A 124,891-nucleotide genomic window follows, 5' to 3' on the forward strand; every position below is an offset into this window, starting at 1 on the left:
TAAAGGACCTTTAGATCATAAGATGGAATTTAATATCAAGGTTAAAATGATTTTGTTAATCTGAAACCGGAATCTTAAATCTAAATAAATTTTAGAGGCACTGGCAAGCTGTGGCAGACATTACCTGTTTTGACAGTAAATGGGCACCAGCTTACATTTAAAGAATTAACATAGTTTACAGCAAATCTATGGGTATATCCGCATGAGGCACAAACACCCAACAGGAGAAATGGTCCAGCCTTGACTAACATGAGAAAGAGCAAGCTGTTGGCCTCCACTCTCACTGTGGCAAGAGCAATACCCCTCTCCCCCTCACCAGTGAGAGAGAGCCTGTCTGAGATGTCAGTGTTGGAATGGACAGCAGCTTTTGATGGACTCTCGATCATGGTCTCTGGGGGCTGATGCTTTTGAGGGAGCAAGGAGGAGGGCGGAACATTGTTGCTTTTTTTGTGCGTGGGAGGGGATAGAGGGGCTTGGGGTTCTAACGTTCCTTGTTTGGGGATTTTTCTCTCTCTGTTTCATGGGTGTCTGTGAAAAGTAAGGATTTCCGGTTGTATACTTCTCTGATACCAAACTGAACCATTGAAATTAAAGATAGCAGAAGATAAAGGAAAAGGATTACCATGTTGCCAAGAGAGCAGCAAGTCAGGATTCCTAAAGTTTCAAATTTCATGAAAGGAGAAACAACGAATTGGGAGTATTTTAGCAAGAAACTTAAAAACGTACTGTAAAAATCTTCTAGACATGTTGAACTAAAGAAATAGCAAAATTAACATTTTATGGACAGAATAAGACCATAAGATATAGGAGCAGAAGTAGGCCAAGCCTGCTCCACCATTTAATCATGGGCTGATCCAATTCTTCCAGTCATCCCCACTGTCCTGCTCTCTCCCCATATCCCTCGATACCCTGGCTAATCAAGAACCTATCTCTGCCTTAATACGCCTAACGACTTGGCCTCCACAGCCGCTTGTGGCAACAAATTCCACAGATTTACCATCCTCTGTCTAAAGTAACTTCTCCACATCTCTGTTCTAAATGGACATCCTTCAATCCTGAATTTGTGCCCTCTTGTCCTGGACTCCCCTACCATGGGAAATAACTTTGCCGTATCTAATCCGTTCAGGCCTTTTAACATTCTGAATGTTTCTATGAGATCCCCTCTCATTCTCCTGAACTCCAGGGAATATAGCCCAAGAGCTGCCAAACGTTCCTCATACGGTAACCCTTTCATTCCTGGAATCATTCTCGTGAATCTTCTCTGAACCCTGTCCAATGTCAGTATATCCTTTCCAAAATAAGGAACCCCAAACTGCACACAATACCTCCGTGTGGTCTCACAAGTGCCCTATAGAGCCTCAACATCATATCCCTGCTCTTATATTCTATACCTCTAGAAATGAATGCCAACATTGCATTCGCCTTCTTCATCCCCGATTCAACCTGGAAGTTAACCTTTAGGGTATCCTGCACAAGGACTCCCAAGACCCTTTGCATCTCTGCATTTTGAATTCTCTCCCAATCTAAATAATAGTCTGCCCCTTTATTTCTTCCATGACCATACACTTTCCAACATTGTATTTCATTTGCCATTTCTTTGCCCATTCCCCTGAACTAAGTCTCTGTTTCCTCAACACTACTTGCTCCTCCACCTATCTTTGTATTATCGACAAATTTAGCCACATATCCATTAATTCCAAAGTCTAAATCATTAACATACGCCATAAAAAAGCAGCGGTCCCAATACTGACCCCTGTGAAACTCCGCTGGTAACCGGCAGCCAGCCAGAATAGGATCCCTTTATTCCCACTCTCTGTTTTCTGCTGACCAGCCAATGCTCCACCCATGCTAGTAACTTCCCTGTAATTCCATGGGATCTCATCTTGCTAAGCAGCCTCATGTGCAGCACCTTGTCAAAGGCCTTCTGAAAATCCAAATCTACTGCATCTCCTTTGTTTACCCTGCTTGCAATTTCCTCCAAAAATTGCAGTAAGTTAGTCAAGCAGGATTTTCCTTTCAGGAAACCCTGCTGGCTTTGGGCTATCATGTCATGTGCCTCCAGATATTCCAGAATCTCATCCCTAACAATCGACTCCAACAACTTCCCAACCACTGATGTCAGGCTAACAGGTCTGTAGTTTCCTTTCTGCTGCCTCCCACCCTTCTTAAATAGCAGAGTAACATTTTCAATTTTCCAGTCAGCCGGTACAATGCCAGAACCTATCGATTCTTGAAAGATCATTGTTAATGCCTCCTCATTCACTCCAGCTACTTCCTTCAGAACCCAAGGGTGCATTCGATCAGGTCCAGATTTATCCACCCTCTGACCATTAAGCTTCCTGAGCACTTTCTCAGTCGTAATTTTCACTGCACATATCTCACTTCCCTGATACTCTTGAATGTTCAGTATACTGCAGATTTCTTCCACTGTGAAGACTAATGCAAAATACACATTCAGTTCCTCTGCCATCTCTGTGTCTTTCATTACAATTATGTCCAGCGTCATTTTCTATTGGTCCTATATCTACCCTCGACTCTCTTTTACCCTTTATATACTTAAAAAAGCTCTTAGCATCTTCATTGATATTAGTCACCAGCTTCCTCTCATAATTCATCTTTTTCTACCCAATGACTTTCTTAGTCACCTTCTGCAAGTTTTTAAAAGCTCCCCAATCTTCTATCTTCCCTCTAGCTCTGGCTTCCTTGTACGTCCTCTCTTTTGCTTTACTTTGGCACTTGTCAGCCATGGTAGTGTCCTCCTTCCATTCAAAAATTTCTTCTTACTTGGAATATATCTGTCTTGCACTTCCCTCATTTTTCACAGAATATCCAGCCATTGCTGCTCTGCTAATGTCCCTTTCCAGTCGACTTTGGCCAGTTCCCTCTCATGCCATTGTAAATTCCTTTGCTCCACTGAAATACCAACACATTCTCCTTCTCAAATTTCAATGTAAACTTGATCATATTGTGATCACTGTTCCCTAAGGGCATCTTAACTTTAAGCTTTCTTATCATCTCCGGATCATTGCACAACACCCAATCCAGCACAGCCGATCCCCTAGTGGGCTCACCCACAAGCTGTTCTAAGTCCTCCCTTAGACATTCTGCAAATTCTCTCTCTTAAGGTCCAGTACTGACCTGGTTTTCCCAATCTACTTTCATGTTAAAATCTCCATCGATTATATTGGGAATTAAGTGGTAGAGAAACCAAATACTTTGTCCATCTTCAAGGAAAAGACAGATAAACATAAAAAAAATCCTACAAAGTTCCACAGATTCCCAAACAGCAAATGCAATAAATGCAAATGTACTATTTAAAAGAGGAAGAAAGGAAAAAAAGAGAATTTACAGACCAGTTAATCTGACATCAGTAGTAGGAAAATAATTAAGGAAGTTGTGACAGGGCACTTAGAGAACAATAAAAGTTTCGAACTGAGTTAACCCAATTAAGTTTTAGAAGATAAGACTAAATTACACCTTTTTATCTATTTCCTCCTAAAACATATCTAGCGATCTGTCCTCTAACCCTCTCAGGGCAAACGAATTTGAGAGATTCATGCCTGAAGTTCTGTGCTTCATGTAATTCTTTATTTGCATTCCTCTGTGTAACATCATTGGACAGCTGAAATCCACAGCCTCTGGGATCTTTTGCATAATTAATAATGGTGGTCCCGAGTTATCTGCCCATCCACTTCTCCTTACCTGTCCAGGACCGGAAGAATGGGGCGTATTGTCTCAATTCTTTTAAAAGCAATGTGAGCTCAGTTATTTTTCTGAGAATAAATGTGCAAACACATGTTTGGAGTATTTTAAGAATTGCTTCAACAACAATCCTGCTGCAATTAATAAGCAATCCTGACACATAAATAGCATCTTAACTTGCAGAAACCAACAATACACTTGAAAGTGACAGGACAGGTATTTAAATTATATTGAGTTATTCAAATACTGGGAATTATTCTACTTGCAATCAGAATATGCGTAAAAGCCAAATGCAGCAGGAAAATATACCGGGGCTTTTACAAGTATAAAGCATTATTCTTCCCAAAGGCTATTTGTATCTTAGATTTGTGAATTTCCACAGCCCCTCTGCCTACCACCATCACAACCCCACAAGCAAATAATTTAGTCGGTCCCAAACATAAGAGGCTCTACAGATGCTGGAAATCCAGAGAACACACAGAAAATGCCAGAGGACCTCAGCATGTCAGTCGGTATCTATAGAAAGGAATAAACAGCCTACTTTTCAGGTTGAGAATTCACCAGGACAAAGGGTCCACTGAAAGGGTTTATTCCTGTCCATAGATGCCGTCTGGCCTGCTACGTTCTTCCAGCAGTTTGTGTGTGATGCAATGATTTAGTAAGGAAAGGTACGGCACTAGTTACTGATTCACAAAAGTCACCAGCAGAAATGAATGGAAAATTTCTGGAATCTAGGCAACTGCATCCAGTAAGTATATCAGACTACAGCAACTCTTAAGGATTTTGTCACATGTTTGATGCAGGCTATTTTTAACCATCTGAAGTTGCTTGCCTGTGGATAAATTCATAAACCACGGGAAGGTCATAAACCACTGCTGGTGACTTTTGTGAAACTGGTTGATCGTGTGATCACCTAAACCCAAAGCTATTAAATGATGGCTCTGCTTTAAAATCAAGGAATAATATTTTGAAATGTTTCTGCTCAGATTTGTAATGTGGTTTTAAATTAAAAAGAACTTTTTAACATCCAAATAACTGATGACATTTTAAATGCACACACTTATTTGACCATTACACTCAAGTCAATTTAATACACGGACCAATCACTTATACAGTATCTGCTCCTTTATCCCGAATTCAAATTCCTTTTCAGTAATGTAAGTGCCCATTTATTGACGTGTAGATGTCAGCTCATTTAATGGTAAATTCTATTTTTATTATAGGGATTCAACAATTTGAGCTGATGTTTTGAAGACAGACAGCTTCTGCAATCTCAATTTTCCAATCCTATTTTGGGAAAATTCCAAGATGGTGGGACTGTTTTCAGATAATATCAACTCTTTATTCCTCCCCATTTTGCTGCTTGACCCGCTGAGTTCCTCCAGCATTTTGTGCGTGTTACTCCAGATTTCCAGCAACTGCAGAACATCTCGTGTTTTCAGTTTTCAGATACTTTAGTTTACTGGAAGGAAATAAATGGATTGTATCTATTTGTTAAAAAAAATTCCTTTGCATTTTTCTTAGTGTTTAGAATATGCACTTTTTCTGTTTGCCTGAGCATTAAAATAGTAACATTGAAAAGATATATTCCATCTTCTCAATTTAAAAGTTCTCCCAAGCCTTTTATTCAAGATACTCCGTTCAGGAACATTTCTACCTTAAGGCTTGTCATTTGAATGCAGCAGTGACCAAATGTCCAGAAATGTAACTCAACTAATTACAAAACTGCACCCACATTGACAAAATAAAACATAAGACACCAATTATTTTTTTCTGTATACGTTACTGGGTCAACAAAACATCCAAACAGTTTTAAAAAGCAAAGGACAGAGTATCCGGTCATAAAATACTAGTTAAAATTAATTCTGTGCACCAAGGAAAAGATGGAAGGAAAAAAAAAGGTTATTGCAGAGAACAAACAGAAGAGTAACCACTTGCTCACAGAAGACCTGATTCATTTAAATATATTTAAACGCACATTTAAGAGCAAGGTCCATATGGTTCAGGTCAATGATTTTTTTTAAACCACGGTGCTCTTTAAAATACTGTTTTAAATAAATGCTTCCTGCTCATGTCTTTCAGTCTTTACAGTTCATCAGGTCTGTGGGAAGGACGCAATTCCTGCTGTGCTTGCTCATCGCCTGATGATATGTTTCCTCCCTCCTCTTGCTCACTCTCCTCTTCTATTTGTTTTTTCTTCTTTCCCTTCTTCCCTTTCTTTTTGTCCTCTTCCTCCCCATTCGTATCTTTCTTCTTTTTCTTCTTCTTCTTCTTCTTCTTATCCACGTCAATGGCCGCAGGGTCACCCTTCCGGCCTGTCCATTCTTCCTTCAAACAATCTGAAAGAGAGTAAGTTTGTCATTTGTACATTCACCTAGTGTGCCACAACTTTAATTAGGTCTTTAACACATACGGCAATTCCTCCTGAACTGCACGCTCTTGAGGAAGTAGACAGAATGGGTTGCTCATTTATGCCGGTGATGCATTTTCAGGAAGACAGCACGAGTCTTCTGATTCAAGATTCAAGATAGCTTATTGTCAGCCTTCAGTACGTGAGCGTAAAGGAGAATAAAATGATTGTTACTCCAGATCCAATGCAGCAAAAAAAACAATTAGCATAAAAACACAATTAAAAAAAGAGCAATAAATGTAACAGTAATCCAAAAAACTACATACAAGTAACAGACTGAGTGTGACCAAATAGCTTACATACACTGACTGTACAGAGTACAGGGTGTCTGATGTGTATGTAGTAGTTTTGGGGGGTGGTGGGGTAGGTTAATATATTGAGGTGTTGATTAGTCTGAGGACTTGGGGGGAAGTAACTGCTTTTGTGTCCAATGGTCCCTGCATGGATGCTGGTGGGAGTTCGACAAACAGTCCATGAACAGGGTGGGTGGGATCCTTCATGATATTACTGGCCCTATCTTGGGAACCTTTCTGCGTACGTGCCCTTGGTGGTGGCGCGCTAACGCAGATGTGTTCAACAGTGGTAGCTTCCCACTGAGAGCACACATCTGCGTGAAGTGCTTCCAGCTGCAGCTCCTTGAAGACCGTGTTAGGGATCTGGACGACCTTTGGCTTGTATGGGAGAGTGAGAAGGTAAATCGATCAGAAATACAGGGAAGCAGTCACCCCGAAGATGCAGGAGGCGAGTAGCTGGGTGACTGTCAGGAGAAATGGAAATGTAAATAGGCAGTTAGCGCAGAGCACCCCCATGGCCATTCTCCTCAAAAATAAGTATACCGCTTTGGATACTGTTGTGGGAATGCCACAGAGGTTAGGTTACCGGTACTGAGTATAGGTCCGTGGTGCAGAAGGGAAAGAGAAAGAAGAGGGGAGCGGTAATGATAGGGGACTCAATAATCAGGGGAACAGAGAGGAGATGCTATGGACATGAACGGGACACCTGGATGGTATGTTGCCTCTCAGGTGCCAGGGTCAGGGTCAGACTACAGCGCACAGTGAGGACTGCCAAGCGCATCATTGGAGCCTCCCTGCCCTCTATTGTGGACCTGTACTCTTCCAGGTTGAAGAAGAAGGCGGGGAACATCATAAAGGACTCCTTCCATCCTGCGCACGGACTGTTTGATCTGCTTCCGTCTGGTAGGCGCTTCAGATCCCTCCAGACTAAGACTAATAGGCACTGGAGAAGTTTTTTCCCTACTGCGGTCACTTTGCTGAACAGTTAACTGCCGGTTAACTGTCGGCTAACTATTACTTGGATTGCACTACCTGTATGTATAATCTATATTTTCATTTATATTTATCATTATTATTGTTATGAGCAGAGAGACAACATCTGCTGGAAGTAAATTCCTTGTATGTGCATAGGTACTTGGCGATTAAAGTCTGATTCTGATTCTGATGTCAGATTGCATCCAAAGCAGTTTGGAGAGGGAGGGAGAGCAGCCAGATGTCTTGGTATATGTGGTGGTACCAATGACATGGAAAAGCAAAGAGGTCATGAAAAGAGAATTTAAAGAGCTCGGTAGAAAGCTAAGAAGCAGGGCCTCCCAGTTAGTAATTTCTGGATGGCTGCCTGTGTCACGCACCAGTGAGGGTAGAAACAGGATGACTTGACAAATTAATGCATGGCTGAGAAGCTGGTGCAGGGGGCAGGGCCTCAGGTTGTTGGATAATTGGGATTTCTTCTGGTGGAGGTATGACCTGTTCAAAAGTGACGGGTTGCACTTGAACCCGCGAGTGGGTTTGTCTGCCGGGGAGGGTTTAAACCACTTTGTTAGCGGGGTGGAAACTGGAGTGACTCGACTCAGGACAGGATGAATGGTAAAAAAGCAAAGATAGGGAGCAGTCAGACTGTCAGGAAGAGCCAGCAGATGACAGGACATAACTGCAGCCAGCAAGCTGAGTATCGATTAATCAGGGATGCAGAATCAAAAAGGGTAGCATTCAAAGTGTTATACAGATTTTCCCCGCTTTACTATTGTTCGTTTTATGCTACTTCGCTTTTACAAAAGACCTACATTAGTAACCTGTTTTCGCATTACAAAGAGGATTTTCGCTTTTACGAAAATTTTTCCCATATAAATTAATGGTTCTTCGCTTTACACCATTTCGGCTTAAGAAAGATTTCATAGGAACGCTCTACCTTTGTGGGGGGGGGGGGGGGACACCTGTACCTCAATGAACGGAGCATAAGAAATAAGGTGGATGATCCTGTTGCACTGTTACAGATTGTCAGGTATGATGTTGTGGCCATCACTGAATCGTGGCAGAAGGATGGTTATAGTTGGGAGCTGAATATCCAAGGTTACATGTTGTATTGGAGGGGTACAAAGATAGGCAGAGGGGGTGTTGTGGCTCTGCTGGTAAAGAATGGCATCAAATCAGTAGAAAGTTGTGACATAGGATCAGAAGATGTTACGTCCTTGTTGGTCAAGTTAAGAAACTGCAAGGGTAAAAGGACCCTGATGGTAGTTATATACAGGCCTCCCAACAGTGGCTGGGAGATGGACCACAGATTACAACAGGAAATAGAAAAGGCGTATCATAAGCGCCTTTGTGATAGTCATGGAAGATTTTAACATGCAGGTCAATTGGGAAAATCAGGTTGGAAATGGATCCCAAGAGAGTGAGTTTGTTGAATGCCTACGAGATGGCTTTTTAGAGCAGTTTGTTGTTGAGCCTACTAGGGGATCAGCTATACTGGATTGGGTGTAATGTAATGAACCAGAGGTGATTAGGGAGCTTAAGGTAAAAGAACCCTTAGGAGGCAGTGATCTCAATATGATTTGAGTTCAAATTGAAATTGGATAGGGAGAAAGTAAAGTCTGACATAGCAGTATTTCAGTGGCGTAAAGGAAATTACAGTGGTATGAGAGAGGAGTTGGCCAAAGTAAATTGGAAGGAGATGCTGGCAGGGATGACAGCAGAGCAGCAAAGCTGTGAGTTTCTGGGAAAAATGAGGAAATTACAGGATAGATGTATTCCAAAAACAAAGAAATACTCAAATGGCAATATAGTACAACTGTGGCTGACAAGGGAAATTAAAGCTAATGTAAAGGCAAAAGAGAGAGGATTGGGAAGTTTTTAAAACCCAACTGAGAGCAACTAAAAGAATGATTAGAAGGGAAAGGATGAAAAATGAAAGCAAGCCAGCAAACAATATCAAAGTGGACAGTAAAAACTTTTTGAAAAACACAAAAAATAAAAGAGATGAGAGTGGATATAGGAGAACAAGAAAATGAGACTGGAGGAATAATAATGGGGGACAAGGAGATGGCAGATGAACTAAATGAGTATTTTGCATCAATCTTCACTGTGGAAGACACTAGCAGTGTGCCAGATGTTGAAGGGTGCAAGTGAAGAGGAGTGAGTGCAGATACTATTACAGGGGAGAAGGTGATCAAAAAGCTTAAAGACCCAAGGGTACATAAGACAGCCGGACCAGAGCAACTGCACCCATTGTACTGAAAGAGATTGTGGAGGCATTAGTAATGATCTTCCAAAAACCATTGGACTCTGGCATGGTGCCAGTGCACTGGAAAATTGCAAATGTCACTCCACTCTTTAAGAAAGGAGGAAGGCAGCAGAAAGGAAATTATAGACCAGTTAGCCTGACGTCAGTGGTTGGGAAGATGTTGGATTCAATTGTTAAGGACGAGGTTATGGAGTACTTGGTGACACAGGACAAGATAGGATAAAGTCAGCATGTTTTCCTTCAGGGAAAATCCTGCCTGACGAACCAGTTGGAATTATTTGAGGAGATTGCAAGTAGGATAGATAAAGGGGATGCAGTGGATGTTGTATATTTGGACTTTCAGAAGGCCTTTGACAAGGTGCCACACATGAAGCTGCTTACCAAGTTAAGAGCCCATGGTTTTACAGGGAAGTTGCTGACATGGTTAGAGCATTAGCTAATTGGTAGAAGGCAGCAAGTAGGAATAAAAAGATCCTTTTCTGGTTGGCTGCCAGTGACTAGTGGTGTTCCGCAAGGGTCAGTGTTGGGATCACTTCTTTTTATGCTGTATATCAATGATTTAGGTGATGGAAAAGGTGGTTTTCTTCCAAGTTTGCAGATGATATGAAGATTGGTGAAGGGGCAGGTAGCGTTGAGGAAACAGGAAGGCTGCAGAAGGACTTAGACAGATTAGGAGAATGGGCAAGAGAGTGGCAAATGAAATACATGGTCTTGCACTCTGGTAGTGGAAATAAATGTGTAAACTATTTCCTAAACAGGGAGAAAATCCAAAATGCTGAGATGCAAAAGTCCTTGTGCAGAACACCCTAAAGTTTAACCTGCAGGTAGAGCAGTGGTGAGGAAGGCAAGTGCAATGTTAGCATTCATTTCAAGAGGTCTAGAATACAAGAGCAGGGATGTGACACTGAGGCTTTATAAGGCACTGGTGAGGCCTCACCTTCAGTATTGTGAAGAGTTTTGGGCTCCTCATCTACAAAAAGATGTGCTGGCATTGGAGAGGGTTCAGAGGAGGTTCACAAGGATGAAACGGTTATCATATGAGGAACGTTTGATAGCTCTGGATCTGTACTTGCTGGAATCTAGAAGGACGTGGGGGGATTTCATTGAAACCTTTCAAATGTTGAAAGACCTGGACAGAGTAGATGTGGAAAGGATGTTTCCCATGGTGGGAGAGTCCAGGACAAGAAGGCACAGCCTCAGGATAGAGAGGGGTGTCCATTTAAAAAAGAGATGCAGAGAAATCTCTTTAGCCAGAGGATGGTGAATTTGTGGGATTTATTGCCACAGGCAGCTGTGGAGGCCAGCTTGAAAGGTTCTTGATCGGCCACGGCATCAAAGTTTACGGGGAGAAGGCCGGGGAGTGGGGCTGAGGAGGGAAAAAAGGATCAGCCACGACTGAATGGCGGAGCAGACTTGATGGGCCAAATGGCCTAATTCTGCTCCTCTGAAGTTAATAAATTTTTGCATAATTTTTATATGAAATATCATTACAAGGTCATTTTAAATGGTGTGCTTAAATAGAGTCTCGATATTTGAAAAATCCCAAAGTGTTGGTGAAGTTACTGGACCAGGAGCCAGAGTTCTGGCTCATTGATACAGAGGAATGATTTGGAATCCCAATGTGGTAGCTGAGGAATTTACATTCAATAATTAAATTAAAAGGGTTTTCTTTGCACAAGTGTCCTTCAGATAGTAATTGTCAGATTAACAGTTCGGCCTGTGCTAGGTGAGCTGAAGGACCAGCTCCTGTGCTACAGCACACTTTAACTCTGTAACCGCTTTGGGTATTCCAAACTGATTGTAAGTCAGAAATGAACAAAAACGGAGAGTGAAAGAAGATAACAAAAACAGGTGTGAGCAGAGGCACGTGGAAATACCGTTCCCACCTGGCAGAAGGTAACTGCAATCCTGCAGCACCAGCAAATCGATCTTGTTGGACACTCAAATGCTGATCACATATACAAGCTGTTCATAACCGGAGAAGGATGGGTACTTACAATGCACTAACAGGACAGAGGACCGAGCTTGAACCGTACTTTTCAAAAATGAACTGAATAAATACTGAGAAAAGTTTCAGCTAAATGTCAATCTCCTGCAATACATTTTATTATTTGTTATTGGTGGTAATATTACTTGATGTATTGTTTGTGAGTTATACATACTAATGTTGTGCACCTTGGTCCGAAGGAACACTGTTTTGTTTGGCCGTGTACTGTATATGGTTGAATTGACAATATTCTAGAACTTGAACTTGAAAAGGGGGACTGGAACTGACTGGATTAGTCATAGAACGTTACATCACAGAAACAGGCCCCTCGGCCCATCCAGTCCCTGCCGTCTTGATCTTCTGCCTAGTCCTATCTACCTGCGCCATAGATAGCCCTCATACCCCTCTCATCCATGTACCTATCCAAACTCTTATATATTGCAACTGAACCTGCATCTACCACTGCCACTGGAAACTCACTCCACACTCGTACCATCCTCTGAGTTCCTCCTCAGATTCACCTTTCACCCTAAACCCATGACCTCTAATTCTAGTCTCATCCAATGAGGGGAGAGAAAGGCCTGCATGCAATCACACTACCTGTACACCTCATAGTTCTCTATACTTCTATAAGATCTCCCTTCATTTTCCTGTGCTCCAGGGAATAAAATACGAACCTATTCAACCTATCTCTGCAACTCAGTTCCTCGAGTCCTGGCAACAACCTTCTAAATTTCCTCTGCACTCTTTCATCCTTATTAATATTGGATTGTTATTTGAATGAGCCAATGGAGACTCAACATAGCATATAGCATACTTTAGTGTTGACTCTTCCGTAATTCTAGTATACCATTGCATTTACTGTCATCAAAGAGGAGCAGATTTCAAAGCTAAATTTAATCATCAAGCTTTCCATTTCAATACCTACTGCCAAACCTCGTTTCCTTTGAGATACTGCAGCTCACAGAAGGAAATAAGCTGTGAAGACAGCTCGCTCACCCCAAATCTATGAAGCATTTTATAGAGATAAAACATTCTGAAGTAACTCTGTGTGTGTGTGTGTGTGTGGGTGGGCGACAGATACTTTTTTTTTCGCTACAGGTCCTTTCCAGCCCAATATTAATTGCTCTCAAGATCAACGTTGAGTTTATCATCAGATACAGGAGCACATGCCAGCAGAGGTGCAACAATAACTTAGTTGCAAGTGTATCACAGCTGTGAGCTGTGTGTTGCAGGGAACAGTGCTTGGCCTGTTGTTGTTTGTCATCTATATCAACAATCTGGATGATAATCTGGTAAACTGGGTCAGCTAAACTGCAGATGAGACCAAGACTGGGGGCGTAGTGATCAGTGAGGAAAGCCATCACAGGAACTTGCATCAGCTGGAAAAACCAGCTGAAAAATGCCCGAAGGAATTTAATGCAGGCAAGTGTGAGGTTTTGCACTTTGGTAGGACCTACCAGGGTGGGTGTTACGCAGTGAACAGTAGGGCACTGAGGAGTGTGGTAGAACAAAGGGATCTGGGAATATATGTGTCATACAAAAGGATATTGGCACATTGGCCTTCATAAATCAATGTACTGAGCACAGAGCAGGGTTGCTATGCTGAAGTTGTAGAAGACATAAGGGAGGTCTAATTTGGAGTACTGTGTGTTGTTTTGGTCACCTGCCTACAGGAAAGGTGAAACCAAGGTTGAAAGAATACAGAGAAAACTTACAAGGACATTGTCAGATCTGGAGGACCCGAGTTCTAAGGTCGAATAGGTTAGGATTGTATTCTTTAGAATGTTGAAGCTTGAGAGCAGATTTGATAGAGGCATACAAAATTATGAGGGGTATAGATAGGTAAATGCAAGCAGGCTTTTTCCACTGAGGTTGGATGGGACTACAACCAGAGGTCGTGGCTTAAGGATGAAAGGTGAAAAGCTTAAGGGGAACATGAGGGGAAACTTTGTCACTCAGAGGGTTGTGAGTGTGTGGAATTAGCTGCCAGCACAAGTGGTCTATGCCAGCTCGATTTCAACATGTAAGAGAAGTTTGGATAGGTACGTAGATGGTAGGGGTATGGATGTCTATGGTGCAGTTGTAGGTCGTTGGGAGTAGGCAATTTAAATGGTTTCGGCATGGACTAGATGGGCTGAAGGGCCTGTTTTTGTGTTGAACTTCTCTATGGCTCTATGATACAGGTACATAGCATCAGGCATAACAGACACAAGAAAAACATAAATTATACAAGGAAGAACACAACTAAAACAAACAAAAAGTTGATCTATACCAAAGCTCATAGCAACCTAAGTAAGTGCACATCAGCCAGACTTTTGAGTTTTTAAAGTTTTGTACCTGTTTCGTGGGGCTTTAACACGTGTCGTTCACAAAGGAATATTGTGAGGTCTTCCTCCTGGTGATTTTTATACCAGTCCTCAATAGCATCCTCATACATTTCTACCATCACATCACACTGTAATTTAAAGAGAGCACACACGTACTGGTTAATCTAGCACCAACACAGTCATAATGCTTAAAGAAAATAATATAATGTTATAAGAGTCTGATAACTTGTGGCATTGGAAGGGGTGATATTACAGATCACCATGAGGGGCATAGAAAAGATAGATAGTCACAGGGTAAGGAGTCCAAAACAAAAGGTCATAGACTCAAGGTGAGAGGGGAAAGATTTAAAGGGGACCTGAAGGCCAGTTTTCCCCACACAGAATATAGTGGGTCTAAGGAACGAGCTGCCAGAGGCTGCATCAGATTTGGGTTTATTATCACTGACAGTCAAGAAATATGCTGTTTCGGGCAATACAGAAAAAACACTGTAAATTACAGTAAGAACATACGGTAAATAAATAGTGCAAGAAGAAAGCAAAACAGTGAGGTAGTGTTCAGCACCAATCAGACATCACATGCAGAGGAGAAGCTGTTTCTAAAATGTAGATATGCTGAAGGGTCTTGGCCCGAAACATCGACTGTATTCTTCTCCATAGATGCTGCCTGGCCTGCTGAGTTCCTCCAGCATTTTGTGTGTGTTGCTCTAAAATGGTGAGTGTGTGTCTTGAGGAAAGTACAATTTTGATGCTTAGACAACAGTCAGGCAGGTTACAAAAAAAATATAATCCCCAAGAGGCATCCTTGCTTTATATTCTAGTCCTCTTGAAATGAATGCTAACACTGCATTTTCCCTTCTTTACCACGTTTTCATGTGTGTAACTATGACTCTTTAAGTTGGTACTCTGCTTAACACTACCCCACTGATGCGTTATAGCATTCCTGGTTCCACTCCCAGATGCATACCCCCTCCGCTCGCCCTGTGTGCTGCAGGGCTGGGAACCTGCAGTGAGTACTCACATAGCTTGGTGTGGAGGGGCTGGCTATGAGTGGGGGTGCTGGGCAGGTTGGCTGTTCAGCACTGAGTTGGGAGGCTCACGAGCTGCAGTGGACCGGCGATAGTCTCATCACTTCTGTGGTACAACCCCACATTACTCATTACATCTGACTGGCACCAGGAACATCCCAGTGGGGTGAAAAACATCGCAGAGGGGCAGCACGGTAGCGTAGCAGTTAGCGCAATGCTTTACAGCACCAGACAGCGACCGCCGATCAGGGTTCAATTCCCGCCGTCGGTAAGGAGTTTGTACATTCTCCCCGTGACCGCGTGGGTTTTCCTCCGGGTGCTCGGGTTTCCTCCCACAGTCCAAAGATGCACGATTAGGGTAAGAGATAGTAAGCTGGTGCTGGAAGCATGGTGACATTAGCGGGACACAATCCTCAGACTGTGTTGACTGTATGCTTATTGATTTATCAATTCTTTATCAAGATACAGCATGGAATAGGCCCTTCTAGGCATTAGAGCCACATTACAGCAACCCCGATTTAATCCTAGCCTAAGCACTGGACAATTTACCATAACCAATGAACCTACCAATCGGTGCATCCTTGGACTGTGGGAGGAACCAGAGCACCCGGAGAAAACCCACAGGGAGAACTTAAAGGTAGCTTCGGGAATTGAACCCCGGATGCCTGTACTGTAAACTGTTGCGCTAACCACTACACTACCGTGCCACCCTTTCAGTGAACATAAATAAAGCTAATCTTTAAGATCTTTTTATCTTAAGCTTGTCAAGCTCAGAGCAGCATCGCTCAAGGAACTCTCCTTACAAAGTTTTACTGAATCCAAGTACACCATTACTAGATCTCCGATTTCTAACCAGTCCATGAACTCACGAACACTACTGCACTACTCCTCTTTTACACTGTTTTCTTATTGCAACTTATAGTAATTTTTATGTTGTGCATGTACTGCTGCCACAATTTAGGTCACAGCATAGGTCAGTGATAATAAACCTGATTGCGATAGTGTAAGGCAATAAAACCACAAAAGCAACATAACCAAAGAAAGAACACTGTTTTATGGTGCAGTATTATAAAATAAAACATCATAAATCACAATAAAGGAGAATGAACTGCTGCAGCTTTCGATACTCGAACAGTTTCACAAAGCTTTTAATCAAACGATCGTTGCATCCCCACATAATTAGCTCTAACTCCGATGCTTAATACAAGTCACCCTGGTGATGGCCCCCATTCACACAGGCTAATCAGGCCTGTCCGTACTTGCTTTGCAGTCTGTCCTGAATCTCCACCCATAGTGATACAGAAAAAAATTATACTTGTCACAATTGATGCAAAACCCCTTCTTGGTATTTGCCCTTATAAAACCACAAGCCCTCACACAATCAATCACACACAAAATGCTGGAAGAACTCAGCAGGCCAGGTAGCATCTATGGAAAAATAAAAAGTCAATGTTTTGGGCTGAGATCCTTCATCAGGACACCCTCCCACAATCCGTCAGTAAGAGATCTAAAGTCATTCTGCAGGAAGGGTCCTAATGAAGCATCTCAGACTGAAATGTCAACTGTTTATTTCCCTCGATAAATGCTGCCGGATCCGAGTTCCTCCAATGGTTTGTCTGACTTGCAGCAGAAATCAGGTTCTTCAGGCCAAGGCTGGACCAGTTATCAGGAACCCATCTCCACTAATCAAATTTCATTCCTCCACAATCAGGTTCTATTGCTCACCTACATATTAGGGGTAACTCAGTGGCCAGCTAACCTAGCAACCTACACAACCTTGGAATGTGGTGAGAAACTAGAGCATCTGGAAGAAATGGGTGGCACAGTAGCGTAGTGGTTAGCACAACACTTTACCGTACAGGCAACCCAGGTTCAATTCCCGCCGCTGTGCTGTAAGGAGCTTTTACATTCTCTCCGTGACCGCGTGGGTTTCCCCCGGGTGTTCCGGTTTCCTCTCACAGTCCAAAAATTTATCATTTGGTAGGATTAATTGGTCATTGTAAAAAAAAAAAAAATTCCCATGATTAGGCTAGGATTAAATTGGGGCATTGCTGGGCGGTGAGACTCGAAGGGTCTATTCCACGCTGTAGCTCAATAAATAAATAAAGTAAATCTCCAAGGTCACAGGGAGGACTTGCAAACTCCACACAGACAGCACCCGAGGTCAAAACTGAACTCTTCTCCAGCTTTAACACTGTGCATCAATTTTCGCTGAAGGATTCTGGTACATTGTGAATATGTGCTGGTATTTACATATTTATTCACATTTTATTCCACACTTGGACTTCTAACTTCATTTTATATTCTTCTTTATTCTGCATAATTGCTGATGATTGTCAAAAAATGTTTTGCATGTCGTGCCAACACACCACAGCAATTTCCCAATGCATGTAAATAACGCTGATGGGGACACGCTTTGAGTTTATCGACACTGGGTTATTCTGTTCTATAGACATCTGTAGAGAATCAGACTGCAAAATCTGCATGCAGAAAACAGATGATGTAAATTGTGTCCTTGTTTATGAATGAAAGGAATAGTCCTCTGAATTTTTCTTCAACACATTTTTTTTAAAAAAAGAATTTCTGTAAACCAGAGACCTACAGATCTCACAGCATGTTGGAGAGAATAGTTCAAAGTTCAAAGTAAAATCTACTATCAGAGTACATACATGTCACCACATACAGCACTGAGATTCTTTTTCTGTGGGAATACTTAACAAATCTGTAGAACAGTAACTGTAAACATCAGGAACTGTAAACTATAAACAAATGGTGGACATACAGATATAAATAAATAGGAATACATAACGAGCATAAAATAACAATATAACAGAGTCCTTAAGTGAGTGTAGTTATCCCCTTTTGTTCAAGAGCCTGATGGTTGAGGAGTAGTAACTGTTCTTGAACCCGGTGGTGCGAGTCCTGTGGCTCCTGCACCTTCAGCAGTGAGAAAAGGGAATGGCCGAGGTGTTGAGGATCTTTGATGATGGATGCTGTTTGTCTACAGCAACGTTACATGGGAATGTGCTCAATGGTTGGGAGGGTTTACTTGTGATGTACTGGGCCAAATCCACTACCTTTTGTGGGGTTTTCTGCTCAAAGGCATCGGTGTTCCCATACGAGGCTGTAATGCAGCCGGTCAGCACACTCTCCAGTGCTGCCACTCCCAGGTAACAAGCCAGTTTTTTCCAGCTTCGTACTATTGCCAAAATCAAGCAGCTTCTCTCTTTCAAAGAGCTCGAGAAAGTCATCTATGCCTTATATCCTCCCGCTTGGACTATTCCAACTCCCTGTATACTGGGATTAGTCAGTCGTCCCTGTTCCGCCTGCAACTGGTCCAGAACACCGCAGCCAGGCTCCTGACAGGTGCCCGGAAGAGGGACCATTTTACTTCTATTCTGGCCTTTCTCCACTGGCCACCAGTACGGTTCAGAATTGATTTTAAGGTTCTCCTGTTTGTTTATAAAGCCCTAAATGGGCTGCCCCCACCCCTCCTATATCACAGACCTTCTAGCCCCTTATTCTACTTCCAGGTCCCTCAGGTTGGTTGACTTGGGGCTCCTGGCTGCCCCGCGATCCAAACTTAAGCTCAGGGGTGACCGTGCCTTTGCTGTTGCAGCCCCTAGACTGTGGAGCAGCATTCCCCTCCCTATCAGATCTGCCCCCTCCATCGACTGTTTTAAATCCAGGCTCAAAACTTACCTTTATTCACTAGCGTTTGAATCCTCCTGATGTGGCTCATTTTTGGCTTGTGCCTAGGCTCGTGTGTTGTTTATTTTGTGTCTATAAGCTGTTTGCCTTGTTGGTTATGTCTCTGTTCCTTGTATTTGTGATTTTAGCTATCTGCTCTGATCTGTACAGCACTTTGGTCAACGTGGGTTGTTTTTAAATGTGCTATATAAATAAATTTGACTTGACTTTCCACCACACATCTATAGAAGTTTGCCAAGGTTTTTGGTAGCATATGTAGTTAACTGGAAGTTAAACATAGATTTATCTGAAGTTACCATCTACATGGAGATAATGGAAGCTGTTGTTTCTCACGTTTTGGCTACACAGCTCTCCTTGTCTCAAGATTTTTCTCTTAGAATAAATGCAAGCAGGTTTTTTTCCACTGAGGTTGGGTGAGAATAGAACTAGAGGTTAAGGGTGAAAGGTGAAAAGCTTAAGGGGAACATGAGGGGGAACTTTTCACTGACAGCGTGGTGAGAGGATGGGGTGAGCTGCTAGCGCAAGTGGTGAATGCAGGTTTGACTGCAACATTTAAGAGAAGCTTGGATCAATACCAGGATGGGAGGGGAATGATCCAGATGCAATTCGATGGGACTAGGCAGAGTAATAGTTTGGCACAGACTAGATGGGCCAAAGGGCCTATTTCTGTGCTGTAGTGCTCGATGACGCTAGGATCTGGGCAGCCTGTTGACATTTGGGGTAGGTGCTGCCACTCCCAGGTAACAGTTCACATTCACCACACTGGCCAGGATTCGGTCCTGGGCCCCGCTTCTCGCTTGCCCTAACCAGCCTGACAAGCTCTGCCACACAGAGCCATGATTCAGGCCTGATGATATAAAGGCTTTTATAAAAATAAAACTCACACAAAGGCAAACAAAATCCAAATACATACATGGGGGTTGGGGGTGGGGGGAAGAGGGTTACTGAATTTAATGAACATCCATTTGACACAGTCTCATGTAAAAACAGAATGGACTGACAAGTGCTTCTCACGATTTTTATTAAACAATATTTGTCAAGAATAGAGCCAGAAAAGGAGACGTTGCCCAAAGAAGTCAGTTTTGAAGAGGAAATGGTGGTGAAGAGGTAGAGGGACATTGCCACTTATGGAAGGGAATCCATAGTCATTGAAGATACGGATGTTGATAAAGCAATCAAAGGAAAAGGGAGAGAGAATTGCAAGAATGGAGATATCGCTCTGAGTTATAACAATGCAGGAGGCAATAGTAACAGGAGGAACTTGGAACCAAGAATTAAATATTTAAAAGCAGGACATCAACTCAGACCTAGAGTGCTGCTTGCATCTGAGCTCCAGAGTTCAAGCTGCAGGCAAGGTAGGGCACAAACAATGACCCAATCAAAGGAAGAGGAAAAAAGATCATCTTATGTTTTGTTACTTTGCCTTATAAAACAGTCTCACACCTATTACCAACTGCAGAGCCTTCCTACCCCGGGCGTTCCACACGCACCTGTTTCTTCATATCAGACACCTCAGCAGATGTTTCATTCCACAACTCATAGGGGATGTCCATTACCACCTTCACACCTTTATGAACCAGGCCATGGAGAGTTTGGAATGTCTCACTCATTCCCTGGTTGAGAGAGAAAAAAAATAAAGCTTTAAAGGCTTTCAACAGTGGCACAGTTTCCCAACACCGAGTTTAACCATAAGACCGCAAGACATGGGAGTGGAATTAGGCCATTCGGCCCATTGAGTCTGCTCTATCATGGCTGATTTATTACCTCTCTCCTCCTTTAACCTTTAATAGTCTTACTAATCAAAAACCTATCAACCTCTGTTTTAAATTTACCTTCAGGCTCCACAGATTCACGCCCCTCAGGTTAAAGGAATACAAATGTCTAACAAAGATATATTCCAGCACTACATCTGCTTTAAGGGATTATTATTATTACATAAAAGATTATTAAGGGATTGGACACACTGGAGGTAGGAAGCATGTTCCTGCTGATGGGTGAGTCCAGAACTAGAGGCCACAGTTTAAGAATAAGGGGTAGGCCATTTAGAACAGAGATGTGGAAAAACTTTTTCACCCAGAGAGTGGTGGATATGTGGAATGCTCTGCCCCAGAAGGTAGTGGAGGCCAAGTCTCTGGATACATTCAGGAGAGAGTTAGATAGAGCTCTTATAGATAGTGGGGTCAAGGGATATGGGGAGAGGGCAGGAACGGGGTACTGATTGTATATGATCAGCCATGATCACAGTGAATGGCGGTGCTGGCTAGAAGGGCCGAATGGCCTACTCCTGCACCTACTGTCTATTGTCTATTATTGGTTTCTTTATGGTATCCCATGCTGATCTCACGTATCATCTCCTAATATCATAGAGTGCGTAACTGGGCTTCAGTAATGTCCTTTATATATAAAGTCAGGATTTTACTTTCATCTATAAAGTATGCATCCATTCAGACAAAAGAAGCTGAAATCGAGGCATAAAAATAATCTTCATTCCTGTGATAATAGGGAAGGAGATAAAACTAAACACATCCAAGAGTGTAGGAAGCCAAGTTCCTTATATAATGAACCAATGAACTGCATGGAGATTCCGATTCTCTGTAATAGCAGCACTATTCTTGGCAAAGTTATGAGATATTGCTATGGCCCATAAAGTTGCCACCTGTGAACTTGACCTGTTCACTTGACTGCAAGTTGCGATTTAGATCTGAGATTTACGGCTATTCAAAATAAAGATGGATTTTCTCCAAACACCATCTAGAATCGTTAGGTCCAGGGGTTGCCAACATGGGGTCCACCATCCCCTCTGTCAATGGTAGGAGTCTATGGCATTAAAAAAAAGTTTGGAAATCACTGGTTAAGTCCTATTTCTTGCAGATTTTGATGTTTTAGAATGAAATAACAACCCCACTGGGAAAAAAAAACACCTTGGAAATCTGTAGCTTAAGGAAATGTATTTTGAAAGAATAGTACCATACATTCCATCTGCACAATGCATTACAGCCATCTGCTGCAGTTACTTCAATAAAACTTCCTAGCCTTGTACATCACTGAGACACACACTGTCCTGACTTGGAAATATCCATCCTTCATTGCTGCTAGGTCTAAATCCCTATCGAGGGCAGCATATTCATACCCAGAGGAAGTTCACGAGAATGAAAGGGGTTAACATAAGAAGAAGTTTTGATGGCTCTGGGCATGTACTGTCTGGAATATAGAAGAATGAGGGGGAAATCTCTTTGAAATCTAGTGAATATTGAAAAGTCTGGACCAGGGATGGCCAACCTGTGGCGCATTGCACCCCAGTGACAAAAATAAAAAAGTAAGCCTACTCATGCAAAAAGTATTAACCAAAAACCGATTTGTAGAAAAAACTATAACAGGAATTCATGTAGCTTAGAGCTAGAAATGGGTTTTACTGAGAATAAATCTAAAACTTAGCAATTATTTTCAGCGATTTTATTATGTTGTGCACACCTTTTGGCGTATCTTCTTTCACATTAATCTGTTTTCAATTTTAAAAAATGTTCAATAAGTCAAACTAGGAAAGAAGGATTTTTGTTCTGCAGTCGTTCCATAACTGTTCAATACACGTTTGATACTTGATTGATCCTGAGGCGCCAGGCGTCTGCACCAGCGGTGCGTCGCAGGTTTTTGCCAGTCAGCTTACAATTGACACTCGTGCGCTACTGAGTTGTGCTTTGTTCTCCTTTGTGAATATTTTCAGTTTCGTACGTTTTCAAAAATTAAGCCTTGTTTTTACATTCAGTTACCCGTCACAGTGCAAAAGAAAATCAGAAAGTGATAGTAAGCGTGAATTCAATGAACAGTGGGAAAATGAGTTCTTATTTATAGTGGGTCCATCAGGAAAACTGCTGTGCATTGTTTGTGAAAACACTTTCCTCACATAATAGAAGACATGATCTTAATAGACACTATAAAACACAACATCAGACTGAAATAGAAGGAAAACTGAAGCTAGTGCTTGGGTCTGAGTTACGGAAAGAAAATGTGATTAAGAAAAAGGAAGAAATCAAAAGAAGACAAAACATATTTGTTAAAAGTCTCATTAAGTAATGTTTATCTTGTTTTTATATTAAATCAACATGTAAAAATGCTAAATATGTCTATATTTACGTATTTTTACAAGAATTGAATGGGGGTACAAAAATTGTATGGCGCATCTGAATTTGTGCGTGAAAAAATTGACGCATGGAATGTAAAAGGTTGGCCACCCTTGGTCTAAATACAGTGAATATCGAGATGATGTTTCCTATCATGGGAGGGTCCAGGATCAGAGGGCACTGCCTCAGAGCAGAGCGACAATCCTATAGAACAGAGATGACGAGGAATTTCATGAGCCAGAGGGTGGTAAATCTGTGGATTTCATTACCACAAACAGTTGTGGAGCCCAAGTCATTGGGTTTATTTTAAGCGGAGGTTGATAGGTTCTTAATTAGTAAGGGTGTCAAAGGTTATGGGAGAAGGCAGGAGATTGGGTTGAAGAGATAATAAATCAGCCACGATGCAATGGCAGAGCTGACTCAATGGGCTGAATGACCTATGTCTTATACATTAGCCACTCCATCTAAGAATAAAAGTTGTCATATGCGAGCTATTCCCTTCGCACAACCAAGGTTCTTTCTGTGCGGATGCAAACCTCCATGCCCAGCAAGTGCAATGTCCGTTCTGACGCTGCTCTGCGTCTCTCCCCTTCATGAAGAGGCAGCTCATCAGTCCTCACCTTCGCAAAGCGGTTACTCCCACTCCGCTCCTTATGCAGGTTGTATTCCAGCAGCCGATTACAAATATTTTCCGTGACTTCGATCAGCCTAATATCCCTTGTAAGAAGGGGGGAAAAAATGCAGGCCATCAGTTGATATTCAAATTTGCGTCAAAATGGAACAGTCTGCCTTTCATTTCGGAAATCTGGCTTGGTGATAGTTCAAGCAAAAATACCCCATTCGTTAGCCTAATGTTAACACGATCAAGATGCTCTGTCCCTTTAAAGCCAATAACCCAAGTTGACGTAATTTATGAGGTTAAGAGGATGGTCCACTTAATCCACACCAATCAAGATGCCCACTTACAGTCCCACTTGCCTGCTCTTGGTCCATACTCCTCCAAACCAGGGGTACCCAACCTTGTTTTATGCCACGGACCCCTAACATTAACTGAGGGGGCTGTGGACCCCAGGCTGGGAAACCCTGCACTAAACCTTTTTTATCCATGTACCTATCCAACGGGAGGTATGGAAGGAAACCTATGTTCTCATGAAGAGAACATGCAAACTCCACACCAACAGTAGAAAAGGTCATGACTGAACTAGTATCAGCAAAAAAAAAAAATCACTCACTTGGTGTCACCATGCTACCCACTGAAATTTCAGGGGCAGGTGCAACAAGCAACTTGAAGGGCAACAGGTATGTTAGCATTTACTACAGGGGGATTAAAGTGCATGTATAGAAACCTCTTGTCAATTGAAAATGAGATGAGCAATGTGGTTTTCTTTACTACATTGGAGATTTACAAGGATGTTCCCTGGATTGGAGAACGTGCCTTATGAAAATAGTTTGAGTGAACTTGGCCTTTTCTCCTGGGAATGATGGAGGATGAGAAGTGACCTGATAGAGGTGTATAGGGTGATGAAGAGGGTTGATGGCGTGGGTAGCCAGAGGCTTATTCCCAGGGCTGAAATGGCTAACACAAGTGGGCATAGATTTAATGTGCTTGAAAGTAGGTACAGAGGGGATGTAAGGGATAAGTTTTTCACACAGAGGGTGGTGGGTACGTGGAATGTACTGCCAGCGAAGGTGGTGGAGCTGGACACAACAGGGTCTTTTAAGAGACTCTTAGATTGGTACATGGAGCTTAGAAAAATAGAGGGCTATGCGGTAGGGAAATTCTAGTCAGTTTCTAGAGTAGGTTACATGGCTGACACTACATTGCGGGCCGAAGGGCCTATAATACACTGTAGATTTCTATGTTGTACGTACATGGTCACTTGGAACTCTTCACTTTCCAACTTTATTTACATGTTATTCTGACAATTGTCATGAATCAGAATCAGCTTCATTATCACTGACATATGTCATCAATTTTCTTGTTTTGTGCAGTGTTAGAGTGAAAGGCATAAAATTACTGTAAGTTACAATAAAGGTATAAAATAAATAGAATGGTGCAAAAGAGGGATAACAAGGTTGTGTTCATGGCTTCATAGAACATTCAGAAGTTTGATGGAGGACAGGAGGAAGCTGCTCCTAAAACATTGAGTGTACAACAGGCACAAGATACAAAAAACCCAGTTCAATATCCTCCTCTGATCAGCTGCTGCTCCAAAACTGTTTGACTTGCTATTCACCATCAAGGCCTTAACTTTGTGAGGTGAATTTTCTGCTTATAAATGCAAAGAATGTAGGTCAAAGCTTCGGAATGTTTTTGCCCTGATTAGTTTCTACAAAGCTCAGGTACATCAACCAAATACAAAATAAATTCCCCTCATATGTCAGTCCATCCTCAAAAATCATGCCTCCTGCATCTTTCCTCAAACTTCAGACCTAAGCTTGGGATCAATCCCCTAGTGCTTGCCTGCACAGCTCCTGGTGCATAGTCTAACTTTATATCAATGGGTTTAAGTCCAAAATGAATTCTGCCACTCTGTTGCAGAAATGAAGTGTGGTATGGAATATATTCATTGTGGGCTAAAGGGCCTGTCATATTCTATGCTACTATATTGTTAGTGTTGAGCTGAGAACTAAATTTTGGGATTAATTTAAATACGTCTTCCTTGGTCTGCTTTGGGCACGTTGGACTGAATAACCTACAACAGTGCGGTAATTTAAAAAGACAAAACACTTTGCTAAACCCAACAAGTTCACCATGCAATTTCAGAACATAACTTTTTTCATTTGCATGATGGCAATTCCACTTTTAAAACACTGGTGAGCAATGTACTTTTCTGTCTGGGTTTGAACGTTTGGTGAAGAGAGATGTTGATGCATGCTGTGGATGTATTTCTTTCTGGACTAAGTTGAAGCTGTACCATTCTTACTTATGAAAGGGCTCTTCAACAAGCAAACAAAAGAGTTCAAAGTAAATTTATTATCAAAGTACACACATGTCACCATATACTACCCTGAGGTTCATTTTCCCACGGCCATTCACAATGAATGCAAATCAACACAGTACAATCAATGAAAAACTAGACACAAACAAAGACAGACAAACAACCAATGTATAAATTGTGCAAGTAAAAAAAGAAAAATAACAATAATCAATAAATAATATTGAGAAGCGGGGATGTAGAGACTTTGAAAGTGAGTCCATAGGTTGTGGAATTTGTTGGGATGAGTGAAGCTGCCCACTCTGATTCAGGAGCCTGGTGGTTGAGGGGTATTAACTGTTCTTGATCCTGGTAGAGTGGACCGTTCCACCTCTTTCTCTGAGCTTCAAATACGATTTCAACCAAAAACAAAGGACAGCACCTCATTGTTTACGTCAACCAGTTACCTCTAGTTTGTGGATAATTTACCAACTTGGATTCAGAATGTCTTTTCAAGAGAATGACAGACAGACTACCCCATCATTTTTTTTTGACTATGCCACGTAAAGACAAAAACAAAAAAGTATAAATGTAAGCACCCTATCAAAGTTCAGTGAATTTGCAAGAGTTTGCTTACGAGTGCCTGTATTTAATCCTCGAACCCTTTCCTTCCATAAAGCTGTATTTGGTATCAATCACCTCATTGGTCTTTCCGGTTTCAGCAAAGGCTGACTTCAATTCCACAGCAAGCAACTTGCAAACTAAAGGACAATACAAAAGAAAGTATAAGAGAAAGGAAATACTTGGGCAGAATAAGTAAAAATACTAACTTTGTTATTAAAAGATAAAGCACTTTATATCTTTATCTCAATAGTCTGAGTATCAGTATGCTGCCATTTACCCCAAGTTATATGTTAAGTACTTTGCAGAGCAGACTCAACAGACAAATGCCAAAATTCTGCTCCTATCTCCTGTGGGCTCACTTTGCACATCAGATTATATTATCATAATAGCAAAAACACGAATGCAGAAGGTTGAAATCAAACTGAAAATATGTTCTAAATGTACTAAATTAGCAATGTATTCCTGAAAAATATTACGCTCAGATTTAAGGTTTTAATGCGATACGTGCAACTCCATCCTTTTTCAGTAATCCAGTAAACGTTTTGGTTATGAAATCAAAAGCAGAATTCTGCCCCTCGATTCCAGCTTTATCTATGCACCAGTTTAAAATTCTAAATGTATTACATTGACCACATTGGTAAGACGAGTAATGTAGAATTTAAAATAAAAGTACCATTAATTAGAGCAAGCACTAACAATATAGCAGGAAATGCTGGAAATGGGAGGCCAGGTGTGGAACATTCAGAGTTCTATACTTGGCTGATAACCTTTCAGAAACGGAGAAAGTTTACAATAAGTTTTAAGATATGGAGAAAGGGAAGAAATTATCTAAAGTTGAAATATACAAAGGATAGAATTCAATAAAGAATAATTTTGACAAAAAAACAAGCAGAAACTATCAATAAAATTGGTTCTGACTTCTAGAAATAGAAAGGAATAACTGCACTGACTCTCACTTCTATATTTCTATAGAAAGGGGAACAGATTACTGATTTTCAAACGGTTTGTAAGCAAATTAGAAAAAGTGCAGGCAGCTGCAATCTAACCTACCAGTAACTTTAATGCTGAAGAAGCGTGCAATTGAACAGCTGAAAGGACTGTATCCATTTCAGAAGACAATGCGATACTACTGCTAAGTTACAGCAATGCGATGCGAAGGTGGAGTCTCATGTAGATAGGGTGGTGAAGAAAGCTTTTGGAACGCTGGCCTTTATAAATCAGAGCATTGAGTACAGAAGTTGGGATGTAATGTTAAAATTGTACAAGGCATTGGTAAGGCCAAATTTGGAGTATTGTGTACAGTTCTGGTCACCGAATTATAGGAAAGATATCAATAAATTAGAGAGCATGCAGAGACGATTTACTAGGATGTTACCTGGATTTCAGCACTTAAGTTACAGAGAAAGGTTGAACAAGTTAGGTCTCTATTCATTGGAGCGCAGAAGGTTGAGGAGGGATTTGATCGAGGTATTTAAAATTTTGAGAGGGATAGATAGAGTTGACGTGAATAGGCTGTTTCCATTGAGAGTAGGGGAGATTCAAACGAGAGGACATGATTTGAGAGTTGGGGGCAAAAGTTTAAGGGAAACACGAGGGGGTATTTCTTTACTCAGAGAGTGATAGCTGTGTGGAATGAGCTTCCTGTAGAAGTAGTAGAGGCCAGTTCAGTTGTGTCATTTAAGGTAAATTTGGATAGGTATATGGACAGGAAAGGAGTGGAGGGTTATGGGCTGAGTGCGGGTAGGTGGGACTAGGTGAGATTAAGAGTTCGGCACAGACTAGGAGGGCCGAGATGGCCTGTTTCCGTGCTGTGATTGTTATATATGACATTATATATATACTTACAACACAGGATGGCTATCTCACTGGAATGAATCAAGCCAATAGCTACAGTGATATTCTCAAAAAATGCTAATTTTTATACTAGTCACAAATATTGAGGGTAAAGTTTCTATGTTTTTAATACAAACATGAAGAGTGGAAAGTTAATAGAGTTGTTAAGAAGGCACATGATGTGTTGGCCTTCATTAGTCGGGGGGGGGGGGGGGGAATTGAGCCACAAGGTAATGTTGCAGCTCTGTAAAACCCAAGTTAGTCCACACTGGGAATACAGTAATGCGTTCCGTTCTGGTCACCTTATTACAGGAAGGATGTGGAAGTTTTAGTGAGGGTGCAGTGTAAATTTACCAGGATGCTGCCTGGATTAGAGGGCACATCTTATGAAGATAGACTGAGCAAGCTCGGGCTCTTCTCTTTGGAGAGGAGGAGGAGGAGAGGTGACATGATAGAAGTGTACATGATGATCAAAGGCATAGATCGAGTGGACAGCCAGACACTTCTCCCCAGGGTGGAAATAGCTAATATAAGGGGGCATAATTTTCAGGTGACTGGATGAAGTATAGTGAGTATGTCGGAGGTAGGTATTTTTATAGTGAGTGCATGGAACCCCCTGCCCAGCGGTGGTGGCAGAGCTAGATACATTAAGGGTATTTAAAACTCTGTTAGATAGACAGATGGATGATAGAAAATGGAGGGTTATGTAGGAGGGAATGAGTAGATTGATCTTAGAGAAGGCTAAAACATCGCGGACTGGAGGACCTACACTGGGCAGTAAATTTCTATGTTCTACAAATAAAGCTGCATTAGAGCAGGGCTAGCCTTACCCAATTTTAGGTTTTACTATTGGGCTGCCAATATAAGGAATATTACTTTTTGGTCCTATTATATTTATCGTAAAGATTGCCCATCATGGGTCTCCTTAGAAGTTAATTCTGTAAAAAATGCCTCTATTGTCTCTCTTCTTGGATCATACTCTTCTTTTTCAGCAAATAAAACAACAGATACTGGACGATCTTTTAAATTTAAAACCTTTTGCTAATGGCTCTATTACCGGTATCTATAACTTGTTGATTGATTCTAGACAAGACTTTTTAGATAAAATAAAAAAAGCTTGGGAGGATGACCTAAGTTGTCAGATTTCTGATGAAAGATGGAATAAAATTCTTAAACGGATTAATAAATCATCTTTCTGTGCTCGTCATTCTCTTCTACAATTTAAAGTGGTTCATAGAGCTTACATTTCTAAACAGAAGCTGTCCAGTTTTTATCCAAACATTTCCCCACTTTGTAATAAATGCAACTCTGCTGATGCCTCTTTAATTCATATGTTTTGGTTTTGTCCTAAAATTGAAAAGTTTTGGCGAAAAGTATTCCATACCTTCTCTCAACTTTTTAGGGTCCAATTTGACCCAAATCCCCTTACCGCCTTGCTTGGTATTATTGCAAATGAAGATATAACTTTAAATACTCCTAACCTACAGGTTTTAGTTTTTACCTCTCTTTTAGCAAGGACAGCAATCTTGCTTAAATGGAAGGAGTCTACCCCTCCTACACATCTTCAATGGCTACGTGATATTATGTCTTATTTAAATTTAGAGAAGATCCGCTGCTCAGTCTTAAATTCGAAACAATCTTATGATATCCTAAATTATTTTTCCAATTTATAAAGTTTAACAGTGCACAGACTTATGTATATTTCTATCTTCTCTTCTTAAGTGAATGTTTTTTTTCTAATTATCCATTATCATCCATCAGCTTTTTTCTTTGGTAGTTGGTAGGGGGTTGACTTTTTCATATAAAAAATTATTTTATGATGTATGACCTATCTTTAAATTTTTGATTACGGAGTGGTAAACCTTTATGTGATATCCTATAATATTTTGATCAATTTTATTACAATATATGAATGTGCACACTTTATGTTGAGATGTATCTACGTGTTTCACTCTGTAAATCTTGTTTTCTCTTCTGAATAAAAATACTGAAAAAAAAAGAGCAGGGCTATCAGTTCCACAGTTTCCCAGTGCCCCTTGTCACAAACAATTTCCATTACAAAGCACCCAAATGACTGAACGACATCCTAAGATGCTTCCTTCAAAGACACATGTTAAAACAAAAAACTATTTCAAAGAAGATATTAGGAAGAGTTGGATGAGGAATTAATAGGTCGTCAGAAGCTAAATGACACGGTTGAGATCAATAAAGGAATGCAGGGAGGGAGGGAGGGATAAGTCTGTAGAACGGTGTGAATATCTAACCCTTCTGGATCAGATTTAACACAGGACCAATAGTTTTTTAAATGCACATATTTTCAACATACAAGTCCACTGAGATCATTGGAAGCATTCTTCCTCTGAAATCATTGTGTATTTAGGCAGTAAAAAGCTTTGCTTTGAAGCTGGCTGCCGAGGAGCAATATTTTTGGGCATCAGCATTCAAAAATGCTCCAGTGGATCAAATCAAAGATGAATACCAAGGCCAATAATGACAATGATTCCTTCCGATCAATATCCTTCTAGTTTTAAAATCACCTCAAAAAGCTGCAGGCAAATGGAGCAGGTTCTTAAAGATATATATGAGAAATAAATTTGGATGTCGGCAAAATAAGTGGAAAATGAAATTTAAATTGAAGCAATGTTAAACCAGCATTCAAGTACTTTAAAGAGCAAACACGAGGAAATCTGCAGATGCTGGAAATTCAAACAACAACACACAAAACGCTGGTGGAACACAGCAGGCCAGTTACTATCTTTCAGTTATCAGCTACTATCTTTCCTTTCAGTTAGTCCTGACGAAGGGTCTCGGCCCGAAACGTCGACAGTGCTTCTCCTTATAGATGCTGCCTGGCCTGCTGTGTTCCACCAGCATTTTGTGTGTGTTGTTCAAGTATCTTATTTATAATTAAATATATACCATTTAAATGTTTATATTAATATAGAGACTTTTAAATCTCAGAATGTAGAAACATTTTCACATCTTGGGACAACCCAATATCATTGAATTTCTGGTTTGAAATTTCGCCATATTCTCATATCATCACCTACTCAAACAATCAGTAAAATTGCAGACAGTATCTTGCAATTCAGATGGTTTGGTACAACTTTGGACTAAGTACATTCCAAACTTTATTCCTACGGACTAAATTATTTCACTCACTAAAATTCCCAAGACCGATGTCATAAGGTGAATTAGGCACCAAACTATTCAACCTATTTACAGCAATTTTTCTCTTTTTCAGCGAAAGGACACTGTGCCATCCAGAGTATTTGGAATAAAATGTTAAACTAGAATCTGAGCAGATTACATGAAAAGATGTTATCACAGGAATCCCAAGTAGGCCGATTAAGCATTAGGCACATTAACCACAAAAACTTTAATTCATAAAACAGAAAATAATATAAGTAATAAAGAGGTGGCTCTAAATGACAATTGAAGAATCAATCCTTCTTTGTGTATTTCTTGAAAACATCAAGAAATAAACAATAATCAACTATTTATTTCTGTATTAACAACAATAATTCCCGTCAATGAGATTTATGCACCCTCTGGTATCAGTTAAAATGGGAAAATGAGCAGAAAAATAATTAACAGGTAGCATTTTATTTCTGTGTGTAGCAGGTGGAGCTGTTAACGATTCAAGCGCGATACAAACCTTCACATTTATTGGGGAGTTTCACCCAGTCGGAATCATCATCCCCCCAAATGAGCCCAGAGAGCAAGAGGAGGGCTGAAATCAGCGCGGTCACGGTCAGCATAGCGCCGAGATCTTTAATGTGTAAAAAAAAATTACAATAAAAGTTATAATTATACCCAATGTTATTTTACAATGTCTTTTTTCAATAAAATACAATCGCGCTCAATAAGAAATTGATACCCACCCAAAGCTTCGTCACATTGTATCCACTTCCTCCTCACTCTGACCAATCCCCTGATCAGCCGTGTCCGGGTCTGACCAATCCTAGTAAACCTTCAATGGAGCACGCGCCAAACGTTCCGGAATGTTGGGAGTGTTTAGAGAAGCAGCCAATGATAGTCAACTGTGATATGTTACGCAAATTCTGGTTAGATTCTGCTTTTAATCTTTTGATTCCACGCTCGTTTGTTTTCCTGTATCTCACGAAGCGATTGATCATTATATTTAAGCGGAGGGAGTGTCAGCTCCCGGATACGTTTATCGCCGACTTTTCAACCCTCTCTAGTAACACAAGCACTTTTAAAGTTTTCAGGAACACGCACTGTACGCGGACATACTAGACAAAACTCATGAAATCTTACAAAATTATAATCCTGGAGAAAGCCATCGTACAGGATCAGAGGACGCCTGCGGTTAGTCCAATAGTTCTTTCCACCTCGCAGTCTGAGCGCAGGTAACCTAGTACTTCTTCAGTTCCCTCCGAGATGCCAAAAATGTACAGATTAGTAGGCTAATTTACTTACAAACCTATATCAGACAACATGGCAGTGTAGCAGTTAGCGTAAAACTTTACAGCACCAGCGACTGCTATCAGGGTTCATTCCTGACACTCTCTGTATGGAGTTTGTACGTTCTTCCCCGTGCCTCCGGGTGCCCTGGTTTCCTTCCACCTTCCAAGGACATGCGGCCTAGGGGTAGTAAATCGGTGCCGGATGTGGTGACATCTGAGGGCTGCCCCAAGCACGTCCTTAGACTACTTTGATCATTGATGTAAGCAACACATCTCACTGCTTGATTCGATGTTTGACAAATAAAGATTATCTTTCTATCCTGTCAAAGAATCACAATGTCCTCATCATAACGTGCTCTTCCATATCATCCACAAATTTGGAAACCTTGCACATAATTCTCTCTTCCAGGTCAACAGTAAGCACTAGCGAGTCAAGAATGGATCCCTGGGGTACATTTACATCTCACCAGCCTGAAAAGGACCCAGTTGCAATTCTTTCTTTGCTATGTTACAGCTGTTTTTCAATCTGTGATAACACACCTTATCCAAATATTTTGGGATCTAAATTTGAGATGTTGTCTATATTGGTCCTGTGAAGTATAGTTGAGGATATTTTCTAAACAGTGAAACCTTTAAAAAAAAGTGCCAGTCTAAGTATATATAAAAGATCATTAAAGTGTCACGGTTACTCAGAAAATAATCAAATCAGCCAATAGAATACAAGGAAAGCACAGCAACACCTCGACTTCCTTTGGAGTTTACAGAGATTCAGCATGACATCTAAAACACTGACAAACTTCTATAGATGTGCAGTGGAGAGTTTACAGTATTCACTGGCCGCGTGACAGCCTGGTAAGGAAACACCAGTGCCCTCGAATGGAAAATCTTACAAAAAGTAGTGGATTTGGCACAGTGTATCATGGGTAACCCATCTCTGAGCATCATCAAGGACCCCCCCACCACTCAGGACATGTTCTGGCTGCTGCCATCAGGAAAAAGGTACAAGAGCCTCAGAACTCACGACACCAGGTTCAGGAATAGCTACTACCCCTCAACCGTCAGGCTCTTGAACCAAAGGGTACAACTTCACTTACCCCCATCTTTGAAATGACCCCACCAACAATGGACTCACTTTCAGGGACTCTTCATCTCAATACCTATTGCTTATTTATTTATTATTATTATTATTTCTTTCTTTTTGGATAAGAGGAGATTTTGTATATGAGGAGATTTACTAGAATGTTACCTGGGTTTCAGCACCTAAGTTACAGAGAAAGGTTGAACAAGTTAGGTCTTTATTCTTTGGAGCATAGGAGGTTGAGGGGGGATTTGATAGAGGTATTTAAAATTAAGAGGGGGATAGATAGAGTTGACGTGGATAGGCTTTTTCCATTGAGAGTAGGGGAGATTCAAACAAGAGGACATGAGTTGAGAGTTAGGGGGCAAAAGTTTAGGGGTAACACGAGGGGGAACTTCTTTACTCAGAGAGTGGTAGCTGTGTGGAATGAGCTTCCAGTAGAAGTGGTAGAGGCAGGTTCGGTATTATCATTTAAAGTAAAAATTGGATAGGTATATGGACAGGAAAGGACTGGAGGGTTATGGGCTGAGTGCAGGTCAGTCAGACTAGGTGAGAGTAAGCATTTGGCATGGACTAGAAGGGCCAAGATGGCCTGTTTCCGTGCTGTAATTGTTTCTGGTTATATGTACAGTTGTCTTTTGAACTCTGGTTGAACGCTCAAGTTGATGCAGTCGTTCATTGATTCTATTATACCATAGAACATTACGCACAGAAACAGGCCTTTTGGCCCTTCTTGGTTGTGCCGAACCATTTTTCTGCCTAGTCCCACTGACCTGCACCTGGACCATATCCCTCCATACACCTCTCATCCATGTATCTGTCCAAGTTTTTCTTAAATGTTAAAAGAGAGCCTGCATTTACCACTTCAACTGGCAGCACATTCCACACTCCCACCCACTGTGTGAATAAGCCCCACCCTAATGTTCCATTTAAACTTTTCCATCTTCACCCTTAACCCATGTCCTCTGGTTTTTTTTTCTCTCCTAGCTTCAGTGGAAAAAGCCTGCTTGCATTCACTCATATCTATACCCATCATAATTTTATATACCTCTGTCAAATCTCCCCTCATTCTTCTACGCTCCAGGGAATAAAGTCCTAATCTATTCAACCTTTCTCTGTAGCTCAGTTTCTCAAGTCCCGGCAACATCCTTGTAAACCTTCTCTGCACTCTTTCAACCTTATTAATATCCTTCCTGTAATTTGGTGACCAAAACCGCACACAATTTTGTGCATATAATATAATTTAATATAGTTATTATTCTATAGATTTGCTGAGTATGCCCACAAGGAAATGAATCTCAAGGCTGTAATTGGGGACATATATGTACTTTGATAGTAAATTTACTTTGAACTTTGATATACACGATTCGGGATTGATTATAGTCATTCTTCAGTATACCGAGTGTAAAGGGGGACTAAATAATTGCTACTCTGGATCCGATGCACCATAAAAAATTGCAATAAGCATGGAGAACACAATAAAAAATACAAGAGCCAGAAGTTACTTTCCTGCTTATCACAAAGGAAGAGCAGAGTGATAAGTTCTGAGCACCATGTCTTAGGAAGGCCTTGGAGGGCTTGCTGTGCTGAGATACCAGAATGGAGCACAACGGTAAAATGATGAGGGGAGATTGCACCATCTCCAGTGGTATTCAGCATTGAAATTCGACATGGGGACACAAGGCACAATCTAAGCAACAGGTTCCAAACTCATTTTCTTATTTCTTTAGGCAGAGCAAGGTGAATTTGTGGAATCCATTGCCATGGACAGCAGTGGAGGTCAAGGGAGGTCAAGTCTTTGGGTATAGTAAAAGTGGATGTTGATAGGTTCTCAATTAGTCAGGACATCAAAGGTTACAGGGAGAAGGCATGAGAATGGGGTTGAGGGATAATAAATCAGCCATGATGGAATGGTCAAGCAGATTCAATGGGCTGATTGGCCTAAGTCTGTCCAATGTCTTATGGCCTCATGGTCTTAATGCTCACACATTGAAATGTTTCAATTTTATCAATATTTTAATATGACACTACAGATATTGCTACAAACACTGTTCCTTATGATCAAAACAAGCTACAAAGACTTTTATGGAAATATACAAATCAGAATACATTCCTTAAAAGATATGAAAGAAGATACTGGCCCAAACAGAGTCACACAACATGGAAACAGATCCTTTAACCTTCACGTCTATACCAGTCATTGAACATTAGTGATACACTAATCCAATGTTATTTGTTCCATATTTCCATCAACTCTCCAGGTTTTATCACTTTCTTGCCTTCTTGAGCCCTTAATTCCCAGTGGAGCATTGGCCATCGATGACCTCCTGTCTCCATCATCCTCTTACGTCGGTGCTGTGGCCGGGATCCATCAGCGCTTCTGCAATCCATTGCATCTACTCTACAGGGGATTGGCCGATATACAGCTTCAGCAGAGCCCTGTTGGCCAGCCTTAAGCGTTGCACCTCTGAAGACGGGGATTTTGAGAGGCCAGGTTTTGCCACATTTTGCCACAATTTGTAGTGGCTGATGAACCAATCTATCCACACGTCTGTGGGATAGGAAGGGATCCAGAGCACCCAGGGGAACCAACACCCTCTTTGGGAGGCCAGGCAAAATCCATGCAGAGAGCACCAGAGGCCACAACCAAATACTGGTCTCTGAAATGATCAGATAGCTGCTCTATCAGCTGTACCACTGCACAGCTCATTCAAACGTGACAGGAGAGGCACAGTTTTCCCACTCTCGGCTTGTTTCATAGAAGTTCCAGTTGAAGCCAGAAGTTCTCACTTTCTGCCTTTTGCAGTTTGATACGTGTAGTTAGAATACATTCCAATATCCAGACACTTTCATTGACACTAATAAATGGGGGTGTGAAAAAAGGCAAGGAAAATTGCTGAAAGTGAAAGTAAGGTTCCTTCATCCACTTTAATTTCACCCAACCAATTCTGCAAGGTTCAAAGCTTCATTTAATATCAAATCATGTTTCCATATACAACACTGAAATTTGTATTCTCCAGATAGGCGCGAAACAGAGAAAGAACATGAAAATCACTCAGAGAGAAACATCAAACCCACCCCCTCCCGGACAAAAAGAATGGCAACCCCCCCAACAGACAAAAAAAAAACTAACAGAACATCAACCCCCCAATCACCCTCCCCTCGCACAACAAAGTGGGGGGGGGGTGGGAAACGGGCGATTAGAAAAAAAATCACAGAATATAAAAACCATAAGTCTGAAGAAGTTCACAGTCCATAAACACAGACACGCTATGCTCTGATTCCAGGGGGTTACGAGCATATTGCTGTCAGATAGTACTGATCCATAAATGTATAAAATGATGAGGCATCAATAGAGTGAATAGCTGGTGTCTTTCTCCCAGGGCAGAAATGGCTAAAACGAAAGGGCAGAATTTTAAAGTGATTAAGGGAAAGCATAGGAAAGGGGTGTTAGTGGGTTTTTTTACACAGAAACTGGTGGGTCCATGGAACATACTGCTAAGAGTTGTGGTAGAGGCAAATGCTTTAGAGGCTTTTAAAAGACTCTGATAAGAACATAGATAAAAGAAACACAGAGGGCTATGTGGGTGGGGAGCATTGGACTGATCTTGGAGGAGGTTCAAAGGTCGGCACAACATCATGGCCAAAGGACCAGTATTGTGCTATACTGTTGCATGTTCTATAACCACATGAACTAACTAACTGTAATATTACTCCTTAAAGGGGGAAGTCATTGGTGGTGTTCAAATTATGGGGTTATGATAAAGTAGCTGGAAAACTGGAGGTATGGAGAGAACTGACTGTTAAGAAAACTGGTCAAAAAGCCAAGGAGAATTGAGAAAATGTTTTTGGTCTATCTCGAAGTTATTATTCATTCTGAATAATAACTGCAGAATTGAATTGCTAATAAGCTTAAATCAGAAAAAACAGCACATTTTGACAACAGAGCCGTGTCATGGCACCAGTCAGAGATCTTTTCTCAAGGCAAGCTCTCTTCTCGCTGCTGCCATCAGGAAAAAGGTATAGGAGCCTCCTAATCTACACCATCAGGTTCAGGATCAGTTATTACTCCTCAATCATTGGGCTTTTAAACCAAAGGGGATAACTTCACTCAACTTTTTTTTTTGTTTTTTGGAGAAGCAAGTCGGAGGATCAGAATGGAAGAGCAATGGGAGCCATTTTGATTTTTTCTTCTCATCAGAGTTAAGAGAGGCAGGACTGTGCAGGCATGTGACATCGGGCAGTGAAGCGGGCAAGACTTACAAAGGGCAGAAATCCTGAATCGGGTTTCATTTGGAGAAGGAAGTCTGAGGATCAGAACGGGAAAGCGGCGGGAGCCATTTTGATTTTTTCTTCTTCTCTTCAGAGTTAAGAGAGGCGGGACTGCGCAGGTGTGTGACGTTGGGCAGTGAAGTGGGGAAGATTTAAAAGGACACAGCCTTATACAGCGGGTGGCATCGTTTGCAGGCAGCGGAGTGAGCCGGGAGCAGAGTGAAGGCTTAAGGGCTTTGGCTTAACGGGCTTAGGCAGAAGCGGGCAAGGAAAGGTAGGTTTAGGTTTCAGTTTTTCCTGTTAATTGAGGAAAGGGGGAATTATGAGTGTGAGGGCAGCTTGTTGTTCTCGGTGTCAGATGTGGGAGCTCCTGGAGTCTCCTAGCCTTGAGAGTACCCCAGTGACTGTACCCCTTGACAATAAGTACTCCTGTTTGAGTACTGTTAGGGGGGACAGCCTACCTGGGGGAAGCAACAGTGGCCGTGCGTCTGGCATAGAGTCCAGCCCTGTAGCTCAGAAGGGTAGGGAAAGGAAGAGGAAGGCAGTAGTAATACAGGACTTGATAGTTAGGGGTCAGATAGGCAATTCTGTGGACGCAATCAGGAGACCCGGATGGTAGTTTGCCTTCTTAGTGCCAGGGCTCGGGATGTTTCTGCTCGCGTCCAAGATATCCTGAAGTGGGAGGGTGAGGGGCCAGAGGTTGTGGTACATATAGGTACCAATGACATAGGTAGGAAAAGGGAAGAGGTCCTGAAAGGAGAATATAGGGAGTTAGGAAGGCAGTTGAGAAGAAGGACCGCAAAGGTAGTAATCTCGGGATTACTGCCTGTGCCACGCGACAGTGAGAGTAGGAATGGAATGAGGTGGAGGATAAATGTGTGGCTAAGGGATTGGAGCAGGGGGCAGGGATTCAAGTTTCTCGATCATCGGGACCTCTTTTGGGGCAGGTGTGACCTGTACAAAAATGATGGGTTACACTTGAGTCCTAGGGGGACCAATATCCTAGCGGAGAGATTTGCTAAGGCTACTGGGGAGACTTTAAAGTAAAATGGTTGGGGAGTGGGAATCAATTTGAAGAGACTAGGGGAGAGGAGGTTAGTTCACAAATAGAGAAAGCTAGTAGACAGTGTGTGAGGGAAGATGATAGAGAAGGGGAGTGCTCAGACCGAAGATGTAGGGGAGAAGGAAGAAAAAGATAATAAAGTTGTTTGCACCGTTAGGGATAAACAGAGAAGAAGAGGTGGAGAGTTTCTTAAATGCATCTATTTTAATGCTAGGAGCACTGTAAGAAAGGTGGAGGAGCTTAGAGCATGGATTGATACCTGGAAATATGATATTGTAGCTATTAGTGAAACATGGTTGCAGGAGGGGTGCAATTGGCAACTAAATATTCCTGGATTTCATTGCCTCAGGTGTGATAGAATCGGAGGGGCAAGAGGGAGAGGTGTTGCATTGCTTGTCCGAGAAAATATTGCAGCGGTGCTTTGGCAAGATAGATTAGAGGGCTCGTCTAGGGAGACTATTTGGGTGGAATTGAGGAATGGCAAAGGTGTAGTAACACTTATAGGGGTGTATTATAGACCACCTAATGAGGAGCAAGAATTGGAGGAGCAAATTTGTAAGGAGATAACAGATATTTGTAGTAAGCACAGGGTTCTGATTGTGGGAGATTTTACTTTTCCACACATAGACTGGGAAGCCCATCCTGTAAAAGGGCTGGATGGTTTGGAGTTTGTAAAATGTGTGCAGGATAGTTTTTTGCAGCAATACATAGAGGTACCAACTAGAGAAGGAGAAGTGTTGGATCTCCTGTTAGGGAATGAAATAGGTCAGGTGATGGAGGTATTTGTTGGGGAGCACTTTGGGTCCAGTGATCACAATGACATTAGTTTCAATATAATTATGGAGAAGGATAGGATTGGACCCAGGGTTGAGATTTTTGTTTGGAGAAAGGCTAACTTGGAGGAGATGCGAAAGGAATTAGAAGGAGTGGATTGGGAAAATTTGTTTTATGGGAAGGATGTAATAGAGAATTGCAGGTCACTTAAAGGTGAAATTTTGAGGGTACAGAATCTTTATGTTCCTGTTAGGTTGAAAGGAAAGGTTAAAAGTTTGAGAGAGCCATGGTTTTCAAGGGATATTGTAAACTTGGTTCGGAAAAAGAGAGAGATCTACAATAAATATAGGCAGCATGGAGTAAGTGAGGTGCTCGAGGAATATAAAGAATGTAAAAAAGAATCTTAAGAAAGAAATTAGAAAAGCTAAAAGAAGATATGAGGTTGCTTTGGCAAGTAAGGTGAAAATAAATCCAAAGGGTTTCTACAGTTATATTAATAGCAGAAGGATAGTGAGGGATAAAATTGGTCCCTTAGAGAATCAGAGTGGACAGCTATGTGTGGAGCCAAAAGAAATGGGGGAGATTTTGAACAATTTCTTTTCTTTGGTATTCACTAAGGAGAAGGATATTGAATTGTGTAAGGTAAGGGAAACAAGTAGTGCTGTCATGGAAACTATGATGATTAAAGAAGAGGAAGTACTGGAGCGTTTAAAGAATATAAAAGTGGATAAGTCTCCAGCCCTGATAGGATTTTCCCTAGGACCTTGAGGGAAGTTAGTGTAGAAATAGCAGGGGCTCTGACAGAAATATTTCAAATGTCATTAGAAACGGGGATGGTGCCGGAGGATTGGCATATTGCTTATGCGGTTCTAAGAGTAAACCTAGCAATTATCGGCCTGTAAGGTTGATGTCAGTGGTGGGTAAATTAATGGAAATTATTCTTAGAGATGGTATATATAATTCTCTGGATAGACAGGGTCTGATTAGGAACAGTCAGCATGGATTTGTGCGTGGAAGGTCATGTTTGACAAATCTTATTGAATTTTTTGAAGAGGTTACTAGGAAAGTTGACAAGGGTAAAGCAGTGGATGTTGTCTATATGGACTTCAGTAAGGCCTTTGACAAGGTTCCACATGGAAGGTTAGTTAGGAAGGTTCAATCATTAGGTATTAATATGGAAGTAGTGGAATGGATTCAACAGTGGCTGGATGGGAGATGCCAGAGAATAGTGGTGGATAACTGTTTGTCAGGTTGGAGGCCGGTGACTAGTGGTGTGCTTCAGGGATCTGTACTGGGTCCAATGTTGTTTGTCATATACATTAATGATCTGGATGATGGGGTGGTAAATTGGATTAGTAAGTATGCAGATGATACTAAGGTAGGTGGCGTTGTGGATAATGAAGTAGGCTTTCAAAGCTTGCAGAGAGATTTAGGCCAGTTAGAAGAGTGAGCTGAAAGATGGCAGATGGAGTTTAATGTTGGTAAGTGTGAGCTGCTACATTTTGGTAGGAATAATCAAAATAGGACATACATGGTAAATGGTAGGGCATTGAAGAATGCAGTAGAACAGAGTGATCTAGGAATAATGGTGCATAGTTCCCTGAAAGTGGAATCTCATGTGGATAGGGTGGTGAAGAAAGCTTTTGGTATGCTGGCCTTTATAAATCAGAGCATTGAGTATATGAGTTGGGATGTAATGTTAAAATTGTACAAGGCATTGGTGAGGCCAAATTTGGAGTATTGTGTACAGTTCTGGTCACCAAGTTATAAAAAAAGATGTCAACAAAGTAGAGAGAGTACAGAGGAGATTTACCAGAATGTTACCTGGGTTTCAGCACCTAAGTTACAGAGAAAGGTTGAACAAGTTAGGTCTTTATACTTTGGAGCATAGAAGGTTGAGGGGGGACTTGATAGAGGTATTTAAAATTATGAGGGGGATAGATAGAGTTGATGTGGATAGGACAGAATCAACAAACTAATTTGTAAGGCCAGTGATGTTGTGGGGGTGGAACTGGACTCTCTGACAGTGGTGTCTGAAAAGAGGATGCTGTCCAAGTTGCATGCCATCTTGGACAATGTCTCCCATCCACTTCATAATGTACTGGTTAGGCACAGGAGTACATTCAGCCAGAGACTCATTCCACCGAGATGCAACACTGAACGTCATAGGAAGTCATTCCTACCTGTGGCCATCAAACTTTACCACTCCTCCCTCGGAGTGTCAGACACCCTGAGCCAATAGGCTGGTCCTGGACTTATTTCCACTTGGCATAATTTACCTATTATTATTTAATTATTTATGGTTTTATATTGCTATATCTCTACATTATTCTTGGTTGGTGCAACTGTAACAAAACCCAATTTCCCTTGGGATCAATAAAGTATGTCTGTCTGTCTGTCTTTCTCCATTGAGAGTAGGGGAGATTCAAACAAGAGGACATGAGTTGAGAGTTAGGGGGCAAAAGTTTAGGAGTAACATGAGGGAGCACTTCTTTACTCAGAGAGTGGTAGCTGTGTGGAATAAGCTTCCAGTAGAAGTGGTAGAGGCAGGTTCGATTTTGTCATTTAAAAAAAAATTGGATAGGTATATAGACTGGAAAGGAATGGAGGGTTATGGGCTGAGTGCAGGTCGGTGGGACTAGGTGAGAGTAAGTGTTCGGCACGGACCGAGATGGCCTGTTTCCATGCTGTAATTGTGATATGGTGATAATTTGTTCCATCACTGAAATATTCTCACAAACCTACGGACACACCCTCAAGGACTCTTCATCTCATGTTCTCGATATTTATTGTTTGTTTATTTATTTTAATTATCTTTTCCCCTCTCTTTTTGTATTTGTACAGTTTATTATTGTTCTTTTTTAATTGGTTGTTTGTCTGTCCTGTTGGGTACAGTCTTTCGTTGATTCTATTGTGTTTCTTGTATTTACTGCGATTGCCCACAAGAAAATGAACTTTAGGGTTGTGTATGAAATATATGTACTTTGATAATAAGTCTGTTTTGAACTCTTGAAGTTTAAAGAATTAGTCTGAGCAAGATGGCCCAAATGGCTTCCTGCTCTACTGCAGGTCCCCACGAATAGAAAATACTTGTTCATGTTTGTAAAAGTTTACAAGTTCTCACCTAGATCCTGTTCTCTTTCTCCAACTCGCAATCTTGGGGATAAATTGGGAGAAGAGAAAAGAAGCAGAGATAACGATCATTGTTCAGATTTTTATATTTACGTGTGCATCACACCGCAAAACTACCTGGAAACATCTTGCATGAAATGGCGTATTTTCGGCGCCTACAGCAAGACACAGGAAACATTACATCTCAAACAAGGAAAAGGAAACCGTTCAGCCCTTGACCTATATCAGAAGTCTGTTATCAGACCACAGGATAGAACGGATGAATGCAGCTCTGCCTTAGAATGGAATTAAAAATGTGCATTGTTTGAGAATCCACCAAAATTTTGTGGCAGTCACAAAATGGCTAGTCAATATCCATTGAAAGAATGGGTACTACCAAAGCTGGGTTCCTTCATCTGGTTAATTGTTTTATTTAATATGACAAACAACGTTCTGTCAAATGGTGAGTCTTTTGCCCTTTTTGTATATTTTACTTTAAGCTATCAAGAAGGAAGCAATTTGAATGACGTTTTTACTGCCTCTGAATTTAAACCTTGTTCTTTTGATTCAGTATATAAACCATAACAAAATGTGGACTTTCGTCACTGGTGTTTTTAACTTGTATTAAAGTATCCATGTTACATGTTAGATTTTTCACTTACCAATGACAGAATCAAAGGTGCTGTGTTTATCAGGAAGGGCAATATTTAAATCTTGTTTAATGAAAGCAGAATTAAAGGAAATACATAGAAGCACATTGTCCCCTTGCAAATAGTCCCAAAATCATAAAATGTGATTGTCTTATGATTAATTTGAGCGATTTTAGAGGATCTTTTAAAAATAAAAATGTATCTCAGGTAAGGAATTACATTTTTAGTAAGTATAGAGCAAGGAGAATAATTTAATGCCCCAGAGCTGAAAGTAAGTTTCATCAATTTATTCGAAAACTTGATGTTAGTTGATATACAATGAGTATAAATAAACTGAATGGGAAAGTACTAAATTGTGTTCTGTTGAGTGCATCATTCATATTACTTGCCCCTTTGATATGTTTATATATTTTATTTGGAGACAATATGAACTACAGACGTGGTTATGGTCCTTGTTTAATGGACAATCTTTGTACCGCAGCATTTACTAACCATCGCCGTTTGCCCTGAGAATATTACGGATTGCCTCATTGCCTAGAGTGAGGCAGGTTTTCCTTCCAGTAATAGACCAGTTAAGTTTATGCAGTTATTCAACAATTTTATGCTTGGTTTTTCTTACATATTGGCAGCTAACAGAAATCTTAATAAAGTCCCATTCACAATTTACACTTACCAAACCGGGTTATCTTCCATCAATGTGTTTAGTGAATTATAGAACAGAATTCTATAGAGCTAATATTTCATTGTCATAATGTATTGGGTTAGCAAATTGTTCCCTAAAATGAATGTAGAATAATTTTCTTAGAAACTGCGTGTTGTGTTCATTGCTATTAGCTAAGGCATTGTTACTCCAATGACTTGTGTTATTCTCTCGATCTTCTGAATGGTCAGAATGGGTTGAGAATGATGCCTACAAAGAGTTGACTATCCTATCAGCAATATTGAGATACTGAAGCATACGGCAGTGTTGTACGACTTCCCGCATATAAAACATGTGGTTAAAATTTGTAAGAATAATTCAAGTGTCTTTAAACTACCAAGGAGACGCAAGCAGGATGGTTGGTTAGGTGGGGGAGGGGGAAGATGGGTGGCTGGAGGAGGGGTGGGGGGTGACAGGATGTTGGGTTGGGGACGGCGGAATATTATTCATAAGCAAGCCCTGAAAAAAGCATAAAGCAATTCTTAAAAAGAGAAAATCTGCAGAAGGGTCTCGGCCTGAAATGTCGACTGCTTACACTTCCATAGATACTGCCTGACCTGCTAAGTTCCTCCATCATTTTGTGTGTCTTACTGAAAACAATTCTTGTTGTTGAGGTTCTCTTTGTGCTTCAAGTCCATGCAGGATTAAGTTTCATTAACTTAAAATTGCTTCAGTACCTTATGAAAGTACATTATCTATGGATATATATCAGAGTTAGGTGTAGCAGCATAGATTGCTACAGAATAGACACTTCGGCCCCTCTAGCCTATGCCAGACTATTATTCTCCTGAGTCCCATCAACTTGTACCTGGACCATAACCCTCCATATCTCTCCCATCCATGTACTTATCCAAATTTATATGAGTCACGAGATTAATTTCTTTTGAACAGAGGGGACTGAAAGAAGACATAAACTGTTCTTACAAAATTATGAGACATGCAGAACAAGGAAGAGATTGGTAGACACTATTAATTGGGGTTGTAAAAAATAGCAAGGAAAATTGCTTGTTGAGTGTTCATTGACTGGAGGCCGTAGATCCATGTAATTAAAAGGAAGGTTAGAGATCGGGAGGTGGGGGTGGGTGCAGTAGTAAAGAAAACATCTATCACCCAAGTAGTGGAGAGGGTCTAAAAATTTATTGATATAGAATCCCTCATCTTATTTGAGAAATTCTTGGATGATCACCTGATATGTTGTCAGCTGCAACGCTGAAGGCTGAGAAATGGAAAGCAGAATTAACCTCAGTATTTTCCCCGTGGCTGTAATGAATATGATGAGTAAAGCAGCCCTCTTATATGAAGTAAATTTCCATAACTCTATGCTGGGGTTTAAGAGGTGGCAATGCATCTACACACAGGAAGCATGCTTCACTCAAGCCTTTAGATTCAAGATTCAAAAACTTTATTGTCATTCTAACTGTACATCAGCTCTGCAGGGCAGAATGAGACAGCGTTTCCCAGGGGCAAGTGCAATCATAACATAACAAACGCAACAATAAATAATAAACATAACAATAAATAGTAAAACACAAAAGCCACATGTCAGTTAAAAACAAGTTATAAGTGTCCAGTGCAAGTTAAAAGTGTCCAAAGCAGAGTCAGGTAGAGCAGCTATTTAGCGGTCTAACTGCCTGTGGGAGGAAGCTGTTTAGTAGCCTTGTGGTTTTTGTTTTGATGCCCCTGTGATGTTTACCTGATGGCAGAAGAACAAACAGTTCATGGAGAGGGTGTGAGGGGTCTTTAATGATGTACCGTGCCTTCTGGAGGCATCGACTCTGAAAGAGGTCTTGGACAGAAGGTAGGGAGACCCCAATAACCTTCTCTGCTCCCCTAACCACCCTCTGCAAGGCTTTTTTGTCAGCAGCACTGTAGCTGGAGTAGTAGGTTGTGCTGCAAAAGGTCAGCACACTCTCAACCACGCTTCTGCAGAATGTAGAATTAGAATACAAAGTATTGGATGTGATATGACAAATGATAAAGCTGCACCTAATATTTTATTGATATATAGATGAACAAAGTAGAAGCCAATCAGTAGGTCATTGCTCAGAACTCTAGCTAAGTACTTGTTTTTGTTGAGTTATTGGGGGATTTTATCAAGGTAACCACGACCTTGCAGAAGCCAGTTGGCATCTTCCAGACCCATGCACCAGGACCCCACCAATGATACCCAGGCACTGTGGCACATATCATCACATACCTTATCACTCCTGTGAATCTCTCCACCGTGGTCTCCAACCTTACTGTTCCCCAAACGTGCACTTCCTGTGTCTACTTGCTGCAACCACAAAAAGGTGTTACACTGGCCATACATGTCCTCTTTCACCACCATACAGCACCTCAACCAGGCCTTCCAGATGTGACCGGAACTAACAAATACACCAGTGGATATTGAAAGGCCTAGATAGAGAGGGCTTTGAGAAGATATTTCCAATAGTGAGGGAGTCTAGGACCAGAGAGCACAGCCTCAGAATGCAAAGATGTCCTTTTAGAACAGAGATGTGGAGGAATTTCTGTAGCCAGAGGGTGATGAATCTATGGAATTCATTGCCACAGATGGCTGTGGAAGCCAAGTGTATATTTAAAGCGGAGGTTGATAGGTTCCTAATTAATTAGGGTGTGAAATGTTATAGGGAGAAGTCAGGAGAACAGGGTTGAGAGGGAAAATAAATTGGCTATGATGTAACAGCAGAGCAGACTTAATGACCTGAATGGCCTTATGGTCTTTAAGAGCTCCTCCTGTGCTTTGTGGTTTGCTCCAGATTCTAGCATCTAAGGTCTCTTGTGCCTAACCTCTTGTTTCTTCTCTTTGTTGAGTTAGTGGGGTAACTTCCCCAGTACTGACTGGGACTGCCTTAGCATAAGAGCAACATACACAAGATGCTGGGGGAGCTCAGCAGGTCAACATCAATGGAGGGAAAGGGGGAGGTGGAATTTATAAACTGTACTAAAGAGAGGTGTAAAAGCAGTAGGTTTACAGTTCTACCAGTGACAGGGATTTACTGGATCATGCTCCAGGGAAGGAGAATGGACAAGTGGTGGCAGTGTCTGTGGTGGAACCCTTCCCTTTGGAAAACATCAATTAGAGTTCAGCAAGTTACAAGATATCCTGGAAACAGGTAAAGTGGGTCCGGCATTGTGGGGGAGGGAGGGGTTGATATTAACAGTAGATGATAGGATCTGGCAGCAATAAATTAGGGCCAATGCTAAAGGGAAAGAAGAACATCTGATAACTGGGTGTAGACAAGATTGTAAGAACTCAAAGGCAGCACGTCCCTGTAAGATGCAAAGATGATAAGATTAGGGAACTTTGATTAACAAGGGAAATTGAAGGCTCGACTAGCATAAAGAGGTCGACTGTCGACTATCAGCTACAAGCATTTTGTATGGAGCAAATCTTTTGACGTTTTTTGGGGATGCAGGAGAAAACATGAGAAATTAGGAGGACATAAATAGGATATGAAATGGCTCCAGCAACCATGATTAAAGAGAATTCAAAGCAAGGAGATAGCCAGGGAAGGTGTAGACCAAAAGGAAAATCTGTGAACTGAGCCAGAAGATATGAATGGGATTTTAAAGGAATGCTTCTAATCACCATTCACCAGGCAGAAAGATGTGGTGGGTGAAGAAGGAATGCTGATATTTTGAAGTTTATCTCCGTCAGGAAGCATGAAGCATTGGAGATATTGATCCAGATAGAACCTAACAGGATCAATTGCAGAAAGCTATGGAAAGCAAGGGAGAAGGCTGTTGACACCCTTAACAGAGAATTTTTTCAACTTCATTGACCATTGGTATGGTACCAGAATACTAGAGGATAGCTAATGTTGTTCTCTTATTCAAAAAGGGCAATGGAGATTAGCCAGGAAACTACAGGCCAGTGAGTCCTTACATTAATATCAGGGAAATTGTTGGGGTAAAAGATGTCTGGGATGGGATTTGTGTTCACTTGGAAAGGCAGGGACTGAGTAAGAGGAGCCAACCTGAGGCTTTAATAAGCAGCAGAAGGATTGAACTGCCACACAAAACTGCCCACTAGCTACCCCAGCAAGTATCATTTGCCCCATATGTGTTGGGGCTTGTGGTTTCTGTGTTGGACCTCAGAACCCACAAAACCAGAGTGAAAGTATGTCAGCCTCAGGCCTGAGCACCTCCCTAAGAAGAAGAACAAAGGAAATTTCTTTAATGACTTCTTTCAATCTAGACCACCATTGTGATAGACAAAATGGAAAGCTTTCACCACTTCATAGGTTGGAAGTCACAACAAATGGGATAAAATGTTACTTATGAAAGAACAACCATAGGATTAGGTCCAGCTTAGAATACATGTGAAAATGATTATCCTCTCTAATGGCTGCTCTCATCACGACAGTGAAATATTTGCAGAGTCAGAATCAGAACCACGCTCAGTATCACCAGCATACGTCGTGAAATCTGTTGTCTTTGCAACAGTAGTACAATGCAATGCATAATGATAGAAAGCAAGTATAGATATTAAATAGTTAATTAAATAAGTAGTGCAAAAATAGAAATAAATAAAGTAGTGAGGTAGTGTTTGTGGGTTCAATGTCCATTTAGAAATTGGATGGCAGAGGGGAAGAAGCTGTTCCTGAATCACTGAGTGTGTGCCTTCAGGCTTCTGTATCTCCTTCCTGATGCTAGCAATGAGAACAAGTCATATCCTCGGTGATGAGGGGTCCTTAATGATGGATGCCACCTTTTTGAGGCATCACTCTTTGAAGATGGCCTGGATATTACTGATAACACTAAAAAGGCTTAATTTTTGTCTGATGCAAAACTACAGATAAGGGAGAACACAGAACACCGCAGTACACCCCATAATGTTGTGCTGATCCTATTACTTCCTCTAAGGTCAATCTAACCCTTTCCTCCTAGATAACCCTCCATTCTTCTATTATCCATGTGCCTATCTAAGAGTTTCTTAAATGTCCCTAATGTATCTGCCTCTACCACCTCCCCTGGCGCAGTGTTCCACTCACTCAGCACTCTCTGTGTGGAAAAGTTACATCTGACATCCACCCCTATACTTTCCTCCAATCACCTTAACATTATGCCTCTTCATAAGGGTCGCACCCACCCTGAGAAAATGTCTCTCGTTATCCACTTGATCTGAGCCTCATCATCTTGAACACCACACCATCAAGTCACCTCTCATCCTCCTTCACTCCAAAGAGAAATTTGGAGATGCTACAGATAAACTGAATGCATCTTTTCTAATGACAAGCAAGGCTGCCTGTAAAACAAATCTTTTCCTCACACTTTACGCCTGTATTGGAATAGAACCTAATATCAACTAACTAGGATTTAGAACGTTAGTATCAAAATTAGTTTGACTTTTCTCTAAATAAGTAAATTGATTTCATACTCAAAGTATCACTTCATTTCAGCCTAATGAGAAACTCTGAGCAGATCTGATTTAAATAATAATAACAAATTGACTTTTATCTTCTTGTATTAATAGGCAAATTCACTGTAGCTTCATAGAGCATGCAGACTGCAAAGTCTGATTTGATAGAAAGGCTATGCTGACTTAACTGATTTTAACAGAAAGGATTTAAAAATTGACAACAGATCTGAAGCTAGCACTGATTCTTGAGTAACTTTGCATTGGTTTAGAAGGTTTCATGTTTTATTAAGTGAGAGCTATTTTTCAATGGTCAATTGTTACTTGTTCCTGATTAAACTGAAGTTAAGCATGTTGCAGTCACTCACTCACAACATCATGGCTCAAACGGTTTGGACTGTGTTATAATGATCTATGTTCTTTGTTCATTATTCAGTTACAATATCATTAAACTTCAGCCAAATGTTTAACACATCAGTGTCCAAGACTGAAACTACTGAGAGTCTATTTTAGCAAAACTGTCTGTCAGAGTCAAAGGATGGGGAACTTGCTTAATGGAAACTTGGTGCTGCTATTTTTTCATTGCTGAAGACATTCAAACATTCCCACGCAGCAAGTGCAGCATAATTTATTTTAATATTGATGGAAAGTGCCTTTCATGGCCTGAACAAAACAGGCTTGAATCGGAAAAGGGACACGTTGCCTTGTTGAAATACAAGCTCTAAATGACATGGGAGAAAATGGGACAGAAGGGAAAAGAGGAGGAAGTTTGTATTGGGTTGTACACCCTCTGAAGAGACAAGCATGTTAGACAGCCTAAGGGACACATGAAAGCCAATATGAAGATTTAAAAATATAGAATAATGTACAAAATGGAAAGGAGACAGAAGGCCTGCACAGAGATCTGGAATTAAATTAGAAAATGCTAGATGGTCCCTGTTAAAGAGAAAAAGAAAAACAATTAACATTGAAGAACAACAGCCCAGGTGGAACTGTGCCTTGGTGATAGATCCATATCGATCAGCTTACCTTGCTGCTCTGCCATGGCAACAGACCTCTTCCCTGTCTCCTGAACTTCCTGGGGAAAGCAAACACTACATTTACATCAGAAGGCAGATGAAAAGCTAAACAATGTCAGTAATCATGCAATTTCCTCGCAATACATGCCCACTTCTCCTGCATTCCTTTTCATCCTTTTCCTTTTGACAAACCAAACAGCATTTTAAGTATTATGTGTTCTTAGTACATCCAGAAATGTTTTATTGAGAAGGTGCATGAGAAAGTTCATGCCTCTCTGTCTTCCAGTCTTCAGATCATGTACCCCATTCATTCCCTTTGGTGATAGGGGCATCTAACAATTTTCTTTTTGTTTTCCTGATGTATTTGTTTCCTTTTCATTTTTTTTCTGATTGGAACATGGATCAAGCTAATGGGATATTAACCTCTTTACAGTTACTAAATGGCCTGCTGTGTATTAGTTTCTCTCCATGCTTTTATATTCAATTCTCAGTGATTTCAGTTTCTCAGGATTTACTTTTTGTAGAATCTACTGTTCTTTTGAACGGTTATATTATTAATTGGAGCCACTTTTCTGATTCTCTGCAAATTGTTAATGTTTTTCATGGGTTTAGAAATATTTCCATGATTGGCATAATAAGTGGTTCATAAAAGAGTCTGTATTTATTATCAGAAATAATAATAAAACCACCAAAGCTAACTTCAATTGAAGAACTAAGTGTTTAAGGACACCGTCTTAAGGATTGACGGAATGTGGCTTTGGATAGAGGATGGAGAGTCCCTGCCTTTATTATATGGAGAAAGGCTTTTGTTTAAAAGAAAGGAAATGGGAATGGGGATTACTTTGCATTCCTCTTCCTGACAATGATCTATAATTGTTTTTATAATGTTTATCTCAACTAGAATGAGGAAAGAAGCAATACAGAAAAATAATGGAACATTTATGAGAAACTTTAAGTAATTCTTTTGACAACGTCCTGCTAAGATAGGAGCTTCTAACACCTTCAAATATTGATAATACGTTAAAAGGCTGACACAACATTGCGTGCCGAAGGGCTTGTGTTATAATGTCCTATGTTCCAAAATAAATCCAACCTCAGAGGGAATATATGAAAATATGGAGAAGGAAAAAGTGAAATGTAATCTCATTATGTTTGCAGTGAGCTCCGATAATTCTTGAACATATTTTAGTTCATGATGTTTTTCCAAATATACGTATTTAGATAAGAATAATCAAAATCATAAGCAGTAATCTGTTATGATGTTAAGAGTGTGGTGGCTGCAGTGCACCAGGTTTGATTCCTCTATGACATGAGTACTGCAAAAAACGTACTTTTTTAATGTCAACTTCTTGTGGTAATTATATTTAAAAACATTTCAAACTTTTCATAAAACCACAGAAGAATTACTTACTGACTGGGACTCTACACTCTTAAAAAGAGTGGGTAAAAATATCCCCTGATGTTGCTAAATGTGTAATGAGAATTTCCATCGATTATCAAAGGAAAGATTACAATCTTATGACAGATATGGCAGTGAACAAAGATCAGATGAATAACACAGAGGAAATATATACATATTGAGAGTTGGACCGCAAAGATAAGCTGTTTGCTAATCTGAATGTTTTGTCAGTTCTGATGGAAGCTCGTCAACTTGAAAAGTTATCTCTCTCTCCCTCTCTCTCTCCCCCTCCCTCCCCTCTGCCCCTCGCCATCTCTCACTATCCCTCTCCCCCTCTCTCTTCCTCTCTCTTGCTCCTTCCCATTCCTCCTCTTGTCTCCCTTCCTCCCTCAATCTCTCCCTATGTCTCTTTCCCTCCTTCCCTCTCCCTCCCACCCACCTCCTCCCTCTCTTTTTTCTCTCTCTCTCTTCCTCCATCTCTCTTTCTCCCTTCCTTTATCTCTCTCTTCCTTCCTCTGTCCCTCCCCCCCCCCCCCCCATCTCTCTAACTGCAAACGCTGGCTGACTTCGTGAACATTTTCAGCACAGTCAGCTTTAGATACATTCAGCTTTATAAAAAACAAATAGTGCAAAAAGAGAGCAAGATAATGAGGTAGGGTTCATAGGTTCATGAGTCATCCAGAAATCTGAGGCAGAAGGAAAGATGTTCCTAAAACTGTGAATGTGTGTCTTCAGGTTCCTGTATCTCCTCCCTGATGGTAATAAGGAGAAAAAGCCATGTCCTGGATGGTGAGGGTCCTCAGTGATGGATACTGCCTTTCTGAGGCACCGTCTTTTGGTGACGTCCTCAGTGGTGAGGAAGTTAGAGCTCATGACGGACTGGCTGAGTTTACAACCATCTGTGGTTTTTTTCCAATCCTGTGCATTGGTGCCTCGCCTTCATACTAGACATGAAACCATCAGCCAGAATGCTCTCTGGAAACTTGCAAGAATCTTTGGTGACATACCAAATCTCCACAAACTCCTAATGAAACATGGCCGCTGGCATGTCTTTCCATAATTGCGTCAATATGTTGGGCCCGAGATAGATCTTGAGGGATGTTGACACCCAGAAACTTAAAACTGCTCACCCTTTCCACTGCTGACCCCTTGATGAGGAATGGTATGTGTTCCTCCTTACTTCCCCTTCCTGAAGCCCACAATCAATTATTTCGTCTTGCTGACATTGAATGCAAGGCTGCTGTTGTGACACCACTCAACCAGCTGATCTGTCTCTCTCCTGTGTGGCACCTCGTCACCATCCACATTCTGCCAACACCAGCTGTGTCACTGGTGAATTTGTATATGGTGTTTGAGCTATGCCTAGTCACACAGTCATGAGTGTAGAGAGAGAGAGAGAGTAGAGCAGTAGGCTAAGCACACAGATCTGAGGTGCGGCCATGTTGATTGTCAGCGAGGAGGAGATGTCATTTCCACTCTGTCCTAACTGTTGTCTTCTGATGAGGAAGTCAAGGATTGAGTTGCAGATGGAAGTTTTGAAGCTTGTTGATAAATGCTGAGGGGATGATGCTGCTGAATGCTGAGCTGTAGTCAATAAACTACAGCTTTTGGCCAGGTGGTCCATGGCTGAGCGGACAAAGAGACAAATTGGGGCCAGAATGCACATTGCTAGGAATTGATCAGATTCCCTATGCGATAACTGTAACTTCTTAAAGCATAACTCAGGAAAACAGATAGAGAACGAATAGCTTTATGTGTCACATGTACATTGAAATGTACGATGGAATAGTGTTTGCATCAAAGACTAACACAGACTGAGAATGAGCAGGGGATGGGCAGCCCACGATGCTTCTGGCGCCAACATAGCATGTCCACAACATACTAATCCAATTCCATATGTCTTCGGGATGTAGGAGTTCTCTGGAGCACCTGGAGAAAACCCATACAGTCATCGGGAGAACTTGTAAACTCCTTACAGACTCTGACGGAATTGAACCCAGTTTGCTATGCTCCCATGCCACACTACATGAACTCTAGCCCCTTGAACTCTTTCCTTCAGTGAGTTCCTGACTTCTTCTGGTTTTCCATTGATGACCCCATCATTAATTACCTAGTCAGCTTTCTTAGTTTATTGCCGAGTCACGTACAAGAGCACCAATCCCGCTGAATTTTGGAGATCCGCAAACTCTCAGCATTTGAATAGAAGATACAACATAGAACAGTGCAGCAGAAGAACAGGCCTTTCAGCCCACAATGTTGTGCCAAACCAATAGAACTAGCAGTTAAATGCCTAACGGTTAAATCTTCCTGCCTACACAATGTCCCTCCATTCCATGTGCCTTTCTAAGAGCTTCCTAACTGCCTCTTTGATGTTTGTCACCAACACCATCAATGTATTCCAGGCACCCAAAACACTCTGTGTTAAAAAATCCTGTCTCACACATCTCCTTTGAACTTAAATGTATGTGTTCTAGTGTTAGACAGTTTGACCCTGGGATAGTGATATTGGCTATCTACACTATCTATGTGTCTCATAATCTTATGAACCTTTATCAGCTCTCTCAGCCTCCACTGTTCCAGGGACATCAACCCCCGCTTGTCCAACCTCTCCTTAGAGCACGCACCCTCTTATCCAGACAGCAAACATCTACTGCACCCTCTCTGAAGCCTCCTATAATGGAGCAACCGGAATGGAATGCAATACTACAAATGTGGCCAATCTAGGGTTTTATAAAGCTGCAACAAAACACCTTTTTCTGTCACCTCCCATAATCAAAGATGGAATGGGACTAGAAGAGATGTGGTCCAGCATGTCTTTCAAAAGAGGTCTACACAGAGAGAACTGAGGAACAAAGAAATAGATTGCAATAAATAAATGCAGCAGTCACATTAAGCTTCTGAATTATATATGGCATAGATTTTTGAAACAGTTGTCTGGAAATCTTCAGTTTCACATTTTAGTGGTAAATGGTTAACGATTTGATGATGTTTCCTATTGAAAAAATGTAGGCGTTATTCTGTTAATTGCAGATCTGCTAATTTCCCCTTAATCAAGGAGAAATTAATATGGTGCTGAGTCTTTGCCTCATACTTCATCGATAGGCAGGAAAGTGAGTCAGAATGTTATTACCAGGAGTTATTTATACTCACCCTTCCTTAAAATGAAAGACAACAGACACTATTTAATCCATGTGGCAAATGGAACCTAAAGAGGGTGTGTTCAGGAATGGAGTTCAGTGTTGAGGAATGGGGCACTTCATATTCTGAAACCAAAGGCACTATTCTAACTCTGTCAGTCATTCAACAGAATTTCTGATTATAAATCTTGACCTGGACTCGGACTGTGATCCAACTAGGGAAAAGTCAGTGTCTCATTCATTCCAGCACCCAGATCCTCTTCTGCTTTGCTAAGTGGCCAAGGGCCAAGTCTGAGACAAGTCACTTGACTGCCTTCTGAGTGACAGAATGTACTTGGACAAGGGAGGAGTAAGAACCATATTTGTGACCATCATAATTTCAACTAGGCTCTTCCTATTTGGAGGGAAGGAGTCCATCAGAATGAAATGGAGGCTTTATTAATATTAAATCCAAGAGCTTCTGCAGATGCTGGAAACCTTGAGCAACACACATACAATGCTGGAGGAACTCGGTAAGTCAAGCAGCATCTCTGGAGGGGAATAAACAGTTGATGTTTTGGGTCAAGACCCTTCATCAGGACTCGGCCAGGATGGTCTACTGTTTATCCCCCTCCATAAATGCTGCTTGACTTGCTGAGCTTATTGGTATTAAATCTTCTGATCCAATTATTTAATTTGGAGGTGATGATAACATAGGTTTCTGTCAGTATTAATCCTATTAGTGAATTCTGGTAGCAGATGGTATTGTGGTCTGAAGAGGTCATGTTATCAATATCTAGCTTTACTTACAGTAAGTCTCTCACCAAGCCTGAAGGAAGAGTTGTTCCTTGGAGGTCACATGCTAAACCTGGGAACCTGGGCTTCCCTCTTTGTCAGTCTCCTGTTAACTCATGAGAATCCTTACTCAGGTGCATTTCTGTGTTTCTGGGTGATTTCTTGCACCTGGTCATTCCTGCAGAGTTTGGTCAAAGATGACCTTACAACAAGGATTACAAATTACAAATTAAACTGGCCGGCCCACTTGCCAACACTGTCACGGGTGTCCCCCTCTCTCCTCAACTCATACACACTCAACTCACCCTCTAGTGGTGGTCCTAGCTCTAATTTCCAGGTGAGTTGTAGCATAACCTAGTACGCTATATTCTTCATCCCATTCTCTCCAAGTACTATGCCTCAGATCTAATATAAGAAGGGTACTAGTGGGTGACATTTCTGAAATCCTGTTCTGTTATGTTATCATTATTGCATGAAGCATTGCCAAATTAGAGACCATTTACCGTATCACCATACCTCCATTCAGATTGATGTCCCTCGGTCTGATTTCATTTGGGACCTTTAAACCAATGAAGATTCTGATCTTTCTTTCCTTGGTCCTACTCATGAAAATTTACTATCCAGAAGTTACTATCAGGACTTTGCAGGGTCCTCATGTAGGGTTTTGATTTGAACCATCGACATTTCCTTATCCCCCAATAGAAGCTGCTTGACCATATGAGTTCCTCTAGCTTCCAGCATCAATGGTTTTCTTGCCTTTTGCTTCAGATTCCAGCATCTGCAATCTCCCATGTGTCTGAATCTTTTTCAGGGGTTTTCTTTGGAAAGTATCCAGGGTGCAACAGTGAGAATAGGTTGATTGTTACCTTCCTGGTGAATGAATGGATTCAGGAAAGAATTATTAACAAATGGAATAATAAAACAAATCAAAAATTTAGAAGAAACTTCATAACCATGAAAGGTTAAGAGATAAAACTTACTACTTCAAAGAGTAATTATGGTGGATACCATAAATCTCTTGAAGGCAAAATTAAAGGAAAAAGCACCAGAACCCTATTCTTTTGGGGTCAGATTAAATAAGTTGGGAGAAAGCTTGAGTGGAGCATAGTCACCTGTTTTGATCAAATTGGCTGATAGACATACTTGTGGTCTGTAAATTCTAAGCTGACATAAAGACTCTATTGAAAAAATGTCTGATTATTTGATAATAGGAAAAGATAGTTTCACAAATAATTAGCTAAAAAAGACTGAAACTCAAGTACCACCTTGTATTTTTATTGAAATAGCTATATTACTTGGCTAGATGTACTGTACATCTGTGTTACAAAGTAGTTTATCATTTAAGATAACCTTCAGCATATTCTTTCTTTTAATTATGTGTGGAAGATACGGTAAAAGCAAGGTGGGGTTTCCCCTTAACAATCTTTTTACTGTAATGGAAAATAACCAGTTACATTGCTAATCAAAGGAGCAGTTGTTTTTAATATGTAAGCTATTAAAACTATAGCAGTACAGAACAAATGTCTTTCTGCCAACATCCCAACTCTATGTTAAGTGGATTTTCCATGTTACAGTCACATGGCTGTTTTCCTGCAACGTATATTCACACCTATATGAAACACTGTTGCAGGAAAACATCATCCATCATCAAGGACCCTCGCCATGCTCACTTCCTGCTGCTGCCATCAGGAAGGAGGTACAGGAGGATTAGGTCTATATCACCAGGTTCAGAAACAGTTATTACCCCTCCTCCATCAGAGCCAGAGTGGATAACCTCACTCCATCCACAACTGAACAATTGATTCCACAACCTATGGACTCATTTTCAAGCACTCTACAGCTCATATTCTCAATATTTATCATTTATTTATTTATTTATTTTTTCTTTTTGTATTTGCATAATTTGTTGTCTTTTGAGATTGATTGTTTGTCCATCTTTCTTTGTGTGCAGTTTTGTGGGAATATAAGCAGTAAGTATGGACAGTGGATGCACCCATGAGAAATGCGATGTTACATTTCCAGATTAATCTTAAAATCACCCGTTATTAACTGCAGGCCGCATTCTCCTATTCTGGGCAAACTTATTCTGATCCCTTTACAATCTTTGTGTATCCATCATGTTGTTTTTCAACCCTCTTTATTTCCAGTGTTGCTGACTTCAAAATTAGGCTGGTTGGAAATTCAAGGATCTGTAGAGAATCTGGTTTATCAGCTCTGTAATTTAAAAAAAATTAGTTACATTTTGCTTAAGTTTGGATAGTTTGAGCACAATGAGTAAGTCCCTCTTCTACCTCCATTCTAGATGTGAATTGTATTGTCCACAATGAAGAATATATGACGTGTACATGGAACCTCACTGGAGGGAACATAAAATACACCATGTACCACTGGTGAGTATACCAACCACCTGAAGTCATCTGGGGACTTCCATGATTTCATTCTGGGAGTATTTAATGTAGAAGTACTTTGGCAATCTTAGGACATTAAGGTTCACAGAATTAAAGATTAAAGAATGGAAGGAAGCTGGCCCATCAAATCTATACTTCCCCTCTAAGTAAGAACAATCCACCTTATCTCACTCCCTGCCTCCAAGCCATCCCATTTTACCCCAACAGCCTTTCAAATTCTATTTTTTTAAAGAAATATTTATCCAGCTTCCTTTTGAAAACTACAAATGAATCTGCTTCCAGTATCACCTCTGGCAATGCATGTCAGAACCTACCATGTCACTTTTGGATTCTTGGCCAGTCACCTTCAATGAAAGCAGGCTCTCCCCATCCACGCTCTTTATTCTCTTTATTGCTTTAAGCACCTCTATCAAATCTCCTTGCAAACTTTCCAGTTCCAGGAAGAACAACACCAACTTTTTTTGCCTTTCACCGAACTGAAGTTCCTCATTGCGAGAGTCTAGATAGAATGTTCCACTACTTTTCCAAGGCCTTTATATCTTTATTAAAATCCCAATATCCCTTACTTTTTCTTTTTAACTACTTCTTTGACCTTCCTTGCCTCTTACAAAATATAATGCACCCCCTTCCAGATCACACTGTTCCTGCACCCCCTTCCAGATCACAGTGTTCCTGCACCCCTTCCAGATCACACTGTTCCTGCACCCCCTTCCAGATCACACTGTTCCTGCACCCATTTTAGAATTGTGCCCTCTCGATTCCAAAGCTTCACCTCATTCCTCCTACCAAAATATAATGTGTCATATTTGTCAACATTATAAGAGAATCAAGCAAGGTGGACATGATGACGGATTGTTCACGATCTGCTCAATACCAGGGGCTATCATCTTTATTTCAAAAAAAATGTCCATCTATGTGTGAGATAGTGAGAAAGGTGTCTTCTTCTAGTTACACTGACCATGGTAAGATCACATCTAGACCATGTGTAAAGATATGCTCTCCCTGACTAAGGAAGAAGATGCCTGTGATTAAGGAGGCACACTCTTCACCTGACTGCTTCCTGAGAAGGCATGTTTGTCATAATGAGTAGAGATTTAATGGACAGGGCCTTACTCTCTGGAGTAAAAAGAATGAGATGAGATTTTGGGGCTTGATAGCATGCATACAAGGTTGATAATTCCTTTGGCTAAGATGTTTAGAACTAATGGATACATGTCAGAACAAAAATTCGACCAACCAGGACAGAGGTGAAAAGGAATTCCTTCACCCAGATGTAGAGAATCCTTAGAATCCTCAAGCCAAAGGGGGGCAAGCAACAATGATTAGGTATTCTTAGATTAGATAGTGGCATTGGAGAGGGATCAGAGAAGGATTCCGGTAATGAAAGGGTTATCATACGAGGAATGTTTGATGGCTCTGGGTCTGTACTCATTGGAATTTAGAAGGATGGGTGGGTATCTCATTGAAACCTTTTGAATACTGAAAGGCCTAGACAGAGTGGATGTGGAAAGGATGTTACCTGTGGTGGGGGAGTCTAAGACAAGAGGTCACAGCCTCAGGATAGAAATTTGTGCATTTAAAACAAAGATGCGGAGAAATTTCTTGAGCCAGAGGGTGGTGAATCTGTGGCATTTGTTACCATATGCAGCTGTGGAGGCCAAGTCATTGGGTGTATTTGAGGTAGAGGTGGATAGGTGCTTCATTGGACATGGCATCAAAGGTTATGGGGAGAAGGCTGGGGAGTTGGACTGAGCAGGGAAAAAAAGGATCAACCATGATTGAATGGCGGAGCAGACTTGATGGGCCAAATGGCCTAATTCTGCTCCATTGTCTTATGGGTGTGGTGCAGCCACAGTCCTACTGAATGTTAGAGCAGAGATAATAGACTGTATGGTCTAATACTGCTTATGTTTCTGATGCCCTCATGCCCTCCGAAATGACTGAGTAAGTCACTCAGTTACAGGATTCGCAAAGGAAATGCTGATATTGCCAGTACCTTGAACATGAACATGTTCTTAAACCCTCAACTTCATGAGTCAGAGGTAGAGTGCAATTAATTAAACCACCTAATGCATAGCTGACACAAAATGAAATATGGTGGGAGGAAATTAATTAAAGGCATGGAACATGTGGGGCAAGGTGTCTATTTTAATGCTGTAATAAATCTCTATAACTGTTTTGATGCCATGTTGTGAGAAATATTTGGTTTAATAAAAATATCTTCATTTTTGTCAAGTATTAGGTATTCTTAGATAAGGTACAGTGCAATATAGAGCTCCTTTCATGACAGAACACAGAAGATTTAGAAAACAACTAAAGAATAGATTTGATATGGAATAAATCTTCCTTAATACCAACTAAAGGTGATTTCCATGCAGTTTAAGAAGCAATCTTTCATGATAGAGTGATTTCTCTTGCTCAGTATTAATCATGTTTGATCAACTGGAACTGTCCCGCCTCCTACACAAGTATATTTTTGTAATTAGCCCAGTTTTGCTCTCCACAATGATTTAGAATTCCATATATTAATCTTGTTAAAATGATTCATTCATAGAATGTGGACAACACCAAGAGAAACAGCATTTATTACCCATTGCTTAGAGTTCAGAGGATAGACAAGAATCAACCATATTGCAAAGCTGGAATCACAAGGCCTATGGTGAACGAGGTGGAAGGGTGGAGATTCGTCTCCTCCAAGGGAGGTGTAAGGTGCTCCTTCCCTCCACTAGCCTGCAGGTTACCTTTGGCCAAGGTGTAGCACCTGCTTAGCCCCCCACTCCCCCGGAATCAGGGTCACGTGAAGCCATGGGAGCAAGTGAAGGATGGTCGTATGAGCAGCTGGTGCATATCACAAGTCATGGTTATGCAAACACTGATGCCAGGCAGTCAATCTCTAAAGTACATTCATACTGACTGGGGGTCACCCATCTTGTAAAGACACTGCCCAGAGGAAGGCAGTGGCAAACGACTCCTGTAGAAAAATTTGCCAAGATCAATCACGGTCATTGGCCATGTCATGTCACATGGCACATAATCATGATGGCGATTGTGAACTAATTCTATGGTTATTTTTATTTATTTATTTACTTAGAGACGGTTGAATTTAATTTCCTCAACTTTTTAAGTTATATTTATTCCTATCCTGGTGCATTGGGCGACAACCTTGCCATTTCTTTAGCATTTGTCTGATTTTTATGAGGCCGAGTTGCTAGCTCGATGCTCAACCCAGCACAGATGGAAAGCATGCAAGGAACCGGCCGGATTTAAAACCGGGATGACTCGTCTCGAAGTCCAGTGCCAATGCCACTACACCACCAGCCAGCACAGCAGGTTTAAAGATTAGCTTTAATATCTTCATTGCTCACATGTGCAGTACATTGGAATATACAATTAAATACATCAATGACCAACGCAGTATGAGGGCCTTCCTGCAATGTCGCCGCGCTTCCAGTGCCAACACAGCAACCTACAAACTGGTTCATCTTTGGAATGTGGGTGGAAACCAGAGCACCCAGTGGAGACTGTCACGGTCATGGGGAAAGCATTCAAGCTCCTTACAGACAGCAGAGGGAATAGATCTCATTCTCTGGCAGTATAAAGCTGCATGCCAACCTGTGCTGTCCTGAATTGAAGTTCAAGTTTATCATCATCTGATTGTATTTTTATATATATACACAACCAAACAAAGCAACGTTCCTCCGGAGCATGGTGCACCCACAAAGCATATAGCACACAAGCACATAGAACAAAATATCACCACAAATAAATTAATAAAATATCATTAAAAATGCACATGAAGTCCACAGCACAGCTAAACAGTAAACAGCTCACTGTCCTATTGATCAGACTTCAGTGGTGGCTGGGTATTCGTTAGTCTCACAGCCTGAAGGACTAAGCTGTTACCCAGTCTGGCAGTCCTAAGCTCGATGCTTCTGTAGTTTCTGCCTGATGTAGGGGGTCGAGGAGATTGGGTGATAAGGGGTAAGAATCCTCAGCAACACAAAACTCCTGGTAAATGGTACAAATAACAGGGAGCATACACCCTGATAATCCGCTTGGCAGTTTGTACTAACCTCTCTAGCATTTTGCGTTCCGATGCCTTGCAGATTCTGTACCACACAATGATGCAGCCAGACAGGACACTCTCGAGGTGCTCCTGTAGAAAGTTGTTAGAATGGGGCGAGGAGTTTTGCACTCTTCAGTCGCCTCAGAAATTGCACCTTCTTGACTAACGAGGATGTGTTGTGGGTCCGGGTGTGGTCATCTGTTATGTGCACATGAAAGAACTTTGTGCACTTCACTCTCTCCACGGTAGAACCATTGATTACAATGGAGAGTGTCGACCTGAGCCTTGCTGAAGTCTACGATCATCATTTTTGTCTTGTCTACTTTGAATAGGGGAGAGCCAGTGGATGTGGTATATTTAGATTTTCAAAAGGCTTTTGACAAGGTCCCACACAGGAGATTAGTGTGCAAACTTAAAGCACACGGTATTGGGGGTATGGTATTGATGTGGATAGAGAATTGGTTGGCAGACAGGAAGCAAAGAGTGGGAGTAAATGGGTCCTTTTCCGTATGGCAGGCAGTGACTAGTAGGATACCGCAAGGCTCAGTGCTGGGACCCCAGTTGTTTACAATATATATTAATGATTTAGACGAGGGAATTAAATGCAGCATCTCCAAGTTTGCAGATGACACAAAGCTGGGCGGCAGTGTTAGCTGTGAGGAGGATGCTAAGAGGATGCAGGGTGACTTGAATAGGTTAGGTGAGTGGGCAAATTCATGGCAGATGCAATTTAATATGGATAAATGTGAGGTTATCCACTTTGGTTGCAAGAACAGGAAAACAGATTATTATCTGAACGGTGGCTGATTAGGAAAAGGGGAGGTGCAACGAGACCTGGGTGTCATCGTACACCAGTCATTGAAGGTGGGCATGCAGGTACAGCAGGCGGTGAAAAAGGCAAATGGTATGTTGGCATTCATAGCAAAAGGATTTGAGTACAGGAGCAGGGAGGTTCTACTGCAGTTGTACAAGGCCTTGGTGAGACTGCACCTAGAATATTGTGTGCAGTTTTGGACCCCTAATCTGAGGAAAGACATTTTTGCTGTAGAGGGAGTACAGAGAAGGTTCACCAGATTGATTCCTGGGATGGCAGGACTTTCATATGAAGAAAGACTGGATCAACTAGGCTTATACTCACTGGAATTTAGAAGATTGAGGGGGGATCTTATTGAAACATATAAAATTCTAAAGGAATTGGACAGGCTAGATGCAGGAAGATTGTTTCCAATGTTGGGGAAGTCCAGAACGAGGGGTCACAGTTTAAAGATAAAGGAGAAGCCTTTTAGGACTGAGATGAGGAGAAACTTCTTCACACAGAGAATGGTGAATGTGTGGAATTCTCTGCCACAGGAAACAGTTGAGGCCGGTTCATTGGCTATATTTAAGAGGAAGTTAGATATGGCCCTTGTAGCTAAAGGAATCAGGGGGTATGGAGAGAAAGCAAGTACAGGGTTCTGAGTTGGATGATCAGCCATGATCATATTGAATGGTGGTGCAGGCTCGAAGGGCCGAAGGGCCTACTCCTGCACCTATTTTCTATGTTTCTATGTTTTTTCTATGAAACTCAGGTCATTGTTCCCACACCATTTGACAAGCTTCTCTACCTCCTTTCTGTATGCCGACCCATCATTGTTACCGATGAGGCCAACCACTGTTATATTATCCGCAAACTTGATGATACAGTTTGAGCTGGATTTGGCAATGCAGACATGAGTAAACAATGGGCTGAGTACCGGCCCTGGAGTCACCAGTGCTCAATGTGATGGAGCTTGAGATGTTGCTGCCAGCTCGGACTTACTGGAATCTATCCATCAAGAAGTCCAAGATCCAGTTACAGAGAGTGTTGTTGAGCCCAATGAGGACAGTTTACCCACCAGTGTCTGAGGGATGATCATGCTAAATGCCAATCTGCAGTCAATGAACAACATCCCATCGTATGTTGCATTGTTTTCTAGCTGTAACAGAATGGAGTGGAGGGCTGAGGCAATGGCTTCGTCAGTGAGCAAGTTTGAGTGGTAGGTGTACTGGAAAGGGTCCAGTGTAGCTGGAAGTTGGGATTTTAAATGATCTATTACCAGCCGCTCAAAGCTCTTCATGATTGTTGAGGTCAGCGCCTTTGGGCAGTAATCATTTAAGATAGTTGCCGTGGCCCTTGGGCACTGTAGTAATGGTGGCTGCCTTGAAGCCTGCAGGGACAATTGACTATTGCAAAGAGAAGAACCTCTCCTTCAACATTTGGCCTAGGGGTAATAGTCTAGTGACTATGACACCGTGCCCTGCACCCTGTTGGTGCTTTGGGTTAACGTATTGGACTGTTTACTCTGGATGAACCACCGAGCAATGCGACCAATGGTGACTACCCTGCAGACAGTTCATGAAACTGCTTCTTTTATTTCTTCCTTCAAATATGATTCTACTCCTACAGTAAGTGATTGTAATTTACATTTTGATGGCGTGTTGTTGGTCCAATTGAGTGATCCGGTGATTTGCTGTCTCTGAGCGAGTCACGTGAGGACTTCGAGTGGAGCGTACGGTCTGGAGGCATGGAAGACTAGAGACCATGATCTACTCCATTGCTTTTTTCTGATTGCGGTGTTGAGGGAACGAGCCCAAAGTCTACTCCATTGTTTTTCTCAGGTTGAGGCATTGAGCAAGGTTGAAATCAACAAGAGTGAAAGCAGAGGGCGGGCGTGTGTTCAACGCCATCTGCCTAAATTCGATCGGTCTTCCTCTTGCTCTTGCAAGCTGCTGCTGAACGAAAGTGCAGGAATCTTAGGATCCACATTGCAAGGATCAATTGGAGAGGCTGTGGATTCATTTTGGGGGACTTTGAGGTTGATATTGCAGATGTTCCCGGATTTTGGTTACTCTTCTTTTTACTGTTTTTGGACAGTTTGATTAGGGCAATCAATGCAGCCTGGAGCACTTTAGAAAAGAATGCTTTACCCTGTGGCCTGAGTGGGCTTGCAGCGTAATGCAGAACTGAACTAAACTGAATATTACTTTGCTCCTGGTTTGATGTTCAATATTTTATGTTGTCCATTTGCTTTTTGCCATTTGTGCAATTTATTCTTTTCAGGCACGTTGGGTGTTTGATGTTTTCTTGAACAGGTTCCATGCTGTTTCTTTGTTTCAGTTTGCAGGGAGACAAATCTGTATTCTATGTACATGCTTTGATAATAAATGTGCTTTGAATCTTTGGAAAAGTTGAACAGACTGGCTGGCATCCGCTCATACATTTGGCAGTCAATTCTTCTCTATGTAGAAACTACAAAATGGGTCCTATGCTATTTCAGTTGAGGATTTGAACATTTACCTACAATATGTTCCAGCAAAAGTGTCTATTCTTCATTGTATTTCTGTAGCAATCCAGTAAATCAATGGTTGGATCTTCCATTTTTGCAAGTCCAAATGGGAAAAGGGCTCCACAGACAGCAGTTCAAAATTTGTTCCCACTGCTGTATAAAACAGATGGAATTTTCTGAAGACTGTGCAAACACATTAAAATGTGGCAATGCAAAGCTGCTTTCTGTAATATCCCACAATCAGTACAAACTCAAAGCAAGAGTACTGAATTGACATGAACTTGAACTTTCACTGCGGTTCATTTAGGATGAACTAACCAATAATAATGTTACATCTAATTAAGACATTAATGCTACACTCCAGAATTGTTTCCGTTCAACCTTCTCTCTTGCCCTGAGAAACTGCGGCACAGAGTCATGGATTCAAATATCATGGGAACTCAATATTTGATACATCAAGTCAAACATCCATTGACATTACACCTACACAGATCCCACTTTATTCACCCCATTTTCCCATCAACTCTCCCTCAAATTCTATCGTTCACCTACTCACTGGCTGAACCTTAAGAAAAGTTAACTAAGGTGCCAGTCTGCACATCTTTGGGGCTGATGGAGAAAATGGGAGCATCGAGAGGAAACCCAAAAGGAGACTATACAAACTCCACACACACAGCTCCTGGATCATTGTAACTCTAGATCTGCAGCTCTACCAGCTGTGTGCTTGGCTACCTACTACTTACCAGAAGACCATAAGACATAGAAGCGGAACTAGGCCATTTGGCCCATCGAGTCTGCTCTGCCATTTCACCTTGGCTGATCCATTTCCTTCTCAACCCCATTCTCCAGCCTTCTCCTCATAACTGACTAACCAAGAACCTATCAACCTCCACCTTAAATGCACCCAATGACTTGGCCTCCACAGACACCTGTGGCAATGAATTTCACAGATTCACCACTATCTGGCTAAAGAAATTCCTCCTCATCTCCATTCTAAATGGACATCCCTCTATCTGAAGCTGTGTCTTCTGGTCTTTGACTCCCATAAGAACATAAGAAGATAAGAATGTAAAAAATATGAGCAGGAGTAGGCTACCTGGCCCATTGAGCCTGCTCTGCCATTCAATAAGATGATGGCTGATCTGGCCACGGACTCACCTCCACCTACCTGCCTTTTCCCCATAACCCTTAATTCCCCCTACTATGCAAAAATCTATCCAATCTTGTCTTAAGTATATTTCCTGAGGTAGCCTCCACTGCTTCATTGGGCAGAGAATTCCACAGATTCACCACTCTCTGGGAAAAGCAGTGCCTCCTCATCTCCATCCTAAAACTAGCCGCCAAAACTTCAGGCTATGTCCTCTAGTTGTAGTCTCACCTATCAGTGTAAACAACTTTCCTGCCTCTATCTTATCAATCTCTTTCGTAATTGTATATGTTTGTATAAGACTCCTCTCATTCTTCTGAATTCCAGTGAGTACCGTCTCTCCTCATAGTCTTACCCCCTCATCTCTGGAACCATCTCGCCCAGCATAGGAAACATCCTCTCCACATCCACTCTACTAAGGCCTTTCAACATTCAATATATTTTAGTGAGGTCCCCCTCATTCTTCTGAATTCCAGTGAATATAGGCCCAGAGACACTAGAATCTCTTCATATGACAATTCTTCCAATCCTGGAATCATTTTCATGAACCTCCTTTGAATATTCACCAACGTCAGCACATCCTTTCTTAGATAAGGGGCCCAAAACTGCTCACAATACTCCAAGTGAGGCTTCACCAATGCTTAATTAAGCCTCAGCATTACATCCTCACTTTTGTATTCTAGTCCTCTTGAAACTAATGCTAATGTTGTACTTCCTCACCACCGATCCAACCTGCAAATTAACCCTTAAGAAATCCAGCCCGAGCATGAATTTTCAATCCACAATGATCCATATATCTCCTATTTTCATATTTCATATTTCTTTCAGATGTAGAAGGAGACCATTCTTCCTATCAAGTCCATGGAAATTATCAGACCAATCCCATTAATCCCACAAGGCCATCTAATTCCCTATAAACTATTCTGTTCACAAATAAAATAGACACAATAAGAATTCCTGATGTAGCCACTTCAAACATCACAAAGGACCCATTATTTTGGATTGAACACCGAGTAGTATTTTGTGTAAGGTTAGGATTACTTTTCCATAGACCTCGACTAGTATTTATGCCAAGAACCAAATCACAAATAAGAATTGCATGTGAGTATTAGTTTCATAGAGGTTGGAAATAGGCTGTTGAACTCAACAGGTCAATGCTGACCAATGATCACCCATCTGTATTAATCCCACCTTTCAGTATTTAGCCCAGGGCTTTTAATGTCCAGGCAATTCAAATACTCATCTAGACACCTCCTTCATGCTCTTAGTGGCTCTGCTTCCACCACTGTCACCTGTAGTGCATCCTGGGTGTTCATCACTCTCGGTGAAAAAGCTTCCCCTCAAATCCCTTCTAAATCTCTTACACAAATTTATGTCTTATCCACCTCCAAAAGGGGAAAACTTTCCTGAAGTCTGTCCTTTCTATACTGTTCATAATGTCAATTACAGTGGATTCCAGTTAATTGGGACATATTGGGATCAGTCATTTTGGCCCAAAAAAAGTGGCTGCCCCAATTAGCTGAAGTTTCATGGAAATAATTTAAAAGGTATAAAAAAGACAAACTGCCATTTACCTGAGTAAAAATTTATGTATTTGAATGAAATACAGAGCAAGTTAGAAGATTATCAATACCTCTACAGTACTATAAACTGTGCATTAGTTTCTAATAGTTTTCATGGAAGGAATTCATCTAGTGTACGTTGTGGTGTTCTTATGATTTTTTGTAAACGAAGTTAGCTCCAGTGGACAGAGCAGGTGAGATCTACAATGTGATCCAATGGCCAAGAAAGCAGTTCTGCAATGCTCCATGGAGAGCAAAGGGCATGACGTGACACAGAGGAAGTTATGGTCAACTCTGCAACCAAGGAAGATCCCAGTTGTGAATAATACCACTGGATCCGGACTTCTAAAGTCGAGAGAGTGGAACTGCTGCAGTGAATCAGCTTTTCCACTTTAAAAAAACTCTTCTGCACAGCTTTTCCTGTCACCATTGGATATGTACAACCACCACAAATGAACAAAATCAGTGTAGCCACCTAGGACTGCCTTCATAGAATGCTACTGATGATTGTATTCTGAAAATCTTCATTCTCATTGTCACATTCCAGATATTTGTCAATACCTTCAAATTCTTCATAGTTCCCAAATTATTGAAGTGGTGAAATCCTTTTATTTTCACTCCCAGCTGTTTCTACATCTCAAAACCTGAACGCTTCCAAATTATATTACTGCCTATATCTCGCCAACTATCAGCTAGAAAAATCACTGCTTTTTTAACACAAACAAATGCAACTGATGACAGATAGAAACTGTTCAGCAACAGTAACCTATCCCAATTAAGTGGCATAGTGTTCCAAATAAATGAAGGGAATCCCGCCTATTTTTTGGATTTCTTTTTGTTCTTTAAGAGTTGACCAAAATAAATGGCTGCCCCAATTAACCAATGGCCCAAGTAACTGGAATCCACTTTGCCTGAATCATATACCCCATTAAACTCCTCCACTCCAGTGAAAACAGGCCTAGTTTCTTTAGACTCCCCTCATGACTAAATTCATCCATCCCGGGCAAAATCCTGGTTAATCTCCTCTGTCCCACCTCCAGCATGGTCACATCCTTCCATTGTGGGGTGACCGAAAATATATCTGGCACTCCACCTGAGGTCAGAGCAAGGTTTTATAAGTTTGGAACATAACCTCCCTAATCTTGTATTAATGAAGGCCAGCAGCCCATATGCTTTCCTCACAACTTCTTGTGAGGAAACTTCTTCCTCACATCTTCCTGTGCAGCCACTTTCAAAAATCTATGGACATCCACACCAATGTCCCTTTGTTCATCAGTATTCTCTCGGAGCTTAAGTTTTTTTTAAAATCACATTCTCCCACCTTCTTGCATGGGAGACACTGATGACTTGGATGTGAATGCAGGAAATATGATTGGTAAGTCTGCCTTCGACACAAAGTTGATGGTGTTGTGGACGGCAAGGAAGGCTATGGCAGGATTCAGACCAGAGGGAGAGCTGGATGTGGAGCTGGCAGATTGACTTTAAACCCAATGCATTTTGAGAAGTGAAGTGGGTTAGGACACATACAACAAATGGCAACACTGAAGAATGTGGATGAACTGAAAGACCTTAAGGTTCAAGTCCATTATTCTTTAGAAGTGTCAACACAGACAACAGAGTGGTAAAAAGGCATAGGGCATGTGTGCTCTTGTAGATCAGGGCATAGAATATAAAGATTTGGGACATTATGTTGAATATTTACAGTACTCTGGTTTATCTGGTTGGTGCTGAATTCCAAGAGAGGGAATTTGTTGAATGTCTTTGACTTGGATTTTTAGAGAAGCATCTGGTTGCACTAGGGGAAAGGCAATTCTGGACTGGGTGTTGTGTAATGAACCAGATTTGATTAGGGAGCTTAAGGTAAAGGAACCCTTAGGAGTCAGTGATCATAATGTGATAGAATTCACCCTGTAGTTTGAGAGGGAGAAGATCAAGTTAGATGTATTAGTATTACAGTGGAATAAGGGGAATTACACACTCATGAGAGAGGAACTGGCCAAACTTGGATGGATGACGGCAGGACAGCAATAGCTGGAGTTTGTGGGGCCAATGCTGAAGGGGCAGGATGAATACATCTCAAAGACGTAAAAGTATTGTAAAGGGAGGATGAGGCCCTCATAGCTGACAAGGGAAGTCAAAGACAGAATAAAAGTAAATGAGAGGGCATATCACAGAGCAAATATTAGTGGGAAGTTAGAGGATTGGGACACTTTAAAAAATCAACAGAAGGCAACTAAAAATACATAAGGAAGAAAAAAATGAAATATGAAGGTAAGTTAGCCAAAAATACAAAAGAGGATACCAAAAGTTCTTTCATATATATAAAGAGTAAAAGAGAGATGAGAGTGGAAACTAAACTGCTGAAAAATTATGCTGGAGAAATAGTAATGGGGGACAAAGGAATAGTGGATGAACTTAATAAATATTTTGTGTCAGTCTTCACTGTGGTAAGTAGGTCCCCAAGACCAGATGGACTACACTCCAGGGTTTTGAAAGAGATAGCTGAAGAGATTGTGGAGGCATTAGTAATGATTATGGAATGGTTCTGGAGAAATTGAAACGGAAATTGAAAATGTCAGTGTACTCTGTAAGAAGCAAGGGAGGCAGAAGAAAAGAAATTATAGGCAAGTTAGCCTGACTTCAGTGTTTGGGATGATGTTGGTGTTCATTATTAAGAATGAGGTTTCAGGGTACTTGGGAGTGGCATGATAAAGTAGGAAGGAAAGGGTTAACATATAGGAGCATTTGATTGCTCTGGGCCTGTACTCACTGGAGTTCAGCAGAATGAGTGGGATCTCATTGCAACCTAGCATATGCTGAAAGGCCTAGTTAGAGAGGATATTCTCTATCGTGGGTGAGTCTAGGACCAAAGGGCACAATCATAGAAGAGAGAGTTATCCGTTTAGAACAGAAATTAGGAGGAATTTATTCAACCAGAGGGTGACGTATCTGTGGAATTCATTGCCACGGTTGACTATGGAGGCTGGGTCATTGAATATATTTAAAGCGGAGATTGATTCGTCAGGGTGTCAAAGGTTAGGGGGAGAATGCAAGAGAATGAGGTCAAGAGGGATAATAAATTAACAAGGATGGAAAGGCGGAGCAGGCTCGATGGGCTGAGTAGCCCAACTCTGCTGCTATGTCGTATGGTCTCATTGTCTTATTGACTGGACTTGGAGTATTGTGTACAGTCTGGTTGCCACCCTACAGGAATGGCATGGACACAGTGGAGATTCACCAAGATGTTGCCTGGACTGGAGGACTATAGATATAGGGAGAGGTTGGACTGGAGGCTGAGAGGTAACTTTTCTACAAGTTCAAAGTAAATTTATTTTGAAAGTACATATATGTCAATATACACTCAGAATAAGAATCAGAATCAGGTTTATTATCACCAGCATGTGTCATGAATTTGTTAACTGAGCAGCAGCAGTTCAATGCAATACATAATCTAGAAGAAGAAGAATAAATTAATCAATCAATTACAGTATACGTAATAAGCTCCTTGGCCTTGTTGTACTGTATGAGATGATGTTGTTGGGGCACCATTCAGCTAGGTTTTCAATTTCACTCCTACACACTGATTCTTCACCACCTTTGATTAAATCAATGAGAATGATGTAATCAGCAAACTAAAGTATGGAATTGGAGCTGTAATTAGCCTCGCAATCATAAGTATGAAGCAAGTAGAGCAGGGGGCTAGGCACACACCCTTGTGATGCACCCGAACTGATGGAAATTGTGGAGGGGATTTTGTTGTCAATCCGAACTGATTGAAGTCTGCAAGTGAAGAAATCCAGAATCCAGCTGCTCAAAGGGGTATAGAGGCCAAGGTCTTGGAGCATATTGATTAGTTTGGAGGGGATGATGGTATAGAATGCTGATCTGTAGTCAATGAACAGCATCCTGATGTACACATCTCCACTGTCCATGTGTTCCATGGTTGAGTGAAGAGCCAATGAAATGGCACCTCCTGTTGCCTTGTTGTGATGGTAGGAAAATTGGAGCAGGTCAAAGTCACTTCTCAGGCAGGAGATGGCATATTTCATCATCAACCTCTCAAAGCACTTCATCACCGTGGATGTAAGTAATACAGGCACTTGAGGCAAGTTGCCACATTCTTCTTAGACACTGGTATAATTAAAGCCTTCTTGAAGCAAGTGGGTACCCCGACAGCCAAAGCGAGAAGTTAAAGATATTGGAGAACACTCCAGCCAGTTGATCAGATCAGGTCTTCAGTACTCAGCCAAGTACCCTGTCTGGGCCAGATGCTTCCCGTGGATCAACCACCTGAAGGATACTTTCACTTCAGCCACAGAGACTGAAATAACAGGGTCATTGGGGCTGGTGGGAGTTATTTGTGAAATTTCTTCCATGTTTTGTTGGTCAAAGGGAGCATAAAAAGGCATTGATGTTATTTGGGAGCAAGGCCTGTTGTCAGCAATGTCGCTTGGTTTCACTTTGTGTGAGGTGGCTGTTTTTATAAAGTCCGTGACAACTGTGGTGTATTAATTCAGATCCTCTGATGAATCCTTAAACACAGCCCAATCCACCAATTCGAAGCAATTCCACAGCTGCTCCTCTGTCTCCTGTAACCGCCTCTTTGTTGTTCCGATGTCTGGAGCCTTGCTCTTTAGCCCCTGCCTGTATATAGCTAGGAAGAGGACAGCCAAGTGATCAGATTTCCTGAAATACACCCTAGGCATGGAACAGTAGGCATTCCTAATCATAGTATAGCAGTGGTCAAGCATGTTCGGACCCTGGTGCTGCAGGTGATATGTTGTCCAGATTGATAAAGTATTTAGTAAGTGAGTGCTCCAGCATTGACCTCCTTGATCAACCATAGGTCACAGACAACCCCTTATCCCCTATTACCCAACTAATTTTAAATCCAGTGCACTAAATTGCCCTGGATTAGATAGGTTCCTCCCATGCAGGACCTTACTAAAGCCCACATATAAAATGCCAGCTGCAATATCCTCATCAACATACTAAATTATTCTTCCAAAAATTCAAATTAGGAATGCCAATTTGACTAAGCCATTTTAACTGTCCTTGAAAAATCCCCAAATCTCCAAGAGCAGATTAATCTTGATACAAAAATCCAAAAGATGATGATGTGCTTGGACACATTGGCCAAACCAAGCCCAATCAAAGGTGCATTTGTTTGTCCCTTACGTCTTTCTCACAATTGCAAGTTAGTGCTGGATGGTACTAATGCAAGTACTGCAGTACTATCCCATCAGTGAGTTGCTCAATAGTGATGCAGCTGGATTTATTGCGTGCAGTTGTGTTTACGCCACGTTGCCGAGAAGATGCGCGGTCCAATAAATTTAGCGAGTGATCGTCTTGAATGTTTTTACTGGTATCACATACCCGATGGACATTGGTCATTCACAATGCCACATGTCCAGTTCACTGGTTCATTGGCAAAATCAATGGCATGGGAGCTGCATTGCCACTGACTAGGAGACAAGATACCGACATGCTCTGCGAGAGTCTTGGTGGTACACACTAGATTCCTTGCAGGGTAGGGAGCTGGCCACTCCTGTTGGTCCAGCCCTCCAGTGTTCAGCCAGAGGATGAACAAGCTGGACCAGGACAATCTACAGTCATGCCACTTAGTTACTTGGTCTATATTTGATTTTCTTTGTGACTGTATGTTTTTTTCTGAAATCATAACCATATTTGCTATTTATGCTTTATGCTGTTGGTAATGTGTTTGGTACTTTGGTCCTGAAGGAACGCTGTTTCATTTGGCTATATTCATGTACTGTTGAATGATAATTAAACTTGAACTTGAATTTGAAGAGACTGAAGGCACTGGAATCTGGAGCAACAACAGTGTGCCACAGAAACTCAGTGAGCCAAGCAGCATCTGTGAAGAACAAAGAATTATCAACATTTCAGGTTGAAACCTTGCATCACAACTGAGATTAACCCATAGTAACACATGCAAAATCCTGGAGAAACTCAGCAGATCAGGTTGCATCTATGGAGCAGCATAAAGAGCTAATGTTTCAGGAAGAAACCTTGCATCAGGACTGTGAAAAAAGTCAGAATAAGCTGGTGGGGTAGGCAAGGAGTACAAGCCAGAAGGTGATAGGTGAAAGCAGGTGAGGGGGGAAGTAGATGGGTGAGGAAGAGGAGATGAAATGAGAGCTGGGAGGTGATAAGTGGAAAAAGTGAATGGTTGAAGAAGAAGCATCTGCAGGAACTCCTGTGTTTCAGATTAATCAGTTTCCTCAGAATGTTACCAGATAATCAGATGCTGCTTCCAGTTAATGCTTCAAAGTGGCTATGATTCAGCAGGGAATTTATCTCATCAAGTTCCATTCCGAAAATACTTGTTTTTCAAAGAAGTAGCACCGATAAATAAACAGTACTATGCGTATGAATTTTTAGACTATCTTTCTTTCTTCTTATCATTTTGTAAGTATAACTTTTACAATGTTTAATTTCCCACTCATAACAGAAAATATGGCTATTTGCTTTTCTTTGCAGGTATGTCGCAGAACCAGCAGTGGAATGTAGGAACTACATTCAGCAGGGTGGCTATAACGTTGGATGTAATTTCTCAGCCAGTGACATTATACAATTCAAAGACTTTCACGTTCTCATAAATGGATCCAGTGATTCAGGAATCGTTACAGCAAGCAACAAAAAGTTTCAGCTTCAGAACCAAGGTGAGAGTATTTGTTAAGAAAACTCTGGCTGAGATTGGTAAAGCCAAAATCACGCTCTTTGGGGAAGATTATTCCATTTATTTATATTAATGTCCAGTGACAGAAGAAGTGACAAAAAAAAATTCCAGCTCAGGTCAATGCTGAGAGAACTCAGAACTAGTAAAACACTGGGAGTCAGTGATGTCAGTGTAAGTTAACAGATGGGTTTCCATAACGTACTTAGGTCCTGGCAGTGGGGCATGGTGCAGTTAAAGATATTGTAGATTGAGTTAGTTGGGCATATTACTCATAAATCTTCAAAGGTGATCATAGATTCCAAGATGGCGGTGCGACGCAGCTTGCAGCAGCCACTCCGGAGCTGATTATCTGTTATTCGTGAAGTGGGGTGCCGTGCGCAATCATAATCGATTGAAAATGGATGTGGGAGCATGGAAGAACTTCGGGAAATCTCCAGGAAGACCTTCTTTGTTGCTGCTGCTGCTGTGAGGTCCGGGACTCTGCCGGTAAGAACAGGCCCCCAGTCCTCGGGGTCGTGTTACCGATGGCCGTTGGCGGGGCCGCCTTAATACACTCGGCAGAGGATGGTGCTCGGAAAAGCTGTGCCGGAGGGGATGGTCGTCGGCTCGGAGGATAGACGGACTCGGAGTCCGCTGCGGTCAGGTCGCTTTCGGTGTGTGCTGCGTCTGCGAGGCTGAGTCGGGCAGCGCCGTGGATGTCCATAGCGGGGGTATTCCCTTCTGCCGCTGGCATGGGATGGCGCATCTGTTGGGACCCTGGGGACTTGTGGAAACTGTGTGGTGATTTCTTTTGAACTTGTAGTCCTTTAATATCTTTGGACTATTGTTACTGTGCCCATACTGTTTTTTTTTATCAATTATGCTATTGTTTGCACTGTTGTAACTATATGTTGTAACTATGTGGTTTTGTGCAGGTCTTGTAGCTTTAGTTTTTGGTCTTGTTTGTCTGGTGGATTTGGAGCTCCTTTCCGTGGAACGCGCTAAGACGGTAGCGCGATATTTATACGCAGCAGCTTCTCCGGACTCTGGATTGGGGATTGCCAAACGTTATGTGGATTTCCTGGTGTAGTCTGTTTTGTCATATGCTGTTGTGATATCATTCTGGAGGAACGTTGTCTCATTTTTTAACTGCATTGCATTTGTGGTTTCTAAATGACAATAAACTGAATCTGAATCTGAGATGTTGTTGACTTGCATATCATCACGTTAATTTCTGCTGATAGCATTCTATTATGTAATGGTTTGCTTTGAATTTTAAGGCAATCTATCCTCAAAAGATCAATGGTGAGCTCAGTTGCAAAGCTAGATTTTTTGCTCGTTTGGATTTCAATATTTGGCTGATTTGCCAGTTAACTTGATTCTACCCAATTCTCTTACTTTTATCAATGGTTTCTGATTTGTTATTGTGACTCTGAATTGCTGCACTGGGTCCAACCCCAGCAATGACCTTAGCGTTATAATCATTAACTTACAATCAAAAAGCAAGTCCGTAATTTATTTAGTAAGAAAATAAACTTCAATATAAATGATAAACGAATAATTACACATACTTTAGTAATCAGGTGAAGAAATGAATCTTTGAGAAAAATCTTCAAAGATGTGTTTTAGGCAAGTTAATTTTGAGTTTTAAATCTCTGATCAAAGAGAGACCAACATTTAGTTTGAAAGTTTCAGGTGGGATGGTAGCATAGTGCTCAACATAACACTTCAGAGGGCTAACAACCCACATATACTTTCCTCCACTGGCTGGAAGAGTTTGTACATTTTTTCTGTGGATGTTTGGATTTCCTCCAGGTGCTCTGCTTTCCTCCCACATTCCAAAGACATATGGTTAGGGTTAGTGAGTTGTGGGCATGCTACCTTGGCACCAGAATCATGGAGAGACTTGGAGGCTGCCCAGCACACTCCTCGCTGATTTGATTTGATGCAAAGTACACATTTCATTTTGTGTTTTGCTGTACAAGTGACAAATAAAGCTAATCTTTTATCTTTTGAAAGTTTCATGATCACCATTGTTGACTCCAGCTTTTTATTTCAGATTAATTCATATCATCTGGACAGTATGCAATCAAACACATGTACAGATCTGTAGCTAATGTGTCTAGATAGTTAATGATGTGGGAGGTTTTCATCCATATCCTACAGATGAGGAAATTGTAATATCCAATCTTCGGATTGAATTTGAACTGATGCCAAAATTCTGATGAAGCTCCACTCTGATAAGCTTGGATTAAGCTCCTTTTCTAACAGGACTAAAATTCTTTGCTACATTTCAGTGCAACCCTTTCCACCTGGAAACCTGAGAGTCAATACTTCAGAAAGCAATGGTCTCCTCCTGAAATGGGATGCTCCAATGCGCGCAGAGACATGTTTGGAATATGAAATCAGGCACCGGAATAACAAGGACAAGGAGTGGCAGGTACAGAGTGGCAGTGACTACGCCATAAACATGAGTTTCCTGTCGAGGCTAATAACTAACTCTGAAGAGTGGGTTAGAGCAGCAGAAGTGGTGTAACACCTGCCACTGTCAATTAAGATGAAGGGTTCCTCCCTTTGGCAACTGGATTGGATCTCTGTTGGTCTTTCCTCACACTGAAGGCCATCTGCTTTATAGCTGGAAAAATAGACATAGAGCTATAGGATAATGCACGTAAATCAGCCATGATGGAATGGTAGAGCAGGTTCAATGGGTGAATGACCTAGTTCTGTTCCCATATCTTAAAGTCTTATGACTCAGCTTGTACATGGCAACTGAGATATCTTCCTAAGCTGGTTCCATATGCCTGCATTTCGGCCATATCCCTTTACAACTTTCCTATACACATATAAACCTATCCAAATGTCTTTCAACTGTTGTAATTGTTCCTGCCTCCCCCACTTCCTGTGGAAGCTCATTGCATATATCCACCAATTGCCCCTTGAAAATCTTGCCCCTGTTCCAACTGAAATGATATCAGTTTAAAGCTGTTTCATGGAAACAAAACGACTTGGGGAAAGATCTTGATATCCTGGTCTCTCTGCCTGGAATCACCACATTACTCCATGAAACTGAAAGGATCGTCTGCATCTATATGTGTCTGATTTGGTTGTCCCATTTTATCATTTCACCTGTTCATGATATTTTTTCAAATTTCCTTGTGCTATTTCCAGTAGCGTTTTCTATTTTCTTATACACCACATATGGATTGATTGAGTTTTCAGTAGCTCTCAATGGTATTTTATCACTTCCTTAAGTCCCATTTATCCTCAAAAACAATGCATTTCCACAATGTCATTATCTGCTCAGTCATAAGGGTTTAGAAAATGAAGTATTTTCCAATTATTTTCAAAATGCAAGTAAGAATACTCCCAAAGTTGATTTTGGGTGAAGGGAGATTTATTCTACATCCAGCTTCCCAATTTGACTTGGAGCACTTGATTATTAACTTTCTTTCAACAGCTTGTCATTGCAGAATGGCATTAAAATATATAACATTAATGTTATCAAACAAAATTTGATTTAATGAAGATTTAAAAAAACTGTATGAGCTGGCAATTAAAATAAAAGAAAAAGCTGGAACTTCTTAGAAGGACAGGCTGTCACTGTGGGAACGTTTCACATAGAAGCCCTTGCCTTAGACCTAGGAAGGAGAGAAATGAAGTTTGTTAAGCTGCAGGAAAGAGAGGGGAGGGAAGATGTCTCCGATAAGGTAAAATTAGGGTGACCATGGAGTTAAGCTGTAAACAGGGTATCTAGTTAGTGAGTGAGTAGTTTTCTGGTCACCCGTTGACTGCTTTCTGTAATTGGTGTTCATAATGTGGCCTTCCCTAACTTACTGAAACCAAGTATAAACTAAGCAACTGTTTTGCAGAGCCCCTGTGCTTTGCAATGGGCATCTTGTGTTCCTGACTGCAAAAAGTTTTAACTCCCCTACTCACTTCCATGCTGTCCTAGTGTTCTTGTCCCATGCACACTCATGCATCCATGATGAAGGTTCTCGAACTGAAACATCAGTTGTCCATTTCCATCCATAGATGTTGCCTGACTTGATGAGTCCCTCCAGCATTTTATGTGTTGTGTCCATCCATCTTAATTTTCTACTTTCTTTTTTCACCTTTCCTAATCCCCTCAATCACATGATCCCACCTGCCCATCATCCAATCCCCACCTGGTTCAACCAGCATCTATCCCTTGGACTAATGAACCATCTCTCCATTCCATCCCCCTTATGGTTATACACTGGCAGTCTTTCCTCTTCCATCCCAGAGCTGTTGTAGGATCTTGATCATAAACATCAGCTTTTACCTTTTGCCTCCACAGATGCTACCGGACCAGCTGAGTTCTTCCAGCATTCTGTGCTTTGTTCTAGGTTTCGGCCGTCTCATTTGTCTTCAGACAATAACTGATAACATCAGAATCAGGTTTATTATCACTGGCATGTGATGTGAAATTTGTTAACTTAGCAGCAGCAATTCAATGCAATACGTAATTTAGAAGAGAAATAAACATAAAAATAATAATAATAAATCAATCAATCAATTACAGTATACTTATATTGAATAGATTAAACATGTGCAAAAGACCAGAAATACTGTATGTTAAATAAAGTGAGATAGTGTCCAAGGGTTGAGTTTTCATTTAGGAATCAGATGGCAGAGGGGAAGAAGCTGTTCCTGAATCATTGAGTGTGTGCCTTCAGGCTTCTGTACCTCCTGCCTGATGGTAACAGTGAAAAAAGGGCATGCCCTGGGAGCTGGAGGTCCTTAGTAATGGATGCTGCCTTTCTGAGACACCGCTCCCTGAAGATGTCCTGGTTGCTTTGTAGGCCAGTACCCAAGATGGAGCTGACTAGCTTTACGACCCTCTGCAGCTTCTTTTGGTCCTGTGCAGTAGTGCCTCCCACCCCCCGCATGCCAGATAGAGATGCAGCCTGTCAGAATGCTCTCCGCAGTACATTTATGGAAGTTTTTGAGTGTATTTGTTAATATGCCAAAACTTTTCAAACTCCTAATGAAGTATAACCGCTGTCTTGCCTTCTTTATAACTACATCGATATGTTGGGACCAGATTAGATCCTCAGAGATCTTGACACCCAGGAACTTGAAACTGCTCACTCTCTCCACTTCTGATCCCTCTATGAGGATTGGTATGTTTTCCTTCATCTTACCCTTCCTGAAGTCCACAATCAGCTCTTTCGTCTTACTGATGTTGAGTGCCAGGTTGTTGCTGCAGCACCACTCCACTAGTTGGCGTATCTCACTCCTGTACGCCCTCTCGTCACCACCTGAAATTCTATCTACAATGGTTGTATCATCAGCAAATTTATAGATGGTATTTGCGCAGTGCCTGGCCACACGGTCATGTGTATATAGAGAGTAGAGCAGTGGGCTAAGCACACACCCCTGAGGGGCGCCAGTGTTGATTGTCAGCAAGGAGGATATGTTATCACCAATCCGCACAGATTGTGGTCTTCCGGTTAGGAAGTCGAGGATCCAATTGCAGAGGGAGGTACAGAGGCCCAGGTTCTACAACTTCTCAATCAGGATTGTGGGAATAATGATATTAAATGCTGAGCTACAGTCGATGAATGGCATCCTGACGTAGGTGTTTGTGTTGTCGTGGTCTAAAGCCCTGTGGAGAGCCATTGATATTGCATCATTGAGATTGAGGACACATTGTTAAGTTCTGTATTTCGATTTTAAACTCATCATCACATTTGACTACATTCCACTTTTTCATGATTTCTTCATGTAGAAAGTATCAGTCACGACGCAGACAATGTTTAATTTGGCGAGTGTGGATCCAGAGAAGCTCTACACCTTTCAAGTGAGAAGCAAGATTAACATACATCGTGGCACAACTGAGCTGTGGAGTGGGTGGAGCCTCCCTGCTTACTGGGGAAATTTTATCACAGGTAAACAACATTACTGTATAATCTTGGAATCGTAGAAATGTACAACACTGTTCATTTGCCTGTTCTGTCCTTTATTTATTTAGTCAATTACCTTTGGTAGGCCTGAAAACTGCAATCAGATAATGCATTCAGAATCAGAATCAAGTTATCACCGGCATGTGTCGTGAAATTTGTTAACTTAGTAGCAGCAATTCAATGCAATACATAATATAGCATAAATAAATAAATTACAGTATATGAATATTGGAGTTTAAAACTTATGCAAAAACAGAACAAATATATATTGAAAAAATGAGGTCGTGTTTAAGGATTCGATGTCCATTTAGGAATTGGATGGGAGAGGGAAAGAAGCTGTTCCTGAATCACCGAATGTGTGCCTTCAGGTTTCTGTACCTCCTACCTGATGGTAACAATGAGAAAAGGGCAAGCCCTGGGTGCCAGGGGTCCTTAATAATGGACGCTGCCTTTCTGAGACACTGCTCCCTAAAGATGTCCTGGGTACTTTGTAGGCTAGAACAGACTAAATTTACAATCCTCTGCAGCTTCTTTCGGTTCTGTCTTTCCGCCGACATCCCAACTCTATGTTAAGTGGATTTTCCATGTTACAGTCACATGGCTGTTCTCCTGCAACATATATTCACACCTATATGAAACACTGTTGCAGGAAAACATCATCCATCATCAAGGACCCTCACCATGCTCACTTCTTGCTGCTGCCATCAGGAAGGAGGTACAGGAGGATTAGGTCTACATCACCAGGTTCAGAAACAGTTATTACCCCTCCACCATCAGAGCCAGAGTGGATAACTTCACTCCATCCGCAACTGAACAATTGATTCCACAACCTATGGACTCATTTTCAAGCACTCTACAGCTCATATTCTCAATATTTATCATTTACTTATTTATTTATTTTTTCTTTTTGTATTTGCACAATTTGTTGTCTTTTGAGATTGATTGTTTGTCCATCTTTCTTTGTGTGCAGTTTTGTGGGAATATAAGCAGTAAGTATGGACAGTGGATGCACCCATGAGAAATGCGATGTTACATTTCCAGATTAATCTTAAAATCACCCGTTATTAACTGCAGGCCGCATTCTCCTATTCTGGGCAAACTTATTCTGATCCCTTTACAATCTTTGTGTATCCATCATGTTGTTTTTCAACCCTCTTTATTTCCAGTGTTGCTGACTTCAAAATTAGGCTGGTTGGAAATTCAAGGATCTGTAGAGAATCTGGTTTATCAGCTCTGAAATTTTAAAAATTTAGTTACATTTTGCTTAAGTTTGGATAGTTTGAGCACAATGAGTAAGTCCCTCTTCTACCTCCATTCTAGATGTGAATTGTATTGTCCACAATGAAGAATATATGACGTGTACATGGAACATCACTGGAGGGAACATAAAATACACCATGTACCACTGGTGAGTATACCAACCACCTGAAGTCATCTGGGGACTTCCATGAATTCATTCTGGGAGTATTTAATGTAGAAGTACTTTGGTAATCTTAGGACATTAAGGATCACAAAATTAAAGATTAAAGAATGGAAGGAAGCTGGCCCATCAAATCTATACTTCCCCTCAAAGTAAGAACAATCCACCTTATCTCACTCCCTGCCTCCAAGCCATCCCATTTTACCCCAACAGCCTTTCAAATTCTATTTTTTTAAAGAAATATTTATCCAGCTTCCTTTTGAAAACTATAAATGAATCTGCTTCCAGTATCACCTCTGGCAATGCATGTCAGAACCTACCATGTCACTTTTGGATTCTTGGCCAGTCACCTTCAATGAAAGCAGGCTCTCCCCATCCACGCTCTTTATTCTCTTTATTGCTTTAAACACCTCTATCAAATCTCCTTGCAAACTTTCCGGTTCCAGGAAGAACAACACCAACTTCTTTTGCCTATTCACAGAACTGAAGTTCCTCATTGCAAGAGTCTAGATAGAATGTTCCACTACTTTTCCAAGGCCTTTATATCTTTGTTAAAATCCCAATATCGCTTATTTTTCCTTTTTAACTACTTCTTGGACCTTCCTTGCCTTTTACAAAATATAATGCACCCCCTTCCAGATCACACTGTTCCTGCACCCTCTTCCAGATCACATTGTTACTGCACCCCCTTCCAGATCACACTGTTTCTGCACCCCCTTCCAGATCACACTGTTCCTGCACCCCCTTCCAGATCACATTGTTACTACACCCCCTTCCAGATCACATTGTTCCTGCACCCCCTTCCAGATCACACTGTTCCTGCACCCCCTTCCAGATCACATTGTTCCTGCACCCCCTTCCAGATCACACTGTTCCTGCACCCCCTTCCAGATCACACTGTTCCTGCACCCATTTTAGAATTGTGCCCTCTAAATTCCAAAGCTTCACCTCATTCCTAATGGCCAATTCCGGCATGTCAAGCATGGAACAGTAGGCATTCCTAATCATAGTATAGCAGTGGTCAAGCATGTTCGGACCCTGGTGCTGCAGGTGATATGTTGTCCAGATTGATAAAGTATTTAGTAAGTGAGTGCTCCAGCATTGACCTCCTTGATCAACCATAGGTCACAGACAACCCCTTATCCCCTATTACCCAACTAATTTTAAATCCAGTGCACTAAATTGCCCTGGATTAGATAGGTTCCTCCCATGCAGGACCTTACTAAAGCCCACATAGAAAACACCAGCTGCAATATCCTCATCAACATATTAAATTATCTCTTCCAAAAATTCAAATTAGGAATGCCAATTTGACTAAGCCATTTTAACTGTCCTTGAAAAATCCCCAAATCTCCAAGAGCAGATTAATCTTGATACAAAAATCCAAAAGATGATGATGTGCTTGGACACATTGGCCCAACCAAGCCCAATCAAAGGTGCATTTGTTCATCCCTTACGTCTTTTTTACAATTGCCGGTTTGTGCTGGATGGTACTAATGCAAGTACTGCAGTACTATCCCATCAGTGAGTTGCTCAATAGTGATGCAGCTGGATTTATTGCATGCAGTTGTGTTTACGCCACGTTGCCGAGAAGATGCGCGGTCCAATACTGGTATCACAAACCCGATGGACATTGGTAATTCACAATGCCGCATGTCCGGTTCACTGGGTCATTGGCGAAAGCGATGGCAGGGAGTTGCGTTGCCACAGTATCACCTGTTGTAGCTGACTAGGAGACAAGATACCGACATGCTCTGCGAGAGTCTTGGTGGTACACACTAGAATCCTTGCAGGGTAGGGAGCTGGCCACTCCTGTTGGTCCAGCCCTCCAGTGTTCAGCCAGAGGATGAACAAGCTGGACCAGGACAATCTATAGTTATGCCACTCAGGGACTTGGTCTATATTTGATTTTCTTTGTGACTGTATGTTTTTTTCTGAAATCATAACCATATTTGCTATTTATGCTTTGTGCTGTTGGTAATGTGTTTGGTACTTTGGTCCTGAAGGAACGCTGTTTCATTTGGCTATATTCATGTATTGTTGAATGATAATTAAACTTGAACTTGAATTTGAAGAGACTGAAGGCACTGGAATCTGGAGCAACAATAGTGTGCCACAGAAACTCAGTGAGCCAAGCAGCATTTGTGACGAACAAAGAATTATCAACATTTCAGGTTGAAACCTTGCATCACAACTGAGATTAACCCACAGTAATACATGCAAAATCCTGGAGAAACTCAGCAGGTCAGGTTGCATCTATGGAGCAGCATAAAGAGCTAATGTTTCAGGAAGAAACCTTGCATCAGGACTGTGAAAGAAGTCAGAATAAGCCGGTGGGGTAGGCAAGGAGTACAAGCCAGAAGGTGATAGGTGAAAGCAGGTGAGGGGGGAAGTAGATGGGTGAGGAAGAGGAGATGAAATGAGAGCTGGGAGGTGATAAGTGGAAAAGGTGAATGGCTGAGGAAGAAGCATCTGTAGGAACTCTTGTGTTTCAGATTAATCAGTTTCATCAGAATGTTATCAGACAATCAGATGCTGAATTCTCATTATCAATATGGAATAGATCATGATCAGATACTTCCAGTTAATGCTTCAAAGTGGAGATGATTCAGCAGGGAATTTATCTCATCAAGTTCTATTCTGAAAATACTTGTTTTTCAAAGAAGTAGCACCGATAAATAAACAGTACTATGCGTATGAATTTTTAGACTATCTTTCTTTCTTCTTATCATTTTGTAAGTATAACTTTTACAATGTTTAATTTCCCACTCATAACAGAAAATATGGCTATTTGCTTTTCTTTGCAGGTATGTCACACAACCAGCAGTGGAATGTAGGAACTACATTCAGCAGGTTGGCTATAACATTGGATGCAATTTCTCAGCCAGTGACATTATACAATTCAAAGACTTTCACATTCTCATAAATGGATCCAGTGATTCAGGAATCGTTACAACAAGCAACAGAAAGTTTCAGCTTCAGGACCAAGGTAAGAATATTTGTTAAGAAAACTCTGGCTGAGATTGGTAAAGCCAAAATCACGCTCTTTGGGGAAGATTATTCCATTTATTTATATTAATGTCCAGTGACAGAAGAAGTGACAAAAAAAAATTCCAGCTCAGGTCAATGCTGAGAGAACTCAGAACTAGTAAAACACTGGGAGTCAGTGATGTCAGTGTAAGTTAACAGATGGGTTTCCATAACGTACTTAGGTCCTGGCAGTGGGGCATGGTGCAGTTAAAGATATTGTAGATTGAGTTAGTTGGGCATATTACTCATAAATCTTCAAAGGTGATCATAGATGTTGTTGACTTGCATATCATCACATTAATTTCTGCTGATAGCATTCTGTTATGTAATGGTTTGCTTTGAATTTTAAGGCAATCTATCCTCAAAAGATCAATGGTGAGCTCAGTTGCAAAGCTAGATTTTTTGCTTGCTTGGATTTCAACATTTGGCTGATTTGCCAGTTAACTTGATTCTACCCAATTCTCTTACTTTTATCAATGGTTTCTGATTTGTTATTGTGACTCTGCATTGCAGCACTGGGTCCAACCCCAGCAATGACCTTAGCGTTATAATCATTAACTTACAATCAAAAAGTAAGTCCGTAATTTATTTAGTAAGAAAATAAACTTCAATATAAATGATAAACAAATAGTTACACATACTTTAATAATCAGGTGAAGAAATGAATCTTTGAGAAAAATCTTCAAAGAGGTGTTTTAGGCAAGTTAATTTTGAGTTTTAAATATCTGATCAAAGAGAGACCAACATTTAGTTTGAAAGTTTCAGGTGGGATGGTAGCATAGTGCTCAACATAACACTTCAGAGGGCTAACGACCCACATATACTTTCCTCCACTGGCTGGAAGAGTTTGTACATTTTTTCTGTGGCTGTTTGGATTTCCTCCAGGTGCTCTGCTTTCCTCCCACATTCCAAAGACATATGGTTAGGGTTAGTGAGTTGTGGGCATGCTACCTTGGCACCAGAATCATGGAGAGACTTGGAGGCTGCCCAGCACACTCCTCACTGATTTGATTTGATGCAAAGTACACATTTCACTTTGTGTTTTGCTGTACAGGTGACAAATAAAGCTAATCTTTTATCTTTTGAAAGTTTCATGATCACCACTGTTGACTCCAGCTTTTTATTTCAGATTAATTAATATCATCTGGATGGTATGCAATCAAACACATGTACAGATCTGTAGCTAATATGTCTGGATAGTTAATGATGTGGGAAGTTTTCATCCATATCCTACAGATGAGGAAATTGCAATATCCAATCTTCGGATTGAATTTGAAATGATGCCAAAATTCTGATGAAGCTCTACTCTGATAAGCTTGGATTAAGCTCCTTTTCTAACAGGACTAAAATTCTTTGCTACATTTCAGTGCAACCCTTTCCACCTGGAAACCTGAGAGTCAATACTTCAGAAAGCAATGGTCTCCTCTTGAAATGGGACGCTCCAATGGACACAGAGAGATGTTTGGAATATGAAATCAGGCACCGGAATAACAAGGACAAGGAGTGGCAGGTACAGAGTGACAGTGACTACGCCATGAACACGAGTTTCCTGTCGAGGCTAATAACTAACTCCAAAGAGTGGGTTAGAGCAGCAGAAGTGGTGTAACACCTGCCACTGTCAATTAAGATGAAGGGTTCCTCCCTCAGGCAACTGGATTGGATCTCTGTTGGTCTTTCCTCACACTGAAGGCCATCTGCTTTACGGCTGGTAAAATAGACATAGAGCTATAGGATAATGCACGTAAATCAGCCATGATGGAATGGTAGAGCAGGTTCAATGGGTGAATGGCCTAGTTCTGTTCCCATATCTTAAAGTCTTATGGCTCAGCTTGTACATGGCAACTGAGATATCTTCCTAAGCTGGTTCCATATGCCTGCATTTCGGCCATATCCCTTTACAACTTTCCTATACATGTATAAACCTATCCAAATGTCTTTCAACTGTTGTAATTGTTCCTGCCTCCCCCACTTCCTGTGGAAGCTCATTCCATATATCCACCACCCTCTGTGTGAAAATCTTGCCCCTGTTCCAACTGAAATGATATCAGTTTAAAGCTGTTTCATGGAAACAAAACGACTTGGGGAAAGATCTTGATATCCTGGTCTCTTTGCCTGGAATCACCACATTACTCCATGAAACTGAAAGGATCGTCTGCATCTATATATGTCTGATTTGGTTGTCCCATTTTATCATTTCACCTGTTCATGATATTTTTTCAAATTTCCTTGTGCTATTTCCAGTAGCGTTTTCTATTTTCTTATACAACACATATGGATTGATTGAGTTTTCAGTAGTTCTCAAAGGTATTTTATCACTTCCTTAAGTCCCATTTATCCTCAAAAACAATGCATTTCCACAATGTCATTATCTGCTCAGTCATAAGGGTTTAGAAAATGAAGTCTTTTCCGATTATTTTCAAAACGCAAGTAAGAATACTCCCAAAGTTGAGTTTGGGTGAAGGGAGATTTATTCTACATCCAGCTTCCCAATTTGACTTGGAGCACTTGATTATTAACTTTCAACAACTTGTCATTGCAGAATGGCATTAAAATATATAACATAAATGTTATCAAACAGAATTTGACTGATTTAATGAAGATTTTTTTAAAAAACTGTATGAACTGGCAATTAAAATAAAAGAAAATGCTGGAACTTCTTAGAAGGACAGGCTGTCACTGTGGGAACGTTTCACATAGAAGCCCTTGCCTTAGACCTAGGAAGGAGAGAAATGAAGTTTGTTAAGCTGCAGGAAAGAGCGGGGAGGGAAGATGTCTCCAATAGGGTAAAACTAGGGTGGTCATGGAGTTACGCTGTAAACAGGGTATCTAGTTAATGAGTGAGTAGTTCTCGATCTGAAACATCAGTTGTCCATTTCCATCCATAGATGTTGCCTGACTTGATGAGTCCCTCCAGCATTTTATGTGTTGTGTCCATCCATCTTAATTTTCTACTTCCTTTTTTCACCTTTCCTAATCCCCTCAATCACTTGATCCCACCTGCCCATCATCCAATCCCCACCTGGTTCAACCAGCATCTATCCCTTGGACTAATGAACCATCTCTCCATTCCATCCCCCTTATGGTTATACACTGGCAGTCTTTCCTCTTCCATCCCAGAGCTGATGTAGGATCTTGATCGTAAACATCACTTTTTACCTTTTGCCTCCACAGATGCTACCTGACCAGCTGAGTTCTTCCAGCATTCTGTGCTTTGTTCTAGGTTTTGGCCGTCTCATTTGTCTTCAGACAATAACTGATAACATCAGAATCAGGTTTATTATCACTGGCATGTGACGTGAAATTTGTTAACTTAGCAGCAGCAGTTCAATGCAATACATAATATAGAAGAGAAATAAAAATAAAAATAATAATAATAAATCAATCAATCAATCAATCAATCAATTACAGTATACTTATATTGAATAGATTAAACATGTGCAAAAAAAAGAAATACTGTATGCTAAATAAAGTGAGATGGTGAATCGCTGAGTGTGTGCCTTCAGGCTTCTGTACCTCATACCTGATGGTAACAGTGAGAAAAGACATGATCTGGGTGCTGGAGGTCCTTAAAAATGGATGCTGCCTTTCTGAGACACTGCTCATTGAAGGTATCCTGGGTACTTTGTAGGCTAGTACCCAAGATGGAGCTGACTAGATTTACGACCCTCTGCAGCTTCTTTTGGTCCTGTACAGTGCCCCCCCCCCCCCCCCGCATACCAGACACTGATGCAACCTGTCAGAATGCTCTCCGCAGTACATTTATGGAAGTTTTTGAGTGTATTTGTTAATATGCCAAAACTCTTCAAACTCCTAATAATGTATAGCTGCTGTCTTGCCTTCTTTATAACTACATCGATATGTTGTGACCAGGTTAGATCCTCAGAGATCTTGACACCCAGGAACCTGAAACTGGTCACTCTCTCCACTTCTGATCCCTCTATGAGGATTGGTATGTGTTCCTTCATCTTACCCTTCCTGAAGACCACAATTAGCTCTTTCTTCTTACTGATGTTATGCCAGGTTGTTGCTGTGGCATCACTCCACTAGTTGGCATATATCACTCCTGTATGCACTCTCGTCACCACCTGAGATTCTTTCAACAATCATATCATCAGCAAATTTATAGATGGTATTTGAGCTATGCCTAGCCACACAGTCATGTGTATATAGAGAGCAGAGCAGTGGGCTAAGCACACACCCCTGAGGGGCGCCAGTGTTGATTGTCAGCAAGGAGGATATGTTATCACCAGTCCACACAGACTGTGGTCTTCCGGTTAGGAAGTTGAGGATCCAATTGCAGAGGGAGGTACAGAGGCCCAGGTTCTGCAACTTCTCAATCAGGATTGTGGGAATGATGATATTAAATGCTGAGCTACAGTCGATAAACGGCATCCTGATGTAGATGTTTGTGTTGTCGTGGTCTAAAGCCCTGTGGAGAGCCATTGATATTGCATCTTTGAGATTGAGGACACATTGTTAAGTTCTGTATTTCGATTTTAAACTCATCATCACATTTGACTACATTCCACTTTTTCATAATTTCTCCATGTAGAAAGTATCAGTCACGGCGCAGACAAAGTTTAATTTGGCGAGTGTGGATCCAGAGAAGCTCTACACCTTTCACGTGAGAAGCAAGATTAACATATATTGTGGCACAACTGAGCTGTGGAGTGGGTGGAGCCTCCCTGTTTCCTGGGGTAAAAATGATACCCAAACAGGTAAATCAAACATGCAAGCAAAACCATTGACAAGATCTTGATAAAACGTGTCATTGGGATGCTCTATTCTAAAGTTGCTTCTGATGACATGGGCTTTCCACCTGCTGGTAACCAATAGCAAGTGTTACTTGGAGTTAGAATGCTTGCGAGAAAAGGTATGCACCTTTTAGAGCCAAAGAGCACTGCAGCACATAGACAGAACATAGATAGTCAGTGCCATCCTGATCTTTTGCCTAGTCCAACTGCCTACACACAGACCACAGACCTCCACACCACTCTTATCCATGTACCTATTGAAACTTCTTTCAAATGTTACAATTGAACCCACCATCTCCTGGTTAAATGAATGGTACTAAATGAGGTAAAAGAAACCCCTCCTCCAAACAAAAATCATTCCAGGTGCTCCTCTCCATTTCATTATACTGTGAACCAACTTACCAAAATCTAAGACTCCTAGACAGTTCATTATGGTGATTCTCAATGACTGAACCTGGCAAGGCAGATAATTCTCACAAAAAGTGATGGGGCTTTGTTGTGAGTAGGTAGAGTTCTATTGGCCCTGTTCTAAAAATCCCTTCATTAACAATAGTGCTCAGATCTCCCAGTATCTCCCAAAGTCTGTCCAATTGGATAAACCAGTAGGTGGCATTAGTGATGCCAATTAAGAACTCTCAGTTAGTACTGTACACCTTCTAAAGTTTCTTAATTTCACTGTGAGAAGTTCGCATGGCGTGGCAGTAAGAATTGTTAGCATACAGAACAGAGGCAGACAGGGAGAAAACATAATTGTTTCCTGGTGAGATGTACTGTCAATCAAATAGTGATCAACAAATGGGGTGAAATACTGATTTAGGGATGGAGCTAAAGCACTGTAAGTGGTAGGAAATTGTAAAGATAATAACAGAATTATCAAGAATATCTGAAATAATGAAAAGAATGTGTTGTTTTATCTTGCAGAAGATTCAAAAGAGTCATTCAACACCTACGTCACCGTGGTTTCCATTGTGGTATTAACTTTACTTGTAATCTGTCTAATAAGGATAGAAAGGTAAGGTCCCAAAGTTTAGCACGCATATAAAATGCTTCTTCATGCTGTGCTGCATTTCTCTGCTACTCGTACATTAACAGGGGCATGCTGCCCCACGATCGGCCAAAGAACGCACACAATATTATAGCCAACTTATGTGGCATGGGGTCCATTTCTATGAAGGGCTGCTCTTAGAAACACAGTCATTGAAGCTCAATAGATAGGCATGACTCTACAGTTCCTTTCGTTTGGATCAAAACTATGTAATTTCCTGATGTGGTCGAAGGGAGGTCAAGTTGTGGGATGATGTTACACCAGGCTAGCAGCCTATGTAGTAATACCCTACTGGTCTCGCCAAAATCTAAAGCAACATGAACTTTCAAAATGAAGATTTAAAGATTACTTTATTTGTCACGTGTCCATTGGTTAGAAAGATGGAGTTATGTCTCTACCAGAGGAGGTGTAAGGTGTTCCCTCCCTCCGTAGCCTGCAAGTCATTCTTGGTCAAGGTGTAGCACCTGCTTAGCCCCCCGATCAGGGTCAGATGAAGTCATGGGAGCAGCTGGTGTACATCACAAGTCCTGGTTATGCGACCACTGACACCAGGCAGACAATTTCTGAAGAGTATTGATAATGGCTAGGGTCACTCATCTTGTAAAGACACTGCCCAGAGTAGAAAGCCGTTCTGTAGCAAAATTTGACAAGAACGATCACAGTCACAGAAAGCTCATTTTCCACTACATCATACAACATGACACATATTGAACGAATGAACGTACACTAGAACATTGAAACATAGAGTAAAATGCATAGTTTTTGTGTTAACTCTCAACACAGTCCAAGGGTATGCCGGAGGCAGTCCATAAGTGTTGCTGTTATTACAGAACTAACATCCTGCCAACCTTAACCCATATATCCTTAGGATGTGGGAGGAAACAAGAGCTCTTGGAGGAAACCAATGTGGTCACCAGGGAGAATAGACAAACCCTTTACTGGCAGTGGCAGAAATTGAGTGTGGGTCACTGGGGTTGTAACAACGTTAGGCTAATGGCAACGCTACCACACTACCCTAATGCTGAGAAGACTCCTAGGGGAAAGAAATAAGCAATGTTCAGATTCAGATTTATTTGTCCCATTACATCAAAAAATACAGTTAGTGTTAACATCCAATAGACTCAAGGAAGTGCTGGGGGCAGCCCGCAAGTATTGCCACATATTCTGGCACCAACATAGCATGCTCAGCTCTTGGTTTATCTCCATCAACTCTCGTCTGTTTGAACTTTGCTCTTTGCCCTCTCACTTTATGTTTTCTTTCTCGCCTCATTCTTCTTTTTCTGTCGGTTGGATTTGGGAACTGATGTTGCTGTCTTCCTTCTGTCACAAATATGTGAATGAAGCAAAGGGATTGCTCGGTACAGTACTTCTCAGTTAAAACAACTGTGGGACACCCAAGTGTAGCCACGGATATCTGATGAAGGGTCTCGGCCCGAAACGTCAACTGTTTATTCCTTTCCATGAACAATGTCTGACCTGTTGAGATCATCCAGACTTTTGTATGTGTTACTTTAAATTTCCAGCAACTGCAGAATCTCTTGTGTCACAGATATCTGTCCTTGCATTTGCAGTATATAATTATCTTAATTAATAGAATGTTTATTCAGTTGTGTGACTCCTTCTATGGGATATTCAGGCAAATTTTTGGCAGAAGGTCTTGCACTAACAAAGCCAGGTAAGATACTGGGCACAGTTGTATATGCATTTATGTAAATTCCATCACAAAAAAGGGCACAACAGAGCCTCTACTTTGTTAAAAATCTGCATAGATTTGGCATGCCATTTGAAACTTTGACAAACTTCTCTTGATGTACAGTGGAGAGTATCCTGGCTGGTTGCATCACGACCTGGTATGGAAACACCAGTGGTCAGGAACAGAAAAAGCTGCAGAAAGTGAAGGATACAGCCCAGTTCAAGACGGGCAAAGGCCTCACCACCATTAATCACATTTACAAAGAACACTGCACAAGGAAGCTGCATCTATCATCAAGGACTCCCTGTATCCAGGGCATGCTCCTGACTCACTGCTACTATCAGACAGGAAGGACAGGAGCCTTAGGTCGCACACCACTAGGTTCAGTAACAATTATTACACTCGAACTTCAGGCTCTTGTAACAGCGCGGATAACTTCATTCACCTCAAATCTGAACTGATTCCACAGCCTGCAGGCTTCCTTTCAAGGACTCTACAAATCATGATCTCAATATTATTTATTTATTTTTTATTTGCACAATTTGTCTTCTTTTGCACTTTCATAATAAATTGACTTGGATTTTGCTTAATACAACCCATCTGGTATTCCATCAGCTGAAGTGAATGGGTGGATTCTGGGTGAAGTCTTTCTTCAATGTCCAATATTCTATTTGAAGTTCCCTGCACACACTGTTTCGCAGAGAATTTATTTTTATCTTTTATGCTCTAAGCATATCCCATTAGTACTTTATACACAATGAAGTCCTTCAAATTGCAATCATTAATGTAGAAAATTGCCTTCCATTGTTTTGTTTTTGCAGGGTATTTGAAGAAATGTCTTCTTTTTCAATACTGCATATTCAATTTTAAGAATAATTATATATAATATGTTCCAATTTACAGAAAGAGAGACCAATATTTAGTACCATGCCCAAATGCTGTTATTTAAGTTCAAAGTTCAAAGTACATTTATTGTCGATGTATGTACACTATATACAATCTCGAGATTTGTTTCCTCACAGGCAGCCGCAAAACTACGAAACCCAATAGAACCCATTAAAAAAGAAGACTGCCAAACATCCGATGTGTGAAAAACAAATCGTTGCAAACAATAAAAATTAAGAGAAAGCATTCCGTACTAAAGTTCAGGAAAGTGATTTCACAGCCATGAATCCGGTCATCACAGTAGCCGGTCCAGGAGCCTGTTAGTTGCAGGCCACAGACCCAGTTCAGAGTGCAGATGAGTAAATCTCGCTGAGCGAGTTGTACACTAGCCCATCCATCTCCAGCTCTGACATACTGACCTTTACAATCTGGCTTGGTGCTTAAATCGGCCAAACACCAGCTCATTCCTCACTCTCAGACCTGGGCCTGCCTCTTCAATACTCTTCAATGAGCCTGGGCCACATCACCTCGTTTTGGCCCTCACCCACCTTTTCTAATCTGGCCTGGCGCTTCAGTTGGTCAAACATCACTCATTCCTCACTCTTGAGCCTAGGCCCTGCCACCTCAACTCTGCTTTGCCTTGGCTCAACTCACCTTGAGTCTACCATTTCGAATCGGCTCCAAATCTGCTCCAGCAATGGTCAAACACTGGCTTATTCCTAGTTGTCGGGCCCAGGCCCCACCACCTCGATGGCCATGCCACACCATAACGGCCCTGCACCTTTGAGACTTCAGTTCACTCTGCAAAGATGCCAGGCAGTAAAGGCTCAATTCCAAAAGGGAAGTTACAGGCTATTGATTGCAGTGATCATTGTCCAGAAAAAAGTGTGACTATTCAGTTAGTAGTTTTGTTTGCTGCCAGTAGGGCATCGCTGTGTTTCACCAGCATCATCTTACACCCTTCAGAATGTAACTTCCAAAGAATTTTTCTCAACTCCAGTGAAGCAAACCTAATTGAACTAGACAAAATTCAAAATTCAAAGAAAGATTTGAATTTCTGTTGTATGCCTTTTTTAAAATCACAAGAATATTCCAAATTTCATTGTGGCCAAGGACACTGTGTTTGGAAGTACAATCTTTGCTGTCATCTAAAGGATGTCCAAAGTAAATTTATTATCAAAGTGTGTATATATATTGCCAAACGCCTCCTTGGGACTTACTTTCTTGCTGGCACTTACAGTAGAACAAAGAAGTACAATAGAATCAGTGAAAGACTGCGCACACCAAAGACTGACAAGGAACATGTGCAAAAGACAAACTTTGCAAATACACGAAAGAAACAAACAAATAAATAAGTAATAGAGGTTGGTTTGTATAATAACTGAACAACCTATTATAGTGACATGGATTATTTATTAATGTTACACTTTAGTTTGTGGTTCCCACATTGGCCTCACCAGATACATCAGAATGGAAGCATCCACCCTGATTCCATGAGACTGTTTAAGAATAATAATAATCTCATACGTAGGTAGGTGGGCACAACTCAATCCATCACAGGAAAAGCTCTCCCCACTGTTGACCACATCTACAAGGAGCAAAAAAAGCAGCATTCAGCATCAAGAACTCACACCATCCAGAGGCATGCTCTCTTCTCACTGCTGCCATCAGGAAGGAGGTACAGGAGTCGTAAGTCCCACACCACCAAGTTCAGGGATAGTTATTACCCTTCAACCATCAGGCTCCTGAATCAATGTGGATAACCTCACTCTCCACAACACAGAACTGATTCCATCACCCATGGACTCACTTCAAAAGATTCACATTCTCAGTACTTATCTATGTTCTTTTGCATATTGGTTGTTTGCCAGTCTTTGAGCACAGCTTTTCATTGATTTTATTGTATTTTTTGTTCTACTGTCAATGCCTGCAAGAAAGGTTGCACGTGGTGCATACTGTATAAGAACTTTGTTAATAAACTTGCTTCGAACTTTGGGATACTCTAAACTGGCACGGGTCTCCAGGCACACAGCAAGGGGATATTATGCAGGCTATCCAGTGATTCAGTGAGTAAATAATGAGGGAGCTTCCCCCAACAGAATGACCTTCTTGATCTGCCATCCCTATTTAAAGCTATTGGGAATTGTCACTGCTACTAAATTACACTAGGATAGCTACACGGTTCTTCAAAAGAAGTTCAAAAACAGGTTATAGCTGGCACTGTCACAGTTTATCATCTAGGTCAAAGCATGTGGCCTAGTCAGGAAATGAAAATGTGTAGCTTTGCATTTGCTTTAATTGTTCCACTCCCTTGCAGGATCAGATATTCTACTACTGGGTTCATTTAGTAAGCCCAACTGAAAAATCGTGGATAGCTGCATTTTGACCATCAGTTTGGTATCACAATTATCAATGGCATTGCCTATTCGGCATCTAATTGTTTGCTCTGGGCAATGTATGATAATGTCCATTTTTATTTTTTATTTGCAGATTGAAGGTGATTATCATCCCAAAAATTCCAAATCCAGGCAGAAACTTTGACCCTCTTTTCAACAATCACAATGGAAATTTCCAGGTAAGCAAGAAAAGGGATTGTTTTCCATTCATGGAAGCAAAACCATTTTCAATCTCTTGGCATTTTGGCCAGTAGCGATTGGATGCATAGCTGACAGTGATGAAGAAAGAAACAGCGGAGCATTCATCCTAATCGTCTCCCCGGCTCTCCACTGAAAATCAGGGTAGATCCTGTTCACTCCCTAAGGTACAAAATAGTGAATAGATTAGATGAGTACTGGGTGGAAATGTAGGGGCAGGTTAGGAGCCGCGCCTGAACAGGTGGAAGCAATGGTAACAAGAAACAATGGTAAACTGTTTATTAGTCATGTAAAAGTCTGCAACACACATAAAATGCTGGAGGAACTCAACAAGCCAGGCAGCATCAATGGAAGGAAATTAACAGTCAGTATCTCAGGCTAAGACCCTCAACTGTTGTTTCCCTCCATAAATCATACCTGACTTGGTGTGTGTGTGTGTGTGTGTGTGTGTGTGTGTGTGTGTGTGTGTGTGTGTGTGTGTGTGTGTGTGTGTGTGTGTGTGTGTGTGTGTGTGTGTGTGTGTGTGTGTGTGTGTGTGTGTGTGTGTGCGTGTGTTCGTGCGTGCGTGTGTGTGTGTGTGCGCGCAGAATCCCTTGTGTCTCAGGTTTGATTTTATAATTTGAAGCATGATACCGGTGTTATTGTGATCTGGTGTAGAGTTGGTTGGTTAAGTTAAGGCTGCAGTGTTAATTGCCTGAAAGCTCTTCAGGTCAGTAGGAGGCTGATTAGTCTTAGGCTGATAGATTAGACTGTGACCTAGAAAGCCACGGACCTAATGTAGGTAGCTGTGATTAGTACTGCTAGGTAAAATGGTCATAGTAGGCCAAAGAGACAGTTTCCACATGATACAACTCTATGACTCTGTGACTGGAGCTCTCTTAATGTATGCTGAGCTAGGAATGTGACACAGGAGTTTTGTTGTGGATATAACTTTAAAGCCCTTAGTCCTTTCTAACTTTTGAAGGTGATGATTTATCCTGAGGAAAGATTCCTTAAGTTAATCATAATTCCTCTCAGATGAGCGGAGGACAGCTTGTGCCATTTACAATTCTGACCTCAACATCTTCTACTGAGATAAATTATAGTGACTGTAGCAGAAATTATCATTACTATTCAGGGATTTTAAGACCAATAGTAATCAATCTGCCATCACAAGTCTTTTTCGCAGTGAGTATCAGAGATCAAAGCTGGGGTGGTGAGTATGTATGGTTCTGTACCAAGATGGGAAGAATAGTTGTCAAATAGTCTTTGAAAAGTTTATAAACTGAACCAGCAAATAGCAGTTTCAATTGGTAGAAGTCTGAGTAGCAAAGAAAAATTGGACAAAAGGAAAAAGGAAATAGTTGATAGTAGTTTAACACGGGGTTTGGTAAGCTGGGAGAAGTGCTCGAGGAAGCATGGTAGGCAGATGAAAGGAAAGTAAGCAGGCTTATTCTCCAAGGATCCAATTCCCTCACTAGTCTGGCATTCTGACAGATGTTCTCCATCCCAAACATCATCTCAGCACCTCAATTCCTGAAAGCAAGCCCATTCTTTATTGTAAGTTCTATCCTATTTAGAAAGTAAATCATCATTAAGATTGGAAGTTATGAAGATTAACATCAGGGCAAGAATCACAAATTGCTTGGGATTCATTGGAAAGTTGCCAAAGGCTGGACTGGAGGTAGAAAAATAATCTCTAGATCACAGTCTTGAAAGCAGGCCCTTTGGCCCACCAGTCTGTGCTGAGCAACAGCTACCCATTTACGTGAATCCTACGATAGTCCCTTTATTATTCCTATCAACTCACTTACAAACTAAGCATAATTTACAATGAGCAATTAGCCTACAATGATGCATGGTGGTGTAGTGGTATCAGCACCAGACTTCGAGGCGAATGGTCCCAGGTTCGAATCCGGCCGGCTCCTTGCAGGCTTTCCCTTGCTAGCAACTCAGTCTCGTAAAAAACAGATAACTGCTAAGGAAACGGCAGAAAAAGGCCCCCAATGCACCACAAGGTTAAAAAGGAACAACAACAACAATTAGATTACAAAGCTGCAGGAACATGGGAGGGAGCCAGGCACCCAGGAGTAACCCATGTAGTCACAGGGAGAATGTATAAACTCCACAATGTCAACACTAGAGATCAGGATTAAACCCAGGTCACTGAAGCTTTAACACAGCAGCTCTGTTAGCTGTGCCGTTAGTGTGGCTTGTGGGTGTGACAGAGGTGTCAATAAACCAGCGGTCAGTTTTCCCAAGAGTGCACAGTGACAAAAAAAAATGTTTAGTCTGATGAAAAGTGAAATTCTGCTTGGAATTTCCTTCACTTATAGCAAGTACATCCTGCCCAAACCTCAACTGAATGCAACCGTTGTATGTGGTTTTGGTACTGGACAATATGAATGTCAGATGCTTTTACAGACAAAATTCTGTGGACATGACAGAGACACCCAGAGAGTATGTTGCCTCCCAGGTGCCAGAGTCAGGAACATCTCGGCTCAGGTCTACGGAATTCTAAAGGGAGAAGGTGAGCAGCCAGTAGCCTTGGTACATATTGCCACCAATTACATAGGTAGGAGAAGGGAGGAGGTCCTGAAGAGAGAAAGCTGAAAAGCAGGACCTCCAGAGTAGTAATATCCAGACTGCTGCCTGTGCCATGCGCTAGTGAGAGGTGATTTGGCGGGTGAATGCGTGGCTGAGGAACTGGTGCAATGGGTAGGGTTTCAGATTTCTGGGTCGTTGGGATCTCTTCGAGGGAAGGACTGACCTGTACAAAAGGGACGGGTTACACTAGAATCTGAGGGGTCCAGTACCTCATAGGAAGGTTTGCAAGGGCTGCTAGGCAGGGTTTAAACTAAGTTGCCAGGGGATGAGAATGTTTGTGACGGGGCTGAGTATGAGGCGCTTTCCATACGAGTACAGGCAGTGTGTTGCGGAACTGTCAGGAAGGACAGGCAGATGATGAGGCAAAATTGCAGTCAGTGGGATGAGTTGCAAGGTAACGTGGGGACAAAATCAAATAGGGTGACGAATACCAGCTGAAGGTGTTATATTCAAATACATGCAGTATACAGAATAAAGTAGATGATCTTGCAGCACAGTTAGTGATTGGCAGGTAAGATGTTGTAGGCATCACTAAGTCGTGGCTGAAAGACGATCATAGCTGGGAGCTTAACATCCAAGGATACAGATTGTATCAAAAGGACAGGAGGGTAGCTAGAGGAGGGGTGGTGACCCTGTTGGTAAAAAAACAATTGAAGTAAAATCCTTAGAAAGAGATGAATAGGATTGGAAGATGTAGACTCCTTGTGGGTATAGTTAAGGAACTGCAATGGCATAAAGACTTTGATGGGAATTACTGTATATACAGGCCTTTGAACAGTAGCACGGATGTGGGCTACAAATTACAGCAGAAGATAGAAAATGCATGCCAAATAGGCAATGTTACAATAGTCATGGGGGAGTTTCAATATGCAGGTGCATTAGGAAAATTAATTTGATGCTGGATCCCAAGAGAGGGAAATTGTAGAATGACTGCGAGATGGCTTTTTAGACTAGCCCACTTGGAGATCAGCTATTCTGGACTGGGTGTTGTGTAATCAATTAGATTTGATTAGGGAGCTTAAGGTAAAGGAACCCTTAGGAGACAGTAATCATAAAATGATAAAATTCACCAAGAAAATTGAGAGGGAGAAGCTAAGGTGGAAGGGATGATGGCAGAACAGCAATGGGTAGAGTTTCTGGAACCAATTTGGAAGGCACCAGATATATACATCCCAAAGAGGAAGTATTCTAAAGGCAAGATGACATAACTGTGGCTAACAAGAAGAGTCAAAGCCAACATAAAAAGCCAAAGAAAGGAAATATAATAGAGCAGAAATATGTGGGAAGTTTGAGGATTGGGAAGTTGTTAAAAACCAACTAAAGGCAACTGTAAAAGCTATAAGGAAGGAAGATTTGAAGGTAAGCTAGCCAATAATATCAAAGAGGATACAAAAGGTTTTTTGTCAGATATATAAAGAGTAAACGGGAGGCAAGAGTAGATAATGGACCGCTGGAAAATGATACTGCAGGGATAGTAATTGGGGACAAGAAAATGGCGGATGAACTGTATTAGTACTTTGCATTAGTCTTCACTGTGGCAAACACTAGCAGTAAGCCAGAAACTTGAGAGAGTCAGGGGGCAGAAGTGATGACAGTTGCTATTACTAGGGAGAAGGTGCTTGGGAAGTTCAAAGCACTGAAGGTAGATAAGTCACGTGGTCCAGATGGACTACTCCTGAGGTAGCTGAAAAGAATGTGGAGGCATTAGTAATGATCTTTCAAAATCATTAGGTTCTGGCATTGTTCCAGAGGACTGAAAAATTTTAAGTGTCACTCCACTCTTCAAGAAGGGAGAGAAGCAGAAGAAAGGAAACTATAAGCCAGTTAGTCTGACCTCAATGGTTGGGAAGATGTTACAGTTGATTATTAAGGATGACGCCTCAGGGTACTTGGAAGCACATGATAAAATAGGTCATAGTCAGCATGGCTTCTTTAATGGAAAATCTTGCCTGACCAATCTCTTGGAATTCTTTGAGGAAATAACAGGCAAGATAGACAAAGGTGAATCAGTGTTTGTTGTGTACTTGGATTTTCAGAAGGCTTTTGACGAGGTGTAATGTTGAGGCTTTATAAGGCACTGGTGAGACTTCACTTGGAGTGTTATGAGCAGTTTTGGGCCCCTTATCAGGGGAAGTTCACAAAAATTATTCCAGGATTGAAAGGCTTATCATATGAGGAGTGCTTGATGACTCTTGGCCCATACTCACTGGAGTTTCAAGAAATGATATGGATCTCATTGAAACCTATCGAATGTTGAAAGGCCAAGACAAAGTGTGGATGTGGAGAGAATGTTTCCTACAGTGGGGGAATTCAGGACCAGAGGGTACAACCTCAAAATAGAAGGATGTCCATTTTGAAAGGAGATGAGCAGGAATTTCTTTAACCAGAGAGTGGTGAACCTGTGGAATTCATTGCCACAGTTGGCTGTGGAGGCCAGGTCATTGGATGTATTTAAGGTGGAGGTTGATATCTTCCTGATAGGACAGGGTGTGAGAGGTTATGGTGAGAAGGCAGGACAATGGAGTTGAATGGGTCAGTTGTGATCAAGTGAGGAAGCAGACTCAATGGACCAAGTGGCCTAATTCTGTTCCTATGTCTTGTGGTCTTATGGTCTAAAACAAATAACTCAAAGTGATGTACAATCCTTCCCCTTTTCCCTCTCTGCCATTAACTCAGGATTTCTATATTGCATTGAACTGGTGCACAACTTTCTCAAAGGCACATTTTGCAAATGCCTGTGGAGTTAATAGAAAGCTCTTTGTCTTTATTTGATTGGGCATCCTTGACACTCTGGACATCAGGTCTCAATTGGGGTATTTCGAAGGGACAATAATTGCCTTTAAAAGTACAGATGATGGTCAAAAGGTTATGCGTTGGTCTTTCTAAATGGTCTTAAGGGATTTTGGAGGAGATAATAGCTCCCTTCCTCCAGATAAAGATGGGGTCAAAATGGGGGATTACTATTTAGCTTATCACTTCTGATCCCTGTTTTTGCAGTGGCTCTCTGTTGGTAGCCTAGATTTCTGCCTGAATCAGTCCAATTCTTGCCAGACTCAAGGCAAGAGACCAAAAGGTAAACTCAAAACCCTCTCATAATTTTAATTGTCCAAGGAGCAGATGAACATTATACTTTGAAAGACCCTAGATTAGGGCCAATGGATTAAATTATATTATTAATTGCCAAACTCTGGATTTACAAACAGAAACGTCTTGAGCCTAAAACTTCATTGGTCTGGTCTATCTATTTCCAGCTGGAATGGGCTTCAGTCTTCCTGCTGTTAACTTAGCCTGAAGCAAATGCTTTGGGATGCCCATTTATTTGGGTTGACAATATCCACAAGTTAGGTTTCTTCGGGATGTATTTCATTTATTGATTTTTTGGGATAGGAATGTCACCGACAAGGCGAATAAATATTCTTATCATCATCATGTGCTGTATTGTATGACATCATCATTAAGTGCCAAGTCATATGACGTAAGCGATCATGGTCTATCCATGACCCTGATTGTTCTTGTCAAATTTTTCTAAAGAAATAGTTTACCATTGCCTTTTTCTGGGCAGTGTCTTTCCAAGATGGTTGACCCTGGCCATTATCAACACTCTTCAGAGATTTTCTGCCTGACATCAGTGGTCACATAAGCAGGACTTGTGATGGGCACCATCTGCTCATATGACCATCCACTACCTGCTCCCATGGGTTCATGGGACCCTGATCAGGAGGCTAAGCAGATGCTACACCTTGCCCAAGGGTGACCTGCAGGCTAGTGGTGGGAAGGAGCACATTCCACCTCCTTTGGTAGAGACATATCTCCACCCCACCACCCAAAAACACATGTTGCCCACCCCAAGATGCCTCAGAGAGTGGTACTGAGCTACCTTCTGGAACCATTGCAGACCACCTGACAAACTGTGCTAATGGGCAGGAAGTTACAGGATTTTTTCTTCACGACAGAAAATGGATAGGATGTGACATGGAGCAGAACCTGCAGATGTTATGGCTCCCAGGGACCTGTGATGCTTTCCTTTCTTGGGTTAGAGGTCACAGAAAGTGTGAATGTAATAACCAAGGCAAGTAATTTCAGAGTATTTTGCAGAAGATACACACTGCAGTCAGCATGTACTGGTTCTGGAAGCAATGAAACTTTACAGTGAAACCAGTCAAGCAGCCTCAGCATCTTGCTTTGTGCAAGTACATTCCAAATCTTGGAGTATCTTCACTTTGATGTCCATTGACTCAAGTTTTTCCAGTGCTCATGGAATATTTTATTTAGAGTTTCGGTCCAATAAGACTGAAAATTAGACATGGGTTGCTAGACAGTGCTTCAGGATACTTAACCATAGATTTGAAAAAAACTCGCAGCAAAGAGAAAATGAACATATTGGAGCAATATACACAAAATTCTGGAGGAATTCAGCAGGCCAGGCAGCATCTATGGAGAAGTATAAGCAGTCCATGCTTCAAGCTGAAATCCTTCATTAGGTCTGGAAAGGAAGGGGGAAGAAGTCAAAATAAGAAGGTGGGGAGAGGGGAAGGAATACAAGCTGGCAAAAATATTGGGTGAGTATTGTACCAGCTGTTAGGAGCTGTAATCCAAGCAGGTGGAATTTCAATATTCTATGAGCAAGCTAATTGGTTTTTACTGTGCTGTGATCACCTAGTTATCCTAGCAGTCCAAAGCAAAGAACGTAAGCACTTTACATGGTCTGCAATCTCTCATTCATTATAGGATTGGCTTGGCGTCTCAAAGGACACACTGGATGGCTTCAAATCAAGCTACTATGAGAATGTGTGCATTGTGAGTGAATCCCCACCTGATTCCACTCCAAGCAGTGTCCACGATGGGTCCTATGATCACCTTGGAAGGACAGATAACCCGGAAAAGACCTTCAATCCTGACAACAAGGGAGACGCTCATCCGAAATTCACCTCTCCTGCAATGATGTTTTCTGATATTACCGATTTTGTAGAGAATAGTAGGTATGACATTAATGAAAATATTTACGTGAGGGTCTAGTCCTTGTGATGTTACAACATGGGGAAATTCCCAATTATGTCGGAGAAAGGTCCCTTGTTCAGGAATAAAATCAACACGATTGTGAATTTTCCAGCAAACTCCCTAAGAAATTAAAAGGATATATCTTAATAAGTTCAGTTTGTATCTGGAAGAGAAAGCTGCCAATCTTTTATCTTAGAGATCTTATGGTTCTTTTTGTTTTTTCCCCAAGATTTTATGTTTCAGATTTCTGACAAAATATGTATTTTCTATCAGTCTCTCAAGTACACATAATGTTCAGAGAGACGAACAAGATCAAAATTCTTTGTGTGTCAGCTAGACAACCTTTCCCTTACTCAGATACTTTTAGGATTTTTAGGAATTTTTTGCCTTTATGTTTGCATTTCCAGGCTTAGCAGCATTTTGTTTCTGGACGAATTAAATACTGTTTTACTTTCCATTTTGCGCTTGAAGGATGAGTTCCAAACTGAAGGCTGTTGAGAAGAAAGGAACAGTGTGTGGTGAACTACATATACCAGTGTGGTTTGCTCCCAACAGACCCCTGCTGACTGCTCCTGTGGCTCCTCCCACAAACCCCTGTATAAAGGCGAATGAGGCCTGAGGCCGGCCTCATTCTCCGGGATGTAGTGTTGTTCATTCTCCCAGTCAATAAAATTGATGCACCATCAATAACTCACTCTGAGACGTAAGAAGTCCCCCTTCCCTCCACCGACCGCAATGTCTATTTTCTCAGTATTATTGACGAGTACTCGCGGTTCCCCTTTGCCATTCCCTGCCCCGACACCTCTACCGCGTCCGTCATAAAAGCCCTGCGCCAGCTCTTCACTCTGTTAGGATATCCCTGCTATATCCACAGTGATAGAGGGTCCTCCTTTATGAGTGACGAGCTGCACCGGTACCTGCTAGCTAGGGGCATTGCTACTAGTCGGACCACGAGTTACAATCCCCGGGGGAATGGACAGGTGGAGAGGGAGAATGCCACGGTGTGGAAGGCCACACTTTTAGCCCTTAAGTCAAAAGGGTTGCCGGTCTCTCGATGGCAGGAGGTCCTCCCTGAGGCTCTCCACTCTATCCGCTCCCTGTTATGTACATCCACCAATGCCACCCCTCACGAACGCCTATTCTCTTTTCCCAGGAAGTCTGCCACTGGGACCACCCTACCAGTTTGGCTGACGTCCCCGGGGCCAGTGCTGCTCCGAAAACATGTGAGGAGTAATAAATACTCCCCGCTGGTCGAGAGGGTTCACCTTTTGCATGCTAACCCCCAGTATGCTTATGTGGTCTTGCCTGATGGGCGGGAGGACACGGTCTCTGTCCGCGACCTGGCGCCCGCAGGAGCAGCAGACCACTACCCCGGACACTCCACGGTAACTATGAACCCTGTACCTGAGGTGACACCGCGCACACCGTGCCCGGCACAGACTCCTCACGACACTCATGTACCAGACACCTCGTACGCGTATAGTCCGGACGCCTCGCACACACGTGAGGGACCACTGACACCTCCAGTTAGGCCAGAACCAGCACAACCTCCGTCTCCTGAGCTATCACCACCTCCGGCATCTATGCAATCACCACCTCCAGCACCTGTGCAATCACAGCCGGAACTACGCAGATCGCAGCGACAGATTCGACCACCTGATAGACTTAACCTGTAAATATACTTGTAAGAAACTTCGCCACCTGGGGACTCTTTTCCAACAAAGGGGGGGTGAATGTGGTGAACTACATATACCAGTGTGGTTTGCTCCCAACAGACCCCTGCTGACTGCTCCTGTGGCTCCTCCCACAAACCCCTGTATAAAGGGGAATGAGGCCTGAGGCCGGCCTCATTCTCCAGGATGTTGTGTTGTTCATTCTTCCAGTCAATAAAAGCCGATACCTCACTTCTTACGTCTCAGAGTGAGTTATTGATGGTGCATCACAGTGGTCTTGGGATCTGTTGATCCACAATTGCTAGGCCCAAAGCCTCAAAAGCCTTCAACTATTTATTTAGATAGTCTGCTGGCCAGTGACCTATTGCTCACTGTTCTCTGTGACCATCATCAATTGCTAAAAGTTAACTAGTGGGAAATCTGCCATTTGCCTTCAAAATATTGAATGAGTATTTTATTGTCTCTTAATAGACGTAAGTATAGACTAGACAACTTAATGGAGAGATTTATACTTCATCTTTCTTATTATAAAAACATGGAAAGTGGGACCATAGTGGATTAAATATAAAGTAGAAAATAGTATGCTTCTAGGCTACATCATAACTCACTAATCGAGCAACCTTCTAAGCAATGTGAAGCTGTTAAATATTTGGTTTGATTCACAACCTCAAAGCATACTGGTACCGTTCTGTCATAGTGTTTGTATGTAACGCTTTTACAAAACTGATCTGAGAGTGTTGTTTTTGCTTTATTTCATTCTTTGTTGAGGCTATAGCAACACCAGGTCTGGCTGAGGAGCAAAAGAGTGAGCAAGAACTGGCCGAAGGGAGAGAGAGAAAGAGAGAGTGAGAGGGAGAAAGACAAAAAGAGTGACCAGCAGCCTGAACATTTATAGCATGAGTTATTTGATTGTTACTGTGTTGTGGTGTCACAAGTGACTTACAATGGGCTGTTGCAGCTTTTAACATATAATTTGATGTTAAATTAAGAAAGCTTTTGTTTTGCATTTTTAATTTCTCTGTATTCATTATACTTTAAAAAAATGTTTATGTATTTGAATATAATTTAATTTCTGCCTGAGCTGTGATCATAATACTTTTAAAAATTTGCTTTTGAATAAGCCATTAGTTGATGCTTTGTCACCAATTTCCAATGTGACATAGATGTTAGCTTATAAAATGGGAAACAGTGAGAAATTTTTATTTGCATTGACTTCAGGAAAGCTTAAAGCCCAAAGTAAATTTATTATCGAAGTACACATATGTCACCATATACTGTACTGCCCTGAGCTTTATTTTCTTGCAGGCATTCACAGTAAATACAAAGAAACACAATGGAATCAATGAAATACTGCACACAACATACCAAATTAGCAATCTTGATCAATTATAGGGAGAATTCAGATCAATAAAACTGAATTTGTTAAAATAATGATTGTAAATAGAAGCAATCATTTTAAAAGTTGATTGTCATCATAAATCACTAAAAATTACACTATTTTCTTTACCAATATCACCTTCACTGAATTGGAAAAATTGCTTGAAATTACTGGAGTCCAGATTTTCGAGCTTGTATTTAAATCTCCCAGGCACGCCATATCACTGAGTAAAGCTGAGTAACTAGGCAGATTCGTTCTGTTTCCACAATCAGCTTAAGGAGGAGGCCTGGAGATTCGTACCACACACTAACCAGGCAAGTAGCCAACAATGTTCCATATATTAAATTACCCGTTCCCTTCCAACAGTCGCCTTCCATAAGACTTTACCTGGCATATTGCAGAAACAGAAGTTGATGTGTATTGTCAAGAAAGTGTGAATGACATGCTTAAACTGAAAAAAAAGCAATATAAGCTGCTGACTAAGCAAACTTTCAAATGCCGATAATGACAAAGGAACGGTTGAGAGAATGTGTTGACGTACTATTAATCAAAAGCCCTTGTGAGAAGTTTTACTTTTCCCATGACTGTGTAATTTTCCCTAACACAGAGAACAGAACTCTGTTATGATAAGAAGAATAATTCTTTAGATGTCACCTTCCTTTTGTGGTGATTATTTTCTGTGTTTTGGATTTCCCCTGCCCTGTGTCTTTCTAACTGTGATTATGGTAAATGATTAATTCAATATTGTGGTGAACGGGAGGACTTATGTTTATATAATTCTGATGTAGGGTTTCAACCCAAAGCATCAACAATTCCTTCCCTCTCAAAGATGCTGCTTAATCTCAAAGTTAAAAGTTCAAACTTTGATCTCCTTAGTTCTTCCACCAAACTTCTTTTTACATTTATATAGTACCTTTTATGTCTTTCAAAGGAACTTCACAACAACACATGTGATAAAGTATTTATGTGCTTGCAGTTCCAAGAAGTTGTGTGTGAATAGATCACTCTTCCTCTCTACATCACTAACATTCTCCTTTCTAAGCTGCTCAAATCACTAGGGTCATTTATTGTCACTCCTTGTTAACAAATGTTGAGCTTCAGGCATTCATTCTCTGGGAAATTACGTTTGAGGAGCGCATTCCGTTGAAGCCAAAAGCTGCTGTCTTATCACACCTCTTCTTTCGAACTGCCAGCTGCACCGTATGATTTTCTGCCATTTCTTTAATAAATCAATTCAAGCATTGTGGTCTAGTTGTTTTAATCACATAAACTGTATTTGTGTTATGGCATGAGAGAAGATTGTGAATTTTTAAATAGATTCCACATTCAAATCAAGCCCCTGTCAGGGTGTCCAAACCTTCAACTGCCCCAGGTGTCATAGAATCTACTTGCAGACACTGCTCAGTCATTTCAACTACCGTAGATTGGGGCAAGGGCTGAGATGAGGAAAGCCAACTTGACTTTTTCAGTCTGAAATATAACCCTGATAGTTCTGTTTTTGCTCCAGGCTATATTTTTGAGCATGTCCTATAGACATTGACAATTATATTAGTGAATTAAGTTGCAAAAGCCTATGATTATTTTCTAGTGTTTCTCTCCTTGAGGTAAATCGAGGGTTACACCAATTTGCTGGTCTGCATTGTACATGGATTATACTGTATTCTGTAATAAATAAAGACACACAAAATACCAAAGTCTTGCTTATTGGTTTGCTACTCACCCATAGGGATTACAACTGATCAGGAAGACAGGACCTATTTTTTACCTTATTCAGAAATACAGTGGGGAAACAAGCCCTTCTGTCCCAAAGAGCAGCATTGCCCATCCAGCAATTCACCTATTTAACACTAGCCTAGTCACAAGACAACTTACAATGACCAATTAACCTATTAACCAGTACGTCTTTGGACTGTAGGAGGCAACTAGAACACCCAGAGGATAACCCTAAGCTTATAAAGCAGGAACTGAAATGATCTGTATGAACTATCTTTTCACTATACCTCAAAACACGTGATGATAAATTTTTTTTTTCCAGTTCCAATTTCTGCAGAACATATTTTCTTAACAAATGCATCCCAAAAAAAAGGAAAACCCTGCATTATAAACACAAGGGATTCTACAAGTGCTGGAAATCCAGAGCAACACATGCAAAATGCTCAGTGGGTCGGGCAGCGTCTATGGAGAGGAATAGTCAACCCTGCATTATGGTCTTTTTCATGATTTCCAAAATGCTTTACAACCAATGTTTATAATGAGTCCTGATGAAGGGTCTTGGCACAGAATGCTGACTGTTTATTCCCCTCCATAGATGCTGCCTGACTTGTTGAGTTGCTCCAGCATTGTCAAGATTTCCAGCATCTGCAGAATCTCTTGTGCCAATGATTATAACCATTGACGTGATGTAGAAACTGCAGCAATCAAACACAGTACAACAATGCTCCTAGTAATGTTGTAAAGACTAGTTGGCATGATGCTAATACAGCTCAGGGCATTCCAGAGTTTGGAATTCAATTCCAGTGCCATTTTGTAAGGAGTCTCCTGGTGAATGCGTGGGTTTTCTCCAGGTCCTCCAGTTTCCTCCCACAGTCCAAAGACGTACTGTGTAAGTTAAATGGTCATTGTAAATAGTCTCGTGATTAGTTTAGATTTAATTGAGTTTGCTGGGTTGGCATGGTTTGAAAGGCCAGCTCTGTGCTGTATCGCTAAGTGAAATAAATTAAATTAAAACTAGGAACTAAAATAGGCTTGAACTTTGTGAAGTGTTCCTCTACTCTTTGTCCAAGTAATGCCATGCGGAATGACAAACAGGCTATTATTACCTTTCGTGATGCACCTCTCCCTCACCACAATGCACACGATGGAGATTGCTTCTCTGAGCAAGTCTCTGAGGTGAGATTTGAACTCAGAACTTCAGCTTTGAAGGCAGAGCAGGAAATCCGAATCAGTCAGAGGAAATATTCTCAATTTATAGACTGGGTGACAATATTCGATTCCAATCAATTGAATGGTGGAAAAAATATCTGAGATTAACATCCCTTTGCCAACGCTTATAATGTGTGAGAAAGTTCAGAAAATAACAGTTTGTTTCAGAAGAACTGGAATGGTTGTTATAGAGTTTAAGTGCAAGCAACATCACTGATGCCAATGTCAACACAAAATAAGTAGCACAGAGGGTTGCACAACAACACTAATGGGCCCATTACATGTTTTGTTCAAAAGATAAAGTATATCAGATGGAGCAACTGCTGATTTAACTTAATGCCACAGGAAGTTTGAGGGACTTGAGGTCTGTTCACAGTTGTCAAATCAAAGAAGATCTCACAATCCCGTTGGTTAATACACCTGTATCGTTCACTTCTTTAAAATGTTCTTTATTCTTGTTAGAGACCTAGCTACCTTCTTAAAGATCAAGGGAACTGGGAATACAGATCTATAATTCCTTGAAAGTGGCATCACAGGTAGATAGGATCGTGTTTAGAGCTTTTGGAACATTTGCGTTCAGAAATCAAAGTACTGAGTACAGGAGATGGGATGTTATGGCAAAGTTGTATTAGACATTGGTGAAGCCTAATTCGGAGTATTGTGTGCAGTTCTGGTCACCTACCTACAGGAAAGATATCAATATGATCAAAAAAGTGCAGAGGAAGTTTACAAGGATGTTGCCGGGACTTGAGGAGCTGAGTTTAATAGGTTAATACTTAATTCCCCGGAGCATAGGAGAGTGAGGGGACATTTGAAATCATGATAGGGTAAATGCAAACAGGCTTATTTTCACTGAGGTTGGGTGAGACCAGAACTAGAGACCATCAGTTAAGGGTGAAAGGTGAAATATTTAAGGGGAACATGAGGGGGATCTTCTTCTCTTGGTGGGGAGGAGGGTTAAGAGTGTGGAAGTGGTGGGTTTTATTTCAACACCTAAAGGAAGTTTGGATTGGTACATGGTGGGGTGGAGAATGGAGGACTATGGTAGAGGAGCAGGTCAATGGGACTAGGCAGGATAGCAGGCATGGACAGGATGGGCTGAAGGGCCGTCTGTGCTGTAGTGCTCGACGATGCTTTGGCTCTAGCCACAGAGACCTATTATGTGAAGCTTGTGTAACGATTTTGGCTGTTTCTCTTGAGAGCTTATGTCAGTGTGGGTAGAATCTGGGGGGGGGTGGGAGGGGGGGGCAGTTACTCTTTATGGCAGAGATTGGCTCATTATTGGAAAGAGTTACAGGACCAGTTTGCAAGCACGAGGAATGCCACTGAACAGGGTTTTCAGGGCCAAAGGGGGCACCATATATACCAACCCCATTTCACATGCGTTTTCATTCCATGCCAGAGCTCTTCTGTGCCATGTCGATTTGGATTACTTTTATAACTGAAGAGGTGGTTGTCCATCATGTCTGATGGTGACAGGAAAGCTGTGCAGGGGAGGCTTTAAAGTGGAAAAGCCACTGCACTGGGGTAGTCCCACTCTCTCGACCTCGACAGTCCGGGTCCAGCGGTACGAACGAACATCACAAACTGGGGTCTTCCTTAGTTGCAGCGGATGGACCATGGCACTTTCTGTGCCTTGCACTGCCCTTCGCTCTCCACAGAGCATGGCAGTATCACCTTCCTAGTCACAGGATTTCACCGTAGATCTCAACCACCCAGTCTGCTGGACCGAACTTCATAAGCTAGGACGGGCATGTCCCCATCTCACTGGGGCATGGGGCCGCCGGCTACACTCACCCAGTTGGGCGGGCTAGCCTGTCGAAGCAGGGCAGTGGGGTGTGGCCGCTGTTGCATGCAGACAGTGACCACAGGTGAGAGCTGAGTGTGCGGCGGGGACGAAAGGTGAGTGAACTGCCCAGGAATGGACACGAAAAGCCCCTTCACCAAAGGTGCTACACCTCCCTGAACACCCCATGCATCCCACAGCTGAACTACTGTGTTATTAAAATATGATGAAAACTTGCTGCTGTCTTTTGTCCAAACCTCAGAAATGCCGTAAGATAAGGAGAGCATTCCCTTTGCATTTTGCTATCCATTCTGCACTCTATTCAGTTGAACGAAAAGCTGCATTCTAACGTTTGCCTTAACATAATTACAAAAATGTTATTCCAACCCTTAGATAACAGTTTTAAAGCCTCAAGCAGTTTTTCCTCCACAACTAACCACAAGTTCAGTATCCTGTCATGCAAAACACAATTAGCTGCAGCTCGAGGTTGATAACCATCTTTGAAACAAAACCATTGCATGTTTGTGCCTCAGTCGATTTCTCATGGAGGACTTACTTTAATCAACTCCCACTAACTTCACATCTCAGATCTCTGACCCGAAAACATCCCAGACCCAAAACGTTAACCGTTTCTCTTTCCACAGATGCTGCCTGGCCGGCCGGGTTTTTCCAGCGTTTTCTGCTGTTGTTTCAAAATCAGGTTTATTATTACTGACTTATGAAGTTTGCTGCTTTGAGGCAGCAGTACAGTACAATACATCAAAAACACCGTAAGTTTCAATAAACATGAAAAAAACTAAGTAGTACAAAAAGGGAGGTAGTGGTTCAGATTCCCAGCATCTGTGGTTTGTTTGATTTTCTTTCTATGTCTCAATAACTCTTTCCTATGAAGCAGCTTCATACAGCCATTTCATGTACTTGTTACTCCTGACTGTTGCCCTTTGTCCATCAAATTGTTACCATGGTAACTTCCAATTCCTCGTTCTTCTGAGCACCACTGAGTCGTAAAATAAGGAAAAATAAGACACAGGAGTGAGGTGACTCTTTGCAAGCTGCTGTCTACTTCTATTATAAACATTCTACACTTTAAAATCTAAATTTAAAAGGCCCAACACGTAAGCACAATTATGAAGAAAGCAAGGCAGTGCCTCTACTTCCTTAGGAGTTTGCAAAGATTCACCGTGACTTCTAAAACTTTGACAAACTTCTATAGATGTGTAGTGAGTATATTGACTGGCTGCATCACAGCCTGATATAGAAACACCAATGCCCTTGAACGGAACATCCCACAAACTGTAGTGAAATTGGATGACCTGGTCCATCTCAGGTAAAGACCTGCCCACCACTGAGCACATCTACATGAAACGCTGTTGCAGGAAAGCAGCATCGGTCATCAGGGACCCCCACCAGCCAGGAGACACTCTCTTCCCACTGCTGCCAGCAGGAATAAGGAACAGGACCCTCAGGTCTCACACCGCCAGGTTCAGGAACAATCATTACCCTTGAACCTTGAACCAAAGGGGATAGCTTCACTCAACTTCACTTCCTCCATCGTTGAAATGTTGTCACTACCTATAAACTCTCTTTCAAGGATTCTTCATCTCATGTTTTCAATATTTATTGCTTATTTATTTATTAATATTATTTCTTTCTCTTTGTATTTGCACAGTCCAGGTCTTTTGCACACTGGTTGAGCATACGTTGGAGCACCTTTCATTGTTCTGGTATAGATTTATTGAGTATGCCCAGAAGAAAATAAATCTTGGGGTTGTATATGGAAACACATATGGAATTAATTTACTTTGAGCTTTCAATTCTCTGTCTGAAAGGATACACTTTATTCTGCACTGTTACTGCTTTATCTTGTTCTTCCTAAATGCACTGTGTAATGATCTGATCTCTGTTAACAGTATGGAAGTCAATCTTTTCACAGTATCTCAGCACATGTAACAATAATAAACTAATACCGATTCCATTTCCAAATTCACCCATTTAACCACCTGGACTCTAAACACTAATCAGCCATTATTCCTGCTGTGATTACCAATAGGCTAATAACTCTACTTAAGAAAATGTTAATTCAGTTCCACCATCCTGTGGGCTTCAGTATTTATCCATGACTAGATATTACTTACTTATCTATTTTTTTTTTATAATTAAGATACAGCATCATTCTCTTCTACAATTTAAAGTGGTTCATAGAGCTTACATTTCTAAACAGAAGCTCTCCAGTTTTTACCCGAATGTTTCTCCACTTTGTAATAAATGCAACTCTGCTAATGCCTCTTTAATTCAAATGTTTTGGTTTTGCCCTACAATTGAAAAGTTTTGGTGGGAAGTATTTCATACCTACTCTCAACCTTTTAGGGTCCAATTTGACCCAAATCCCCTTACTGCCTTGTTTGGTATTATTGCAAATGAAGATATAACTTTAAATACTCCTAACCTACAGGTTTTAGTTTTTACCTCTCTTTTAGCAAGAAGAGCAATCTTGCTTAAATGGAAGGAGTCTACTCCTCCTACACATCTTCAATGGCTACGTGATATTATGTCGTATTTAAATTTAGAAAAGATCCGCTGCCCAGTCTTAAATTCGAAACAATCTTTTTATGATATTTGGGGACCTTTCCTAAATTACTTTTCCAATTTATAAAGTTTAACAGTGCACAGACTTTTATGTATATTTTTATCTTCTCTTCTTAAGTGAGTACCGGTATGTTTTTTTTTCTAATTATCCATTATCATCCATCAGCTTTTTTCTTTGGTAGTTGGTAGGGGGTTGACTTTTTTTATGTATAAAAAAAATTCTTTTATGATGTATGACCTATCTTTAAATTTTTGATTACAGAGTGGTATACCTTTGTGTGCTATGCTATATTTTGATCAATTTTATTACAATATATGAATGTACACAAGTTATGTTGAGATGTATCTATGTGTTGCACTCTGTAAATTTTTTTTTTCTTCTGAATAATAATATTGTAAAAAGAAAAGATACAGCGTGGAAAACCCTTACTGTTGAAAAATGCAAGGCTGAGGCTGATTCAGCTGACCAACTCTCTTTCAGGGACTGAACCCAATCACTACAACATCACATGGTAGACTTCCCTTTGGTTATTGACACAGGGTGGACATGGGGGTCTCAAACACTGACTGTACATTCTGCTGGCTGTGCATTTAATTCCATATTGGTCACTGTCATATGAACACCGTCTAATGAAATGAAGGAACATGAAGATGACTGCTCCCTCAAGGACTTTGCCTTGGGAACCAGTGAAGAATTCTCCCAGCACCCAGGTTTGCAGGCAATCATACAGAACTATAATATGCTTATCCATTGCTTTCTAATTTCATGTTGGAAATGCTCAGCAGATTAGGCAGCATCTATGGAGAGAAAATAAACACTTTAAACTCAGAAATACAGGAGAATCTACAGATGCTGGAAATCCAGATGAACAAACACAAAATGCTGGAAGAACTAAGCAGGTCAGGTTGTATCTATGGAAAGGAATAAACAGTTGATGTTTCAGGCTGTGACCCTTAATCAGTTCATTGGCACTGACCATTTCCCAGAATTTTCTGTTGTAACTTCAGGTTTGAAACAAATGCAGCATTTTGCTTTGATGTCCAACATCATCACATGTCCTGGGTTGCTGAATATTTATCTGGCAAGGCTAGGCTGGCACCATTCTTCAACTAAGCTGGTTTCTCCTGAACATTCCTCAACATTTACTGAGTTAATCAATGGACCACGTACACACAGTGACTCCTGTCACAATGACTGGTTATTTGAGTTACTGTCGCCTTCCCGTCAGTTTGAACCAGTCTGGTCATTCTCCTCTGATCTCTCTCGTTGACAAGGCATTTTTGCCCACAGAACTGCCACTGAATGGATGCTCCTATTTTTCTCACCATCCTCTGTAAACTCTTGGGACTGTTGTGCCCGAACATTGCAGGGGATCAGCAGTTTCTGAGATACTCAAACCACCCCATCCAGCACCAACAATTATTCCACAGTCTCCCATTCTGATGTTTGTACTGAACAATAACTGAATTTCTTGACCATGTCTGCATGCTTTTATGCATCGAGTGCTGCCGCATGATTGGCTGATTAGACATTTGCATTAACAGACAGGTGTACAGGTGTACCTGATAAAGTGGGTATTGAGTGTATGTCACTATATACTGTACTGAGATTCATTCTCTTGTGGGCATTCACAGTAGAACAAATAAAATACAGTAGAATCAATGATAAACAATGCTTAAACAAAGTGACAAACAGCCAATGTGCAAACTGTCCAAATACAAAAAAAAACAAGAATAAATAAATATATGAGTAAATAAATAAACAAATAAACAAATAAATAAATAAAGCTGAGAACATGAGTTTGGAGTTCCTGAAAGTGAATCTATAGGTTGTGCAATCAGTTCAGTGTTGAGATGAGTGAAGCTGTCCACATTGATTCAGGAGCCTGATGGTTCAAGGGTAATAACTATTCCTGAACCTGGTGGTGTGGGACCTAAGGCTTCCATACTTACTTCCCAATGGCAGCAGCAAGAATAGAGCATGGTCTGGATGGTGGGGGTCCTTGATGATGGACCCCACACTATGGAAATGAAATACTTGCCTAAATTTTGTGTACTGCACTTTAGTCTTTGGAATGGGAGTTTTCTCAGTCATGCTTCTTCTCAAATGCCGCTATTTCATCAGTGCATTGGCACAGTCCCGTTGTGTCTCTACTAACAAGTTAAATGCATCAGCAAATCTATGAAATTGGTTAGTCCTAAGCTGATCTTTCTGTTTCCTTTTAAGTCAGGTAGCACTTCACATTTCTCCCATGACTCCGGGAGCAGGACAAACCACAAGAAATTAGTCTTCTGATGATTTGTAGGATGTTGACCAGGTAAATGTAAAAACACTCCATCCTCCAAGAAATAAAATTCCCATTTATCACCTGACACAGAGCACAATTTTTGGAATTAAAGATATTTACTTCACCCAGCTGTCCTTTCAGCCTGGTTTTGAAACTAGGGTGAATAGTGGTTAAGGCTCAAAAAAGCTGTAGGTAAGAGTCCACATCGCAGTCGTGTTTTTCCAGTATGGTGTGCTTTGTCAACAAACAGGAAACCTCAGAGGTAATTTGATTACACTTCATCTGCAGCCTTGCAAGCTAAACACCACAGGTTTTGTGCTAGAAACTGCAGCACATGTTATTCTTTCTCTGGCATGCTGCACAGAAATTGGAGTAGGACCTGGCCATTTGGCCCTTCAGGGGTCTGCTCTACCATTCAGCATTTTCTAATCCTCCTTGAACAGGATCATGGTGCTGAATAGAATGATTGGTCGATTAATTCACTACCCTGCTCCTGGCATCTCTCGATATTAGATCATGGATAGATACCTGGAAATATGATGTTGTAGCTATTAGTGAAACATGGTTGCAGGAGGGGTGTGATTGGCAACTAAATATTCCTGGATTTCATTGCTTCAGGTGTGATAGAATCAGAGGGCCAAGACAGGGAGGTGTTGCGTTGCTTGTCAGAGAAAATATTACAGCGGTGCTCTGGCAGGATAGATTAGAGGGCTCGTCTAGGGAGACTATTTGGGTGAAAATGAGGAAAGGAACGGTGTAGTAACACTTATAGGGGTGTATTACAGACCACCTAATGGGGAGCAAGAATTGGAGGAGCAAATTTTTAAGGAGATAGCAGATATTTGTAGTAAGCACAGGATTGTGATTGTGGTAGATTTTAATTTTCCACACATAGACTGGAAAGCCCATTCTGTAAAAGGGCTGGATGGTTTGAAGTTTGTAAACTGTGTGCAGGATAGTGTTTTGCAGCAATACATAGAGGTACCAACTAGAGAAGGGCCAGTGTTGGATCTCCTGTTAGGGAATGAGATAGGTCAGGTGACGGAGGTATGTGTTGGGGAGCACTTTGGGTCCAGTGATCACAATGACATTAGTTTCAATATAATTATGGAGAAGGATAGGACTGGACCTAGGGTTGATATTTTTGGTTGGAGAAAGGCTAACTTTGAGGAGATGCAAAAAGATTTAGAAGGAGTGGATTGGGACAATTCGTTTTATGGGAAGGATGTAATCGAGAAATGGAGGTCATTTAAAGGTGAAATTTTGAGGGTACAGAATCTTTATGTTCCTGTTAGGTTGAAAGGAAAGGTTAAAAGTTTGAGAGAGCCATGGTTTTCAAGGGATATTGTAAACTTGGTTAGGAAAAAGAGAGAGATCTACAATAAATATAGGCAGCATGGAGTAAGTGAGGTGCTCGAGGAATATAAAGAATGTAAAAAAGAATCTTAAGAAAGAAATTAGAAAAGCTAAAAGAAGATATGAGGTTGCTTTGGCAAGTAAGGTGAAAATAAATCCAAAGGGTTTCTACAGTTATATTAATAGCAGAAGGATAGTGAGGGATAAAATTGGTCCCTTAGAGAATCAGAGTGGACAGCTATGTGTGGAGCCAAAAGAAATGGGGGAGATTTTGAACAATTTCTTTTCTTCGGTATTCACTAAGGAGAAGAATATTGAATTGTGTAAGGTAAGGGAAACAAGTAGGGAAGTTATGGAAACTATGACAATTAAAGAGGAGGAAGCACTGGCGCTTTTAAGGAATATAAAAGTGGATAAATTTCCAGGTCCTGACAGGATATTCCCTAGGACCTTGAGGGAAGTTAGTGTAAAAATAGCAGGGGCTCTGACAGAACTATTTCAAATGTCATTAGAAACGGGGATGGTGCCAGAGGTTTGGCGTATTGCTCATGTGGTTCAATTGTTTAAAAAGGGTTCTAAGAGTAAACCTAGCAATTATAGGCCTGTCAGTTTGATGTCAGTGGTGGGTAAATTAATGGAAATTATTCTTAGAGATGGTATATATAATTATCTGGATAGACAGGGTCTGATTAGGAACAGTCAGCATGGATTTGTGCGTGGAAGGTCATGTTTGACAAATCTTATTGAATTTTTTGAAGAGGTTACGAGGAAAGTTGATGAGGGTAAAGCAGTGGATGTTGTCTATATGAACTTCAGTAAGGCCTTTGACAAGGTTCTGCACAGAAGGTTAGTTAGGAAGGTTCAGTCGTTAGGTGTTAATATTGAAGTAGTAAAATGGATTCAACAGTGGCTGGATGGGAGATGCCAGAGAGTAGTGGTGGATAACTGTTTGTCAGGTTGGAGGCCGGTGACTAGTGGTGTGTCTCAGGGATCTGTACTGGGTCCAATGTTGGTTTGTCAAATACATTAATGATCTGGATGATGGGGTGGTAAATTGGATTAGTAAGTATGCAGATGATACTAAGGTAGGTGGCGTTGTGGATAATGAAGTAGGTTTTCAAAGCTTGCAGAGAGACTTAGGCCATTTGGAAGAGTGGGCTGAACGATGGCAGATGGAGTTTAATGCTGATAAGTGTGAGGTGCTACATTTTGGTAGGAATAATCCAAATAGGACATACATGGTAAATGGTAGGGCATTGAAGAATGCAGTAGAATAGAGTGATCTAGGAATAGTGGTGCATAGTTCCCTGAAGGTGGAATCTCATGTAGATAGGGTGGTGAAGAAAGCTTTTGGTATGCTGGCCTTTATAAATCAGAGCATTGAGTATAGGAGTTGGGATGTAATGTTAAAATTGTACAAGGCATTGGTAAGGCCGAATTTGGAGTATTGTGTATAGTTCTGGTCATCGAACTATAGGAAAGATATCAACAAAATAGAGACAGTACAGAAAAGATTTACTAGAATGTTAGCTGGGTTTCAGCGCCTAAGTTACAGGGAAAGATTGAACAAGTTAGGTCTTTATTCTTTGGAGTGTAGAAGGTTGAGCGGGACTTGACAGAGGTATTTAAAATTATGAGGGTGATAGATAGAGTTGACGTGGATAGGGTTTTTCCATTGAGAGTAGAGGAGATTCAAACAAGAGGACATGAGTTGAGAGTTAGGGGGCAAAAGTTTAAGGGTAACACGAGGGGGAATTTCTTTACTCAGAGAGTGGTAGCTATGTGGAATGAGCTTCCAGTAGAAGTGGTAGAGGCAGGTCAGGTATTGTCATTTAAAGTAACATTGGATAGGTATATGGACAGGAAAGGAACGGAGGGTTATTGGCTGAGTGCGGGTCAGTGGGACTAGGTGAGAGTAAGCGTTTGGCATGGACTAGAAGGGCCAAGATGGCCTGTTTCTGTGCTGTAATTGTTATATGGTTATATGGTTATAATATCCACTAATCCCTTTAGCATTACAAAATATATCTACTGTGTTACTGAATATAGTGTCCTTAATTACTTGGACTCCATTGCCATCTCAGATAGAGGTTTGTACAGATTCACTATGCCCCGGATGAAGAAATTTCTCCTAAAAGGCACCTTCATTATCTTGAGACCATGACCCATGGTTTGAAACCCTGCAACCTTCTGGAACATCTTCCCATTATCTTGTCTGAATGGTTCTGACTGAATTTTATAGATTTCTGCATGATGCCATCTCTTTCTGGCAAATTGCACTGACTATAGGCCTAATCAACCCAATCAGTGGAATAAGCCCTCAGAGGTCGAACCAATAGGTGTGCTCAAAACTCCAGTCCTGATGAAGGGTCTTGGCCCGAAATGTCAGCTGTTTCATAGGTACTGCCTGACCTGCTGATTTCTTCCTGCATTTTGTGTGCATTGCTTTGGATTTCAAAGATTTCAAAGATTTCAAAAGTACATTTCATGTCAGAGAAATGTCTACAATATACATCCTGAAATACTCTTTCTTCGCAAACATCCATGAAAACAGAGGAGTGCCCCAAAGAATGAATGACAGTTAAATGTTAGTACCCCAAAGCTCCCCCCATCTCCCCCATCCCACGCATAAGCAACAGCAAAGCAATGATCCCCCCTCCACCAGCAAAATAAAACCGCCCCCCCACCCACTAAGCACTCAAGCATGCAGCAAGGCATCAATCAAGACACAGACTTGCAGTACCCCGAAGACTACTCATTCACCGGGTATTCGACATACCATGGGCTCTTTCCTTCCTTAATAAGGGATAAAGAGATGTCTCCATTTCACAGCGAGAGGGAAGACATAACAAACAACTCACTGATTTATGATGTCAAAAGTCCATTGCGCCGCTTTTTCCGAGTTCTGTGCTCAAAGAACTTGGGTCTCTGGGCACACTGCCAGACACCTTCCATCTCCCATGACACACCAATCTCCTGCAGAAGCACCGACCTTGAGTCCGCCCACTTCCAGAGACACAAAACCCTGAAACTCTGAAGGCGCGCTAAAATCTGGGCCGAGTCCTTGGCATATTGAATAAAAGCCAGTCGTGAGATCCCGCGAGTGGGTCCTATTCCCGCAAAGAACCACAGTTATTCTGTAACTTCAGGTCAGGGTCTTCAAAGGAACCCTGAAAAGGAAGAATAGAGATATTAAAGATAGAAATAGAGCTGTTTCCGAAGAGGCAAGCAAAGGAATCGCTGTTAGACACCATTGTCTCTCCTAAGCTCCAGTATCTGGACGAGTCGCACCAAAGCCTTGTACAGCTGCAGCCAGGGGTGCAGCTTCTGTACTCAAATCCTCTTGCAGTGAAGGCCAACTTGTATGAACTGTTGCAAGAGCTGCAAATCAAAAAAGCTGCAGATGCAGTTTAAACCAACTTGATTTTCTCTTTCCCATTTCTAACAAAGGGACTGTAAACTAAACCGCTCATCTCCACAGATGTTGCCTGATCAGCTGGGTGTATCCAGCATTTTCTGTTTTTAACTCAGACCATAAGACATAGGAGCAGAATTAGGCCATTCAGTCCATTGAGTCTGCTCTGCCATTCCATCATGGCTGATTTATTATCCCTTTCAAAACCATTCTCCTGCCCTTCTCCCTGTAACCTTGGACGTCCTTATTAGTCAAGAATATATCAACCTTTGCTTTAAATATACCCAGTGATGACCTCCACACCCTTCTGTGGCCATGAATTCCACAAATTCATCACCCTCTGGCTAAAGAAATTCCTCCTCATCTCTGTTTTAGACTGGCATCCCTCTTTTCTGAGTCTGTGTCCTCTGGTCCTAGACACACTCAATGCAGGAAACATCTTCTTTGCATCCACTCTATCTAGGCCTTTTAATATTTGGTAGGTTTCAATGAGATCCCCCCTTCATTCATCTGAAATCCAGTAAGGTCAGACCCAGAGCCACCAAATGCTCCTCATATGTTAACCCTTTCATTCCCAGGATAATTCTCATGAACCTCCTATGAACCTTTTCACATGGCTGCACATCCTTACTTAGATAAGGGAGCCATTTCTGTCGTACTTTTGATCTAGAAACTTGAGTTCCAAAAGGATTAGCCAATGAGTGCCAATAATGTGACAGACAATGGCTAGAGCCCCTGGTCAGCCTTACATTATGTTGGTTTATACTCTAAAGCTTCAAAACCTGCAAGTGGAAAGTTCTTGTGTTTTCTGTAATGACATCATGATGCTCATTTCGAGAGGACTAGAATTCAAAATCAAAGATATAATGCTGAAACTTTATAATGCATTTGTCAGACGGCTTTTGAATATTGTGAGCAGTTTTGAGCCCCTTAAGGTACATGCTGGCCTTGGAGAGGGTGCAGATGGGGTTCCCATGAACGATCCCAGAAGTGATAGTGTTAATGTACGAGGAGCGTTTGGTGGCTCTAGGCCGGTACTCAGTGGAGTTTAGAAGAATGGGAGGGGGGTGTATCTCACTGAAACCTATTGTAACTCCCTGGTTAAGATTTTTACCGCTATGCTATAGGTATTTAATTTTAGCAGTTCTGTACGAGCGGTCTGTTCTGCTTTCAGCTTGTTTGGCTTTGAGCTGAGATAAGTAGCTTTGTTAATCAATTTAGGAATGCGACATCAGCCAGTCAGGGTGGTAGATTTGGGAGCAGGTTCTAGAGGATGCGAGAGGCGAAGGTCTCTGATGGCAGGAGCCGGAAGAGCAGAGAGAGAAAAAGATGGCGGAGGATGCCGACCCTGTTGCACAAGGTGCTCTGTGCAGATGAATGGCTTCAAGAAGAAAGAGCCAATACTCCCGTGGGAGACCTGTTTGTTCAAGATGGATTCCAAGCGACGTTCCGAATGTGGTGTGTACTTTCATGCAGACCAAGTCAGCGACAGCCAAGTTCAAGATGAGCTCCAACTTAAGTGTACATCTGACCGCTGAAAAGCAGTGGGCCCTTTTTTTTCTTTCTTTCATTTAATAACTGTTTGCTTAAATTAACATTATTAAATAATACTTCTTTTGAATTGTATGCTGGGAACAATCTTGCCGAGGGCAGTAAATCACAGAGCATTCACAATATCCGGGGTTTGGGTGGGCAAGGCATCCCAACCCCACGGGGTTAGCAGGACCAAAGTTGTACACACCCTAGATGTACGAAACTGGAGAAAGGCAGGTTTATCGGTGCGGAACCCAGAGGCTGTTAGTGAGGCGCAAACAAGCCGGTTTTCCAGAGACGCCCAATATAAGGGGGTTTCACTATCAAACATTGAAAGACCTAGTGGATGTATACAGAGGCTATTTCTTATAGTAGGGGAGTCTAGGACCAGTGGGCGCTGCCTCAGAATACAAGGATATCCCTTTAGAAAACAGATGAGGTGGAATTTCTTTAGCAGGAAGGTATTGACTCTGTGGAATCAATTGTCATAGATGGCAGTGGAGGGCAGGATATCGGGTATATTTAAAGTAGAGTTTGAAAGGTATTAAAGAGTATGAGGAGAAGACAGGAGAATGGGATTGTGTAGGATAATAAAACATCCATATTGGAATGGCGGAGCAGACTCAATGAGCCATATGGTCCAATTCTGCTCCTAAGTCTTATGGTTCTGTTCAAAATGTCATGTCCCCGTGTGTTCTGTCACTGGAGCAGAAGTCAAAAGTCAAATTTATTGTCATCTGCCCATATACAATTATGCACAGGTGAAATGAAAAACTTACTTACAGCAGCATCACAGGCACATAGCATTAGAAATGCAACATGCACATTTTACTTTCAAGAAACAACACAATGAGAACAAAACTAAACTCAGAAATTTTTCCAATCGTCATCATCATTATGTGCCGTGTCTCATGATGTAAACGATCAAGGTCCTATGACCATGGTTGCTTTGGAAAATTTTGCTCCAGAAGTGGCTTGCCATCACCTTATGGGCAGTGTCTTTACAATTCAGGTGACCCCAGCCATTATCGATACTCTTCAGAAATTCTCTGCCCTGGTATAATGGTCACATAACCAGGACGTGTGATACATACCAGCTGCTCATACAGCCATCCACCGCCTGCTCCCATGGCTTCACATGACCCTGATTGGGGGGATAAGCAGGTGCTACACCTTGCCCTAGGGTGACCTGCAGCAGAGGGAAAAAGCACCTTACTCCTCCTTTGATAGAGATGTATCTCCACCACCACCCCTTTTCCCCATAGTTTCCATATTGCTGCCAATCTCCTGATGGAAGTCTGGGCCCCTGGATTATCATTCCCACAATGAAACAAAGGACATGACCACATCTTGGTTAAACGTCATTGACAGTAGACTCTTATCTTCACTCCTGCCACACTGATCACTCACCAATATGCTTACCGGTAGAATCGCTCTACAGCGAATGCCATGGCATCTGTCATGCTCCTGGCCCTGATGCACCTAGAAATCAAAGTCACTTATGACAGAACGCTGTTTCTGGATTTCAGTTCGACATTCACCACTACTGTCCCACAGACAATGGTGGATACACTCCCACTCCTGAATACACCACTGGGTCGGACTTCCTAACCAATGACCTCAGGTAGTCAGGATGCACAACTGCTCCTCCCACTTCCATCATCCTCAACATATGGGTGCCCACTGCTCTACACTCTGCTCACACTTGACTGCACCGCTAGGCAGCGGAGCAATCACATTATAAAGATCGCTGATGGCACGACAGTTGTGAGGTTTATCACCAACAACTATCAGATGGCTAATAGAGAGGAAGTGCAAGAGCTTGAGGCCCGGTGCCAGGCAAATAACCTCTTCTTCAGTGTCAACAAGACAAAGGAGATGGTTATCG

The 124,891-nt window shown here is 41.4% G+C and overlaps 2 protein-coding genes across 2 annotated transcripts; one reads left to right on the forward strand and one right to left on the reverse strand.

The window, feature by feature from the left end:
- Positions 1 to 5,303: 5,303 nt before the first annotated feature.
- Positions 5,304 to 32,176, reverse strand: cnpy3 (canopy FGF signaling regulator 3). Its single transcript, XM_073057915.1, has 7 exons — positions 32,077 to 32,176; positions 31,851 to 31,964; positions 26,373 to 26,496; positions 23,438 to 23,534; positions 20,190 to 20,312; positions 13,974 to 14,091; positions 5,304 to 6,041 (listed from the first exon to the last, which is right to left on the reverse strand). The coding sequence occupies exons 2-7, from the start codon at positions 31,951 to 31,953 to the stop codon at positions 5,788 to 5,790; spliced, it is 819 nt and encodes a 272-aa protein (XP_072914016.1). The 5' UTR covers positions 31,954 to 31,964; positions 32,077 to 32,176; the 3' UTR covers positions 5,304 to 5,787.
- LOC140734225 (prolactin receptor-like) lies at positions 32,156 to 108,811 on the forward strand. Its single transcript, XM_073057911.1, has 14 exons — positions 32,156 to 32,259; positions 32,418 to 32,524; positions 58,264 to 58,351; positions 74,954 to 75,135; positions 77,429 to 77,571; positions 80,887 to 81,046; positions 82,382 to 82,469; positions 85,289 to 85,470; positions 86,879 to 87,021; positions 90,064 to 90,229; positions 91,187 to 91,277; positions 96,379 to 96,463; positions 103,797 to 104,047; positions 106,508 to 108,811. Exons 1-14 carry the CDS (start codon positions 32,171 to 32,173, stop codon positions 106,512 to 106,514), a joined length of 1,782 nt encoding a protein of 593 aa, XP_072914012.1. The 5' UTR covers positions 32,156 to 32,170; the 3' UTR covers positions 106,515 to 108,811.
- Positions 108,812 to 124,891: the final 16,080 nt, after the last annotated feature.

The sequence above is a fragment of the Hemitrygon akajei genome, chromosome 10, assembly GCF_048418815.1.
Source record: "Hemitrygon akajei chromosome 10, sHemAka1.3, whole genome shotgun sequence".
NCBI lineage: Eukaryota > Metazoa > Chordata > Chondrichthyes > Myliobatiformes > Dasyatidae > Hemitrygon > Hemitrygon akajei.

Bases quoted from the DNA above. Each gene is read 5' to 3' on its own strand.
- cnpy3 (XM_073057915.1), bottom strand. From the start codon at position 31,953: ATGCTGACCGTGACCGCGCTGATTTCAGCCCTCCTCTTGCTCTCTGGG. The intron at 20,313-23,437 runs GTGAGGACTGAT...TCTCTCAACCAG, and splicing joins GGAGTAACCGCTTTGCGAAG to GGAATGAGTGAGACATTCCA. The intron at 6,042-13,973 runs GTACAAAACTTT...ACTCTCTTTCAG, and splicing joins GTTAAAGCCCCACGAAACAG to ATTGTTTGAAGGAAGAATGG.
- LOC140734225 (XM_073057911.1), top strand. From the start codon at position 32,171: ATGGAGCACGCGCCAAACGTTCCGGAATGTTGGGAGTGTTTAGAGAAG. The intron at 75,136-77,428 runs GTGAGAGTATTT...GCTACATTTCAG, and splicing joins GTTTCAGCTTCAGAACCAAG to TGCAACCCTTTCCACCTGGA. The intron at 77,572-80,886 runs GTACAGAGTGGC...TTCTTCATGTAG, and splicing joins ACAAGGACAAGGAGTGGCAG to AAAGTATCAGTCACGACGCA.